The sequence below is a fragment of the Mugil cephalus genome, chromosome 14 (assembly GCF_022458985.1).
Source record: "Mugil cephalus isolate CIBA_MC_2020 chromosome 14, CIBA_Mcephalus_1.1, whole genome shotgun sequence".
Taxonomy (NCBI): domain Eukaryota; kingdom Metazoa; phylum Chordata; class Actinopteri; order Mugiliformes; family Mugilidae; genus Mugil; species Mugil cephalus.
Genome location: NC_061783.1, coordinates 4,529,451 through 4,673,629, shown reverse-complemented (window position 1 = coordinate 4,673,629; position 144,179 = coordinate 4,529,451). Strand labels below are relative to the sequence as shown.

Sequence of the window (144,179 nt, the reverse complement as noted above, 5' to 3'; positions counted from 1 at the left end):
GTTTTCTGAGTACAAGGAATCACTTTGTCCATGGTACATTTGAGCATGGTTAACAGAGGAACCACCATCTGCACTGAGGATTGTCAAATCATTTCGCAACACCTGTTGTGCATATGGAATGCATCGTGACATAACATAACACTGCTGCTTTTCTGGAGGGTGAACATGCATCATTATGACAGTAGTGCATGGGAATTTAACAAAAAACAGCAGGTGCCAGTGTTGCAGTGTCTCATCTGGCAAGCGTCCACCACAATGCCTGAAGAAGTAATACCAGCAGTTAGTGAAAACAACTCTTTCTTACTGGCCAAAACGTTGAAAATCATTTTAATAAAGCTGAGTTTACTATACAAGAAACCATATCCAGCCTTCATTGATTAAGATCTTGTTTATTTCCTTAAAACTTTCCAGAACAAAGTAACCCGTTTTGTTTATATTTCCCTGGATGACTGGGTCTCCCTGGTGTTCTGGTCCTCCTCATCCAGCTGCTGAGCAGAGAGGAATCCTTGGTATGACGCAGAAGGCCTCAAGTGTTGACTTGTGTTAGCTGTGCAGCTTTCTCTCCCTCTGAGCTCTCTCTCTGTCATCTGTAATATTGCTGATATTGGCATAGGAAAAAAATTGTGCCTCAAACCAGACTTTGTTCCAGTGTAAATCACTCTGTTTGACTTGTCTAAGGATAACAAACATGCACACATGCACATGTAGGAGCACACATGCACACATGAAAAGCACTTAGACAAGCTGTGTGATTAAAGATCTGGGACTGAGACTGGGGTATTTCCTGAGGCTGTGATGGAGGAGTGGCTTGTCGCTGCTTGGCAGTTCCCTGTCCGTTTTTCTGAGTCCATTTGCTGAACTCCCATCAGCACTTCTCCTCTCCGTGGCTCATGACACCATTCCAGAATGACAGAGGGGAGATCGCTGGGGAGATGGAGCTGAAATGCCTCATGGATCAGCGTTTCTCTTTGTTGGAGCTCAGTCTTAGTCTTGGCTGTCTTTCCTTCCCATCACCACCACCTCTGTCTCTTTTTTCTCCCTCACTGTCTCTTTCGGCTCCTTCTGAACGAGTGCCACACTCCCACACAGTGAATGCTGAGAGCCTCGCATACCCTGTGACCCCGCCCGGCCACTGTGCTATAAAAAGACGGTCAGTTTTCATCCAAACCCATGGAAATCAGTAGCAGCGCCAGCCGCCACCCTTACTTAACGCTCCAGTCTACTTCCTGCCAAGGACCTGCCACTTGAGCCACTCTGTGAGCTCCACAGAGACAGAGTCTTGTGACAGTTTGCATCTATTATGACTATATACAGTGTTGTTTTTAGCTGAGGCTGCACCCCAGATAGCTGTAAAAACACCTTTTGTAGTATTTTTTCCTCTCAAAGTAAACTCTTCCATGAGCAATGCTCATCTTTCGTTGCCTAAAGGACTCCGTTTGGAAAAAGCTTCTCCTCTTATATCTGTGGTAGGTGCTTCTCTTGTGTAGGCAATCCTGCAAATCTAGTCCTTGATACCTGTAGAGCATATACTGTATGTGGTATGTAAAAAGGTTACAAATAAAAGCCATGCACTGAAATGTTACTTAACCCTGAAGCCTATTTGAGGTCCATGGATAAGACACACTTGGGAGAATTTGGAAATGCAATTATCAGGTGCACCAAGTTTGGACTTACGTACTTAGTAGTTAGGAGAAAGCTCAACTTGGCATTACTGACTCCAAAGAGCAGCTGAACACACATATTTCAAGCTGCAGCTTAAAGTATTAAGAGTAACTGTCAACTAAAGAATGGTGTATCTTTCAATTTTATACTGTGGAATAGTGATCTCTTACTGTTACATTAAAGCAATAGTTAGATGTTTATGGATATGCACTGATTTACATAACTGTGTCATTATACATTATATAATACTGGGACATTCATTTATTTGTCTTTATAATAGAAGCATAACTGGTAAATGTTATGTTTAGTCAAAGTCTACAGACTTTTTTATTATTTTTTTTTTATTTTGACATAAGACATAATGAGGCAAAGTAGGGAAGGCAGCAAAGTAAAACAGATCACAAAGTAAGGAAATCAGTGGTGATAAATAAAACATTGTTAGAGTTGGAGCTTCCTTTAATGTTTGTGACAGGAGGAGTACAGTTACTGTTGGCACTGACTGAGCCTGAGGATGTTTCTCCTCCGCAGTGGCGGGGTTCGCCTTTAGAAGGTACATGTTGACGGTTAAAAGACAGCAAATAAGTAAAGTGTGCTAGGAGAAAGTAAACGTTTTTCACGTGTCACGGCCGGGGGGGTGGAATTTTTAGCTGCGATGTAGGTCGCCTGCCAGAGGATCGAGCTTTGAACGGGAGCGAAGATGGATGGGGTGGCAGCAGAGGGCGTGTATTGAAAGCGGTGAACCAAAGGTCTGAGTTGAGAGTGTTTATCCTCCTTTTCATTTGGGTCATTGGTTGGCCATAACTAAAGCACAGGTATGCACCAGCTCACCTATAATAACGCACTGCTGACCATAATCACTCTGAACCTAAAATATCATCCATTTTTGTGTGAGGAAAAAAAAATGAAATAAATTGTGATTTACAATCTCAGTGAAAAATGTGCAGCAATTTCACATTAATGCATTATTTATATCGAGTTAAAGCTGGTGTGGCTCTGATGAGATAAAGTGATCTTTAACATCCAACTTTGCTAAATATCCCTTTTGAGTATAATGACAGCATCTCTGGGCAAACTGGTGTTTATTTTTTATATCACAGTCAAAAGACTGTATGGTCAAATTCAGGCTAGAACACACGGTCTAGTCTTTCCACTGTGACCATGTGCAGAATATGGAGGGTCACACTTCCTGGGTTTAGTTACTTCGGCGTTAGTGTGTGTGTGTGGAAAAGGTCCTTCCAGAAAGGAGTGCATTTATAGAGGCGCTTGAAAAAAAGATTCCGGTCAACTGCCAGATATATTTTCTTTGACATGCCCTCACATGCAGGAAAGAATATTCACCAGACGAGGTATTGTTTTCCTAGTTTTTATCAATATAACTAGAGCAACATTTAGTATTAGGATACTATTACCAAAGTTACAGAGTTACTTTTAGTGAAATCAGGAAGGACGATACGATAGATGAATGGTTATGCTGCTGACAGACATGGACTGAGATGTGCACTTCAGACCAGTCACGGTTGTCTTACATTTCCGAGGGTATGGAGGTACAGGCCTTCCAAATAAACACGATAATTACGAATTACTGTGTGATTTTGGATGAATAGCTCATGACACCATGGGTAGGATCACAGAGACTTAGCAGTTATCTGCTTGTTATCGCTTACTGAGAATTTTCTCAGAAGGCAGTATGGGAGGAAGGGATGGGATTTCACCCCGGGGATCTCCTCTGGCAAACGCAGACACACACAGAGAGCAGAATTTCACAAGAGGCTGACAACAGCCTGGGAGGAACTGTTGAGGAGTTAGATTCTTGTCTTTTGGAAATGTAACACAGTTGCCTAGAGCGAGCATTATCATCTCTCCTTGCCTTAAAATGATTTTGGTTCTGAATGTGTTTGGATGCTGCAGCATTTTTCCACTGACTCCTCCACTTGGCCCCTTGACGCCTGCGTTTCTTGAAACACGAGGGAACACACGAGGGAACGTCCTGATGAGATTGTTTGACTTGCTCAAATGTTGATCAGTTGCGTTCTTTACCACAATGAAAAGGACGTTGCTACACAATCTTCTAACTGGTGGAAAATAGCTTTTCCTCCTGATGTCACTGAAACCTCACAACGTCTCCACTGTGATTAATAAATAAGCACTTACCTATTTCTGCTTTTCAACATCTCAAGATTTAAAGTCCCTGATCTGAACTTTCGGATTGTGTTTTATATCCTCCCTGACCCCTTGGGCTGTTATTACATTCGCCGTGAGCAGTGGCTTAAGTGGTTAAGCGGACACGCAGACACGTACACCTCTAGAGGCCGAGATTGGACCAATTAGATCTGCAGGGATGGCGTGTCCGCACGCCTTGACGGCCGTGGTTCTGCATATGGAGAAACTGTTTAAGCCTTTAAAAGATCATCCCCATCCGGTGTCCTCTGAAGCTAATGAAAATGATAATACGCAATTTTTGAAGGATCATTACAGACGTGATTAGGAGCGAAAGTGAGCAGAGCCAACAAACAGCTGGGCATGTCGCTCATATCTCCAATGCGAGAGTAGATTGAAAAGACTGCCAAAAGTAGAAATGGAAAGTAGTCTATATCAGCACACTGGTCGTTTTAGTGTGCTTATAAACTCTAAGTGGACGTTTATAACCAGTTCTGAGTTAAAGATGGACATTTTATTTGTGCATCTCTATATAGCTCTGTGTTTTGTTTTGTTTTTGTTTGTTTTGTTTTTTGTTGCTATTAGTGTGTGAATGAGCCACTAGGGATGTGGGAGTGGGTCAGGAAATACCAAGGTGGAAGGCAGTGGCAGCTCTCCTTAGGAATCCTCTGGCTGGGAGGCCCTATGACTGGTCAGCCTGGAATCTGCAGGGAAGAGGAAACGGGTCAGCTTATGCACCTAGTGATCCCTCTCATCGGGCTGCTGCAACCTTAGAGAGAGAGAGACAGAGAGACAGAGACAGAGAACCAAATACATTTTTTTCCCAGAGAGGAACTAGGGCTCAGCATTCCTGGCATTGCCACTGGCCTCCAAACAATCCATACTCTATACTGTGGATGCTGGGAGAGTGAATGGCCACAGTGTGTGTGGGGCTCACAGGCCCAGTCTGCCCAGCAAAGGGAGAGCAGCCAACGTTGCCGGCACACTCAAAGCTCCCGGACACCGGCCCGGCCCCCGTCCCCAGCCGCTAAGCCAAACACTGGGACGTCTGAGACGGCACTGTTGAACCACCGCACAGGCCGGACCACTGCTGAAAACGCACTCCAGAAAATAAACAGGTCAGGGCCCATGAAGAGCAAATATTTGATCAATCTGAGAAAGGCAAAAGGAGAGGATGAATGTGCACAGGGGGAGGAAAGGGGAGGTGAGAAGGAGTGGGGCAGGGGTGGCTGGAGATGAAAGGAACCACCATTGTATAAATCATACTTTTTAAGTTGATTTTTAGGCTCACAGTGCAGCAAGGCAAACAATATACAAAGTCGATCACAAACCATTAAACAAGGGTTGGTTTTAAAGTTGATGATGGCGGCCTTGAAAGGAAAAAACTTGTCATCGTGGATCTTGGAAATATATTTTTTAAAAAGCTTGGGAAGTCCTCACTCAGGTCCTAGGGCAACAAGGGCAACTGGACTCGTAGGATTTCTTTGTCATTTTGCTAATTCCTTTATTAGGAATATGTATGGTTGGTGCCAACCTGAAACTTGCATGACTCTTGCATGATCTAAAAAGCCTTTACCCAAGGGTTTTAATCACGTGTATGTAGACCCTAACCTAGGCCGCTGCTCATGCTGCAACGACTGTTGGTCTAAAGTGCACATCTTTCTTCACGTTTCTCAGAGGCTGGACAGCCTCCTACACACCAGTTTCTCAGATTTCTTTTCAGTTTGCTGATTTTGCAGTGCTTTCTCCAACGTGGGCTGCTCAATTCTTGTTGCCATAGTTGACGAACCACCGAGTGGCTTTTGAACAGTGTATATACAGAACGAATGATTGCTAAGCCGGTCGCGTAGGTTCTGGATACGTTGAGGAACCTTATCTTACAAATCAAATCAGAGTGCTGAAATGAAAATGAATCTAATGCATTTAACTGATGAAGACAATGACATGTAATCCAATGCTCGAGACCCAAGCTAGTAGGCATAGCTCACATAATGTATTTTCAGTTTTTTGTTAAATTCTTACCAACATGCTACTTGTTCTGTTGATAGTAGGACAATGATATGAATTGCAGTAATAATCAGTAACCAGTGTTCTAGAGTTCACTGCATTGATCCAATCAGTGTCCATCTCACCTTGTCAGTACAAAGTGGTTCGAATCACGCACTGTTAAAACATCATTGGGACCCGTGAACAGGAATTGTAACGGGTTCAACGAAGATGACTGTGATAAAGATATTATGTCTCTGAAGCTGTAAATAGGTCAAACACGTAGAGCTGAGAGAACGATTATGACTCAACTAATCTGAGTCATTAGTATGCAAAGGGATATACATTACATCTATCCATATCTTGAAGCTTCTGTTCGTCAACCTGCCCATCTGCATTTGAAGTAATATGAACAGTACTAAGTGAAAGTTATCACTGTCACTGGGAAAAATACGCATTGTACAAAATAACAATGCAAATAATAATAATCTTTATTTCTATGGCACTAACATTACAACGTGCTTAGGAAAGCCAGAAATTATGTCATTTTAGAAGTTTCTATAAATAATTAAAACATTAAAATACACATAAATATAATTACAAACATAATTAAAATCTCAATTAAAGTCAAGAAAAGCTCTCTGATAGAAGTAGGTTTCATGTAGAGATTTAAAGTGGAGCCTCACAGAGTCAACTGACCTAACTTGAGCAGATCCTTCCACAGCCATGGGTCCCTAGCTATGGACATGTTTGAAAAGACAGTGGACTTTTACATGAGAATCTCCAGGTAGCTACGTGCTAGCCTGTATGCTGATAAAAAGTCAGTAATATATCGGTGCTATATATAGGTGCTCACCCATGCTCAACTTTAAATTAAGGAACCAAGGGCACAAAGCAATTTGTATATCCACATCTAGCCAAGACTTTATAACCGGCAGCTGTTACATGGCCCTAGCCCAAATGTTAGCTTAGTCTGATTTGCTCTAATAATTGTGACATAGTAATGATATCTCCACAAAGATCACCACCGCATGGTTTCAGTATTTATTTTGTGTGAAAAAATTTGTCGTACGTTTTACATTTGTTTTGTTCACTTTCATACTTTTGTGTCTGTGAAGTGTGAACTGACTTAGCTTAGCGTAACTTAGCTGAGCTTAGCACAAATTCTAAACGCTGTAAAATCAGCTTTCCTTAATTAAAGGTGGGTGGTTGTATCTTGATTGTGATGACACCCACCATAGTCACTGCACTTAACTGCTCCCAAAAAATAGTTCACGTTTTGTCACATTCTGTTCAATATGGGCACGTCACTGCATTCATGCAATGGTCAAGATGCTGTACAGAGTTAAGTTTGGATAGCTTCTTGCATGAAGTTTTTTTTTTTCATGTCTTTAGCTTTGGAAGTTTAGAGCTCCCGGACATAGAAGAGCTCCTGGAAATGCAGTCTATTTAAATTTTGTGGTTGCTTTCCCCAAAGAAGCGAGAAAAGATTTTTGTGCATATGAAAATGTCAGCGTTTGTCAGTGCACAGTTGATAGCAAATTGTCTGTTTACTTTATGCTCACCAACAGTTTCCAGTTTCCTCTCTTTTAATTTATGACTTTATTCCTGGCAATGATGGATTCCCAGGTGCAGCTGTGACTGTGTCAGTGTACTCACTGTGTCCTGATAAAGTAATCACTCCTCAATTTATGACACTCATGAAGTCCTGAATGACCCTACCCTCTGTCAAATAGCACTGTTGTGATATGATGCAGTAAGTAACAGTCATTTTTATGATGTGGCCATGCAATGGCCACAGTTTGCTTTGGATTTGGAGTAGATTACAGGTGGTTACAATATTAAATATGTGATTAATATTACGGAAAAGTCTGTTCCTTAGTCAGTTGTTAAAAAATCTTCCCGGTCATTAAGGAATCTATTATCTGTGTGCTGTTGTCCTCCATATTAATTTTCAATGTTTTTTTGAGCCATCCATCCACTCAAATCTTCTCCATATGGGAATTGCGTGGTTATCTCTTTCTTTTAAGCAGCTGACAGGTGAGCATAAAGCTTAAGCTGTGATTTACCTTTCCATGCATTCCAACTCTGAACCTGTAAGGTTTCAGTGGAAACAGAGGCAGCCCTGTCTTTCTCCACCTAGGCAGATCAGATTTCTTTCCTCCATGCTTATAGTGAGTCAAACTGAAGCCCCTGCCTTGTGGCTCATCCATCAACCCTCCCTGCCTCCACCTCAGCATGGAGCTCTGATGCTATTGCCTGCTGGGCAGTATTTCATGAGGAAATATCAACACTGCCAGTAAATAGCTCTTGATATACCATGTGTAAGACTGGGAAATCCAATTGAGGGGAAAATTACCCCCAGTGGTACTTGGCACAGAGACATATGCAATATTATTAAAATAATGTGTCTTTAGATCTGATGTTTAATGAAAGTCAATTCACACATCTTCAAAAATGCACCAGGCTAGCATACTTTTACCACTCAATGATGCCAATTTCTTAACGGTCAGAATTCTTTTGAAATCTGGTGAATCCAAATCAAGCAAGCATCCTTCCAAAATCTTCCTAATACATATCCCCAGGTCACAGACTCAGACGTTGTCTTATTCCAAAACAAAGACTCTTTTGCCCATCCTGGCTGCTGTATGCATATCATTTGGCTGCGAAAGAAATCAGCAGACAACCAGATGTGCAGGGGCTTTCTTTTTTTGTGCAGGCGGGGGTTTGTGAGTAATATAGTGTGGACCTCATGAGGAAGTACGGTATACCCGGTTTGTGGGGCTCATATTATTATATAACGTTATATAAGCTGTCTGAGGCCAACTGATAAACAAGGCTTACTATGGAGTATTAGCCCAGTTAGGTGAACTGGACACCTGGAGTGGCTTGAGGATAATCAATCATTTGAGGAAAATCTACAGACGTTATTATTTATGTGGAGAGCTGATGTGGTTGGCAGTGAATCCTTCTGATTTCCCTTTCAGAGCCAAAGCGAGCTCTGGCTGCACCGGGCTAAGAAGATCCATATGCCAGGAGCAAGGGCCAGATTTTTCCAGGTCTACCCCTCGGTTTTACTCACAGCATTAAAAGGAACATCCCTCCCCCATTTCCCTATCCTCCACACCCCTTGTTAATAGTCCGTGGCCCCATTTGGTCCACTGACCATTAATATTTATAAGAGGAGAGCTCCTCGCGGGGGCCCAAGGGTGACAAACAGTGTGACCTTTGAAAACGCCAGTGTTTACTGTGGCTGTCAGGAAGCCAGTCGGATAAGGGAAGAGAGCAACCCCCCCTCCCTCCCCATCTTCCTCTAAACCAAATGAAAGCAGGCTGGTGTTCGGCCTGAGCAGATGTTGGCATCATACGTTTTACCCTTCACATGAGTAGCCGTGCGAAGGCCTCTGACCTGAAACCGTCCGTGGTCGTGTTAAAAAATAACTGTGACTCTTTGTGCCATTTCAAGATGTGACATTTCCATTCAGCAAATCGTTCCCAGAACTGTGTCATTCGCTCCCTTTTTGTTTATAGTCTACTCCCTCTAAGGTCTGGGACTCTCTTATAAATACAATTCAGTATTTGCAGTCTGGGAGTGACTCAACAGAATTTTTGTTCAGAACGTCTGTGCCTGTTTTTTTTTTTTTTTGTCATGAAAACCTTGTTTTCACTGTCTGTTGTAAATTACAGATTACTCATGAATTTGTACAAATAAAGCGGTCAGGGAAATGGGCACACAGAAGGACGCCGTTGTTCTGCTTACTTCTGAAAGATTAATCCAGCTACTGAATTAAATAAACAAAGCAGAGGATTGAGACATTCTTGGCGAGTCTGCTCAACAGCGAACATTTTGGGAAGTTTGGTGCAATTTTATTTCCGTCCTCACCTTTGTCCATTGGGTTCCCTTGAAATAACAGGAGGAGACTTCAATAAAACAGTCTCTTCACGTTACACGGTACACTAGTGAAAATGAATGCTGACACTAAATTCCCCTTCATGACTGTTTGGATGTTCAGTTTGTGTTGAAACAGCATCAGAAAGGTGGCAATTTGGAGGATGTACTTTGTGGTGTTCATAAATTCGACTGAATCAAACACTGAACTGTTATTCAGCGTAGCCCACTCACTAATATGGGGTTGTAAAAATAATCGACACACAATACAGTTCAACGGTACTAAAAAATGAAGAGCTCTCTCTGTTAAAATGAGACCTACTGTGAACCTAATCATAATGCTTAGATCTAGTGCAGCAGGACTGTGTAATATAATATTACTAGTGTTTTATAAGAAAGTGTAAAGCAGGCCCAACAAAATGCTTTTAAACTGTCTTTCAATATGCGCCATTCCCCTAAGGTTAGACAGCAATTAAATCAAAGAACATACACTTAAAGTCTGAGGCTGCCATTTTGCTCTTGGCTTTAATAGGACCTTCTCACCTCATGGTCTCTTCAGTCATCTGAAACTTTGGCAGTGTAGGAGCTGCTAAAGTAGGATGGTTCAATTATTATACCAAACTCACTATTCTATAGAGCTGTGCATACTCCATGTGATGATGAGGAGGAAGCGTAGTTGGATTGATCCAAGTACAGCGACAGTGACTTGTGAGTGAGCAGGTTCACATACGTGAGTTCTTTTTGTGTTGTTGCTGTTGTCTGCCAAATTGGCCGGAACAAAGACCTTAAGCAGCATTAGAGATAGAGGCGCAAGTCATAATGCACAATGACAGTTTTATGGTGAAGATCTACCGAGAGTTCCTTGGACTTCCTGGCTTTGCATTCGTCCTGACACGCAGTCTGAATAATGAGACATAAACACAGGTGCATGGACTTCTCAACGGCAGTACGTCCAATCAACTCTGGCAGGTTTATTGGGTTTGTAGTCAGTCTTCCTGAGTGTAGACAGATAGATACATAGATCAGGGACTCTCAGCTCTGCCCCTGCCACACAGCGCTCCTTCTATATCAGTTCGCCCAGAAGGTGTTCTTCTTCTCAGTGCTGCCTCCCCATCACAGCAGAGCATACAAGAGGGCACTGCCAACAATAGCCTGGTAGAACATGTCCAGCAGCTTCCAGCTGAAGCAGCTGTATATTCAGACAGCAGCATGTCACGTTGTGGTGTGTTGCTTCAATTGGTGGTGTGAGATTATCTTAAATGCTGTTTCCAAGTTCAAGAATAAATTGCCAGCCCAAACCTCGAAATGACACATGAATGAATCACACATATCATTACATGAATTGCTAAAATGACCACCGAGCAAAAAGGGAGTGGATACATTTGGAAAATAGATTGTTTTAGTCATTGGATTTTTCTATTTTTGCATAAATGTCAATTCTTGATTGAAATTCCCCAATAAACCTGTTTTTAACAACTTTGGTGGCACAGAAAATTGAACCAAAAAGCCAAGGTGGGCGCATAGCATTTATAGCCCGCTATATGGCAGTGGCATTTCAGGACAACAAATAAACTATCGCCATGGTGAAGCCACTCTGAATATCCACAGATCTACAAATAGAAATCCTGTTAGTTCCTGGGAATCGCTTGCTAACGACATGATGATGGATGGCGCAATGCCACCCAGTCCAGTAAAAGCGCTTTATGAGAAAAACTTCAGCACCACTTCCTGCGTTCTTCAGCTGTAAAATCTGAAATTGGGATCAGTCAAATTCAAATCATTCATGAATAAAAGAATTTTATTTGTTTTTGTTATATCTCGATCGCAGATATTTGTACATGTGGCACTTTTATGGGACTTCATTTGGATGGCGACAGAGTTCTCGCCGCTCTCTTTGATATGAAATATCTTTTGATTTGTTGACTTCCTCTCTGGCTTGCTTTAAAACCTCACCACGCATGATAAATATTTCTGAAATTCTTTCTTCAAGTTAACTGTGTTCGCTTTGCTTGAGACAAATCAGCCGCCTATGGAGAATCTCGTCTGAGGACAAATTTGTTTTTCTATTACAATTCCCCCGGGCAGCTTGTATACCCAGATAGGGAGCTGAGAGTTGACAACAGTGGACAGTTTATTACACTGGAGACCACTCTTTGGCTCCACGCTCGACTCGACCCTTCCCATCGTCCCCCAGGTGGTATCTATCACCACTAACCAAGGCATTCCCATAATCTAATCAGCTGACATGCAACCTACCACATCTCCGAACAACATGCACACTGCGATCGTCAGACAGAGATTACTCTCAACAGCAGACTGACACAAGAGGGGGGAAAAAATGATAACGGAATCCCTTCAAGCGCCAGTGTGGAGTGGGAGTTCAACCCAGAAGAGCCCACCCACGTAGACTGGAGAGGACAGGGGGTGAGCAGGCCAAGCTGCTGCAAGCTATTGGGCGCATGAACCGCAGCACTCACCACAGTGTCAGATTTATCCGTAGTATTTATCCAGTGAAAACACAACTGTGACTACCTTGCCTAAAATCTGAGGTGCAAAACTCTTCAGCTTGGATTAAGTGGTTAACCACTGATGCACAAAGCCTAAAGTAGCTCAAGGTATTTTTTATTATTGCTCAACCTCAAGCACTTGAAGGTTTCCATAATAAATTAACATTTTGTAGTATTTCATGATAAGACACGAGGGTTCTGACCAGGCAGTCAGTCTTGGCACACAGATGGTGTGGGTGTTGTTTAGGTCTGCTATTTTGGCTCCATGATTTTAAATTCACCAGCGAGGCAAGAGATCTTTTTATATTTCAGAGTCATCTGTTCTCTCTAACAGGTTAGATGTTTAAATGGCTCTAATTACCTCTTGACATCTCACTGTCTTGGTAATAGATGCATGTAAGATCACCTGTCTGGGGAACAACCGAATCACTATTTGTGGTCAGCGTGCCTTAACACACACTTTTTAAAATAGATTATAAATGCACTTGGAAGGAATATTTTTCAACTCTTTATTACTCTTAAAAACGTTAACATTGCCAACTTGTAACACCTGGTTAGTGTGAAAGGGTACATTTGAACCAAAACTGTGGTCCTTTCCTAAATCTAACCAAGTAATTCTGGTGCTTAAGATGGAAAATAACAATATCAGTAATAATTAAAACAGAACCATAAGTCAGCTCTGTGAAAAAGAAAGAAAAAAATAATGTAGGACAAGAACCCCAGTCTTGACCTATAACGATCATGGAGTTGTAAAGATATGTTAATTTGAACCTAAAAAAAAAAAAAAAAAAAAAACATAGGTTTAAACACTTCTAATTTAAAGTGTTGGTGTAGGCACGAATTCCCCCAGGAGTGAGAACATGATTTAAAAATATATCTTCTAGATAACAGAAATACACAGTAAAGCTATAAATTGAAGAACCATGTGCATTCTTTAGGTGTTGGTTCAAATTTACAAATCTTCACAACTCCATGATTGTTTTAGGTCAACAAAACATCCTCATGAAGAGCATTTAAACATCCAATGTTTGATGTATTCTTCAACCCAATGGGGACGCCAGTATAATGTCCTCATTATTCTATCTGGAACAACACTAGACAAGTCACATTTCTGATCTCATTAAATTAAACCAGTAAACCTTCCCATAGCTGTTAGTTTGTTTACAGAGCTGCTCCCTAAATGACCCCTAAGCTCTGGCTGCCAGGCGCCGAAATTGCTGGTTTGTTACGGGGTAGACAAACTCTGTCTCAAGTAGCGAAATGCATGTTTATTCCAGCAGAACCCTCCGGGGGTGTCTTACGTTTCCTCGAGTGTGTAGCAGTTTGGAGACATGTCTGACAGCTAATCCAGGGAGGGAAATTTCCCCTGGCACATGTGTACCGTATATTGTGTCCTTTAATCACACTTTTCTACCAAACTACTTTGCTATTAAAGAAATCACTAAACTCTTCACTAAGTGTTCCGCCACCTCCTTCATGGCCAAGTACTTTTATGTCTTCATTACAAAGAAAAAGTAAGTAGGTGTGTCCCAGATTTCATGCACTACTAAAGAAGCCAAAGAAAAGGTAATTAGGGGGAAATGACATAGTGGCGGCAATGTTGCTGTAAGTGAGAATGAAATACTGAACCGGTTTGATCATCCAGGAAGCAAAGAGCTTGAATGCATCATTACATTTGCTGAAAAGCCAGCAGTTCCATGACACAACCTGTGCCTCAGCTGCCCTTTTTAGAGTTCAGTTCATCCAAGACCAGCAACAAAAATCTCCTCTTTCTGAATGGGGCCAAGAAAAATCCCTTGTCGGATGCACAACTGGCTCAAAAGGAAGTGGCAAATGTATAGGCTCGGGGGAAGCCTTTTCTGGAGGTGGGGGGAGGAGGTATGCACGCAGATTGAACAAGAAAGTGTTTGTGTTTTCCAGTCAGTGTCTGGCTGATGGAACACAGACAAGACACAAGGCAGTTTGTGTGTGATCGAGAAAAACAGCAAGAGATAGACAGAGGCAGAGCCACTGAGCTCCAGAGATAAAGTATGCATTCATTATATGTCAACTGTAGTATATTCGGAACAGATTGTCCGCATCTTACTTCTATTGCAGAAAGTCCTTTATTAAAGAAAGACTAATGCACCACCAGTTTTCAATTCTTGACATTTTTTAATGATTAAAAAACAAATTCCCGGACCCTGGATATAGAAATGTACAGTAACCTGGATGTAAAATATTCAAAAACAGTTCTTACATAACAACTACTATAGATGTTGGTCATAATCAGGCACTTGGAACCACATTTAGTCTTTGTTTGTCATGCTACACAAGAAAGTATTTCTTTGGTCCTTCCCAGTTAGGTCAGCTGAAACCACAGACAGAACAAATAAAACAAACAATAAAAAAAAAAGTTTTCTGGTATCCTAACAAGTATTTATATTTCATTAAAGACCCAAATACAAGCCTCCATCAGACAAGAACCAGAAGTTCCTCCGTCACATATCAAGTCATGACATCTTTCCATGCATGTCCACGCTGGTTATAAAAATGAATAAAAGGTTAGAAACAAAAATGGCTCAAATAAGATTTTTTTTTCTTTTAAACAGCAGTAATAATTAACATAACTTAACAGAATGGTTGTGATATAAGTTTTGGCAAAAAAACAAACAAAAGAAAGATTCATTTCTTTTTGTCCACACTGGACACCAACATAAAAGCACATTGCTACAAATGCACAAGAACACTCAAACCCCGTTTGTCCACACAGATCCGGAAACGTCATGTTCCAGTTAAGCTCGGTTGAGCTCCTGCTGCGTTTCAGATAACTCATGGCTCACACTTGGCTCTACCGATGTTTCATTGCTGGAAGCAGTTCAGTTTCAGCAGTCATTTCAAGTACATTGTGTTCTTGAAATGTTTTACGTTATACAGCATACAAATTTGCACCTAGTGAAGACACCTTTTGACAGTACTTGAATATGACAATGCTTTGTCATATTCTCATTTTAAATATAAATGATCTTAATGCTGCTATCAAACAGAACAAAGATGTCCTGAATCTGACTGCATTGAAACACAATATAGGTGATTATAGATTGCAGGAAGGCCAGAACAATGTCTTCTCCCTTCTCTTATTATTTTATCTCTATTTGTCCCTCTTAAGTTGACTACAAACTACAAGAAACTAATTTTGCTGTACAAGTGTGAAGAAAGTCAACAATTAAAAAGGAGCAGAACAGCTACTAAATACAAGCTTCAAAAGAGAGTTTAACGTGTCAGTGATAAGTCTGAAAAAAATATACCAGGCCCCTAAAAATAGTGGAGCCAGGAAGAGCCATGTGTGAGATGTGCATGTCCCACACCAAGTAGACACGCTCAGGGGGTGGGTAGATCTGGGTAGATCATCGCAGCCGCAACAGTTCCAGAATGTGGCGCTGACGCTTTCTGTGGACATTGCTGGTAATGAATGCTTAGCTTACATCGATGTAAAACAGGATGCTAACTGCACACCTGCTCAGCTGCAAGGCAACCACGTTTGATAAGAGTTACTGCACGCAGTCATGGGCGACTGAACTTGTGCCACATAGTAATTGCTGAAGTTGACATCTCGGACATAGGGTGCGGGCTGGTAGTAGCAGGTGATGTTAGATAGAGCAGGGATAGCGTTCTGTTCGGCCATTACGCGCAGCGCCAGGGCAGAAATCAGCGCCAGTGTCTGCCGGCGCTCATGGCCCATGAGACACACAGTGCTTTCGTCCACCACTCTCCTCAGTGTCACCAGGTACTCGTAGCGCTTGTGCTCCATGCCCGCAAAGTGGTTCTGCAGATAGCCCTCCAGTTTCCTCTGCTGCTCGCTTATGTCGGGGAAGTCGATGAAGAAGCGCGAGCACATGTAGCGCTGCATCTGTTTCATCTGAGCCTCGGATGACGGCCGGAAGCCACGCACTAGCAGGTGGCAGTACTTGAGCAGCCCGCCACCCCGGATCTCTTCTGGGCTGCGAGTGGCGATAGTCTTGGAGCGAAGGTGACCCAGGGCTTCCTCGAAGTCTCCGTACATGCTCTCCCCTTGGACCGTGGGGTGGAAGGTTTCGGACATTGCCGTCTCTGAGCAGCGGTCGAAGAGCAGCAACGAGTCCAGAGTGATCTGGAAGGAGTCAACACTAAACTCAAACTGCCTTCTCAGGGAGTCCACAAACTTCAGTTCCACGTTCTTGCCGGTGTTATTGGACAGCGAGATGAGGCTCCAGCGGTCCGTCTCATTGCAGACTTTCACAAGTTTCTGCACGTATGCCTCTTTCAGGGCGAGGGCTGTGATTCGCTCCCTGCACACCCCTTCAGGCAAGAAGTCCACCAGGCAGTCCAGCACCACATCCTTCACCAGCCGGAAGGTTTTGTCACCAGTCAGACTCAGGCCGAAGATCAGGTCCAAATCTTTGTAGCCAAGGCCATTGTCTTGGTGAAGCACATGGCTGGCAGCCGAGCCGTTCAGCTTGACATCACGTACCACCACGCCTTGCTCCTCCAGTCGAGCCCTGACCACCTGAAAGATAAGGACGCAGAGAGGAGAACCTGAGTGATAGGGATCCAAAAACATGATAGGAATCAGAAGAGGCGAAGACAAGAAACACAAGTTTGTACACGCCAAAAGAGGGCTTCTTTCTCCTTTCTGCATCAGATAAAAAGATTCTGAACTGCTGCCATTTCAGTACAGAAGAGCATGACAGTGAAATGCAGAGGTTAACTACAAAACCAGAATGCATGAGGAGGCATGAATACCTTGCTCATTGTATGGGACAATGCAGACTGAATACAGTACATTATAACAGACTATTCACTTCAGAATATTGACTTTTAAGAACATTTAAGCTGCATTTAAAGCTTTATACATTTATTAAGCCTTGATGGGCTAATAAAAGTTCATAGTGGGTTAAGCCAATGGCAGGTTCCTGAGAGGTAGGCTTTCAATGGGTTGCTAAAGAACACTGGCAACAAAGTGGCTGCAGAGAGGGTGTGATCCTCCATTCAAAAGAGTGGCGTCATTGATGAAAATCCTTTGCCTGAGGGTGACAGTGTCCTACATATACTGTAAAGTATACCTCTCAAGTCTCAAGTTGTATGCCTAACCTTGCTGATGTATCCCTTCATATATGACAAGCAAAGAACAAAAACACAGCAGAGATAAGCTGTGGAGAATTACATGTCAGCGCTTGACTGTTGTAAGCGTCTAGCTGTGAACTTTTAAACTTGTAGCCGATGGCCTCGTTGAGAAAATGTGAGCTCTCATATTAACACTCACTGGGGAGAAAAGGGGTTAATCTGGATACTGAAACACACACAATGCACAAACTGCTGCGCTGTCTGGGAAAACTGGTGAGCTACAGACATTATGCTTCCTGTTTGTTGCATCACTCAAAAGACACTAAAGGGAAGTAAACAGCCAACAAGGCCAATTCTGAAGACATCCAAGTCACAGCTGTCCAGTGGACACTGAGCCATCTGTTGTTATTCATGTTGTTCTTCAGCTTTGGTAGCCATTCGGTGTATATACTGTTCATGTTTCAAGCCAAGACGTTACCAGAATATGAACACATATCACAGTATAATGCTAGGTTTAAATAGGAAAAACATTCAATCCCTTTATAATTCTAGGATTAAATGTGATAATCTGTGGTGCAAATGTAAGGTTCCTAAATTTTGTTGTTAAGATAAAAGTTACCGATGCTAAAAGGAGTTTCACAGTTTGAACAAGTGAATATAAACATGTAATGTAACCTCTGAATTTACATGTTGAATTGTTTTTCAGATTTGGGTTCTGTTCCGTAAAAATAATAAAAAATACTCCTTCAGAACACAAAGTTGAAGCGACATACTTCGGTTCAAACTTTTGTAGTTTCAGCACAAGCTGTTAATCTGTTTTCAATGAATCAAAGAGACAAAAAAAAGATGATTGTGTGACACAAAAGTACTCTAAAACAGATCATTTTAATTTTCATGAACTGCGATGCAATTGAATGAACTAGTAGTCTGACCAGTTACAGCTTCAGAGGGTAACGTAGCTCTCTCTGCAGTGAATAAATACACCTTGAAAAAGATCTGTAAAACTTACATTGTATCTTTGAATTGGATTTACTGACTATATCTGGAAACGGGTGTTAGCTAAAGAAAAACTAGCCGAGTAAAGTAATAATTTAAGTAAACAAATGAGACAGCTGTAGAAGTGTTAGGGTATTTTTGGACACCAAGAAATTTCAATCCAAACCTTAGTACAGAATACGCTCTACCACAAGCTAAGTATATCTGCTAGTTTTCTGCCACCTAAACCCTGAATGAGTCCCTCAATGAAATAAAAAGTAGTTATTTATATTGTGCTATTTAACCAAGCTTAGCTGAGGAGCCTATATAACCCCATAATGAAATAGCAAAAGGTCAGATGCTATGCAGAGTGAAATCACACATGGTTTCATGGGCACTGGAAAACCCTGCAGTGAGGGGCAGTTTTTTTTAACTATCCAACAAGGGAAACCCGCAGCAGTATTTGCTCTGACCTCACACTTAAACAGTTGGTCCGAGTTAACAGCATGCCATAATGTGCCTGTCTGGGGGTCTTAAAAGGAGCATAGGGAAGCACAGCTCCACCAGCCCCCGTCTGTTCTTCAGCTCTCGTAAAATAGGCTAGTACATTTCCCACATGACGCACCAGCACCTGATGAGTCGAGCGAGAGGAGACACTTCCGCCGACGTTGGAACAAAAAAAGGCCTTGTAAAAAGAGCCGCAAACACACCAGACTGTCTGGTGTTGACAACGCCTTGGCGACACATAACAGTCTGTCCACTTTCCTTCAGCAGTCTCAATAGTTTCCTTCAGGATTTCATTTAAGCTGCGGCCTAAATGTGTTTTTATTATGGCAGTCTGAAATGACTCGGCTGTTTACCAGCCCATAGTCCACTGGACGCCAATGAGAGATGTGGGCAGTCATTGGGATAGTCTCTCTGCCAAGCACATGGCGACAGAGAATGAGGAGTTACGAGTCCCTGACCTTTGCTTCAAGTCCAAAACTAACTCAGCCAGTCACTCCTACGGTAGCTTGGCAGGCAGTGGGGGATGACGATGATGAAAGTTTTTTTCTCCGATTTGAAAAGCTCCCTTAAAATTCCTCTGTGCGGGTGGTCATTTCACCTGTGCGCTGAGACCAGGGAGTGATTCCCTGACTGAAACACAATGCTCTTGCTCCTCTCTGTGATAGATGTTATCAATGAAGGATTTGTTAAACTTCCTCAAGGATTCACAGAAGTCTTAATGTCTCAGTCCACTTTAACTTTATTTGATAGGATTATGTCCAAGGGACCCATTTAGGGATTTTTATCTTGTATTGGATTTTTGAACTGGCCACGTAAGGTAAAACTGGTGAGAACAACTCTGTGCAAGGCTCTTTTTATTTATTAGTAAAACAAGCTCGCTCCCTCTGAAATCATTTTTGGTACACACTGAAACTGAACTTGTTGGTGTACAGGTGTAATTTTGTGTTTTGTCTGTTCAGTAAAAATATCAAGTAGCACCAAAACATTTTTAGAAAGTCCCTCCAAATCTCTCCCCATCCTCTCCCGATGTGTAAAGTTGATGAAATAGGGATATGGAATCATTTACTGACATATTGCTGTATGTTACAGTTATCATATTTAAAGGTCAAGGGTGTTGGGTCTTGTGACATCTAGTGGTGAGGTTACAGTCTGCAACCAATAGAATCCCCATTCAATACTCTCCCTTCCCTTTCGAATTCTGCAGAGAAACCTACAGCGTCTCCACAAGCACCTGAAAGAAATGTACAGCTCTTGATCCACTAAATATTCCAGCATGTTCATCTGCTTGTGGCTACCTGTCTGTGTGCTCCTTGGTTCTCACAACCTCAGAACGTCACAGTGCAGAAGGCAATAGAAACTGTTCAGATGCTAAAAGAGAACCAAGCCTAATTCTGCTGACTCTCTATAAAGAGCTAATTCAAAGCTAACAGAAACACAATACATAATTGAACAGAATATATTTTTCTGCTTATATATACCCCTAAGTTTTACACACTGGACCTTTAAAGTTGTAAATTTCAACAGCCCAAAATTAAACCCCAACAACTGCCAATGGTACACGATTAAAGGTTTTCTGAGATTTGTAGCAAGCGTCACTTGGACTAAAGTTAAAAAAAAGGCACAAAATGTAGCTGAAAAGAGACACTTTCATCGCCACTAAAAAAACACTCAGACCCAGGTTAGCTCCTTTACAGAGCACTGGGAGCATGTGGTGTCTTCATATTGACTAAACCGCAACAATAGTCTAGTGAGGAGTTGCTTTACAGTCTGGCGAGGGCCACAGTGGAGTCAGGCGACTGGTCTCTGCTTACCACAGTGATACGTTGCCAAGCCCAGCCCACAAGCCCAGTGTTATTACAGGCACTAATCCACTCCTCGCATTCTGCTTCAAATCCAGGCCACTCACTACCATCCGGGAAAGTGGAGTACTACTTCCAGATTTGAAAAAAAAAAAAAAAAAAAAAAAAAATCCATACCTCTGCCCCAACACACGAACCCACTCAAATAACCCGTAAGACACTCATCACATATCTGTGTTTATCATCATGTGGTATGCCGCTACATGGGAGCGCTGTGGGGGAAGCCTGGTGAGAGGGGGAGGCATGGGCAGCCATCACAGAGTCTGGTTTTGGGTTGATAACTGTCAACATTAAATGAAACAGAGACTACAGAGGTGTCAGTAACAGTAAAACGTTTCCTTCTCTGCTCCCGTGGCTCACTGACAACCAAACCACAAACAGATGTTATTTAAATGTAGCCCTCACACAAACATCACAGAGAGGGGCTCCCGTGACTATCTGAGAGCTTGATACGCCGGTCACCTCACCCAGTACGTGACAACGGCCCCATCCACTAGAATCACCTCTGCCTCTCACAGGTGCCATGTCTGGGGCTAAAAATAAACGTCATTCAAGCAGCAGGCTGGTGGTTTTGCATGTTATAACACATTTACCATGCATCACGAACACCTCACATTAGTGTCAACCATTTTCCAAAGCATATCATGGTGGTTGAGGACTGGATGTGTTTTCCCCTCCATCCAGACAGCCACTGGTTTCCATTCATAACCATATGGTATGGAAATCAACTGCAGAGGTTTGAAACCAATTGCTTAACATTTTCCGTCAAAGGGATCCTTGCATCTGATTTCATTTTTTGCATACTTATGTTGCTGATGTGCACTATTAGTATCAAAATCAACATCTACTGACAAGTGCCTTACGCACAAATTTTGTCTAACAATGACAATTTAAATAATAACATGCAAAGAGGAGCTCCCTGTATCTTTTGAAGTGCAACATAATTTGTTATTTACAGGTTTTTGGCTAATCCAACCTTTAGCCACAAAAAAAACAAAATATTTTCCTAAGCTAAGAGATTCCACGATGAGTAATCCAATACAGTGTTTATCTTTGTACTTTTCTCTCTCTAGATAGCTTATATGTTAGCACTTAAACTGGACTGGACACTTGAGAGACCTTCAGATGAGCGGTGGGCTAATTTTCCAAACCTTGGTCTTTGCAATCTCCATAAAAAAAGTTCAAGGCTCATGGAAAGAAAAATGTTTGGGGTCCCTTTTTGCCTACAGGACTATATAATGAAGGGAAGACATTGGCAGGGGATGTCCACAGCAGATGGTAGGGGCCTCCTTCATTATGGAAGCCCTCAAACTGTTATGTCTATGTGTGTGCGTGAGGGTCTTCCTTCCACCACGGAATCCCCACAGAAAATATGAATCACTGGAGAGGAACATAACTGGCGGTCATAAAATAATATCCAGGAAAAGTACAACCCTGGCCATTCCCAAAAGGTTTAATTCCAAATAAATACACTGTAGCATGGTTTTTATCTCTCAAGAGCTGTGAGGGGGGAAAAAATACTTAAGGAGCAGAAACATTACTGAGCTAGTGGAAAACTGCAGTCACAGATTAGATCATCCCCACTCATGTGTCTGTGTTAAGAGTATGAGTGATCAAATGTCTTTTCAACCGTGATCAGCCCTGCCACAAATCCTCGCTACTGCACAAAAGAGCAGCAGAAATGTAGTGCGGACACTGAGGTTTGACAAGCAGGTTTATATCCACTTTTAGAGCAGCACTTTACTTTCAAGACTCGGGACATCCACTGGGAAAGTGTCCGTCTTAGCCTGTGTGTACTCTATGTGTATGTTGTTTAGAGTCTATTCTAAGTGTTCTGCCAATAACTTTACTTGTTGAATTTTGTAGAAGTGAGTGAGGGATTACACACACACACACACACACACACACACACACACACATGTATGGTGCCATATGGTGCCCTTGTGTGTGTGTGTGTGTGTGTGTTGGTCTCTAACTCATATAATACTAGATAATACATAGATTTATCCCCATCCCATTCATGCAGTTTTTTGTTTTGTTTTTGTTTTTTATCACTGCTTCCAACTTCATTAATTAAACATGACACAGATATGGCTGACAGGAGATACTGTATGTCCTAAAAACAGACTATGGCAAACCAACTTAAGTTTTATTTTTGCGCAAAAAACAAACCTTTCGTTTCATTTGATTCAGTCAAATTGGTCAGACTTAACCAGCCTGAGGTTATTTCTAACTTTGCACCCTTGATTACGATGGTTACTACAGGACAGCTCGATAAACCGCGGGTCTCACCTGAACGATCTGCCGGGGCTGCACGGAGAGCGTGGGGAAGTTTCCGCGGCCGTGGATCGGTACGCTCTCTCCCAGGATGGAGTCCAAACGCCGCACCTGATCCCATGACAGCACGCTGACCCGCCGACTCTGCTCCGAGACATCACCGGAGGACATGGCGATTGTAGTCCGCGGGATGTCCAGAGAACGTGCTGTGTGACAACTGAACTTAAAGCGATCCTAACCCGAAGAGGTGATGGATTTGGAGAAAGCTGTCGTGCGTTTCTTTCTTCTCTCTTCTTCTTCTTCTAGTACTGGGACAAGTTTTCAGAAAGTTCCAAAATGCGATAAAGTGGTTGTAAAGTTTGGCAAAATAACGGACATGTCCCAAAACTTCCAGCCCCCCCACTGTGTGTACGTGAGTGTCCCTCTCTGTCTCCACTGACTCTCTTCTCAGTTCAGAGGCTCCTCTGCACTAACAGCGGAGTTTTTACCGTTCAAGGATTAACAGGAGCCTTCCTATTGGCTGGACAGAGATTTATGAGCGCTTCACATGGGAGACTTCAGTCGGTTCACACACACACAAGCATACGCACACACCGACCTCGTGCGTCAGATGGAATGTTCAAGGACTGTAGGAAATATGGTAATTAGTAGGTTACTTAAGCGCAATTAAACGACGCAACTGCACTTACAAACGCGAGACTTCAACTCACTTGTATAACGTACTCGATCAGTCTATTGCACAGTCATGAAAATAATATATGTATATTATATATATATATATATATATATATATATATATATATATATATATATATATATATATTATATATATATATATATATATGCAGTCGTCTCATCAAACTCCTCTATATATATATCAAACTATATATAAATGTATATATGGTAGCCTATGTTATACAGGGCATTTTTTGCTGCCGGTTATAATCTCGTTTAAGTATTGGTTGTTAGTTTCCTTTTCAGAGTTTAGACAAGTAAGTTCATAAATACATTAGCATTTATGTTTATTTGATTGCTTGTTTTTATTTTGAAGGTATTGGATGACTGCGGCCCGTCAGGTGAGTTCATAAATAGAGGAAGAAATAGACAGGTGAGTTAGGCACTGGAAAGTTTTTTTGTTTTGTTTTTTTGTTTTTTACCAGGGGGAGAGAGGCAGCAAAAGCCATTGTTGCTTGTTTTCTCTCTGCCAATGGCAATAAACCACACCAAACGTAATTTTTGCCAGGACAATGGACTTGGCCGTTTAATTTGAATTTAGTTTGTTTTTGTTTTTTCCAAGTATTTTTTATATTATGTTCTTTATTTAGTTTAGACAAATAGCCACTACACCACTAGGTTTGATATATATTGATCACATTTGAATGTCAGTGTTAGTAAATTAATGAAATAGAATGACAACATAGGCCAAAAAAGGGACATTTCTCATGATATTCCCAGCAATTTTCCATAGCCCTTACCTATTTACTTATAGTTAAACACTGAATCCATGAAACAATGACCTGCTGGACTAACAATATTACATTGTTTGCCTTCTGAGGTTATTTTAACCTAACACCCCACTTGGCAGGACAACATGATTTATGGTGTGACACACTATGATTGAGGTTTGAATAGGTTTAGCCGTAACAATGGGTCAGTTAAAAGGAAAGCGCATGGTTTGGGTGGCTTCAGCATTTCAAACTAAAACTGACACTGACTTGGAAACATCAAGAGAAGATTGGACTCTCAAGTTAAAGCCAAATGTCTTGAACACCCCTCCATGAACTCCTCCCAACGCAAAGATGGTTGCTTTGTGCAATCACCTGACCTCTTTTTCTTCTCCTTTTCGACCTGAAGTGACGAATTAACAAGTATTTGACATCTTGAAACCATGAATATCTGCACAAAGTTTCATGCCGATCCATTCGACCATTTCAGAAACAAACACGTTGATCTAATGGTGGCTGCCAGAGTGACTAGGAATCATCCTGTATGGACCGTGGTACTTTCACCAAATGTCCCAGCAATGCATCCAATCATTTTTAGTCCAATTAAGTGGTCAGGTGTCCCTCATCTGCCCGGCTTTGTCTCCACCAATCAACATGATATTTGTATGGCATAATCGGAAAGTTTACTGTATGTCTTTGACAAAGTAGATAATCTTTTTAAGTGCTGTATGTTTCCAACCATCTGATCCAAGTAATTATGAGGAATACAAAAGACTAATCAAATGTTTTTTTCCCCATAAGGGGATCAGTTTCATTAGAATCCAAAACCAGATGAAAGAGTCCTTTCAGCTTTAGGCATGTTGTTTTGTCAAAGGAAAACGACTTTGTTGACTTGATGATGCTGTCGTGAATCTGAATGTTGTGGCTGAGCAATATTCTTGCGTCGCAGAGATTTCAGAGCATCCATTGAAGCACAGAATAATGACACCAGGTACTTTGTTAAGCTGATCATACGATGCCCCGTCACCGTGAGCCATTGCTTGATTTAAATATGAGCAGTTTGTGTCTACAGATTATCTGCAGACAAATAGAGTAATTTAAAAACAGAGTAACATGCAAAACACTGTGACGCTTTACATGTTATGCACACCAGCATGTGTTTAAAACAGAATAGTCTGGTCACACGCATACTTTAAAAAAAAAAAAAAAAAAAGAGCAAAATATTTAAGCCCCATAGTAAAAGGCACATAACTAGTACTGGGAGTACTAGTTTCACAAAAAGTATTGACTCGGCACAAACCCCTTCCATTTTAAATGAAGCTGTGGACGTCTATCGATCTGCTTATTTAAAATTACAGAATGAAATAATCCTGTGGACACCTCTGACTTTTACTGCACTTAAACTATTACATTTTGGCATTTGAGTAAGAGGGAGCCACAGTGAAATTATGCCCTCTGGGTACATGTAAGATCTGACAAATCCTCACTCACAGGACAGCATGAACAGGTATAGCAGCTTTAGGCGAAGATGCATGCTGCGATAATCTTTGCTCAGCTTGCTTTAAGTGGCCCTAAATGAGGAACCTCCACAAGCCTTCCAGTTGAACGCCACTTCTGAATGTCAGTCCAAGCATGGCTGTAAGAGTTGCATGATATGGAGGCATAACAGGTGTACATGTCTTTTAGGTGTGATACTTACAAGCAGCAATCAGTTTTTGATTATATGATATTCAACAAAAATGTGAAAAGATAAAATTTCTTTACTGATTACGGAATAACTTCAACGTTATCATCCAACAATCTGCTTCATCTAAAGTACAGTTGTGAACACATCCAGGACGCATTAGATTGCTTTTGAGAGATACGAAATCTGACCACATTTGAAGGTGGTTTAGGTGGGATTCGTACATTAGTGCCTTTGGTCATGTGAAGACTTGGATCGTGATTGTGTCATTAAATACTGTGTCATCATACGATTAATAATTGATGTGATCGTGGTGATGTATAAGAAGTGGTGTCACGCATTTCCCCGTGTTACGTTCTTCTGCACAGCTCGCAAAAAGAAACGAGAACGCTGACAATCAGTAACAACCACCCAAAGCACATGTGTGGCAATAAAAGCAAAAGCAATTTATTTTAAAAGTCATAGAAGTGAATAACAGATTTCTGAATTTCGTTGAAGGAAGAGCTGTGAGGCGTTGTGCCAAACAAAAGAAACAAAGTTAACAAAAAGGGGCGTGGCTTATCAGGCTTGACTCAAACTTAGGCGGCATCAACCCATTAACTTGAGAGGCAACAACATAAACTACATGAGTGCAAAGTGTACAGGCTGCAGGGTCCCTTCAGGAACCCCACAAGTACAGAGAGCAAAATACCAACAGGCAAGAGAGCAAAAGGCACAAGAGAAAAACAAACTTTTAAATGGCTTCCTCCATCACTGATTGGCTAACTGGTCAGGGGTGAGCCAACACTGTGCTCTTCTGGAGCTCACAGGTGGTAGCTAATCTTAATAACCAGGGTCTGTATTTACAGGCTATATCTTGTATTATTACATTGTACACGTTTCTTTCAGTCCGATGCTATGACAGAAGTTTGTTTATCTTGTTTCTCCTGTTCTTCTTTTCTCTCTATCTTCTCTGTTTCTACTCGACTGGCCTGACAGATGGGTCTTTCCATATGAGCTGGGTTCTGCTCAAGATTTCTTCTGGTTAAAAGGCAGTTTTTCCTTGTTTCAGGACATTTTTTTAAAGCGTCTTAAGACAGTTCGTATTGTTATTAACGATATATAAATAAAACTGAATTGAATGTTCTTCCTGTGTCTGCATGGGTTTTCTCTGGGTACTTCGGTTTCATCCCAGCTCCAAAGACATGCTTGTTAGGCTGATTGGTAACACTAAATTGACCTAAGGTGTGAGTGCGAATGGTTGTTATCTGTGTGTTAGCGCTGCAATAGACTGGCGCAGTGCTAAGTGCTAAACTAAGATCAGATCTCAAGTGCTACCTGAGGACGCACATGGAGACGCGTTTTAGAACATACATACTTAAAGTTGGCCACTTGAGATCAGATTGCCCAGATCAGAACAGGGCCCGAAGTCCCATCAACATATAAAGGCTTACCTCTGGCTAACATTAGCAAACCTGCCAAGCGCACATAACATGTTTTGAATCCTAACAAATTCATTATTTAACTTTTTTTTTTTTTTTAATCACAGAATCCAAATCTCACAGACAAAAAATGTCCATATATACAAACATAATTCTGGTGGAAGGTAAGTATGCCGCCCATGCTTTTTCTGTCAAGTACATTATTTTCCTCCCCGGAAGATGTGAACTCATTAGAGACTTAATCCTACTTGACTCGTTCACCTTGTCACAATATGCAGACATCTGAGAAACTCAAACTGAAATATAAAAAGGAAGAAAAGAATGAATCTTCCCCCGTTCCGCGTTTTTTTCCATTGTGACAGTGCAATGAGGTCATAATGCAAATCAAGCAGTCCTTTTAGAAAAAGCTTGGAGCTGTTGCTGTCTGGCAAACATAGAAGATGAATCTGCTTAGAGTAGATCAACAAGAACAGTTACTGGAGCAGCCTCAAACAAAGACAGAGGTAAAAAAGAATGAGTCAGCTTTAGTTCTGTGTCTACTTTCCCAAGGGATTTCAAACGTCATCAGCTCCATTTATCGCTGTTTCATTATTTATTTTTTTTGGTGTATGATAAACAGGAGTGTTCCATAGAATATGATACATACACCTTCCTGAGCTTCACAGTGCGTGTGTCATCTCAGATGTTTGCGTTTGCTCTAATTTTACATTGATTTTCCGCTCCAACAGTTTAGCAACAAAACTGTTTACATGCCAGAAGAAGCAGGGACGTCACTGTTACGTAAGTCCATAGGCTCCGATCTGCTTCGTCTTTTCCACTTGCGCATGCAGCACTTTCCTGCCCGGAAGGAAAGAACGCGTTAATGTCTGAAACACCTGCACACACGGACTGGACTTCAGTAGAACGACGGCGTTGACAGGTTAAACAGTGACATTTCAAGCCAGCCTTTTGTTAAATGTGAAAAAATGCAAATTGAAACAAAGCCACTTATCTTGTCACATTGGTATTCAGTTTGATTAACATTCATGTGAGCAAATATCATTACTATTGTCCTGTCAGTCACTAACTCTCAGTCGACGTGTGGAGTCCAGAGTAATACAGCAAATGTGACACACACTTTTATCAAAAGTTGTTTTTGTTTTTTTGTTCAGATATTCCAATAAGTTCATGGCAAAGAAATGAGTCAAATAAGTTGGGAACTCGTGGCAATTCCCGAGGCACAGTTGACTGTGCTACTTTACAATCAATACCTTCGTGAGCACACACCAGCTTGTGTGTTCATGTCAGTATGGAAACTATAGTCCCGCCCCACAGACATGACAACTAAATATAACACTGACTGGAGCCATTGTTCCGGGGAAACTACACTGTGGATTTGTGACCTGTTATCCATTACAGTAGCTTTTGATTATTCAGCAGTGCTACATCAGCTATGAAGAGGATGATTATAGGGATGGATGTAGAGTCTTAATCAATATGGAAAACAAAATGGCTTGAAAGCATACTGATACTGTCAGTAATGCCATTTGTTTTTCCAAGTGATCATACTTGGAATTTTACAAAATGCTAGCTGGTACTTAACTGTAATTTATAAAGCAGGGACATTTTCATAATTTCCCCTGTCTGCCTCACAATGCCTTAGAGAAGGACTTTCTTGAAATATCATTGAAATTAACATCCAAATGCCAAGTTATTTCTAGAAACTCTAGTCCGTTCGTAACACGACTTTGGTAACATGCCGTTTGGTTGTCGTTATGGGGCGTGTTTCAACTGACTCAGAAAAAAGCAAACCTCTGCATGCAATTGGACAATCCTACAACCATTTTGTTGTAAACAAATTCAGTTGAAGCGTGGGTTTGAAGTCTGCCTGCCAGGCTGGGATTTGCCTAACTTTTATTTAATTTATGTATCCCAGCATGCATCAGTGGCACTCAGTGCCTGCCCCGAGTAATGTCGGACATCCTTAAACAATTTAAAATCCCAATTTATAAAGACAATGTGTGTGGACTGCGAGTGGTTTGATAGTTAATTTGTGTATACGTGGCTGAAATTAATGGAGATGGTGGGGATTCACACACAATTACCACTGATGCCACAAAAAACGCCTTAAAACTGCTGTAAATATTGTCTCATTTTCAGCTATTTCCCCCATGATTTAGTTCAACTACAGTCTACAGAGAGATGGTTTACCAGCTAACGTAGCTTGTGGATGGTATACAATGAGAAGGGGCACATGCACACCACAATACTCAATGAAGTAACCAAATGACTTCCAACCTCCATTACATTGTTCATTTATATGCATTAAAGCTGTCAGAAATCATACCACCATAATATGCATTAATGAGCACCTTTGACATGTAAGTAAAAAGGGAAAAATAGCTGTGGTTAGCCTCAACGACAGGGATATCTACTGGTCTGGTCCATTTCTAGGAGTATGAGTAGTGGAGTAAAATAATCACAATAATCTTCTTTTGTTAGAAGATATGTTACATTATAACACCTTGGACTACGGCTGAAAGCATTTGTGCTAAATCTGGAACATTTACACTGATGACTGATAAATGCATCAGTGTTGATTAATGTGCATTGTCCCAATCCAATAAAGTTATAATAAATAAATAATGTTATCAAAGCTGCTAATGCAATTGTTTTTTTCATTTTATTCCATTTTAGGTTTCACCACCAAAGAGATGACAGCTTATACTAGAAATCTTCCAGGAAGGTTCAAAATCCTGCGCCACAGACACACAACAACCCCTATCCAAATCCAGGAAGCTATGCTACAGTGACAAAAACGAAGCCAGGCACTTTTTCTTGCACGACAGCTTTGTAAAGCCAGTGAAGTATCTAGGCCATTTACCATCACAAGCTCACTGAATCTCTGTTACGAGCAATAATAGCCTGTGGGATTTCCTTGTTTTACGCAGACGCAATCATTCGAGCTCAGAGGGCAATCTTCATTTTCTTAAAGCGTTTGGCAGAAAAATTGCAAGGCAGCGGTGACACAAAACATAAAAAGATACAGAATTTCCCATTTATACCCTATAATTGGGAAATTTTGTCTCTTTTTATTTAAAACTTAGTTTGACCTTGCTTTGTCAGTTTGACCTGGCCCAAATGAAGACAGGCCTGTTCCATATAGTAAATCCAATAACACTTATAAGTTTAAAAAGCTGCTAAATACTGCTCAGAACTCATGTCTGTCAAGGTTCTCAGTCATCCAGGTCAAGTTATATCCAAAAAAGCTGAGTTGAATTGAATGTTTTTTTGTATTTGGGGTGAGAACAGGTTCTGGAACAGTGCATATGGCGGTTTACTAAATAATCTACCAGTTTTATAATTTATCAGACTGACAACAAAGTTGACATGTTGATTCAAGTGCTGGCATTGTACGAACAGGGTATTTCGGGTTGACTTTAGTTCAACTTCGAGGAAATGGAGGGAACTTCGTGGTACTTTTCCAGTAGCAGGAAGTTGGAAAACTTATACTTATGAGCTGTCACAGCACGACACCCGACCAGCAGGTTTCAGAGCTGGCACGTAAGTTGGCACGTCATCCAGAGGGGAAAGCAGAGATCGCAGTCTAACAGACAAGCATGTCAAAGAGATGATCTGTTAAGCAGGAATGAAAAAACACAACTGGCAGAGTAGACTTAACCAGCTTGGTAGGACAGGGTGACACATACTTTTCCACCATGTTCAAGACATTAGCATACATCAAAAGTTCCAAAACTCATCTCATCTCGTCTCATCTTCTACTACCGCTTAATCCTCACTAGGATCGTGGGGGGCTGCTGGAGCCTATCCCAGCTGGGAATGGGTGAGAGGTGGCCACAGATGGCCAATCAGAGTGTGAGAAGGTTCTCAATGTCTAATCATTGGCTTTGTAAAGTTATTGACTCAAAGCAGAGGAGTGTGGTATCTGATACTATCCAACCATGAAGTTTGCTGTCTGATCCTACTTGTTACTGGCCAATTGTTAGATTATCTGCTTTTGGCTTTGATTAAAAATCATTTTCCATAATGTGGTTTCCTTAATTAATCTTTATTATTAGTTATCAGGAAAGTCAAAAGTTTTTTTTGTTCTTGTCCAGATAACTAGGTGCTATCACACGTAGTTGTAGTTCAAAGTCAGAAGTGTTCACCACTCAGGTCAGTTCACTCGAGCACAGCAATAATGAGCAGTCAGATGAGCACAGAAATGCACTCTGTCTTTAACCGAGCTGAGCCTGATTAAAGAGGGTGGTCTGAGCCCAGTTACCATTGTTTTGTCATCATATACATATTTGATTATTTCCTGATTTCTTGAAGTCTTGTTTTTCATGTTAAATTATGACCAATTGTAAAACTGACCACGAACTGAATCTAAGGTGAATGCATTATTATTTGTTAGAAATATAGGTGGGAAAGCACTCTTATGTAAGTCCAGCCTGGTCAAAACAAAGTTTTCTGGAAGTTTTGTACTTAGTGTAAATTTAGTATTTAGTCTTTCAGCTTATTTAGAGTTTATGGACCACAGTTTCCTTGCGTTGCTTTAGTCTCACCTCTGTTATCAACCTAGATATGTGCAGCAGGCAGCAGTTCTTTATTTAACATCACATCTGTGAGAATAAAAAGCTAAAAAGTTATAAAGTTTCTCAGCTTAGTGGAACATTAACGTGCTAATTGGTCTCCATTGGCTGGAGCCCCAAAAAACAGTAATTGTGGATGCAGAGTACATTAATTACGTGGCCAGAAATACATCCCAGACAGAATGTTAAATTTGGCCAGTGCCTGCTGGATGTGTTGACGTACACTTTGTCTACACATTAGTTTTTATATATTGTTGAGGTTATGCGTTTCCTTTTAAGGGAGAGAGTTCTGCCATTTCTAAATGTGCTTTCTTTGATCGTTGTTATTGTTCAGCAATTAAAACTCAGTTCCAATGCTTGGGAAACTGTGCCAGGTCAGTTTATTTGGGCTGGCTGTGAACGCACCAATAACACTTTGTTCCTGAACAAATAAACCACACATGCTTATGGTGCATTCTTGATTTATTTCCTGAAATTCTGCAAAATAATGAATGTTATGAACATTACAACAATAGTGTATCTGAATCCCTGAATCTGACTAAAACATACACAATCAGGCATAACATTACGACCACCTTTCTGATCATGTATAGGTCTCCCTTGTGCCTCCGCTGTCATCAGAGAATGGACATGGGCCTTCTGAGGGTGTCCTGTGGTGTCTGGTAACAGGATGTCATGGGTTGATGGGAGGAACCTCTGTCGATCATCTCACAGATACTTGATCATTCTCGGATGAATTTGGAGACCAGGTCAACACCTTGTGCTGTCTTTCAAGTTTTTTTTTCTTCTGCATCCTGCTGGGGATGGCTGCTGCCATCAAAATGTGTCATTGCTACGGGGTGGGGGTGTATAGTCTGGTCTAGGTGGGTGCTACATGTCTAAGTAACATCCACATGAATGAATGCCAGGTCCATGTTTCCCAGCAAAATACTGTGTTGTCACAAGATGGTAAATGTTATTTACTTCACCTGTCGGTGGTTTTAATGTTGTGGCTGACGTGAAAACAACTGTATTTCATATAGTTTTCAAGATCCATTTCAAACTGCCCAAAACGGAAGATTAAAAAAAAATGCAATAAAAGCATTTAAGAGAAAACAGAAGAGGTGTAAATTGAATGTTATTATTTTAAATTAAACCAATTACAAACACCTTGTAGATGCGGTTACTTGGAATCACGTAACACAAACATTATCAGTTTGACCAGATTTATCATATCAAGTAATGCTGTCAAATTGAAACCTGTTAAAACAGGTTAGTGTTTTAACTGTTAAACAGGTCCAGTGTAAAACCAGATAATTAAAAAATAAAATAAAAAAATGGCCAATAGCCGCAGTATGTGTTTTCAATTTAGAATTCACACTATATGATCAGGCAAGATCAAAACATGCTTTATGAGGTGCAATGGCAGTAAAAACTAATGAATGCTCCATTAGGGGTAAAGCAATTTTCTCTATGGCATAAAACAAACAGCAGGTCTAGTTGGACCTCTTGCAGCTCATGCTCCGCCCCCGTGTTGAGTTGCTAATGCTGGAGGCTGATCTGGGCACAGCTATCTGGGCCTTTGAAGCCACAGAAGCGCTGATTCTGGTTCATCTCCAGGGGATTAGAAAAGGTTTTGGTCAGTATTTCCACCTTATTATTCAAACCCCCTCTCAGTTTGATATTGTATCCATCTGTGGTGCTGGGTGTTGCAATTCCCCACCTGCTGGTTTTCAGGACCTTCTATCACATTACAGCCCCATTCAGATGGGATTAGTTTTATAGTGGCAGGTGGAGTAATGTTATTGTTAACAGAGCTCGACTGTAACTTTAGTGATGTTAAGGTGTGACATACTGATTATCGTCATCCAAGCCAGTAAAAGGCCAGCATCTTCATCTGGTTCACAACGATGTGAAGGACAACACATTCCAACATTCAGGCTGATGTGTAACACTGCATATTTTCTATGTTAAGTTTTACTTATTCCCCTAATTTTCTGCATTATCTGCCATGTACTGCATTCCTGCTTCTAGTCTGCTGTATAGCTGACGTGGCTAGCATGAATCTATCCATTTCAGTGAAGGAAGCTGTTAAAACTCTCAAAAATGTGGAACAATGCTGTTTTAAAAATAAAAAAAAAAATGTTAAGCCCATAGCCTCCTTGACAGAAAAAAAATCAGCATCTTTCACAGTCCTAAGTGAATTTTTATCTGGGGAGGACATTGCATTGATTCAGAGTCCCCCACCATACACAAAAATGGAAAGTGGCATGAAAAGCTGTTCTTTTCGCCATTTGGCCTCACAAGAAGAATCCAAGAAGATACTGCACATAATCCATAAGGTTCCCTCTGCCTTAAGGAAAACTTTTAGCTCATATCTCAAAAAGAGGAATTTAGTTTGAAACAGGTTTGGTTTGCATTTTTAGTGCATGTACGTCAAACCTTTGAATACTCTCTGAATATATCTTTAGATTCTCTCTTTTTTTTTTTTGCTAGGTTTAAAACTCGAGTCTGACCTACTGGCTCTGACGTTGTAGCGCATTACAAGTTTAGCTATGAGCAGGTCAAAGTTGAGGCGTATATGTGCATGAATGTCATACTTGGGTCGAGCCTCCAGCTGGGCACCTTGTTTTTATCTGTTGGAGATTCCCAGCCTTTGGTCAGAGCCGAATCCTGGCGATCCAGCCACATGGTTTTAAAGGGTGCTGCTAAGACCCAGCCGAGCCTAAATTCTCCACACCCCTCCGCTAATGCTTTCCATTAGCTCTGAGGCACATGTATAGGCTTACCTGAGCTACATGGCCCCCTACCTGGCTTCTTCTCTCCTCTAGGAGAGAACAAAGGCACTGTGATCCTCATTACACGCCACAGTGAAGATTGAGCACAGATGTGAGGCTGTATACACTCGGCCCAAAAGCCTCTTTTACAGCCACATAAATTCATCGGAGTCCATTCGTTTGATGTTCGTAGAGAGCAGTATACGTCACAGAATTGACAAAGTATAGGTCTTTTAAGTCTTGCTCTGGTAATCTGGGTATTTTGAACAGTTATTGGATGAAATCATCACTACAATCACGTCTTCTTTTTTTGTTTGCGCAGATGAGATGATTCTTGCTATGTACGTGGGCCTTTTTTCGCCAACTGGAAAATGAGGAAACCTTATATACCCTGCATGAGTAGTTGCAGGACATTTAGTGTAAGTGTCTCTGAAAAGTACGCCACATGTGAGAATTTGTGCAAGAAATTTTACCAACTGTGAAAGATTCATTGGCCGTGGAATTACAGCAAATGCGATAAAAGTGTGTAGGATGTATTAATTTGCCTTCTTGTGTAACACTGCAACAATACACCTTTGTGGAGTTTTACATATGGGGCATAGCTTAATGGCATAGCAGCTCCTTTCAGGGGTGGTCTTCAATTTATTAGAACTCTACACAGATTTGGTACGCTCTCGGAAACCTTGTGAGCAGATGATATGGTCCATGGCACCACACTGTTCACAGAAGCGTGGAGGAGTGCATGGAAAAAACTGTGGAGTCATGTGGAATACAGACCTCCCCAGGTGGCAGTAGTTCATGGTCCTTTTCTTATGGAGCCTGGGTAAAGAAAATAGTTATTTATGCACCAATATTTATGTAATTATTTTTTTCAAATTTCTTAAAAGGTGAATGCAAAAAAAGTAAATTCATGGCCAATATATACACATCACATTAATTTAGCTGTAAGAACGAAAGTTCACTCAATGAGACTCCTCGTTCTTAGCAGCAATAAACAGCTATCCTGATATTTATTGAGGATTTTAGGTACTGGCAATTAGTATGGTAATACTACAATGTTTAGAGTATAGGGATATGTCCTTTTGTATAGCACAGCCAGTCATACTGAATTCAAAACATAAAAAAGATTTGTCATTTATAGCTAGTACCATTTTGGAGTTGTAGTTTGCAAGACTGTAAATAGTACCTTAGTTATTTTACAAATAACAAAGAAACAAAAATATTTCATTTGAATTGAAAGCTGGTCCAGGAGGATCTACTGCCAAATGTGTTTCAATAGTTTCTGGGGGAAAAAGAAAATGGTATTCCTACTCATGAAACTGTCCAAAGTAGCTTAGCAGTTTTCTGTATTTTCAAAGTTTTTTTTCCCCTTTATGCAATCTCACAGATTCCACTGGGTGTTGTCAACCCCTTTGGGTTTGTGCTATATGACTGTTTCAACTTCTTTTTGTGTGAGTACAGATGTTAGCAAGAAATTTTGGCATGATGGAAGGTTTATATACGGCAACACTCGTGAGGCTAGGCCACTGTTGGAGAGGAAGCCGACCAAGACACAAATCAGAGTTGCAGGGAATCCAAAAAACAGACCCAGAATTTCAAAATGAAGTGTTTAGTCTACATGTGGTGCCATTTACAAGCTATTAGCAACTCAGGTGACAAGATTTCAAGCACGGTGATTGGGTAACTCTTGCCAAAACGCACATAGCAAGCCATATCTGTTCCGTATCAAGGTGTTCACGTGGAGTTTTACTTTTATTCACTGCTGTCTGGCTCAGTTCTTGCTTGCAAATTACTAACTCTAACTTACTCTTGTGCTCTTTGACCACTGTGCACACGTAAAAAACAAACAAAAAAAAGTATTTTTGTTTTCTTGTTCTTACATTACAACAGATTACAATTTAGAAAATTTTGTTCATTAAAGTTCAAGTAAGACACACCAGGCTAACGCTTGGGTCTATGTTAGGTAACTAAAACAGCTATATTTACAGCTTGGGCGAGGCTATGGTTAGGCAGAGTGCAACTAAAACAATGTTGGGTAAGGTTAGGGAGAGGCTTCAGTTATGGTGAGACAACAAAACCTTCAGCTAGAAATTAAAACTTGACTCACTGTGCGCTCTGAATGGATTAGAGGCCAAAGTATCTCTCCATCCACCACAACACACTTACTGTACTTTCTGTCCTGCTATTTCAATAGCAGACATGTTTTTTCCTCACTCCTACGTATTGTCTGGCTGTTTGTCTGTCCGTCCGGGGAGGGGAAATCATATTTTTCTCATTTTCTGTGAGGATGTATTTATATTTTTAGACTGTAGTCGACTGTAGGAATGTTTTCGATAGCACTGTTTTGAAGTTGAAGTGGATTTAAATAAAAAATAAAAACAGTACACATTTCTGAGACTTGTTGCATTTGTTCGTTGCTCTACGGTTATTTTTGGGTTCCCGTACTTTTCTTGGACTCTGACCTCGCCTAAAAATTATTCCTCCTTTTTCTTTTATATGTCATCTGTGTTTTCCTAATTGTACTATAAATGCTGCAGGAAATCCAGCCGTTGCTCTTACAGTCGCTTTATTCTGCTTTAAATTAAGTCAAACATGGATAAGAGCAGAGAGGCCTTTGATTATATTTTCCCACTGAATTATTTTTACTTGCACAACATGCCTCATTGGCAGAATTGCAGTCCTTTGCTCTATTTTAGGCCTCTTATTTTCTGGTTGTTGGCTGGGTTTGCACGGCAAGGCTGACCAAAGCTCAGGTCCATTTGTAGGCCATGGCCAACAACCACCCCAGCTACCTCTCAAGGTTAAAAGCAGTTTCAGCAGTATGACTTCCTTGTTCAAATATTTCATCAGTAGACATTTAAATTCATATTAAATTAATAAAGAAATTATAAATTAATATGAACTGTCTGACTGTATTTAGCGATATAGAACGATATTCTCAACATACTCACTGTTTCATCTTGCATTTGTATTTCCCACATTTAGTTACATTTAGTTACATTTAGTTGTTCCCTTACTAAACGGTTAGCTTCGGCCAACAGTTGCCTATCGCCTGTCACGTTCTCACAGATGATGCAGATGCAGATGCAGATGATCATTTCGAGTTCACGACTAACCATGTCATAACTATTAGCCTCGGTGCTTGACTTGCACCTGTCCAAGCAGCCAACCGCAACCAAAACAGCTATGGCACAGTAACGTCAAATCTTGAATTACCTGGTGCACATGCTGTCTAGTGGGATGTGATCTTTATAGCTACCAAAACGCTATAAGCTACAGTTCCAGACAGGTTATCTCACCACTATGACTTCCTAATAATCATAATTATGGGCAAGTATCAAATTTACTGTCTTTAAATATGGTAGAAATATGGTGAAGTTGCCACCAAATTAGGACAAGCACACAGCAATAACTAACTGTTTACAGCAAAGTTAGATAATGTCTCTTTTTCATTATAACCATACCATAGTAAGTAATAACTATAAGAGGAGGTTTATTTTCCCCTTTTAAGAGTGGTTGCAATGGATTTCCGTAGAACACCACATGAATTTACTTAGAAGCATATCTGAATTTTACTGGCAATTAGTAAGAACGAACGAGAAAACTGACAAGGTATCTGATGGGATGCACTGACCAAGCAGACTCCCTTGTGTATGATTAAAGTCTACCGAAATCTAAATCTAATCCAAGCCTGATCCACAGTGGCCTTCCCCCTCAAGCCATAGGACCGAAGACCTCTCAAGTTGTCACGAATGGCAGTTACTTATTTTTCCTACTGACCTATATTACAGTGAATAAAAGACCTAAACAATGTTACTTCTGCTAATGTGAGTTAAAGATGTGAGGACAAAAGGGCAGAAGGATTCACATGAGATCTTTAAATTAATCCGATGTGTCAGTTATCCACCTTGTGAGTTTTTATTTTGTCGCTGTGGTGGTCCTGTGGTGTCTGGAGACCAGTTTTCTGATGACTATCAACTGTTGAGGAGGCATAGGGGAGAACTACACAATATCAGGATCATAAATGTGTATACACTGTACTAGTCTTATTCACATAGCGAGTAAATAACTGTAAAATAACTTAGTGTTTGCTATGTTCTGCAAACACTGGAACGGCGATTTAATCTGATTTACAATCATTTTCTGTTAAGTAAATTTGACAGGTTTTATTTATAATGTTGAAAATAGAGAGTAAATATATAGAGATTGAACTGATATGAATTTTATTGTGGTCATCAATGCACTTTTTGCGGGAAGAAACAAGTATTTCTTCTGTCTTGAGTTTTGTAAAAGTGTACACTAATGGGAAATGTTACAAATTCTAAAAACAGTACAGCCTCTCTTAGTAGTACTATCCAAGTCAAAAAATGCCTTCCACACAGGAAGGCGGTTGAGCTATTTTTGCCTGTACAGCACAAGTAGTCAAGGGGCTGCATGTGATTTCTCGCAGCAGGAAAGAAAGCACCTTTTCACCTGAAAATTGAACCCCCCCATTCAGCAAGATTTCATGCTGGTGGACCCCACACAGCGTTAGAGGCAGAACGGTTGGTGGTGAGGAGGTTGAGGTAATCCCAGCCCATGTTGTAAAAATGTCCACACTTTATACTAATTGTACCACAAAAAAAAAAAAAGAAAAAGACTGACACAGATTCTGTCTGAGTGTGGGGGACAAGCCAGAAGTCTGAAAGCGAAAGAAAGAGGAAGGAGACGTTATCCAGACATGAAGTTCAAATTGAGATAAATAAAGCGTTTCTGCTCTGTTCTGTTTTGGAGTGTTTCAACTTTCCAGCTGCTCGGGCTCCAGGTGCTGGATCCCAGTTTCCATTCGCTTGCTGTCAGACTTTGATTATCAATCAGTGTTGAAGAAATGACAGCGAGACCAAACACGTAGCTGCTAATGGATTCACAGGCTGAAGCGGTGACAGTTACGATGCAGTAGGGGTCAATCAGCGGTGGATTTGTGGACTAACGTCGCACATTGAGAAAATCACAACACAGTGGAAGCTGTCCGACATCTGCGTTTTGGAAAAGTGACAAATCAACAAATTCCTCCTGAGGTTGACAGCACTGACTGGAAGGAAACAGCTTCTGTCCGAAACACTGTATGCAGTATAAACAGCTGTCTAATACAGACGTCTGTTTCTCACCAGCTAATCAGCTAATGCACTTTTTTCATTTTGACCTATTTAGTTCTGGGTCCAGTTTGGCGAGGCTTTTTTGGTGCAAGTCTTACAGTACCTTTGAGCTATAGCCAAATCCATTCTAGCACAGTTGTAATTATGCCATTCATAGTTGTAATTGTGTTGCCAAAGTCCAATTTGCGGTGTTACTTTCTGAACTTTTAACAATGGCTTCTGGACTGGAGAAGGTCATGTTGTTGTTGGCTCCAGTACATGTTGAAAAACAGAGTTTTTACCATAAATTTTGCCTCACTTTTGCTTCAGAGCTTTTGCAAAGCAGGCGTTGGATTGTGTCAAGAGAAGACCAGTCTGCATGCTGCAAAGTTTGCATGGAAAACTACGTGGTCACATTGAGTTCCTGTCAGAATATGAGTCTGGTAACACTCACATCTAGATTTCACTATGGGATGTGTTTCAACTGATACAGACAGAAAAAAAAAATCATTTTAAACAATTGGATAGTCCTCCAACCAATCACAGCCTTTTTGGTGTAAATAATTCCATAGTGCTCAGATATGACATGGATGGCTCCATGGCTGTTTCTCTCATATAAGAGTATTTTTAAACCAACTTTTCATCGTCGTCAACACTATAAGCTTTTTGTTTTTATGTAACGTGGGTTCTTTAGTGTGCTTTAATGTTAGCCTAGCTGAACGAGAGCTACCAATTTTGGTAATTTAACATGGACAGAGCTCCCAAGACTAAATGTGGACTGTGGAATGTGGTCTAAGATGTGGTCTAAGACATATTTTAATATTGACATTAATGATTTTAAATGATAATAATAATAACATATATTTATAAATACTGCTAGGTCGGGTTTAATATAGGTATGTACTGTATATGTATACTAAGTAGGGGGTCACTACTTAATCTCTCCATTGGTTATGGTCCTTGGGATTTAGAGACATACTTTTAATGAAGATATTTATTCACATTTGTACATGTAAACTGCCATTAGAGATAGCAGATTGCACTCAGTTGCTAACCTTTTCTTTTCTTTCCTTCTTTTGTTATGTGTTTTGTGGTGGTGTGTGTGCTGCCAAATGGCATTGCCCTTCAAGGGACTAATAAACTTGTTTTGAATTTGAATTTAAAATTTAAACCAGATTCTGGGCATTGCTATGATTCTTGTTGGAGCTGTGGGGGGAAGTTCGCTCAACAAGAAATTGTCAGTGGAAATATTAATTAACTAAGAATGACTCTGAACTCAAGGGGTTACAGATCTCATGTTTATACACAGACCCTTCTTTCCAGCTCTACTCTGCATTTCAGTTCAGACAGTCTAATCTCGCCCTGTCCCCGTTACACAATCGTCTTGTTAATGTCAGAATGGGAAACAGCTGAGCTCCTGTCACATCAGAGTCAGACTGATGCAAATTGCCTGCACCTCCACTTACAGCCAGTCCTGTTTCAACACAGAATACAGACTAATATATTCCACCCTGTTTCACAGCCTTAAAAGAATATATTCTGGAATTTACGTATGCGAGATTTAAGGATAAAGAAAATGAATATTGATTATAGTCCATAAAGAGTCTTTAAAATCTAAACTCAAGCCAGCAATGGTGAGATGTTGATGTTGTGGAAAAGGCCCCGTTCCTGCCCCTGATTATGACTTTGGCGCTGGTGCAGGAGGCCCGAGCCTCTAATTGTGGCCTCAGTGTGTGATGAGACGTTATCAGTGCCAAGGAGTGCATGCATAGTGAAGGGCGATGAAAAGTTTTAACCCGAAGCCTAATGTTCAGACAAAGACCCCGCTCATTAAGCAGAGAGAGGGGATCCCCGTGGCAACAGCGGCGTGTTTTCATGGCACAGCTGTACAGGGCAGACGAGGAAGGGAAGGGAGATGGGCTACGTTGAGCGGCCGCTCTCCATAAACATTTATTTGTTCTTCCGAGGAACTTGTTAAACATGGCAGACTCTTTCGGCCTGGAGCCACCTCATTTGTCTTGAAATTCCTGAGAGCATATGGCGAGAGGGGAGCCCTGCTTCCCTTGTGAGTTTCACACATGAAGGGCAGACGGGTAAACTACTTGATGACAGGATGAAAAGCAGATGAAAAAAATATATTATACTGGTGCATTCGTTTATTCAGAAAAATTAGACAATTTTACGTCTCTGTGAGTAGCAAAAGTAATTACCAATATAATGCCATTTAGAGGTCACAACTCCATTATTTTGTTATTCTGTTCAGGGACAAATCACATTGATGAGCACCCTATATATAATCCCAAAACTAAATGATTGTTAACTGGGTCATTTTAGAACAGGAAGTTTCAAACATCTGACAACACCTCACAATTGTTATAGCTACAATCTTAGTGTACAGTTGCCTCCTTTATTCCTGATAGACAGCAACATTGTCACCTGGCCAAATTATATATGTCAAACCAATGATCACTGTGACTAAGAGAAATATCTGGCTATTGACAAGATAAAAGTTTTGGATCATTCAATGAAACTTAGGCAAAGGTTAAGTTAGGAACATCTATCCCCTCGTGATCTGTTCCCCTCCAGTGAATGCGGGTTGTCGCTCTATTTCCTCATCTCTTCCAATTTTCCACACTGTCAAAACCCGTCCGTCCTCAATTTCCCGTCACTGCTTCCATCCTGTTTGCCGACCTGCTCACTTCCTCATCATCGTCATATAAATTCACTGCCATTCGCTCACTTTTTCCACAAGCCGTCTGTGGCACAACCCTCCATCTCCCCATCACCTCTTTGTCCATGCATGGTCTGGTGATCCCATAAAGTCTTCACCAGAGGTCTTCATAAACATCTCATCTACCACTCTTCAGAGCCTAACCGCAAAACAATAAGCTTGCGTGTTTCCTCAGCAGCCTGTCTCCTGCAGCTGAAAACAAGACTGAGAAGAGTAGTTCGAACTGAAGCAAAACAGAGCTGCAGGCCAGAAGCAAAGCAAAGAATTTAAGGAATGATGATGATTTTAAGCCAGCTGTCATTTAATACTGATAAATGCTTTGATGCTGCACCTACTGTCACTGGGAGAAGCAAGGTGGGGTAAGGTCTTGCCCCTAGGACACAAAGGGCGGAATCAAACCACCAACCTTTCAGTTACTGGACTCAACCTCCTGAGCTACTGCCACCCCTGACCTATGTCAGAAACACCTGCCTGCTGTGTGGAAAAGTGTCATTTTAGATGTTACAATCTTTCTCTTTTGTAAGATACACCGATCAGCCACAACATTAAAACCACTGACAGAGACCTGCAATATGTTAGGCGGGTGGTTTGAATGTTGTGCTGATCGGTGTATGTGGGACTGTTCCAGGAAACTCATGAGCTCATATTCATCCGTTGTTTCAGAAATATTTACGTAACTTGTGGCAGGGGGTGTGCTGTGACGTACATGAAACACGCACCTTAAGGTTAACACTAATGTTTCACACTGTAAAATGTAATTAGTTGACCTTACTTAAAAAAAAATAATGTTAAGAATATTGAGTTAGAAAAGCTTGTTTATTTTAAGTGTGCAGTACTAAATCAAGTAGTACAACTAAAAAAAAATAGATTCATGTAACTTAATAGCCATGCTTAGTGTTAATTTAATTTAGTTATTTTGTGTGGACTGCTTGATACAAATTTAACCCCGCTTAGAATTACTAAATACCTACTACTTACTACTCACACAACTTTTTCAGTTCCCTTAAATTAAACAAACCAATTTCCTTGAATGGGTCCTTGTCCTTCTACTCTCTAATGTAAGCCCAAATAACAGACAAACGGCCTGAGGCAAGTTTTTACTACGACCCATGACGATACCTCCCTCCAGAATGATGGTAGTGGAGATGGGCTGGAGGTCTACTGAACTTGGACCCTCATGAGGACTATCTTCACTGAAAACTGTGTGCACACCAAGAGCGCATTCTAGGGCCTCGTCTCTCCCTGTTTCTTACAAAAACCTGGAGACTGGAGTCGTCACCAAGTAAAATAGGAATGCCTTTGAGGACAACAGAGCGAAGTACTGTCACGTCTGGTGTCTAATGATAAACAGTGAGAAAAGACTGGTTAACAGAGTAATTTGCAAGGGACAAGCACATATCAGACAGGAAATAGAATAGGTTGGGCTGGATGATCTCATTTAGAACTCAACTGATGAACCATCATACAGATCAAAAGCAAAATTAACCTACTTATCATCCAGCTCATGTGCTGCATAGACTCACTGAGCTTCTAGCCAACTGTTCCCGTTTTTGTTTTGAAGTTCAATGAAACGCGGGGTATACTGGTCCAGAGCCTCAGAGAAGTCTCCCTCAAGATTCTTACTTGTGATTCTGTTGAACTCAGCAAACACCTGAAAAGTAGAGAGAGGAGTGGGTAGGGATGGAGTTTGTTTGTTGTGGTGATATCCCCAATCGTAGGCCGACACAGAGTGGGAGTCCTGTTTTTGACATGCACAGACTGTTATTGTTGGTAGCTAAAGTTGGCTAAGTTAGCACAGTCCTAACTTAACAGCTGAGCTTAAAATAAAATGATACATCCAGACTTGTTCTGATGTTTTGCCATGTGAATGCCGTCCTGTTCATGAAAACTCACAAACCGCCAGAATCAGTCTCTCATCGTGAGTCAGTACCTCCATAAATTACTGGTCTCAGAAAAAAAATCCGCACACCCGCTGTGCACGCATTATGGAGTTTTCAAATCCATAACCGAACCAAAAGTAAGGTACTAATACCACTCCGTGAAACTACTCTGCTTAAGTGCAGTATTGAGTAAATGTACTTAGCTACATTCCAACACAGAAAAAAAGCACAATTATAGAAAACATACTTTTTCTAAATGAGTCCAGCTCAAGTAAACTAAGCTGTTGAGATTTTTCAACCACAAATTGCAAGTAAGTTACTAAAAGCGAGTGTTAACAGCAATTTGATAAAAACTGATTGAAGTCAATTTACTATTTTTAATTAAATACCATTTACAGTGCATTTCCCTCTACTCCCCTCACTCAAACAAAACTACCAAAATGAAAAATATTTCCTTCAAGTCTGAAGGCCCACAAATTAAATATAAATAAAAGTTAAGTTAAGTTAAAGTTAAAGTAAAGATGGTAAAAACTTTTAGATGTGCAACCATCCAGCCTGGTAAGATCACCAACTATTAGCAATACAGGCAGGATGTTGCTAAATGCAAGCACATGAATAGGCAACACTTAAGCACATAGACATACAGAAAGACACCGGACATGATTTGACGTATTTTAATATTGATAGTATTCATTGATATTTATGATAATTTAGCTAATAAAAATCATACATTTCTTATAAAATGCTTATCTTGTTTTCTTTGAAGTCTTGCCAGAATTCTTGTTGGTGTGTGAACAATGCCAAAAAAAGGTGCAACAGTGTTTCTGTGTGGTCATTATAGAAAGAACAGTTTGTGTTTGTATCTCTTTTGAATTTCCCTATGTATTAGTAGGGTAATATTTGTGAATAATTCTAAATGACTCTTCCTTCACCTTATTCACAAGGTGTTTATGTGGAATCAACCAGACCTTCCTTTATTTGATGTCATTCACAAATCAATTCAAATATGAATAGAGACAATATCTTTCTGAAGTAAGACACGTTTGTTTCTATTATTATTTTGAGGATGTTGTGAGAAACAAGTTTTTCGAACTCGTGAGTCGACTGGGTTGAGGAGGGAGACACATGTAGGTAGGTGGAGGTCCACTAAAAAGCATTATGGTGATGGAATTGCATCAAATACTATCGTGATTTCTTTCGGTGTAATTGGAAAATTGTATACGAACTCTCCATAAGGGAGAAACAGCCCGCCAGCAATCCTGTACCCATCACTCTCACTTCCAGCCATTCCCATTCTTCTTCTTCCTCTTCTTCTCCAAATCAGATGGATTACACATAGCTGAATTTTCAACAATCTTTGGACTAAATTTGGACGTCCAAATGACATCTGGTGTTTGGTTCTGTTAAAGCCATACAATTAACATGGCTACAACAAAGGCTGAAAACCTCCTGTCTTCTGTGGTTCATTTTAGAGTGCAAGAATCACATAACATCATACTGATAATACTAACATGTCACGTGTAATATACAGTAACCTGCATGATGCACAGGGCTGTATGATAGCAGAGTTTCTGTGGCCACATCTCAGCTAATGTTACCTTAATGTTAACGACCACATTTATCCACAACTTTGAGAGTCCAAAAAGCTTCTAACATACTGTGTAAGTGTTCATCTCTCGTTAAAAACGAAAGCAGCTGTTCAGAAACTCAAACAATGCAGCTGAACCTGCTTTCCGATTGTTAGCCAGATCTTCTCAGACTGAGAATCTGTATCGAGAGGGAGAAGAGTCTAAAAAGAAGAGTCTAAAAAGAAGGAATGTAAAATACAGGCGTGAACACACCCAGGATGCGTTTAAGTGATCTGATCCCAAACCACATTTGGAGGTGGTAGTGCGTACGCAATCCAGAGTAACATTAAAGGCCGCCTACTAAACAGCAGCGCTCTCTTTTGCCTCCTTCATACAGACAAAAACACACCAATGCTGTTAAAAATGATTATCTGTGATGTCTATTAATAATAAGTCTTAAAATATTCTGTCCTAGCTGTTAACTAACTATATATCCCAATAAATAAACCTGAATAAGAATTAACTAATTAAATGACTTAATACAAGTAAACTCTGTCATTCTTTCGTGAAAAACATACCTGCATGTGGTTAATAATTGATGTGAACACTTTATTTATGTATAAGGAGTGGCATGGAGTTGAGTTATCACTTCCTCTTTATTCTGAAGGCTTCTCCGTCCCTTAATCTGAGTTTTGAGCTTTAAGCCTTGAAAATAAGTGACGTTCAGGCAAAGATTAATAATAAACGATAACGAGTGATTTCAGTGGCCCTCGGTAGAGTTGCATATGTATTCCTAAACTGAGACCTGATCTCAAGTGCTGGCAGGGGACGCATGCGGAGACGCATTTTAATGCCAGGTGTGTGAACACAGGTACCTAAAGATGGCCACTTGCAATCAGATTGGCCAGGACGGATGTTAATGCAAAGTCTGCCACCACAGGAACTTTCCTTGGGGGACAAAGAACTTTTTGAAGATCTCAGTTCCTCTAACTCCGTTTTCAACAGAAAAACAGGCTCTGGAACATGTTGCAGCTCCAAAACATGGAAACAAAGATAAGGAATGAAAAACTGAAGGAGCCTTCAGTTTCTTAGACAGTTCCAGCATATTAATTTCCCTGAATTTATTGTTCTGTGGACTAGCACCAAAGGCAATGCAACACTGACCAAAATCCTCCTTCTGTGGAATTTATTAGTCAGCACTGATGATATGAAAACTTTTTCTAGTTCTCTTCAAGCTTTCCACCCCCCACATTAAAGAGCCAGAGTTAGAACAGACTGCTCACTGATTATTAGAACAAAAGTCTGGATTTGTTTAGGAGCTTCATTCTGTATGGAAGTCAGCTGGAAAATATCCTAATAGGGATTTAGCGAGTGGAAGCTGATCACATCACATCTATGTTTTTCTTGCTTTAACCGCTCATTCGCCGTTAATTGATGCAGGTTCGAGAAGAAGCGTCTCCTGTAGCTGGAGCCAGTGCTGGTCACTGGGAGCTGCTGACAAAGGGCAGAACACAATTCATTCACCACTTTGGTCTCGCAGTCAGCTGAGGAATTCAGACTAGCAACCACAAGGTCACGCATCCACCTCGGTCTCTACTCTCAAGACCACCACAGCACCCAGTTTAACCCTTTGACTGGCACTGTAACCACACAGTTTTTGTACTAGTAGTACACAATAAATGCTTCATTTTTCATTTTGTACCCATTGTTAGTCATTTGTAAGATACACAAATTTGTTTGAACACATTATATATACAAACATCTGAGCTGCGTCTTTTGTACTTTTTGAGCTATAGCTTGAAAATATACATTATACAGCTTCAGTATTCATATTGCATCAATCTGTTCAATCGTATGAATATTTTAATAATGGCAAAATATTCAGTTTATTGCGCACGCTATTAATATAGATTACACAGATTATGAATGATACTTAATCGTGATTAATTGTATTCCTTAGTGTGGAAGTCAAAGGGTTGACACACTTGTCTGCTCCATTGAATTATGCGTAGTCCTCAGACTTCATTACAAGAAATGCAAAGATAGCTGGTATTATATTTTCTTCTCATTTGGCGAGAAGAAATTGTACGTGAGGAGGCGCACACAGGCAAAGTAATGACAGGATCTTGAGTATGAGACACGAGGACAGCTCTTAAATCAGAAAGATGTCCAAAAGTTTAGTTGACTGTGGCTGAATCATCGCGTCAATGGGCCATCACTGCCATCTAGCGGCCACTTGCAGCACTCCAATGGCACAAAAGCAAACCGGGCCTCTTTACTTCACTGAGCTTTATTTTCCTTGCTTGTCATTTTGGCAGAAGCATGGGCTTAGATAACGTTACAGATCACACAAACACACGTCCCTCCCCAAAAACGCGCCGCTTCTGTTCAATCTCACCGATTTACACACAGCAGGCGCAGCAAACTCTTTGGGTGAACTACAGATTGACGGCATGCGCGTGTGCCTGTGATTTAGTGTTTGTTGGGATCAGTGCATTTTTAATTATTTTTTTGTGTGCAGCTATTGCCATCGGGTCACATATGTGGACGAACACGATATGTCACGTAAAACTTGCATATTGAATACCTAACCTACAGTACAGATTTCCACCTGAGAACGAACCAACACGTCTGCCCTCCAGACACATCTTAGATTTGTCAGAGCCTACAAAAAAATTAATCAAATAAACAATTGTAGGAAAACGATGGGGAGAAAGGGTATTGCTGTTGCTCAGAAAACGTGAGCAGGTCGTGGACATGTGAAAGGGAGATTGAAATCACTGACTTACAGCGAGCAAAAATCACTAACGGTGCTTTAGCTCTAACACAACAAAAAGCTGGTTTTGGACTTTGTATAATGTGACGTTTGAATAAAATGTTGTTTTAAAAAAACTACTATAGTGTAAAATACATCTTTAGTCGTTACCATGCAGTTGCATTCGCTACCACTGTTATAGCACATTGTTCTGATCAGTAAACACAATACAACCGATACACATTTAACCCACTGAGCCAGGTCAAAGGGGACAATCCACACAAAATCCACACCGTGCAACCGTTTGAGATCAGCAGCTTCAAACTAAGGCAGCCATCTCACGTCAAGATATGAATATCCAGAAAACATGCCGATTTTGGGGCAGCTGGGCTTTTACTTTTCTTTCTTGAAGGTGTTTGGCCACCCATCCTAGTGGCTTCTTCAGTTCTAAAAGGCTGGTGGGGAGTTGGAGTCCCTGTTGGGGTTTTCCCAATTTAGATGCATCTGTCTTCTTTGGCCAAAATGTGAATATTGTTGTCTTCACAGACTCAGACAGGAAGGGGTTGTTGAGAGTGGCATTCACTGGGCAAGGGAAACAGGATTAAAATCATTTCCCCCCACGAAAGGTAAGAATCTGAAGAATCTGGTAATTGGGCCTGTTCAGACCTTGCATTAAGATCTGGACACATGCGGCCCAGAACACCTCCAAATGGGGCCAGTGAACTGAGGTCTCTCAAGTGCGATCTCAATACGTCCTAGAGCTGCCGACCCCTGTCTTTTACGTTCACCCAGATCAGATCTTAATGCAAGGTCTGCACAGGCCCATTAAGAGACACTAGTCATGTGGGTTTCTGATGGGTACCACCCACAGATGTTCCATTTCAAACCCCAACTCCCCATCAATTTATTAGAACCCAAGAAGCTACTTGGATGGGTGATGCAGTGTCTTCCCAACCAATCCAGCTCCTTGTTTCAACTTGTTCTGTCTGAATGTACCATGACCTGGATGACTAGAAACCTTCACAGACACAGTGATAATGGCATCACTTGAATCTTTTGATTCCTGAAAAGCAGAACTTCCTCAGCTCAAGGGGCCATATCACGTTTGTTTTTTTTCCCTCTCAGATGTACTGATGTGAAATTAAAAAAAAAAAACAACAACAAAAAAAACTGTCAGAAAGTAATCTCGGCCTGCCAGACATCAAGGTCAGACATCAGCATAACACTGCTGAGAGTCTCTCTGATAAGAAACACTGAAGGCGTTGTGGAGGACCCGCGTGTCTAACTAAATGTTAGCCTGTCTCCCTCCTGTACGTCCACGTGAGTCCGTTTCGGAGCTCCGAGCTCAAGACGTAAAGTTCATGTGTCCCGGGAAATTCTCTCAAAGTTCCACAACTTGTTCCATTATTCACAGCCCGTACACGTCGACATGACGTTATCGGCCTGTATCTGTTGTTCATCTCGAGGAGAACCTGGCTCAGGCTCACACTATAAACTGAGTGATGTTGATGCGAGTTCTGTATCTGGGATAGATTTTCCCTTTAAGAGCAGCCTTTCTCTTTACAGCTGAATACAATTCTGAGCTCTCTCTCTCGAACTGTTACATAAAAGCCACTGTTTCACAAAATTTGGTGAATGTGACATGCTGGTAAATTTAACGCTTTACAAGGGGAATCATCAAAAAGACACGTGGCTCGCAGCACTTCTTACACCCTAAAGACTTTTCTGTGCTTTCTACGTTGCATCCGGAATAATCTCCTGGTCTGCCCTTGTGTTCCTACTTCCTCTGCAGGCTGGCCACGCTAGAGCATATGTTTGTGATTGTCAACGACCAGAACAGAGAGTTTCTGAGAGCCAACAGCAATAAGGAAAAACTTTGCATCACTTGGATCTGACTGTTACAGCTGTTACAGCATGCAAGCTTCAAAGGGTGCGTGTTTCCACTTGAGAAAGTCATCACTCAAGTCAGTCAGTGCAGCGGGGAGAAGCCGGCAGCTTTTTGGCCCTTGGTTTTAGCGTCCGGAGACGTGGGAGGGACGGGGGCGTCAAAGGCGGGGTTGGGAATATGCAGGGCCGCTCTCTTGCATTTCTTTGAGCGAGCCTTGGCATGACGCGGCGGAGAGGTGTCGCGGTGGGGGCTGGACGCGCGGTGGGGCCCGCAACCCGCCGAGGGCTCCGGAGAGGGGTCAGGGTTCACCGCGGGGCTGTTGTCCGCGCAGGGATGAGCTGTCTGAGGTTTCCCCTGAGGGCACGAAGTGGACAGGAGCGGAGAGAGCGTGGCCGATTCCAGCAGGCCTTTAGTTCCCTGTGTGCACTGAAGGGAGGGCGGGGGGTAAGTGCAAGGAGGAAGATGGTTAGTAAAAAAAAAAGAAGACAAGAGTAATTAGATAGGCCAGTGAAGTTAACGTGAGACACAGCAGGGTGTTAAACCAGTAAATACAGCACCAGCTGTGCAAGATGAATCACAGGATTATTACTTGGAGTGCATGCAGCCTGCAGGGTGATATAAAGCAGGACGTCCAAGTGTTTCATGCCACCGACTATTAGATGCATGCACATCACACCCAGGAAATCTGAGCTAAAATTAGTTTCAGAGCAAGAGAAACAAAACAAATATCACAGCGTCACTAAAGTTTGGTGCCAACAGTTGTGTCAGGGAGCTAATGTATTAGTTACACTGATGTCCACACCACGGTTAGCAGCAACTCTACCAGGTCCACTGGTAGGTATCACGTAACCTCATGAGCGCATCTGCAGCCGTCCAGTCAGAATGAAAGACAGAAAAAAATCAGATATGATAGAAAAACACACTGGAGCTGAAGTGGAGTGATGATGCTTGGTGCTATGGTCGAACCCAGTTCAATATAAAAGGTATAAATGCACATTTTAGATCACTTAAGATACAACTGCAATACATCCAGACTAATGGATACAAAAAAAGGAAAACTGAGGTCAGTTTAAGTTCCATTTTTATCCATTTACTGTTATTTATTTTCTTAAAAAAAAAAAAATTAAAAAAAACTCAGCTGAAATGGCAAAGATGCTGCTGCCATCTATAGTGTTGAGCAACTTTCTGTCCCTTCGCTTAATAACATCATATCTGATGTTATTATGGGTGATGACATTATACTACATACTAGAACATATTTTTATTTTATTCATTTAATTACATGAGGACACGTAAAAAATGAAAAACAAAAACTTCTGATACATTCAGTCACTGCTGACTGTAAATGTACTTCTGCACTTAACTGACTGAGCGTGGCAGTGAATGAATAAAGCCATGCAGGAACGCTGCAGCCAGCTAATAGGACATGCATAGACAGCAGCAGGCATAGGCACTCTGCACTCTCCCTTCCTCTAAACAGGCTTACCACGCTCATGGCCCGCCACTCCTGCTCTAACAGCAGCTAATCATCCAGTGCAGGACACTGCAAAGTCCAGACACTTCTCCTCCTAGTGGTGGTGACGGAGAACAGGCACAGAGACACACCACAGACACAACAGTGAGTCAGGACTGGATGAACAGATGCACATGGAGCTGAGTGTGTGTGTGTGTGTCGATATTGGGGTTTTCTTTCTTTGGTGGAAAACTCATCATTCTCCATGGTGTAAAATGAGAGGACGGAGGAACAAAACCATGAAAAATGAGTGCACACAGGTGATGAACTGAATAGACAAATGTTTAATTTGTTATATATACTAATATATACTGAAACAAATGCATGAAGGGAAATGAGAAGCTTCATTACTTAGTACTTTAAATCTGCTATGTGCACACAGACATGAGAAAAAGAAAACACAGAAAAAAAACAGATGCAGAAAAGGCTTTGCATACAGTTACGTCACATGCTCACCAAATTAGTAAGAAAATAAATGTGAAGACTTGAAACGGTGACTCCAGTTTTAGCTGACTTTACACGCAGAGAGTAGAAAAGGTTGAGTTTCTTTAGTGTAAACAAAGGAGAGCTGCTTGTGTTCCGGAACGTCAAACAGCAGCTATTTGACGTGAGATCACTGAGGCTCAGGCTGCAACTCTCTCTGAACCACAGATGTGCCTTGTAAACAAAAGTTGCCGTTCAACTCTCCAGGTATCTTTTTATATCCCCTGCTGTCAGAGGGAACAACAGGAGAGACAATCTGTGAGGAGGAGGAGGAGGAGGAGGAGGAGGAGCAGCTGCTCTCCAAACACCCTGAGCTGGCATACAGTACTGCGCTGGAACAAAATACTGAGGTATAAATGGCAAGAAGTATTTTTAAAGCTTCTATCAAAACACAATATGTGCATTTCCACGAGGTAAACATTAAAGTGCAGGTGGTTAAGCTCGACAGACTGTGAGGCCAACGGCAAATTAAACATATCTTATTAAGTCCACCTCTAAAGGAACAGTTCTACTTATTTATTTCCACGTGTCTGTATAATTAATATAAAGCTAAAGCTGGTAGCAAGTTAGCTTAGCTTAGCACGGAGCTATGAAACATGGTCCCAAATTGAAATAAAGAGAATAATGATTATATTAAATCTAATAGTGTCGAGCACTGGTGATGCAAAGACATTTTAGATGTTTTATAGATGAGTTTCTCTTCCACTTTTATATGAAGCTGAGTTAAAGGCTTAAAAACGCCTCTTTTCTTTATGACCAGATATAGAACAACAACAACGTTCCTCTCACAGAGAACATGCCGGTGTCATTAGACACCATAAACACTCTCTCACTATTTCACTCAGGATGGTTTGTCACTGCAGTCTTTCTGGATCTGATGCAGCCAGTGGGTTTTACTGCTGCTGATCTGACGTCTTTGTGACACAGTTACTGATGAGTTAGTTATATAAGACGGCTTTAAACCAGCAAAATTCCCAACATGCTGAACTATTCCTTTGACTTGCAGTCAGGGAGCCCGTTTTATTGTACATCTGACAAAGAATTGAAATTTAAAGTCTTATTAATACTCATAATGATGTAAATAATACAAGTGGGGGATGAACCTTAACACAACTGTTAACAACAGACAGACAGATGCTGGGTCGGACCAGAGCAGGCAACAAGGCTTCTCTCAGGCAAAGGAAGAGTTTTGGCGGGAGTCAGGGGGTTCAGGCACAGGAGACGGGGATTCCTGCAAGTCAAAAGCCGGCTGAGAGGATCCTCCTACCACGTTTATCTCGCTTTTGGCAGCCAGGGTGGGAAGCTCGATGTCGGGGCCGCCAGTCTGGGCGGACTCGTCTGTCGGCAGGAAACCTCGTCTGTCAATTAAGCTGGAAAGACAGAGCGGGTTCAAAAAAGATGAATTTACAAATACTTTAGAAAATGTGAAACAGCACACTGGGATGAAGATGGAGGCTGAATTGGATATTTATTATTAGTTGAGGAAACACTTACAGGTCCCCCTTTAATTCTAAATATAATTAATGAATTTGTCTAGGTTTGCTCTAATCCTGACCAAATCGTTCGTGGATTTAGACAACCTTTAATATAAATATATAACACCAAACAATGCCTGCCTAGTCTTTCAAATGTTTCCTTAACATGCAAATTAAACCTTTACTATGACTGTGAGTTTGATAAAAACAAAAAAGTTTGAAGTAAGGAAAACATTTACTTCTTTATTTCTGCTTATTGTTTTTATTCTGCATATTGTTTAAGAACTTAGAAATCTATAGCTTGTACCTTGTAGTTTACACGGTGACTGAATGTCTCTCAATACTCGTTATTTGTATTTTATGGTATTAATACTACACTGCACCTGTCTGATAAAACCTCATGCAGTTTGGAGTTTAATTACTGTTCAAAAGAGATTCTTTGGCCAATAGGGGGCAGTAGAAGCAGGTTGTAGATAGATGACCTAGAATCACCTTTTAGATGACTGCAAAAACAGTTGCTTATGTACACACAGCAGTTACTGAGCAACAATATCATTTAGAGTACTTGTGTCCGCTTGGTGAATGTTCAGTATTTGTTTTCCTTTTAGCTCCGTTTCTGGTCTCGTTCCAACACTTGAGGGAAATAATTGGCCCCTTGGCAGCTAAATGCTTCGCTACCCGTGTCTTATGTTTCTGTGTCTGACAACAATACCATGAGAGCAGGGTCAAAGGTCAAAGTACCCATGATGCATTGAGGATGCGTATGAGTGATGTGATGTCAGACAACATTTGGACACACTCCGCTGGCAGTGTGTGCACACAATGCATCCTGGGTCACATTAAAGACCACCAACTATTCAGCAGGGGTCAGTAGAAATAGAAACTCAGTAGAAATAAACACAACACACAACCACTATTTTGAATGGTGGACAGAAAAAGAAAAGGCCCCGTGTGTCATTTCAGTACTAATGACAGAATTTTTTTTTTCCCCCCACTTGTAGCTGTTATCCTATTAAGCTAATAAATAGCTAACAAATCAAGGAAAAATGACTAAATATGAGAAATATGCATGTATATCATTTATTCATTGGACTTTCTCAACAATGACCAGTGTCTTTATTTACGCCTGTTACTGGAGGTTTTCTTTCACTCATCATTGCGTGTGGAAGCTTGAGCTTCGTGAAGGTTATAAAGTAACTAACATGAAGGCAGGGATAAACCACGTGCCTAAATAACAGCTTAATGCATGCGTGCGTTTTGTGCGTGTGAATGGGAGACTCCACAACGAACAGTGCTAATTGAGGTTGCGATCTGTTAGAGAGAACATATTGTCATTTAAAGTGTCCTGTGTGACCACAGTATTTTTAGCCGGTCACTTGCAGAGATCCAGTGTTCTAGCCGGGCAGCTGAGCTTGTATCATTTTATAATACAAGCGGGCACTATCACATTGCTACTTGATAAGCGGTTATTATAAAATAATCAATGGCTTCATAATGAGAATATAACCATGTAAGATTTAGCACTGACCTGGGTGGCATGGGTGAACAGAGCACAGAACAACAGTTAACAAAGATGTTTCTATGGCTGTATGGGTTGGTGACATCTTCTCCACTCTTTCCTGACCAGGAGCCTTTAATCTAAAACAAATAAAATAAAACATTTTATTTTCTCAAGGCAGAATTTGTTCTCTCTGGGAAACAATTTGGGTCATCTGTTTATTTGTACTTAATTTAATTTGATCAGAACCACTCCCCTGCTACAACATCCATCCCAAGCCAGTACTCACATCTTCGTTGGTGGTCAGATTGGAGGCCACCAGGTACGTATGGAAGCCTGAGAGGCCCAAGATGGACCAGACTGAGAAGAAGCAGATCACCAGCTCCACAGCAGTGAAAGCTTGGGTCAAGGAAAGCGTCTTTACAGAGTTAACGCTGGGTGATACGGCCAAGAAAGAAAAGCTGATGAGGTTTTGTTTTTTTTGGTCAGTTAATGTAAACAGAACATCAACCAGCTGTTTCCCAGTTGAATGCCAAAACACACATTTTTAAGACCAGATATTAGTTCTGGTCTTTTGTTCAGTCGCTTTATAATGGGTCATTCTGGATTTATCTGTGGTAAAAGTACAATTTAAACTGGTTCTGAGCGGCAACACATGAAGCGTTTTATTGCCAAACAGGAAATAATTAACAACGTTAATCAGGATCATCTTCTATCTGTTTGCAAATGACTTTGCAAAACCACTTTCTATTCATGTAACCACCTTTCCTCTGGCTTAATTTGCCATTGTGAACTGCAGCCAAGACAAACTGAGTTTGTGGGTATGAGGAAATGGTGACGGCGTACACCGGCTGACTGCAGGGAGCTGCTTAAACCCAGACGTTTAGACAAGAGAGAAAGCAAATTAAACATACATCACTCAACACTAGTTGAGGAACAACAAATAGAACAAATTGTTTGCTTGAGAAATCTTAAAAAAACATTTCCAGGAAAGGATATCTGCCTGGACTTTCTTGAAGGGCGAACACCAGACCTTTCCCACCTTGAGCCCCTGAAAGACAGAAAAATAAAACGTCACCAGGCTCCATCAAAGAGAGATTGGGATTCCCAAGCTAATAATTGCCATATCATTTTCACGACTTTCCAGGGCAGCAATATACTTCCCAGAAAAACACACACAGTTTTTCTTATCAGGCACAATCTGCTCTGAAGTAGTAAACCCCACCCGTCCAGCAGCCCCAGTGACACAAAACAAACAGTTCCTGGCAGGTGCTCTTTCAGACAGCAGTGACATTCGTGACTGGTGTCCGCTTGTAAACCGTCTGCATACTCAGTGCTAGATGTGTGGTCACGCAGCCGAAGATGAACGCCGTCAGGAAGGAGAGCGACACGATGAAGGTGTAGAAGAAACGATAGTTGCGTTTCCCTACGCAGTTCCCCACCCAGGGGCAGTGATGGTCGAACCTCTCTGAAGAACGAACGCAGAATTAAAAGTAGGTCAGTGACATTAGAATTTAAAGGAACACTGAATTAGTTCAGTCTAATGGACTAATGGAACGTATGGAAGTCTGTTTGCTGTAGGCCTGTGAAGCCTCTATTATTTATGGGTGATAAATGTCACAGTGTCAGCGTGTGGCCGCTGCTCACCCACACAGTTGTCACACAGGCTGCAGTGGGAGGTGCGCGGAGGCCGGAACATCTTGCAGGTGAAGCAGTACTTGAGCTTCACCACCTGCTGGTTGATGAGGATTTCCTTGGTGCGCGGTGGAGGCCGATAGCTGGTGTTGCCAGTGTTGTCTAGAAGAGAGATTTGTTCTTTTAAATGTCACTAAATGCAGCCTCATTATTATCTTCTCAATCTCTTTAAGGCAAATCTTGGTGAGATTTAGTCCCTATAATGAATGTCAGAAAACAAATCTTATTCATATCCATTTCAAATAGGAAAATAGAATAGGACACATATGCTTTTCACAGAGTTCAATCTGTCTCAACCTAAAAAAAAAATAAACTGAATTACTGTTAAGACGTCCACTTGACCTTGCCCATGCCAGGAACAGCCACAGCCGTTTATCAGATATGATAATCTTTGATAAGATTACTGTACAGACGAGAGCTGTAGAGGCACTTAAAAAAAACACACATGGTGATGCTGCGCGTCTTGTTGCTCTGTGCATTTGTCGAGAAATGTGAGCACAAACCTTGCTGCTTTTCTATCCAACTTACTTTCCCCATGAAATCAGGTCTGACCACATTATTTGGGAGCGATAGCTGACACCTTTCTCAAGGTGTAAACTTTAAACCGCCCGATAATAACCTGACACGAAAGACACAGGATGTCGGGAATTGGTGTGTAGTGTATGATAGCTGACAACAAACTAGGCCTCCCCTCTGTTGCCTCACAAAATGACTAACCTGCCAACAATGTGTTTTAATAGTCTACCACTTTGTGTGACAACTTCAACAACCCATCTGTGACATTGGACCAGTCATCCTTTTCATTTTCCAACCACAACATAGAGGAATGAAGGGAGGGCTGATATGTGGACAAACCACGTGGTCCTCTTCTCCACCCACGGATTTTTTTCCTTCCCTTTCTCTTGGTTTGAACAACAGGCAGAAACTATAATTTATACTTTTTCAAATGCCGTCGTAAATCAAATACCATTCTTGTTTCCACTAGTTGGTAACTGTCAGGTCCCTCCCCGATGACACCGAGCTTGTTGTGAAAGACAACTAGTTAGCTGATTAGTCAGAGGACCGATGTGTCTTTGCCATCTCATGCCAAAGATGACATTGTAATCACATAATCTGACACAGAGACCGCCTTATCACGGTCATACAGTCAGAATCTGGCATTGCAGGTGCAGTCTTCTTTACACGGGTTTGCGCAATGTCAGGTCCAATTAGCTGCAGTAAAGGCACGATCAGACTACACTTCCTTCTAATCTTGTCCCCCTCCTGGTACGACATGAGTGAAGGCTTTTTCCTGCATCCTCTTAGAAGGCTCGGGATTCTCTTTCTCTTCCCGTATAGTAACATTAATGATCGCAAAGCTGCATTTATAAAATTCTGATTCATTTGAACATTTGTGTTCCTCCTTGCATCCATAACAACACTCAAACAAACAAGGCTCTGACCTTCCAGAGACCTTCGTTTTACAGCCAACACTGAGTTCTACTGAGTGGTCCAGTGAAGTATAATGCAGGATATTAGCAAGGAAAGTTTCTCACCTGAACAGAATGTACTTATTATTATTTTTCCTACAATGAAATGTCAAAACTCCCACTTAAAAAAGGCGGTGCATTGTTTAGTCGTTTCCACGGTGCACTTTTACTCTAAATATAGGAATAAAATTAAGCTTAAAACTTCATATTGGCAGGAAACAAGAAGAAGAACAGCGCTGTTGCATCTCAAACACCTGCTCAGAATTCATTTCCAATTGGGCTCATTCAAAGACACATGTTAAGAGAATACCGATCCAAACATCACGCCTGGAACATTTCCTTAAAGACAGGGCGCTGGGTAAACGCTCCCTTATCTGCCAGAGTCTTTGTTTCAAAAATAGCTGAAGCACCGGCAGAACTGTTGGATAACATGAACAGCTTACATCACTGCCTAAACTTCGGTCACGAGTTTCCAAGGTGCACATTTGACAGTGAAGTCATTATATTGAAAGAAGACATTCGGAAAGGAAACTTAATGTTGGCAAGACATTAAAACTGTTGATGGACGGTTTTGAACAGGTCTGAAGCGTAACAAGGACAGATGGGGGGGGAAGGAATCTGCACAGAACCTTGTCAAAAAGACTTTGAATGTTTCAGTTCAAAATTAGAAAGCAGTAGGACACCTTTCCTGTACAGAAATAGCCCTAATGGAAGTCAATTTGACATTTATAACAATGAGTCGTGACAAATTCTGCTTTGGGCCTCTAATTTGTTGAGGGTTTCATTGCAATTGAAAAGATCTGGCAGCCTTCAAACTTAACTGTGACTTGCACTCAAACCTAAAATAAACCAGAGCAAAAATATATTGAAGGCAACTGAGCCAAGTATAATGTGCAATAAATACCCTGAGTGTAATTAGATAAGGGGTAAAGTCCCTTCAGGAAACATAAATGCCACATAGAGAGCTTTAGTGCCAAAGTTTGTCTAAATTCAGCGCCATAAACTGGGAGAAATACCACACTGGGGATACATTTTTTACAATACTGGGTATCAGTGTCAAGAGCAATTCACATGTTACTACCGCAGCCGTGCCTGACATGGCCCTTACCAATCTGTTTCTCGACGTCTGCGGCCTCATCTGGCGTCGCCCTGGGCAGGATGCCGGGGTCGGTGAAGCTGGTCTGGAGCAGGGTGATGACCACAAACACAAACAGGAGTCCTCCAATAACAGGTATGCAGCTGGTCAGGTGTTTGACCAGGAAGGGGCAGCTGGGATGCGAGGCAGCCACGGACACACAGAGGATGAATGTCTAAACCATGGTGATCATACCAAAGGCAATGCCCCGTTTCACATAACTGAGACAGTCATATTTTTAACCCACTGAGGGATCTAGTTCTAATTAACATTTAGTGCTTTTAATCACAGTCAAAACCCCTGGAGATGGAACACACTTTTCACTCTGCAGTGGCAGAAAAGATATAAATCCCTTTATATTCAATCATTTTAATGAATAACCACAATGGATATTGACAGGGTGCAGAAAATGATCTTTTAAATGGTGCTTGGGTATTTACTTGTTTGTGCCCAGACTACACCAGGAAATCTCGCGTTTTAAAATGCAACTGCGTGACACTAAAATACTTAGTTTTATAGACTAATAATAAAGACGTAGAATGACTAAGAATGACAAGCTCTACAGTACGGCATTGATTTTATACACCAAAGAAGAGTCTATTGCAATTTAAATAGCTGGTTCCCTAAAAACTTCTCCTTGAAAACACCTATTTGAACGAGAGACATCGCATAACAAAATTGTGAACCTGTAAAATATATATATATATACTCACTCAAATATAAAGAACAGACCACTTGTGACAAGGATAAGGCCCAGGGTGAGGGGCAGGACCCCGCTCTGCCGGGCCAGGATGATCCGTCCACCGCAGTAGAAGCGATTCTTTCCGGGGAAAACTTCCCACTTTCTCCTGGGTGTCTTCGGCTCCTTTTTCTTCTCGGAGTCGGTGCCATGGTGGGGCGGAGGGGTCGGGGTGGGCGTCGGTAGTGCCTGCGGGTCGATTTGCTGATACTCGCAGTTTTTCATCATGTATCACCGAGTCTGGCTTCTCCGTCCCAACATGGACAACCGGGGCATTTGGCCAGTGACCGGCAGCATCACTGAGCCCCGTTTATTCTGAGGCAGCAGAGCGCAGCAAATGTCGTCATTCCGTGGAGAAGACAAGCTAATCCTACGCTACGGGTATTCAGTAAATAACCCTGAGACCCCGAGCCTGTAATCACGTCCCTGTCACTTTCCATGCCTCCTCATTTATTCTCATTTAAGTCTGTATACGGAAAGACTTGACACAAATTCAAGCGACAACTCCCTAGGCATCGTTAGCTCCTTGGCTGATCCATTCATACCAGCCTGGTCCAGCTGCGGGAGTATTTAACATCAGTTCACCCAAAGTACCATTACCTCTGCTAGCTTGTTAGCTTGCTCTACTTGGATATTTTAGCCAGCCTTTGCATTAAGGTCCAGCGACTCCATATGGCTAAATTAAATTAATTACAAAACTTATTATTTTTCGTGGATATAGTTCTGCTATCAATTGACCGTGCACATTCGTGACAACCCGGTTAGCTACGTTGCCGTTTCACGACTCGTCCGGACGAATTGCTAAAATTGTCCAACAACACAAAGACATTAGTATTTCCGGTTTGTATTATTTTGAAATAAATAATATATTAAAATATTGCTTTTCACCTAAAATAATAACATTACTCAAGACAAGTGGATGTTTGTATAATGTATTATAGGACTTATACTTAATTTACTATATTTTTTAACATGTATCATGTATCTACAATTTTTAAAACGTCAGCGTCAAACAGTTCAACATCCGGTAAGTCAATGGTTATTGTTAGTGACTTGACGCAGGTTCGCCAGACCATTAGGTGCATCAAGGTGGGACATGTGTGAAGTCAGCGACAATGGAAATGGAAATATATGTAAATAAATAAAATTGTAAAAATCGTCGAGTTTTGTTTTTTTAGAAAGTGGCGGTGGGAAACTGAATGCTGTATTTGAACATATTATTCCTCTAATTTCTACGTGATTCAAACGTAGTTGTAAACACCATTTGAATATTACGTAAAAATACCAACAGCGTCTTATTTTTGAAAGTCACACTTAACCGGAAGTCCAACCCCTTGTTTGCCGCTGTCTACCTGGTTTGCGCTTCCTCCACCTTGACGCTCAGGTACATGGATTTTGTCGAAAACTTTACTGAAACTGACATTTTGGAGCGGAGTTGACACTAGGTACTTTCAAAATGGACCAGAACCATAAATGTTCAGAATAAGGCGAAGAAACCAACTTTGATTCGGGAGTCAGCTGGTGGACGTACCGTGTATACTGTGAGTAATGTTTGGTGAGAAACTCGTAAGTCCTCTAATGGAGGAAAGAGCAGCAATGACAAGTCGCCATGAAAGTGAAAATCATTTTTACATACGAAGGGGAATTTCAGCTTATGTGTGTGAAACGTCGGTGTATAAACCATATTGAATAAGTGGTTAAATCTGGACGAAACGGCAAAATAATATTCCCGTTTCACTTGCTGGTTTATGGCCAAGTGATACTGTGACTACTGTAAACATGTAAACGTCATAGGACGGAACACCAGACACCAGTTGAGAATCTGTCAATTTATAGCTCATTGCCTTTTATAACATCTCCACACGCCCGATATCAAGCAACAGAAGATAACAAAAGGTTGTAAACTTTGTTTTCTTCACCTCGGCATTCGTGCGACATAACCACACTGCTTTTTTTATTTAGTTGAATTAGCTTTTTTTTCGCTCAGACTGCAACAGTGGCCTTTTAAGGGGTTGAAGAATGTTGACCTGCTGTCAGCACCATCACTTTTAATGAGGACACTTTGGTTTAGCATGTGGAACATTCAGAACTTTGACAGCAGTGGATTGTTCATTGCAAGTTCTCAACCTTTTCCGTGAACAAAAGAAAACAACTCCATGAGTTGTAAAATAAGTTACGCAGTAACGAGGCGTGTCTTAATTAAGGGCCGCATAATAAATTGCGGTTGAGTCATTAGTAACTCTGCCTGACGCAACTCGTGTCTTTAAAATTTTGAGAGCGTACGTTCATGCAGTGAATTTGATGTATGAATGGCGAATTGTCTGCGGCGCACATCCTCTATAAAACCTGTTGGGCTACATTACCTGCCACCTGGGGATAGCAGTTTCACATTTGTTTGGAAGATGCCCTCAGGCGGCAAGTGATTTTAGGTTTAGCCTGAGACACTGCACTGCATTAAAATTTCTTTCTTTTTTTTTGTTACTGATGCCATTTCAACACTGTCTTAAATTTCAGTGGGATCCAGTAAGTCATGTCTGGCGGCAGCGCAGGCAGCCCAAGACACGACCCGGGGCCCAGTGGCCAGAGGCCTGGACTCAGTCGGAGCTACAGCCAAGTGTCGTCGTATGAGGAGCGCTGTGTGGACCCGGTGGAGGACAGGCTGCCAATCCCAGAACCAAAGGCGGCTCACAAAGCCCACCTGAGAGATGCTAATGGAAAGGAATCTGAAACGATCGGCTTCATCCCTGGCTCAGCTGAGCATTCCTCTGCAGCGCAGACCTGCAATCCCTGCACGTCTCCACGGAGCTGCAGGACTTTTATATGCAACGTGCTCACCTGCGGCCTGTACAGGGTTTGCCAGGCGTCCGTCATCGCCCCGTGCCTGGCCCCAAACGAGAGTTCCCCAGATGAACCAGAGAAGGTGAGCCTGCGAGCCGTGAGCCCCGGAGACAAGGCGTCAGAAGAGGACGGCGCAGACTGGCTGGGGGACGTCCACATTGCTGGAGTCAAAGTGGACAGTCAAAGAGAACATTTAGATGTTGGAACTACATCTTTACCGTACGTGCTTCCGACCGGTGGTCAGACACAACCCAGCCATCCGTCCCTCCACGAGTCGATGAGGTTTGATGACTGGGACGACGAGGAGGAGGATGTAGACACGCTGATTACTAAGAAGCTGCTGGAGCTCTACTCTGAGTATCAGATTGAGGCGTTGGCCAAGTGCACTACAGACTCCGTGTTTCTGAAGAAGAGCAAGGCCATCAACCATCTCATCAACTCGCTGGCAGAGGAGCACAAAATGGACGAGCAGGAGGCCGAGTGCAGGCTGGTGCGCGGCATCATCCGCATCAGCACGCGGAAGAGCATGAAGAGGAGGCCGAAAATATCCAGGATGGAGAGGACGCTGTCGGACAGCGGCAACGAGACAATGAAGGACAGTGACTGCTTCACATACAGCAACAACAGTAAGTAGAAACTCAGGAAACATCAGCGTGGCCTTTGAAATGTTCTCGAAGTGCTTCCTTTACATTGAAAAACATTTTGCTTTGTTCCTCAAGATGACTACAAATCTAATCCCAACATCCAAATATCAGACCTGACCTCCTCTGATAAGTGTGCGAGGGACATGTGGAGGAACAATGGAGGTAAAGGACTGTGTTTTCATTAACACTGATATGTTATTGAAAAGGATGTAGAAAGTTGGCGCTAACACGTCCAGTTTAGCATTATTTCTTTTGTTTTTATGTGTATGTACAATAACCACTGTGTATATTTTATATTTTTATAGTTTTACAGAAGTGTCTATATTTTAGATAATATTGTATATCTAGTATTTATTGCTCTCTCTTGCTCTTTAATACGTTTAAAAAAAAAAAAAAGAAGCTAAATTAGGAAACTTCCTATAAGCGTCCCGGTGTACCTATATTTTGTGCAGTAATATCCATTCTATTCCATTTCTCATCAGACAAAACATTTTTTGATGACAACAGGTGACACGTGTCTCTATCCATTAGCACGGTTCCGTTTCACCAGTCTTTAACGTGCACCTCACCTTTCAAATTAACATTTTTCTCGTTTTATTCAATTGGTTCGTTTCATTTAGAATTTGTGTACACTTCATGACCCAGCCCCAAGAATAACGCAAATAAAAACCTTTAGCTTTACAGGCATATAGATTTAGGCAATAGAAATATACATTTTAAAGAAAGCGGTTAAAACCCTTTTTAAACAGCAAGCAAACCAAATTTAACTCGCTAATGAAATTTAGCTTCACCCAAGGCTAGGTAGCTAAAACTAAATGACCAATGTTTCACCCTCTCCCCGTTTCCTTTAATTCAAGTATATCATTTCATGTGGCCTTATGGTTTAATTTAGTTTGTTGTCATGAAATGTGGTGGGCAAATCTATTCAGACTTGGTATTAACATATGTCCTGAATGATTGGGTCATAAGCTTAAAGTGCAGACGTGAACACACCCAAGGTGCATTGAGGACACATCTGAGATCACCCAGCCCACATTTGGAGGTGGTATATGACGCTTGTGGTGACATTCTTTTAGTAGCAGAGGATTCAGACTATGAAGGGCCTCTGATGTATAAACTTTAAAATGTATAACAGAAATACAGAATTCCTTTCAGCACCACTTGTTTCTTGGACCATTAAAACATTTATGTTCTGCCCCCATAGTTTGTGACACCATCTAAAGCAGCGAGGTAAATTATTTGGGCAGTAACACCTTCTGTAGCATTAAAACAGCCGACAGTCTCAGCAAGCAGAAAGGAACAAGTTGAAATGTAGAAACAAGCGGGCCGTGCTGGTTGAGCATGCAGCTGACAGCTGAGAACCCTCCTCCCCTTCTCCAAAGTCAGACTGGATGAATGAGCCGTAGCATCTGTTGGTTGGTTTGTTTTGTTGTAACAATAATAACAAGCTTTTGTTCAGAACTGCCATTTTCACTCTAACGCTGATAAGAGTATTAAAATCTTCCAGTACAAAAGACTAAATCGTTCTGATGAATTTGAATGATGTAATTAAATATTTGAATCTGCTGACAGCTTAATAGTACAACTAAGAAATTGTCTTTTAATATACTCTACATGGGCCATATTTGCACTGCAGTGAGCGTGCAGGGAGAAGCTTTTATTTGAACTGGAGGATTGGAGGTTTTTTTTCCCCCCTATGTAAATCATGTGCAATGTTTAGCCCATGACCACATTACATCAGGAAACAACCCTTTGTGGATCATGTGTCAGATATTCACGTCGGCTGACCTCCTGGAAAATGAACACAGGGGAACATTTCACCAGTGTCAATACTTTTTATCAGTGAAATGAGGAGTGCAGGGCGTACATGCTCTTGCTCAGGCTTCACTGCTCGTCTCAGCTGTTGTAAACTTACCTAATTACAAGTGGGACAGTAGATAGAATGGACGTGAGGAAAATAACATTTTTATGCTTCTGCCTCCATATAAAATTGAATTGTATAACTTGTCCTATTCGTACACAGTTTATTTTGAGATTCTATGGTTTTATTGCCAGAGTGTGTGAAGAAAACCAACCAGAAACACATTTTTATATTCCAGTTCATAACTATACACTTAACAAAGTAAGCACAATCTCAAACATTACCTGAGAACTGAGTTCAAATATAAAAATATAAGCAAAAAACTAAACATTATATTATTATATTATATAGCAGGAGGAGCAGTAGTAGTAGGTTGTTGGGATATACTGAGAAGTCCAACAATTTGCATGTACTGGTTACATCATCTTAACCTTTTCTGGTGCTTTGCCGTGTTTCTTGGCTCATTAGCGCCACCTGTAGAGCACTGTGAAACCGTTGACGGCAACAATTCAGACCAGGGGTGTCAAACTAATTTTAGTTCAGGGGCCTCATACAGCTCTGTTCCATCTCAGGTGGGTCAGACCAGTAACACAACAGCATGTTAACCTTTAGACAACAACAACTCCAAATGTTTCCCTTTCCTTGAATGTAAAAAAAGAGAACATTATGAAAGTGTTTACATTTAACAAACTGATGTTTGTTTTTGTTCATCTCTTGTGTTCTAACAGGTCACGCTACCAGTTCTGTAACAGACTACTCACCCTCTCACACAGAGACTAATTCTTCGGGGGTCCCCCTGACTTTCAGCTCCGTGAGAACATGAATCCCGCTCCACACGTGCGACCTTCTCGTATTTGCTGTGCCGCGTCCACAAGGACACATATGGGACTTTGAAGGGAGACAGTACTCACACTGGCTGAGCTGAGCTCTTGGTTGAGACCATGGCTCTGCTGTGAAAAAAAGAAAATGTGAAAGCTCACATTGTCTGAAGGACATCAGTGAACTCAGGGTTCTGCATGTAGATGTTTATGCTTGGTAATTGTTGTGTGGGTTTGAAGGATTGCTTGAATTGGAGCTTGTGCTGCAGGCAGTAGCTGCTAGCAGTTCTTAACATTCTATCACCATTAACCGTCCCCTGGTCCTTGAAGGAGTTATGGTATCGAAGCCTGCTGCTCTTTTTTCTGTTGGTTTGATTCTCTAACATTTAATGTTTTTATTTGTGAAATCTTTGAATCAGCAGATATTTGTTCATTTAAACTCTATTTGTTCCGTTCAGTGGTTGTGTGCCCAGTTATTGGCTCTATATCACTGTAAGTTATGATCATTTTCATCATCTGAATGATTGCAAATTGGTGTGAGGCATCAGAGTGGCAGTAGTTAAAATGAAGAAATAATGTAAGGAAATAATATAAAAAAGGATATTATTAATATAATTATGAGTTGGACTATTTGTGTGTGCCTGGTAGTACACTAGAAATAAGAAGTTTGACTTGACAGGAACTTTCTGTCTTATGGCAGTGCACTACATCCAGTTAGCTTTGTTCTGTTCTTTGCTGGAGGCAATAAGAGTTGAAAACAGCAAAACCAAACCTTTTTTTTTTCTTCACATTCATTTCGTGCCATGACTTCATGTTTGTGAAGTGTTTATTGTTAGCATCAGCATGAAGTTCATACGAAGCAGATGGCTCTGGGGCTTGTGTGCGATATATCCTGGATATTGTTCTTGACCATTTCCTATCTGCAATCAGGTCTCTGCCTGAAAGATGCATTATACCTATGTAATGTATGTGTGTGTGAGCTGCAGTAGACTTTAGGTTGTACATATTATAATGATATAGCTTTAACTTATTATAATGTCTCAAGCTGAATCATGAAGTGAATGTCTGTTTTCATGTCAACATCTCGATGGGAATTCGTCCAGCTGTCTCAGAGGAATGTATTTAGCTCTGTGACCTTCTCATCAACGCTGTCTTATGGTTTCTGTTGGTCATGCACCATTGTAGTGACCTCATACACTGGCAGCCAACAATCGTATGAGTAAATGTATGATCCAGGATCTTTGGGTAAACTCTGCCTAGATACTTTAAATAAAACAATCACCCGTTCTTGTCTTTTCAATGAGATTCTGCGTGCCTCACCAGTGTGGTTATAATGAAATGGTGTGAAACTTGTTGGTCTGGTTTGGACCAAGAACAACAAACTGAAGTGATGAATTCCCAACTGTATCTGTTTTACAACTCGCATCACTAAACTGGTTGAATTGTGGTAAAATATTGAGCTATGTTTCCATTCACTCATTACACCAATCTGTGTCAGGTGTCCTCAAAGTATAACGTTTGATCCTTTAACTTTATATTGTCAGCAGTGTATAAAAGCCTTGTAATGATGGTAACTAATTTCTTAACGGATACCCCACTGTAAAACCAATAAAGTAAATGAAGTGAGACTCAGAGGAAATCCTTTGCTTTTTGTTTGCTACACACAATACGGCCACATGAGGGAGTCAGAGCATGGGCCACCCAACTCCTCCACTTCCACTGGAATAATAGGATACGGTCTTGCGGCAGACCTCTAGCGTGAGTCCGCTTCTGTCAGACGCTCAGATCAATAAGTACGCGCAAGAAACTTCGAAATAAGATCATTTTACACACCTTTGTAAGAAGCGACTCTGTCATTAATTCATATTTAATTAGTCACCACTAGAGCGGCACAGTGGCCCCGGGATGCCTCCCAGCGAGAAGGACTATGTTCGAGTCCAGCTTGGGCCTTTCACATATTGATTTTGACTCTTCTTTATACGTTGTAATATAAGTAGCCAATCACAATTTTAGTTATGTTCAAATAACAGTGTCAGCATGTGTGGAGGAGAGGAATAGTTAAAACTGTATTTTTGTAAAAAAAAAAAAAAAAAAACAGCAACTTACCTGTGTTCTTAATGAAAATAAGTTATTCTTTTTTTAATAAATAAATAAACACAAAATGACAAATTTTCATTCTTTTTGCCTTTTTTAATCTTACCATTTATTGATGATTTGAATTCCCTATTGAAATCAAAAGCATTGAGAATACACAGAAATTATTCAATATAAATGGTTTCATTAAGGCACTGAACACATGCTATATTTCAGTCTACCACAATGTTATCTATCGAATTTTCAATTCAATTCAAAATATCAGTAAGTACACCTGGGTGTTGAAGTGGAAACAGAGACTACTCTAAATAAGGTCAATGAAACAACATGGTAACTCAAAATAGACAGCAGACAGCAGAGGTAATCTTTGAATTTACAGCTGGTTTTGGAAATGGCAATTGGCACATAGAACAAAAAATGTCTACACAACGTCCTCTGTCAGTCCTGTGGATGTACAAAGAGTGGTTGTTAGCTACTCCAGCTACGCTTTTATTCAGCATTAGTGCTCCCTTTCACATTCACATTATGCTGAGTATCCTTGTCTGTCATGACTCTCCTCACAAAAAAGATCCTCTTTCTGCGGGGCATCGTCATTCTGCCTCAGACCAAAGGATAGCATACTACAGTCCAGCCTCTGCCAGCTATTCCTTTCTCATTTTTACATCCAATGTCAGGGCGGGGAGAATCTGTACCTATTACAGGCAGAGATAGGATTAAACAAATTCATCTTCAATTAAGTTAGCCCTGCGATAGGCTGGCGACTTGGTGTACCCCGCCTCTCGCCCGATACCAGCTTGGATAGGCTCCAGGATCAAGCGCTACGGAAGATGAGATCTTCAATTAAAAGGAGGTTATTTTCATTTCCACTCAGTTGTTACGCATGGTGTGTGGATTATCGCCTGTAACTTCATTTACTAAAACTATATTTTGCAACTTTATAAACAGGTTGACAAGTTTATTGTCTGTGTTCTTTCTTGTATGATTATCACAGCCTTTGCCAGGAGTGGGTTTCCGCCGCCACAGATGTGCCTTTCCAGGGCACATGCCACGGACGATGTCACCGTTTGGGAAGGCTAAGTGGGCTTAGGCATAAAATTTTTTGTTGGGCCCCATTTAAGGTCCAGTCTGATCCCCCTTTGTGCCCATGTGGGCAAAGATATGAGGCCTAGATGGGTCCTGTGCAACTCAGCAAGTTGGGCCACACCTGAAACCCGGTCAGAACCTACTTGAGGCCCATATGGGCAAACACTGGTGGGGTTACCATGAAAGCTGTGGACAAACCCATTTTGGACCCTTATCTGCAGCCAACTTAACCCTTATGGGCCCCACATGGACATGCTGACTGAGAGGATACTGTGTACTGTTGTAAAACTTTTGACAGGTAGTGTATATATCTACACTTTCCCCAAAAAGATATGTTTCTTGAAGAACCTGCCTTCTGTGTTTTGTGGACTCAAACTGTGTCATACTGTATAGTCCCTCGGGATATGAATCTTTTAATGGAGTACAACTCAATAGATTAAGAAGTTTTTTTAAAAAAATAAATAAATAAATAAATAAAATAAAATACATGGATTTTATTTTACTGTGAAAGACATATCTGGTTTTGTAATGTTTTTGTATGCATGTCGAACAACATCAATTAGCAAATGTTTGCTAAGACTGAATAATACTACTAAGGAGTTTATCAAGAATTTAGAGAATTCCATTTAATGGTGCATGTTATGTTTACTCTCAGTTTGTTTAATACATAAGTGCTTCTCATCGCCTGTTGTGCCACATACATCAATTTTCCATTGGATTACGATGAATCATCTGAGTGCTATCTTACATAAAACTGCATTGAAAATCATATATGTTATGAATGTGTAGTGGTTGCAGGCTTTTGATAGCAAGTATTTACAGACATGTCAACCAGAAGCTGAAGTCCCGCTTCACCACACCTCGTTGTAGAGGTGGATGCTTCCAACGAAGGTATAGGGGCCGTCCTTTCACAGCGGTCAGAGCAGGATGGGAAGATGCATCCCTGCGCCTTCCTGTCGCGACGACTGTCCAGAGCGGAGCGAAATTACGATGTCGGCAATCGGGAGCTGTTGGCGGTTAAGGTGGCGTTGGAGGAGTGGAGACACTGGTTGGAGGGAGCTGAGCACCCGTTCATCGTTTGGACTGACCACAAGAACCTGGAATATATACGCAGGGCAAAGAGACTCAATTCTCGCCAGGCCAGGTGGCTGTTCTTTAACCGCTTTTCTTTTTCTCTTTCTTACAGGCCGGGGTCCCGAAACATCAAGCCTGACGCCCTGTCACGTCTATACGACCCTGAGCCTGTAGTCAAAGAACCAGAGCCTATCCTTCCACTGACCTGTGTGGTTGGAGCGGTGACTTGGCAGATAGAAAATGAGGTTAAGCAAGCTAATGGTGAGGCTCCGCCACCTAGTGGGTGCCCCGAGAATCGATTGTTTGTCCCTGTCGATTTGCGCCCACAGGTGATTCATTGGGCCCATTCCTCGCTGCTTTCCTGTCATCCGGGAGTTCGGCGGACGGTGTTCGCCATCTCTCGGAGGTTCTGGTGGCCATCCATGGAATCGGAGGTCCGGGAGTATGTCGAGGCTTGTTCGGTCTGTGCGAGGAACAAGGTGTCCTCCGGGTCACGTATGGGACTTCTGCAACCACTGCCTATCCCCTCCAGACCATGGGCCAATATATCGATGGATTTCGTCACGGGGCTCCCGGTCTCTCAAGGTAACACCACAGTCCTCACTGTGGTGGATAGATTCTCTAAAATGGTCAGATTTATTGCCCTGCCTAAACTGCCTTCAGCCAAGGAAACAGCTGAAATTATGATTGACCATGTTTTCAAGATTCACGGGTTTCCCAAGGACATCGTCTCAGACCGGGGGCCCCAGTTCGTGTCACGGTTCTGGAGGGAATTTTGCTGGCTCATCGGCGCTAAGGCCAGTCTGACCTCGGGCTACCACCCGGAGGCTAATGGCCAGACCGAACGCCTTAACCAGCAGTTGGAAACCGGCCTCCGTTGTCTAGTGTCCCAGAACTCCTTGACATGGAGCAAACACCTGGTCTGGGTCGAGTACGCCCACAACTCCCTGCCTACGTCTGCCACAGGGTTTTCGCCCTTCAAGTGTGTTTATGGTTATGAACCTCCTGTGTTCGCTGCCCAGGAGCCTGAAGTCACGGTCCCATCCGCCCACGCCATGATCCGCCGCTGCCGACGCATCTGGGCCGCTGCACGGCAAGTGCTTATCCGCCAAGGGGACCGGACCAAGAAAGCGGCGGACCGCAAGAGGCGACCCGCACCTGCATACCAGCCAGGTCAAAGGGTTTGGCTTTCTACCAAGAATCTTCACCTCAGGGTCCCCTCCAAGAAACTGGCACCGCGTTTTGTGGGTCTCTTCCCCATTACCAAGGTCATCGGTCCTGCGGCTGTCCGGCTCCGCCTACCTCGCTCCCTCCGTGTTCACCCCACCTTCCATGTCAGTCAGGTCAAGCCGGCCAAGGAGAGTCCCTTGGTTCCCCCCCTCCCGCCCCCTCCTCCTCCTGAGATGATAGACGGGGGTCCGGTCTACAAGGTTAAACGGCTGCTGGCTGTACGCAACAGGGGCCGGGGCAGACAGTACCTGGTGGATTGGGAGGGGTACGGTCCGGAGGAGAGACAGTGGATCCCATCACGGTTCATTGTGGACCGTACCCTTATTGCTGACTTCAACCGCGACCATCCTGAACAGCCTGGACCGTCTGGTAGCCAGTCCTAAGAGGGGGGGTTCTGTCACACCGTGGTGAGGGTGTCTTGTCTTGGGGTTGTTTTGTCCTGTCATTTTCTGTTTTATTTTGAAAAGTAACTCTCCTCTTGTTTCAGGTCACTTGCCCTTCCTCATGTGTCACCAGTCTGATTGTCTTCCCTGATTCCTGATTGTGTCCACCTGTCCCCTATTTCCCTCCATGTGTTTAAGTAGTCTGTATTCCCCTTGTCTCGTGCCAGAGTGTTATCGTCGTCAACCTGTTCTCGTGCTTTGCTTCATGTCTTCAACCAAAGTAGTTTCAAGTAAGCCTGTGAATCCTCTCGAAGAGAAAGTTTTGTTTGTTTAGTCTTTTCTTAGTTAAATCCTTAGTCCTGAGGTTTTCCTCCATTCGGAGTGTTTTGTGTTAATTTTTGATTTGTTTCTTTGATTCGAGTTTCCTCCTTCTGGAGAGTTTTTTGTTTTCACTGATCAGATTAGCGTCTAGGTTTTTTTTGTGGCCATTTGTTTGTCCCTCTGTGAGGGATCTCTGAGGAATCCAATTAAAGCCTTTTTGTCATCTCTGCATTCTGAGTCCTGAGTCCTGCTTTTGAGTCTCGGCCTGACATTTTTGATGACTTTGAGGATGAATCCCAGCGTCTGAGTCTGGGCTGAAAATACTACTTATTTTTAAATGACTGGCATTTACCAACCAACTAACTTCATTAAATTTCTAGAACATCGCTTTGCGTCTAATGTCGTCCTTGAAAATTGGCAGAGAATACATCGTTCGCTCTATATTAATTAAATTAGACGAATAAAAACGCTTCAACATTTCACTGAGCTGCTCAGTACCAATGAACAGGTTTTATGTGCCTTACAGCCTTGTTTCAGTGCAAATTCAATCTTTCTTCCCTCATTCAAAGTTTGAAACGCAGGAGGAGTTGTGAGCATATATTTGTATGTCTGAGTGCCTAAGTTTGTTTGTGTTTGTATAAATAGTATTTTGTAAAGACTAAATTTGTCTAATAGGTTGTAATAATGTAGTTCTAGTTCACCAATTCTTTTGTCTTTCATTCCAAGTCTTGTGTGCACGTAGTTACATCACCAATGTTTTTTTTTCTATGTTCCCAGTCTTCAGGGTACCTTAAGTGTATAGTATACACTAATTCATTATTTTTTCTATCTTCACAAAATAAAATATCACACACACATTAGACTACAATGAAACTGCTTGGGATTCAGAGGGTTAATCAAGAAAACCTTGAAAAATGATACTAAAATCCCAATGGCAGAAGCAGTGACATCTCCCCTAAAACAGTGGCATTGGCCATGGCATCTGGGGATGCCACCGGGAAATGTCACAGCTAGTTGCCAATGCCACGATGTCTCTTCTCAAACATGAGTGACACCTATGTAATGGGGAGTCATGTTTTCCTACATAAGCCAACAAAGAAAAGTATACATTCCCTCTTCATTCCCTCATTCCCTGCAAAAGAAGACAGATCTAGGTTCTCTCCACGTGCAAGTGATTAGTTAGTAGTTAGTTAAACATTAACTCAATGTAGCAGTCTATGCAGGACTGACGCTGGTTCACGCCACCAGGCCCAGTTGCACCTTGGACCTGAATATAAAAACACAATGATGTGTCACAATTTACATTAGGATTCCATTTCAAAAAGCGTCTTTTCTGATTGCTCAAAGGAAACACAGAAAATTCTATTGTTCACAATGATGCATTTCCTTCAAATGTTGTGGATCACACTGATTGCACAACATATTTTGGTAAAATGCAATTTTCTTTCTACCCCGCTGAAAAGCTTTTAAATTTAAATTTAAAATATCTCACTACCCCACTGCATTTGCCTGTAATATAATGTCTGTACTTTCATTTCCAATTGATAATGTGTTGTTGTAATTGAGATCACAATCCCTTTTCCAAAAGAAACCTTGGAACAAAATACATAAATACAAAATTACAACAATAAAAATCAAACACAGGCACATTAACAAATGCAAGAATACTTAGAATACACTGAAGCTCAGTGTAAGTTCAGTCAGAAAAACTTATTATATATATATATATATATTATAAATGAGCCACACCCAAAAGATGGGCCAAATATACTCTACTCACTTCTCACTCTTGCTGAGTCAACTCTACCAGTCTAGTTGCTCATTTCAGAATGGTTTTTGCATTTATTCATGTAGCATATTTACACCTTTGCAGATTTGTGGCATTTTCTAGTCTTACAAATACAAATGTGTAATAGATGTATGATGAATTTGTGCAATATTGTTATCTGTCCTGAGACAGTCTGACTATAACTAATGTACTATTTCATGAGTCAAAGTCAGGCTAGGTTGGCAGTATGGAGCTGTGACATTGTAGAGTCGGATGGTTGTGGCCAAGACGGAGTTCCTCTAATGCACTAAGACATGTGGCTTGATAAGTCTGATAAGTTTCAACTCAGCCTCAACTCGGTATTAAGAGGCTGAGAAGGCTTGTCCATTATGGTTTTGTGATGCATAAAGAAAACAAAGACGTTTTGAATTGTATTTATAATAATAATAATGCATTAGTTTTATATTGCACTTTTTCATTGTTAGATGATCAAAGCACTTACAGTTGTATGCATTATTCATTTGCTCACACAGTCACACCCTAAACAAGTGGTGGTAAACTACCTCAAATTTTACAAAGTAAATTTTCCGTTGCTCTAAGTTGGACTTTGTTGTGATTGTAGTTACTTCCTCATGACCGGCTTAACATTCTGTTTTATGATGTTCATAGTTTGCACTGCCCGTGGTGAGTTGCAAAATGTTTATTGTACACAGTGTTACTTACCAGTATTACTCTTATGATGTGTTTCTTCTGACTAAGTGAAAAGAGGATTTAAAGTTTTTAAGCAATTTACAGTAATTTAGCACCACAGAACATTTCAGTGTTTGCATGCATTTTAACACCGGTTGTCTCATAATAAATTGCAGGTTCTTGTGTCAACTATTTCAGGTCCTGTATTTGACAATGGTTACCAAATATCTGGAGAGAATGAGCTTGGGATCTGATGTGCAGACACATTATACTTGTACCGTCACATCCTATCTTTAGTATAGGTTCCTGAGTCATCATACATAGAGACTAGACATCCAGTGGATGTTTTCATGGCAAAATATTAGACTATAACAAAACACCACTAGAAGCTTATTGAACGTGAAACTGAAGTAATACTATGTAGCTGTTTTTGTTTAAAATACTAAACTAACCCCCATGTAATTTAATAGTAAGTAAAGCGCTGAACCTGTTTTTAAACATTGTACCTTCTTATCAGCACTGCTGATAAGAAGGTACAATGTTTAAAAAGTAGGTTGCTCAGATTATTGTACATTCACGCCCATTGCAAGTTTTTTTCTTTTTTTTTCTTTTTAGTTTCATTTTTGATAAAGTCGTGATAACCACTGACTCCAATAAATTGGAGAAACAGAAACCTAAATTGTTGCACTTCAACTTGAATGCTTCAAGGTAAGATCTTCTGGATTTAATAGTTTACTCAAAATTAAACCCTTTGGATATACAGGATAACTTAACCTCTTAGTTCACATATTGAGAATTTCAACTCATTTCAACTTTATTTGGTATGTGTTTTTTCAGATGGATGCAATTTACAACCTGCTTGAAAAGCACAGACTAGAGAAGTTCTACAATAAGTTTCGAGAGCTGGGTGTGAAAGATGAAAGAGATTTCATTGATAGTGTGACGGATGAAGACTTAACCAAATTCGGTAAGAATTCACTTTGATTTTTTTAATTCATAATTTTTTATTTTGATTCAACAAACATATTTTAAGGCCCAAGTTTTTGTGACACAAACTTGCAGACCACTTCTCTATTTCTATCTATCTAGACAGTACAACTATGTTGAAAAGTGAGGGAAAGGGCTGGCATAGAGCCAAATAAGACGGAGTAAAAGAAAAAAGGGTTATAGAACATAGTTTAATTATTGATGAGTAATCAATCATTCATATTAAGAAAAATAATTAAAAACCTGAGTAAAGACTTCTAGTAAGGTTAAAATTAATTGATATTAGATTTAAAGAGCTGGGAAAACATTTGTTGTTTGTTTTTCTGAATTATTTCTCTTATACTGTTCCTGTTCTATCATTTTGTAATTACACTGAGATGTATTAATAGCTACCATTTTCTGCATTATTTTATTTATGTAAAACATTCTTTTTAAATTCTAAAATTCTGTTGAATACATCGGAGCTGAGTCTAAGATATGTTCGTTTCCATTAAAAATACATTAAAAATACATTGTCTGAACAGGATTTAGTCAGGTGGAAAGGAATCGTTTCATTGCCATGAAAAAAGACATTGGAAGATTCAGAGCACCGGGACAGTCAGCTGCAGCACCAGTACAAAAATCGGTACAGTCATTCTCTCTGCTGTACACGTATCCCAAGTGTGCAGAACCAAAATGCATCAAAGGTAAGAGAATGTACTTGCATATAAGTATTTTTGTAGGAAAATAAAAACTAATTTATATAGAAATTCCTATTAACGTTCATATTTCTGTTTTACTAACATGCCCAGAGTCTTTAACTCAAGGGAAAAGGGAAAGGGAATAGAGATTGAACTGAGAACTGCATAAGACTAATTGATCCCAATACAGTTCATTTTCAGCTATATTAATATGTAATAATACGGCATCAATACTTCTACCAAAAATGAAAATATGCTAAATGTTAAATTAAGTATTATGGTGCTAAGGTATCTGGCCATTTACTGTACGTCACATTTGTCACGTGAGTGTCAAACCAGTGGGTGCCAAGTTAGAATATACATTTAGCCAGCTGGAGTATCCCTATGAAAAACACTGCCAGGACAGTGATCTGTGTATTAAAGCAACTAACATGTACTTTATTAAAAACACCAGTCACACCACCACCTTTGTTTATTGTAATGCTGCTGTTGTGAAATTGCAGATATGGATCCAGCACAAAACACAGTTGAAGATCTGATGTTGAGGATTTGTCACCTTGAAAGCATTGATTCCTCCAGAGCGGTCTGCCTCTACACAGTGGATGGGATGCCTCTGACTGACGACCCCTTTTTCAACACATGTAAGTTCAGTTAAGGAAGAGGAGGTTTCTCGATGAAGCAGACATATATCTACATGCTGAAATGTACAGCTGCACTAGTTTTTCTGTTCTACAACTCTGCCTATAGCAGCAGTTTTAATCATCATTAATATTTATCCAAAAGCAAAGCTGAAATAAGCGCATCTGGATATTTTTTTTTTTTTTTTTTTTTTTTGTTTTTGAAGACATTTAAACACTCACCCAAGTACCTTCTTCAGTTCTACGTGACTGGTGGGGAGTTGGCATTTTTTTATAGGACCATCTGTAAGTGGAGCCCGCCTGAAACCGAAACTCACATGACGAGAGTCTATGTAGAGTCTAGAGTCCAGAGTCTTAACTGCCAGACATACTTAGATGAGTGGTGAAACGTCATTCCTAACAGCTGTTCTTTTTTAAGCTTTGTGCCCTAAACTGTAGGCCTGGATTGTGGTTTTGATTAAAATAATTACACTGATGTCAGATAATAGATTTCACAGACAAATTTGAGACTACAATACTACAATAATACTACAATGTCTCATTAAAACAGTTACCAGAGAATGAAAACTCATCATTCATACAGAATCTAATGTTGTACAAAACACAATTTGTAAAATAAACTTTTCAAAATGCATTTTATTGACAGGGTCTTTACAAGACAGACATATTAAGAGCGGGGATACAATCTATGCCATATTCACACCAAAGGCGAACCTGATGACAGCACCTCCGAATACAGTTCGACAAATACCTGAAACCTACGGAACGGACACAGTTCGCTGCCACGTCATGCTCAAGGTGAGTCTACTGTGAGTTAATAAACTTTTTGTGAAGATTTGAAGTGGTACTAGTTCGACAAGATGAGCGTTACTGTGAACGACAAGAAATGCTTTTTCTCTCAAAGCATTCCATGGTACAGTGGAAGTGAAAGCAAAAATGCTGTCTAGAGATATCTTCTACTTCTTCAACTTGACTAAACATTGAAACAGTCAGGTAGATTATTGACGTGATCTGTGAGTTCTCCCTTGTCACATGTAGGGCACAATGAGTTAACTTTATTCTACCAATTTCTCATTCAGGGAGACTTTGAGGTGACAGTGAATTTGACAAGTTACACCATAGCTAATCTGAAGAACAAACTTGCAAATGAAAGTGGAATCCCTGCGCATGTCCTTCATTACAAGTAAGGATTTTTTTGTGTGTGTGTGATTCATATTAACAGAGATATCATCCATTACCACACAGCATCAGTAATGTTTTTTAACAGACTTAAAAACCTAATTTTCAGAGGTGAGACCGGCAGTGGAAACACACTGGAAAGTTGTGGAATCTCAGAGGGGTCAACGGTGTACTTCTCACTGTCCACATTTGCTGAGGAGCCCCAGTCTGCCACTACATTCTTCATCGCCGATGATGTCGTTCCCTCAGTCCAACAATCTCACAAAGGAATCAGTGTCTTGCTGTCATCTCTTTATATTATTGTAAGCTGTGTGCCAAACTGTACAATCATCTCTTTAATTAAATCACTGTTCACTAGAAAAGGACATGCATGCCAATAATACATTTTAATACTGGATGAAATATGCTTATCAGAACTGCTGCCATCCAATTGTTTTTTTAATGATTTGTATTTATTTGTTTATTTTCCTTCTAGAAATCCAAATTTGCAGTAGATGTACAAAAGAATTTGATCGGTTATATACGAAAGTTAACTGGATGCAACCCCCTAGCCCAAAGTTTGTATCAATTACTCATTAAGAATGAAAACATCTCCAGGAATCAAAAGGTAAACTATTTAAAATATGGAATGCTGTCATATTACTTGTGCTTATAATTACGAAGGCAGAATGTGTCTTTAATGCTTTAAGATAAGCTTGTTTTTGTTCTTTCTAGATCGCAGTGGTTGAAGGCTTGTACATGCTTTTCAGAGAGCTTTTGCCAAATCTTGGAACAACACACAGTGACAAGATCATTGAGGATCTTGATGTCTTTGAGTATTCAATACACTGCTGGGCATATCTCCTGTCAGAAGCGAAGGTACAGTGAAATGAATTCAAATGAATTATGAATTTCACCCAGGTTTAATCAGTCAAATCCTTTCAGTTCATCCACACCAGAGCAGAATGTTTGTTTTTCTCTATGTCGTCACATGGATGTGTTGTGAGGTTTAGTTTAGGGTTCTGGGAATTGCCATTTTTAGAGGTTGAATTTCTCCTGAGATAAAGTTTCCAACAAGCACAGCGCACACAACACAACGCTCTACAAAAACAAAGCATTCCCTGTATGATCAGCTCATCCAGAGAACCACTATAGCAACATTGTCATGATATGTGTGATGGCTTTCTTTGTGCAGTATGGGAGCAGGTGTCTCATGTCATTCATTATTTGACTTGTTCTGTAACTTGGATTTCTCACTCATAGATAACTGTTCAGCGGCCCAGGTTGTCTCAATGACTTTGACCATTAACCCTGGATATTGAGCCTGATAGTGGCAAAGAAAAGGTCAAGCTATTGAAAAAAGGTTGTGATCCCTCACACTCCACACACACATGGTGGAAGAAATTCTATGTCTCCTCAAAATCTGACCTTTGCCAGGCCCACTTCTAGATTCCCTTGAAGAAGACAAGTTCCATCATATTTGTCGGCATCCCTGGAGTTGTCCTCTATCTGGATGATTTGGTGGTTCAAAAGCCAACAGCAGCCTCTCCCACTAGCCACATAATGGACCCCAAATTACTTACTCTGGGTCAACTGTAGCTCCCAGTAGTTGCACCTACACTAGTACCATCAGCCAAGCAGACGGGTTCACCAAGCATACCTTGGAACAAGTTAGCTCTCAAGTGATTTATAGTGAACTAATACATGAATTACTAGTTCACACATTTGTCCTTCAAAATATATGAATACTGCTCCTACACCTTTATCATACAGGATTACGTATATTCAGTATTCCAGGTCTGGAAATGATACCTGTCGTGATTGTCATTGGTTTTCCAGAGACATGATAGACTTCACTGCTTTGTATTTTTTTCATAGAAAGAGACATCTGAACATGAGGATTACGCACCATATTGTCTGATGAATGAAGAAGGCAAACGTTTCTGCGAACCAGTCCTTGTACCTGGAATACCCGGTGCCATGGAAAGAGCAGTTGTACTGCAAAAAATAAACGGTAGTAAAACCCATATTTCTATTATCTTAAGTATAATAGCAAACTTGGTAGTGAGTGTACGTGCAAAATTTAAATACTTGCTATTTTTGCTTTTTTGGTTACTGGTATCATTAACCATAAGGCATGGGTTATAATGTTGGGATTCAATATCACTGATTATATCCAATTTGAAGGAGAAATTACGCACTAAATAGTCTCTGTTATATGCCAACCTTTTATGACATTAACTCTGTGAATTCTGTTGTTTTTATTATATTATACAAGTGTATTTATTATACATTGTAATGTACTCACAACAAACAAGTAACTATTTAATCCCAAATTCTCATTGTGAGTAGTTTTAGTGCTGAATGAGTAGCATCCCTTCATAATCCATGTTATAAACATTAACCTAACTTACCTTTATGAAAAGAAATCTGTTGGACATCATGTTAAAAACATACTAAATAAACAAAACATTATGCTTGAAAAACGCTGGATACTATCCCTGAAAGTGCAAGCTACAAAAGAGAAATCTGTTTCTTAAGGGATCTCACTGCTCCATCTTCTCATTTTATTACATTAATCCACATCAGCCATCTTACAGGATCTTTGGGAGTCCTATAAAATTACTTCCCCTTTGCTTGTCCCTGACTATTCTGGCATCCTGGGGCTGTCAAGTAGTTAGTTGCTCACACTTGTCAACTGAATAGTCATTAGAAGAGTGCACTTTCCTGCTAATATGACGGAAAATCTTTAGTTTTAGCAACTTTTGTCTTTTAGTTCTCAATACAAGAACCAAAACATGTATGTTTAATTTCCCCTTTAAGACCCAAATGTAAGGCAAAAAAAATAAAAAAAAATCACAAGGCAAAATCTGTTAAACTTTCCTGACCTACACTCTCTATACATTAGCCTAGTCTGCATATATATAAGGAAGCTTCATGAGGAACAGTTGAAAGCAATGTTGGACTGCTTATGAAAAGAAGGATTATGCTTAATAATGACAAATATATGTGATCAACTGCAAAAGTGTAAAGGTATAACTTAGGCAATGATCATGTGTTATACGGGGGTATTTATTTTTATCTTTCAAATGATCAGATGGAGAGAAGATTCCAAACTGCACTGAAGAGGTTTTGAGAGAAACTTCACTCAAGAGAGATGACAACATTGAGAAGATTTTACTCAGTGTTCAACCGTCTCTCACAACATATCATCTTTGGATTTCACATGGCAGCGTGACTAGTCAGAAGTATGTAACATTAAATGAATTGTTAATGAAATGTTTGAAAACTGTGAAGTGAAATAAGGCACATTTGTGTTAAAGCTTTTTCATATTCTTTTCTATGTCCTGTATTCTCCAGATGTCAAAATATTTGCTGGTTTTAATTTGCTGGTTATCAGATGTGGTAACTAATTCCCATCAGGAATTTATTCTTTGTGTGTGAAATTTGCTACACTCCTTTTTACTCATTTTAGAAAGCTATAATTAAGTTAGGAAGATAACTGCTCGATCAACTTCCCTTGTGTTTATTAGCCAGAACTCACAGTCTTCAAAATACAGTAACCAGTTCAGCAATTCATGTGATTTAACTCCAGCTTTCAGATCAACGCTGGGAAGACCGTTGGAAGCATGGCAGAAGAAATCAAAGCTTTCTCTCAACTGCGTGTGACTCCACCACTGCTTTTAAAGGATCTGGGATTTCAAGACCCATGTCTTGTTTACCTCAGTGGAGGTAATACGTGGATCCTAAGGTTAAACTGTATAAGAGAAACTTGCCAAATACACACACACTCACACATTGGCATAATGCATTCCCTAGCCCCTTACCCTAACCCTAACAATCTCAACTAAATGCCTAAACCTAACCCTAACACTAACCCTAACCATAACCTAATTGCAACCTTTACCCTAAAACTGAATTTTAACCTTCAAAACAGCCAAAAAGTGAGGCCAAAAAAGCGAGGACCAGCCAAAATGTCCTCACTTTACACAAATGTCCTCAATCTGATGGAATAAAACTTAAACTGGTTCTCAGAAAGATAGCTGTACAAGTACACACACACACACACACACACTAGTGGGAGTGCACTGAGCTAACTCTAACTCCAACCTAACTCCAATGTCCTTGGCTCACCGCTAAGTTTCCATCTGGAACTTTCTACCTGTGAGAAAATTGGTTGATGCAGTGTGACTCCACTCTTGCCATTTTGTAAGTTTTGAATGAAACTGTAATTTTTTCAGCAGCCTCACCTTTTTACTAGGAGCCACTTTCATTCCATTGCTGCGGTGACAATCACATAAGTCATTTTCTTTTACAAAGCATTAACAAGTAATGTAGACTGCATTAGTTCAGTGAGGTTGTGGGGTAGTTAATCCACTCACATTTAGCATGAAAGACCAATTGTAAAATGTCTCAGTATGCAAAAACTGTTTAATGTACTAACAATAGTAACAGTCATCTTAGCTAACAGTCATTAGCAAAGGTCTTGGTTTAGCTAGTAATTAGTGCCAGTTGAGCAAACACGGTTACACAAACACTAAACTTTTAAAAAGTTAAAAAGGATATATTGTTTGCACTGTTTATAATCATATTCCTATATCTAATCAACACCACATAGTGTGTACTTGTTTTACATAGCATTTTCACGTGTGTTTAAAGGTAGCTTGGCTTACCTGCTACAAACAGGGGGTTGCAGTGTTTCTGCTTGGACATTCAGTAAGGTTGTGTGGTAGTTAATCCACTCACATTTAGCATGAAAGACCAACTTCCCTGCCGAAAAAAAAATTGTTTTTGTGGTGGAAAGTTGATCTGGAGTAGCCCTGTTGGGAACTGATTATGTCCCGGCAGCAATAGTCTGCTCAGTCAATCAAAAGGTTTGGACGGGCTTTATGTGGTGATGGACAGGAGAGTAACAGTAGTATTCATACACATCATCTGAGCACCGTGGGGTAAATTTCTTCACAACTGAATTGTTCTGATTTGTTCTGATTTGGACTGTCTAGTTGTGTGCAGATCGCTTTAAAAAAGCGATCTGAATATATAATGAAATCCAAATGGATGTTACCAGACTCATATTGTGATATGAACTGAGTCTACCAGCTGCTGATGCAAATGTTGTTGCCTTTTTAAAATATTTTTATCTTTTACAGACAATCTTGGTGTTTATCTGAACAAAAATAAAGCCACGCCTCAGCTGATTGATGTGTACGATTGCCTGTCTGGCAAAACCAAACACCTAGATGTGAATGAATTGGCAGCTAAGTGAGTACCATTTATGTAGTAGTTTTTGTATAATCACATAGTTAAATCAACATATATATTATTACTAAAGCGAAGTTTGACATTACACATTTGTGTACATACTTACGTGTACATGTATGTACTGTTTGTTTTATGTCTCTTGTTCCTCATGCTCAGAAGCTGAGTTAAAAAGTAAATATAATTTACTACATTACACTATTTAATATAATTTGCATGGACTGTCTGGACTAAGATAATCTTATTGAATGCAAAATAAAATTTTGAACTGTTCATACAGAACTGGCGACTGCAGGGACAGCCATTCCTTTGTGACGACCAGGACTCCCAAGGAAGCAATACTGGTAGTTTCAGCCATTTCAATTTTCATTATTTAAAAAGAGACAGATGATAAATGCTAAATCATTTGATATACGTTGCATAAAAAGTTTGAATTGTTATATTTATGAATTTATTGAGCTTTGAGGGTGCAGTGAAACTGGTGCCAAATCTTCATTTAACAAATGGTAGACAGAGTCATCTTCTGTCAACATCACTATGAATTTGCATTTGTATTTCATCAGGTGCTGATAGATACAAGCTCATCAATGGCTGGAAAATGCTATGGAAGTGTGGATATAGAGAAAATCCAGGCTGTAAAGGAGCTTTTTGACAACTTTGCATCACGAACCATGGCTTATGATTTCCACCATGTCATTGGCCTTGTGACATTTGACTCTAAAGTGACTATGCACCACACATTTACAGAAACGCTTGAAAATTTTAAGGTAAAGAGACATTGAGTGCATCAAATCTCTCTTTCTTCAGCCTTGCACATCTGAGACTTAAATGATTGATGATATGATAGATGCAAGTGTTTGTTTTTGTAGGAACATGTGCGCACACTTAAAGCAGCTGGAAGTACAGTGTTGTATGATGCTCTACAACACGGAAAGCTTGAGCTGGAAAAAGTGAAGAAGTTGTTTCCAGAATGTAGACTTCGCATTTTGTGTCTCACAGATGGAAATGATGTTAGGTAAGTTTCCATTCCTATGCAAGTCTCCTATAATTCCATACCTTGAATATTATTATTCAGTTATCAGTTCTGTTATTCTCATACGTACACACATTTGCCAATGAACAGAACAACACCTTGTATGTTATCACATAAATTGGAACAATTTGCAGACAAAGAAGGCACAAGTCCCCATAATACTCATAATACTTATGTAATTAGTATTTTTCCCATAAGAATTAGGTTGAGTTTATGCTTAGTGTGAAGAAAGCTGTAGTTAGGGAAACTGACTGACGTATGCTACTATTGGGGACACACATTCATCTTGAGATCAATTAGAATAGAATAGAATAGAATAGAATAGAATAGAATAGAATAGAATAGAATAGAATAGAATAGGAATAATACTTCATTCATTCATTCATTCATTTGAGTGTCCAGTTACTTGTTCATTAACAGGCTGGTACAATTGACACCACAAATGCTGTGTCCCCAGAAAGGAAGACATACTCTACAAGAAATAAATGTAGTGAGTAAAGAGCAAGCAAATATATTCTGCCGCTGAGAGTTTTTGCAAGTACAGTATGTAACATACAGTATGTAGGAAAACATTAAGAAACTTATCATTTAGTGTGTTACCAGGTTAGTCATGAAATGTTTAACAAATACAAACCATACGTATGCAAACCACCTGCTTATTATGTTTTTCAAACCATATCTGAAATTTGTATGTAGATCCTCAAGCAAACCAGCCCAGGTTGCTGCTGACTTGATCAAATCTAACATCATAGTGGACTCGGTACTTGTTGGAGGAGTGCAGAACAATGTTCTGCATGGAATCAGCATCACGACAGGTACAGTTTTTCTTGAAACTTTAAAATTAACAAAACCTGGGGTGCAATAGTTAATCATGCTGATGAATTTAAGGTATTTAGGAAGTTGAGTCAAATACATGTTGACTTGTTAATGGTGAACAATAATGATACAAACTTAGCTGAGACCTTAAACTACAAAATATACATTTTAATTGCCATTTGTGTCACCTTCATTACGAGGTATATTGGTTTGAATGAATTTCAACTAATTCATGAGTTCATCAGTTCATTAATAATCTGTTTTTCTTGTAGGGGGCTGCTGTTTCAAACCACAGACAAGCAAAGATGGTCTCAAGCTTTTTGAGATTGAGACTGTTCTTTCTTTAGAGATGCGGAAACAGAGAGACAAAGCTGACCCATCCTCCATCACTGAAGTTAGTACATCAATTATTGTCAGTAGTTAAGCTTGAAGTGATCTGATAATGTGACTACATCGTTGTAAATCAATTAAAAAGAACATGACCTTCATGCCTTTGTTATTTTTTAGAGCCTTCTTAAAGGTTTCTTCGACACTCATGGGTACGATGAATCTCCAGAAACTACCTTGCCAAGCCAGATTAACAATAAAGTAGCAGTGACACAGAGGTAAGTGACATAGTGAACTTCTTTCACAGCTAGTAATTATGTAGTTGTTGAGAAGGTGTGTGAAATGCAGTATGTTTCAATTTCACCTTTGTCTGTCTCTTATTGGACTGAAACTGGAGTAGACGATTATTATTCATATTAATTAATGAATTAATTAATGAAATGACTTATTTGAAAGCTTAGACAATGAGCTAGCTTTCCTTGGAATATGGATAACCAAGATCATGTACAGAAATATACTAGTGAGTTGTAGTTTAGGTACAGGTGTGAGACCTGTACCTGAAACTACAAATCAGAGATGATTCAGGAGGGTCATTTTGTGGTACTGAGTCACAAAAAAGTCCCTACTGTGCAGACATGGCTGCTGTCAATGCTTTCAGACAAGTAACTACCAAGTATGTATATTGAGTTCTAATGTTTCTTCACCCCTTACTACTCATCGTAGTAATAATGTTAGTAATAATGGGCTCAATGATAGATCAAATCTGACATTGTCTTTTCTTTAGTTTTTGTAACTAATTCCTTATTATCATTAACTTGCACTACACTGGTGGTTATCAGTCATATACATGTTGTTATAAAGTAAAATTGAGATGCAAAAGCCCACCTTTTAACGTGTTGGTTGTTTAACTATTACTTGATTAACATGACATATTGTTGGAAACACTACCAGGCATACAATCATAAACTAATAAGGAAGGTGTAGACGTAGAACTGCCTGTATAGAGTCTCAATTACCCATGTCATAGAATTTTAAACACTCATACTGACCTTTCCAACTAGTGCTCTGAAAAAGAAGATTCTGGAGGCCAAAGATGGACGTTTCATGGAAAAGGACAAACGTATCCTGGAGGAGCTGAAGAGCCTGCACTGTGACCCACATCCCTACTTTGTTATCTACCCACTGGAATCTGACTTCAGTAAGTCACATGTTGATGATCAAGGCATTTACTTTTTACTTTTAGAGACAGAAACTACACACATAGAAACTAGTAACTGACTAGAAAACAAGGACAATTTATGTGAAACTTTTCTGGCAACACATCTCACATACTATACAAAAAAGGTGTTTTGATTCACTGGATATTTGGTATATTAGGTGTAGCTTCATTTTATCAAGACAACAACAATGTATTTATTTCTTGGTCTTTGCCCAAATATTTACTATTACAAGTTTAAGGCAATGTCTGATACAGTATAATTTCCCTTTAATCAATACTGAGTATCAAAACTATTGGTCCATGCATCAACTGCTGTGACTCATTTTTAAACTTTTCAGCATTCTGGAAGATTCTCATGGAAGGGCCTCCGGATACTCCTTATGAGAAAGGAACCTTTGAGCTGTACTGTCAGTTTGGAGCTGACTACCCAGTGAAACCTCCTACCGTTCGCTTTGTCACACGTGTATCCTGCCAAATAAATGGCCCTCTTTAATGAATCATAGAGTATGAAGGAATGGGTTTGATCTTCAAGGAATTGTTCTGTCTTTTCTAAAGATGCTGGCTGGTAAGTACCACATTAAACATTTCACAGGACAATTTGTACAAGACAAGTAGGGATGTGCCAGTATGAGAACTGACATAGGTATGTTGGACAAACTAATCGACTTTAGTATTGTGCTTTAAGCCGACTAGTCACTGATCACATATTCTATTAGTTGACACTGTGGTTTTTGGCCCTTGATGTCAGTGAATGCACCATATGAAAAAAGTTTGCAGAGCAAGAGCCGCACACTGGACTTGTCAGAATGATACTTCAGGCTTAAACAAGTCAACTTAACGTTGGCGTGTGACGTCGTCTGCAACGTGTTGACCATCTCCACGTAGATGTTGACTCTAAAAAATCATAACTCGTTCAACCTCTGGTGTGTTTTATATATATATATTATATATATTATATATATATTATAAATATATAAATATATATAATATATATATATATAATATATTTGTAGGTTCTGGAGTCAAATGCATCATGTTTTGAGAAAGCTTAGTACTAATTAGTATCCATTTCTACACTATTAAATATCGTCAAGTTTTATTCTTAACATGAATAAAGATATACCACTGCAACATAAACAGTGTGGGACGCATATGCCACAACATATTTGACCGGAACTACAATGCCCAAATCACCATGAGAGATATCCTCGATGCTGTGTATGGACTGCTGATTGCGCCCGAGCCTCAAGATCCATTAGACAGGTAAGATCATATTACCCTTACACACCGTTGACTGAATGTGCTTTCATTATAACAAATCTGAGAAAACCAGATTAACCAGTGTCTGTGTAAGTTTTATTTTTTGTAAAGAAGGTCAGACACACATTAGGTTCAGGGTCTTGCTTAAGTACTCTTGTAGTTGTACTTGTACTTGTCTTGTACGGGGGATTGAACTGCTAACCTCCTGAGCAACTCTACCTACTGAGCCACAGCGGTCCACTGGGGCAAAAGGTTACAGGAAAGTCAGAGCATCAAGATACATGATGTTTTTCCATTACTTTTCTTTTAACCTTAATGATTAGTAAAAATATCATGGTCAGGTGCTCTGGCTTCCTCCCACAGTCCAAAGACATGTTAATTTGTGATTCTTAATTGTACATTTGAATAGTAGTTTGTCTTTCTGTGTGAGCTCTGTTATTGACTGGCAACCTGTCTAGGTTGTGTTCTGTCTCATCTTATCTTATCTTGTGCCTGTGGAAGCATTCTGGCTGAGGAATACCTGACCAATCAAAAGACATATGAACAAGAGGCCGAAAAGCATACTGCAGAGACTGCTGGACAATCGCTGGATGACATAGAGAAGGTAAATTATAAAGTGATTCTAGAAACACTTAGTGAACTATTCAGAGTTATGGCACAACCACTTATACAAGAAATGTTACTACTTTCTATCTTCTTCTGTATATTCAGCTTTACACACTCTGCATTCTGTCAGCCAGCATCCAAGGTACACCTCAAAAACTGGCAACCATCCCAGCAAAGCACCACAGTTTGGATACTTGCAGTTTGGATTTGCAAACAGCATGCTACTATACTTAATTATTCTGAATGATGACCGATTTCCAGATTACTCCAATAAACATACAGAAGACTTCTGTCTGACAAACGTTAGTGGTACTAAAAGAACTACTTTCTGTGGTGCGACTGCCACTTGCTCAGCTGACTTAAGGCTGATTTGAACTGATCAAAACTGGAAGATTAAGATGCTTGTTTGTTTTATTCCATGAGAGGTGGACCTATTGCATCTACCCAAGGTAGTACTAGAACACAGACACTGTAGAAACAACCAAGGACTGTGAAAACCTTTTGAAAGAGAAGGCTTAGAACCATGGTTCTCTGAGAATTGTATGTGTTAACACATCTGTAAACTTATGACATATGTTAATAATTACTGTCTTCTTTGTTATCTAAAAGAAACTGGTAGACCCTGTGAAACAGTACATACCTCCACATCTCATCTGTCCACTGACCAAGAAGCTATTTGTTGATCCTGTGAGAACAAAACGTGGAGCTGTGTATGAACGGAAGGCCATTGAGAAACACCTGAAGATGTAAGGGTATTATTGTACATTACATTGTTGTCTTCATATTATTTCAGTCATATTTAGCTACAGTTTGTGTTATTTTTCAGATGGATAACATATGAATAGTAAGCACATACAAGTGCATACATTTTTAAACATTTGTTTGGAAAATGTCTTTACAACCAGTGAATTTGGTCTTATTATGAATGAATAAATAAATTTGATTTATTAATATATTCTCATTATACATTAGTAAAATGAAATTGTGTTTTGCTACTCTGTAATCATCAAGACAGCCAGGAGTATGATATTACATAATAATATATAACACTGTTTATTTTACTAGTTTTAATTAATAGTAAATATACAAGTAAACTGTTACTAACCATTCATTAAAAGCAGCACTGGTACTGTTAACTGAAGGTAAAAAACATGATGCTACATCATGGCTTTGTATATTGTCGGTGACTGAACACTCTTTTACAGGTCCAGATTTGACCCATTTGCTGAATCAAACACTCTTCTCAGAAGAACTGATTGTAAGACAGACCACAACATGAAGAAAATGGTGAAAGAGTACCGCGCGAGTCAGATTCAAGAAACCAGTGTGTAGCAATACAATGGAGCAACAGCTGTTTCATGACCATTATCCCCACTGCAAATGTAGTCTGACAGTGGGAATACGCAGTTATTACAATTAGTGCATATTCTTTTTATTCATTAATCACGTCATATAATTAACAGTTATAGCATTGTGACATTTAGATACAATCTGTTACTTGTATTACATATACATTATATTATTTTGTGAGTTATACTATAAATTTAAAAGACTTCTTTTGCATGCATACATCTTAGTCCAGCCATGTATATACTTAACTGTAGGGTGAGTGGGGGTAACAATTAGGGACCTTCTTTCTTACACATGAATAAGAAGAGAAGTCATTTTTTAATCATTATTTTTTTTTTTTTCTGGTTTTGACATTTAAATAAATTTCCAATTAAGCGCGGACACCTGTGCAGTTTAATTAGTTTAATTTTATTCTTAAAGTCTACTACTTGGCAGTGTCACGCACAAAGACACATCCACACTGGTCACAACATGATCAATGAAAAACAAATTATATTTTTATAAAATGAAATGTTATTAAAAAATAAAAGAGTAAAATGAGAGTAAATAGCTTCGTTCTACATTCTTCTTTAATAACAATCCCAAACTGATTAAATTTGCTTCACCTGCTTTAGGCCATCCCAGAAAAAAAAAATAAACACACAATTTACAATATAATTTACAGCAAATTATTGAACTGTTTACACACGTGCGCAAAATATTCACAAAACACTGTTCAGGTTCCTTACTAAACCGTGATGATGGCCCCTGTCATCCTACAAAGGCTATACATGCACCTTATAGATGGCTCAGTTGAGTCAGTTTACACCTGTGGGAATTCTATATACACAAAAATATTTTGTAATATATATGATATATTTTACAGCAGTTCTATGAGTATTAAGTGAGTGAACAGTTTCTTTAAATCAATTCAGTTCAGTCACCGTAAAAAGATTAGTTTTAAATAATACTTTGAGAACTGCTTCATTGTATGATACAATATATTACATATCATTAGCCTAATTGCCTGCTTCATTTTTTTACTTACCAATAAAATATCTATGTACTGGCTAAAAAATGTGCCTTTTGTTTTCCGAAAACGTTCAAAAATGTCTAAGGCTATGTAATATTAACATAATATTGTACCATAAATACTTGTTTCAATAACTGTTAAATTTACAGAAAATGTAAAGGATATTTTTAAAATTTTATTTTTATTAAACTACATTACATACGCGAGGTAACAACATCATACTCTAAATTGTTTTTTCTCTAGAATATTCTCAGTCCTAACATGCGCACCAGTCTCGCCCTGAGCCAATGCTCTCAGCTTATTGGTCATTTTACTTGTCATTTACAATCCACTGACCTGATTGGTCGGAAGGCGAGTGAGGTGGGGTCTGTTTCCAGGAAGTGCATAGCGTGACTCTGCCGGCCCAACATTGTTGCTAACTCAACTTTTGGTTGAATTGTAAATTGCGCTCTTGCCAGTCACGTAGACAGTTTCACGGTCCTCCAGAATGGGTGACGATGAAGAGAAGTACGACGGGATGTTGCTTGTTATGGCGCAGCAACACGAAGGAGGGATTCATGAGGTAAATGAGTGTGTTCTGATGTGCTAAAGCTATCGTGCTAACGTTGAGGCTAATGTGGTTAGCTTGTAAGCTAGTAGGTACATCTCGCCTTTTAGTATTGATAGACAATAAAAAAAATACGTGTTTTAATACGTGTATGCGATTCGGCAAATGTTGTTGAAAAGATGTAATAGTGACCTAACGGCTGCAGGGGTGGTGTGGAGAATTCAACATGCATGTGTGTGACTGAAGAGAAAGCATGACAGGTATTTCATCAGTAGGGTGACCAGACGTCCCCGATTTCTGGAGACAGTCCCCGTTTTGGATGACCTGTACCCCAGCTAAAGCTGTCCCCGATTTTATCGTTTTGTGAATAAGGGGAAAAAAATGTTTCGCGCAGACTACAACAACGGTCATTACGGTAGCCCGAGTGAGCATGTTGCGCGCAGACTACAACTATTATGGTAGCCGGTTGCGCTGCTATTGACATTACAGACACAGCAGTTTAAATAAAGTGAATGAATATGTCAAAATAAATGAAATCGTAATTGTCCGCGTTTCTTCCTTTCATCTTGATAAACACGTGTTTCTTTTTTTTTTCTTTTTTTTTCATCTCCGGACTGTGAATGTCCCCGGATTTAATTTCAGAAATCTGGTCAAATTTAATGAATGCTTTTTCTTTCTGGATGATGTTGTAAATGATCCCTTCCACAACGAAAAGTGTTAATGTCATACTGATGCTGGAGTCTGTGTATGTAGATGACTAAAAATTCTGCATTTCCTTTCCTTTCCACTTACTGTTATTTCTCTACAGTTAGTAAACACGTTTTTCAGCTTCCTCCGGCGGAAAACTGATTTCTTTACTGGCGCAGAATCTGGTGTTGCAGAGAAGGTGAGCAGTGTTTCTCTATCTATCATCTTTTGTGACATTTGCTGTCAATAAGCTGTCCTGTTCAGAGAGGGAGACACACCTCTCACACATGTGCCCCATTTCTTTTTTCTTTCAGCTGGTCAAAGATGCTTTTGCTCACCACAGCAAGCTAGCACAGAAGGCCCACAAAGAGAAGCAGATGAAACAAGAGAAGGAAAAGAAAGAGAAGGCAGAAAGAGCAGCGAAGCTTGCAGAGGAAGAGAGGAAAAAGAAGAAGAAGGACGACGGACCCAGAATTCAGGAGCTGACGGAGGAAGAAGCCGAGAAGCTTCAGTCTGAGCTTGACAAGGTGAAATCTTGACGCTCTAATGCTCTGTTACAATCACGTAGATGCGTGTTGCTCAATCATTTTGTATTTGTGTTTAATCTGATAGAAAAAGAAGGAAGAAGAGAAAGATATGAACGTCACAGAAAACACAGAAACGTCTGACAAAGCAGAAAAAGAGAAGACGGAGAAAGAGAAGGGGGTGAGTGAGCCATTGGTGACGTGCTCATTAAACAGATTGGAGTTGGTAAGCCGTAAAAATCTGATATCCATTTTTTTTTCCCAGTCTGACTCTGAAGGAGAAGAAGATGAGAAGGACAAAGATAAACTGAAGCCTAATTCAGGAAATGGAGCTGATTTACCCAACTACAAGTGGACACAGACACTGTGTGAAGTTGATGTGAGTTCCTTTTGCCTTCAGGATCATACTCTTCTCATTGTCCCTAAATACCTGTATCTGTTGTTTAATATGGATTAAGTGATACTGAGTGAATTTACCTAACTAACCAGGTACACTACAAGAGACTAAAAGGCACTCAAGCAAATCCAGTCACAAGTGGTCATCTTTATATAGACTACCAGTGGTCACGCCTGACATGAACATCTATCTCCAGTCAGCTCTCCAGTTTTGATCTCAGTTTTACACCCAGTGTCTAAATAAACACTGACATGTTTTGGTGCAGAGTAGAATGTTATACTAACTATTGTCTCTAGTGGATCTCCACCAGAACCACAAACACTGCTGTTTTGTGTGTGTGTGTGCGTCATGACATTAAATTATTATGTATTAATCTCTACCCCGATGTTAGTTATTTTAGACATCTACACAAAACTTTGGTTATAACTCCAATCCTGGAGTAATAAAAGTAAATAAAGACACCGGTTATTGTGGGAATTTGTAACTTCACTACACATGCCTCCTGGATGTGTTCACATCTGTGCTTTCACTGCTCACTTGTGATTGACTTGCCCACAGTAGATGTTCATGGAAGGTTTGAACTTGACACATGTTTCAAACTTTGACGTCCAGCCCCAAATCCCCTCTGCATCCATGGATGTTCTCCAAACTAGCCTTCAAGAAATCACTGCCCACTGCTCCTACTGTCCTCACAACTCTCTGACAAATGGTTCCAGTGTTTGTGTGGGACACAGGGACACAGTGGTTTGCTGTTATATATGCCATCAATTAACATGTGTATCGACCAAATCAACCACTATTTTTTTATCAGATAGAGTAAATCCAGTGTGTTACTCAAGTCAGAAACACCGGATGGTTACATATAGTGTTTTTTTTTTTTTTTTTTTATTCCTGTCAGGATCATAAATGAATTATTAATTTTGACATCCTTCCACAGCTGGTCGTGCCTTTCAATGTGAACTTCCGCATCAAGGGGAGGGATGTAGTGGTTGACATCCAGCGGCGCTCCATCAAGGTTGGCTTGAAGGGACACGCTCCTGTTATTGAAGGCCAGCTCTTCAACGAGGTGAAGGTAGAAGAGAGCTCCTGGCTCCTCGATGATGGCAAGGTGGTCACAGTCCACTTGGAAAAGGTAAGAAAATGTGTCTTCTCTCATGATGACTTTCTATATTTACATGGACACTAGTATTCCACTAATAATCAGAATAGGAGCCCAGTTAGAATAGAAATGCCTGGAAAATAATATGAATGGGAAAAGAGTAAATTGGTTTAAATGAGGTAATGTAAATATCATTCATTAGGAAAACATGAATATCTATGTAAACACATTGTAAGATGAGTTTCTTTATGAATTGAATGCTTTCTTTCAGTACATCATGATTAACCTCAAGTGCGGTAAACATCATCTGATATTTCCATTGAATCTCCAAAGTGTGGCATATCGGCATGATTTATAACATAACAACATTGTCCATGTTAATATAGCCACTGCAGAGTTATTCCAATGATATTTGTCTCTTCAGCTGTAAAGTGCATGTGTCTATTTCTGTTCCTTGATTTCAGATTAATAAAATGGAGTGGTGGAACAAGATCGTTACCACAGACCCCGAAATCAACACCAAGAAAATCTGTCCTGAGAACTCAAAGGTAAAGGAGGGACCTCCAGTTTTCCGGATGATGATAATAATAATAATAATAATAAAGAGTAGTTATGAGAGGGACAAAAACATTACTGACAAGTGTTCCTTATCTCTCTGCTCCATCCTCACTGTGTGTACGTCCTGTTGAGCAGCTGTCAGACCTGGATGGAGAGACGCGTGGTATGGTGGAGAAGATGATGTACGACCAGAGGCAGAAATCAATGGGTCTGCCTACGTCTGAAGAGCAGAAGAAACAAGATATTCTTAAAAAGTACGTCTCCGGGATTACATCACCGAGGAATAATATACCTGTCCGGATAGCCTCCCTTTTGGTTATCATAAAACTTAAAAGATTTTTTACTCCGTGTCGGCTGACAGCTGCTCTTTTACTGGGAGCTTCTCTGTACCAGCTACTTTATCTCTAGTCAGTTTAACAGAAACTTTATGGGGCATAAAATCTTTACGCAGTAGTCAAGTTTAGTCTTCATTGTAACCTCTTTCTGTCAAGGCTGGACTCCACTAGTGTTCTCAATGTTCTAAAATATAGTGTGGCATTTGCATCTATATCTGCACAAGTGCCTACACTTTTGTAAGCATTTATTTTTGTTAAACCCTGCCACTCCGAGCTGTAGCTTCTGTCATGTTTTGGATCTGCCCCACATGTGACACACGTGGATCTTGTCAAATCAGCCATGGAAAAAAAATATACGAAATCAGTCTAATTTATGAATTAATATCAGATCTTTCCAATCAAGATTGATTTGAATCAGGAATCTTTTTGGTTTTATTGTTTCTATACCCAGCTCTAGTAAAGACACAAGTTATGTCTGAGGACTACACGTTTGAAAATGATAAAACTATAAGTTTGTGGAGATGGAAAAGTCAAATGTAAGACCAAAGAGAGACAAAATCATGAAGCAACTATGTGAAGTTTGTTTCTTGCATTTTTTAAGGTCAAATGAGTTGAACTGGGACTGTGGTCAGTAGGCAGTAATCTATGTGTGTCGTATCACACATGGACACAGTAAAGACCTGCCCATTGAAGCTCACTTCCTCTTTAAGCTTGTTAAAGCTGCCCCTAAGGATCTGGTTTTAGTTTTATAAGGGTGAAACAATGCCACCGCGGTGACTGTCATGGATATAATTGGTCTCCAGAGTTTCTTTACAGAAGCAACGTTCACAGCGTCTGTCCAATCAAATGTGATGTGTCATAGTGTGATCTCAGAGGGCCATCCTCACCTATTTAGTTAAAAACTCTCTCTTTGGCCAGATGGAGGTACTGTAGCTCAGTGAAGTCCATAAATATACCAAAAAAGGACATGTTGTCTGAGATATTGTATAAAAACCTGAAGTAACTAATAGAGGAGGAATGGAGGAAACACTTATTGGAACCAATCCACTATACGATAAACTTCTCATTCCTTTAACAAAGTGAATTTCTTAAGTGATCCAGAGCATCACCATAAATGTTCCTCACATCTCACCTTCTGTCTCTGCAGGTTCATGGCTCAGCACCCAGAGATGGATTTCTCTAAGGCCAAATTCAGCTGAGGTGTCCCACTGTCAACCACCTTAGAGCTAACGTCAGGCACCAACCAACTCCCTGTTCATCTCTTTACTGGACATGCTTTTGTTGACTTACATGTCTTAAGGTTCACAGCTTTGTTTCATTGAGGATCAGTTCGATAAATACAACGGTCATGTTCTCCTTTTGCATGTCGTCTCAATATTTAAAGATATGTCTGGATTTTTTTAAATAAATATATGTAAAACCGACACCAGCTTATATCTTCTACATCGTGGACAACTTTGCACTTCTGTTTTTACAGACTATGTCTGAATTAGGCATCCAGTTGATTTCAGGAGCTACCTGTTCACTGAACTTAAACCACATATTATGTATGAATGACCTCCACAGGCCACTGTGCTGAGGATGACGGCAAGATTATCTAAAGTTGTCATGTTCATCTTGAGCCACAAGAGAGCAGTGTCTCCCTTAAAGTAGAACCAGAATATTCCTTGTGCAGTAAGTAGAAGTCCCTGAAGAGCTGCCTTCAGATTAACCTCTAAACAACTTTACTGTAATCATTCTACCAGGGAGAAATTATTCAAAAAAGAAAGTCTTTAGTTTTCTAAACCTTTATCCTTAGACAAAACCAAGGTGCTAAAAAAAAAAATACAAATATATGAATATAACGATGCAGAATTGGTAAAACTGTATTTGAGCAAACAGCTTATATGAACCTGAAACCTTCTGCGTGGCTGGATATGATGACCAGTGTATAATAACTTCTAACTGCAGATAATCTTAAACATTTTGAAGATATCAGTCAGGGTTAATATACTATGTACAAGTATGTATATATATGCATTTATATATATAGATATATACACCTATATAGAGAGAGATGCTGGTCAATCAGTCACAGAAAATGCCGTGCCTGTAAAAGCATCTACAATATCCCTACAACATCTACAGTGTTCGTCCCTTTTAAATGTAACACATGTTGCAAATAGTACAAGGTCTCGGATAGGCCTGTGCTGTCTGACTTGATTACAGTCCATTAGGTTTAAGGGACATGTTTCACCTCATATTTTCATGTACTGACATTTTAACATTTTGACTTGGATCATATCATCAAATCATATCCAAACCCAAGTCCACTAACCCCAGATAACATGTTTCCCCAAATACTTTAAAGTTTCCCCGAGGGCAATCAGCGCCCCGCCACCAATGAGTGAAAGACACGCTTTCTCACTCAGTCTACACTGGATATCATGCACCGCTGCTAAATGTTACTTCACTGAGGACCAGTTTGCTTACAAGCCTTTTCAGCCGGTGTGACAGTCGCAGCTAGCTGGACTGGCCTGTCAGGATGGTGAGAGGCTGTCACCATCACTGGGGCGACCAGAGGAAACATACATTAGCTTATGTTGGCTAGCAACTCCTCCTAATGTGTGAAATTGCTCATGTAGTTCAAAAACACTCCTCGGACAGCTGTCCCAGTGGACAGTAGACTAGAGGTAAATGTGTCAGAAGTGCTGTACAAGCTTAATGCAGAGAGCATGACATAGAGGATATGACGGAGATACATTTACAGTAGCTACTGTGGTGGACTAGTTGCTGAGATTTTGTTTCATTTACAATCACAAAAGCTGCGATTCATATAAAGGGATGACCTTCTCAACACTTAAAACAGCTAATTCTTGTGAACGGCTGGCTAATTTTTCTTCACGGTACCTTCAGGAAATATCAACAAAATCAGCACGAACATTCGTTTGGACTCAAGGACAGAATATTCCTTTAGGGATCACTGCTTGTAGATGAAAGTCAGTGTAACCCAATTGTGGCAAAATTTCACACAAATGTTTCTTACATTGAAAAGGTCAAAAGTCACCACAACACTAACACAATTGCGGTAACCGCTAAGCTTTCAAGGAAGTTCTTACTGGGGTGGGCTATGCCTTTGTCAGTGTACTGCAAACTCACTATCACTGTTCATTTATGGCCACAGTCTTATCTTTCCTTTTAGCTTTAGTTTGGTCTCCATGGCCACCTGAGCAAAATACCTGGCGCCTTACGCTGCAAAGCCTCTATTGAGCTCACCAGCTACTGGTCTCAGTCAGCAGCAGTGAGTCTGTTGGAGTGTTTTGTGTCCCTTTTATGTGTCTCCACAGCTGTGAGAGTCCACCCAGTTACAACCAGAACCAGTCGACTGAAAGACACCAAATCTATGGAGAATTCATTCTCTGCAGTCCTACGTTATACGTCCCAGTCAGCCATCAGTTCAGTAGAAACCTGAGAGGAAAAGTTTAGACGTCACTGAATTAGCTTGGCAAGTTAACAAACAGTGATAGATGGAATTAAGAAATAGGAGAACAGAGAACACATTTTGTAATTACAAGGTCCAGGTCGACTAAAGCTAGACCTTCCAACACAGAGCACATCAAATATATATCACATCAGTGTTGCAAGCTCTAACAATTAGACTGACCAAAGAAAGTGTTGGTAAAACTGTTAAATGCAAGATTAGCCTATAGCTATCAGTGATTAAACCCATCTTCCAGTAGTTCCATTAACTGGTGCAAGAGGGTGAAGAAGGGCCCAGCCAGAGGGCTGATGGGATCGCGGTTGGGTGGGGCGGCAGAGTGACTGTTCAGAGGTTGAGTGCACGGAGGAGGCAGAGTCTGCTCAGCTGAGAGCAATGTCTCACCAAGGTACCAGAATTTCTTCATTAACGAAGACACACAGACATCAGAGGGACGGGGATGGGGCTCTGGGGCGGGCGAGCCGGGCGGTCTGCAAACACACCTCCCCGCCTCTGCGCTGACTCGCTGTTCCAGACTTGACGACTTGTTTTTTGGCAGCGGCCCCCTCGTAAATCACCCGCGAGGCCTTGCACCATGTGAGTCACCTTCATAATCACGGTGTTTACCGAGGACGCTTCGTCGTTCTCTCCTCTTCCGTAAAGGCCTGCTTGGTGTATTTTTCCTGGAAAAGGGGAGGGGGGGGGGGGGGGGGGGGGGGGGGGGGTACATGAGGGGACATTAGGACAAAGATGGGAGGTTTTGATTTTCGTAGTTCTCCTCAGGATCCAAACATTAGTCTGACTTCAGTTACTGTCACTAAAACTGACACTCCAGTATACAGCTACCACTAAAACTAATAACCACTGTCCCAGTTACGCAACGCTGACCCAACCCCACATCTGCATCTGGTGTTTAGAGTCCTCCGTCCTCCACACCTGGGTGCTGGGCACACTCTGTAAAGCGTATTTGGAACACACACTTCCAGGGGTGGAGAAGGGGCCAGTGTGCAAAGTCAAACTCTCAATTGTCAATTAGCGAAGGCCAACACAGGCTGCAGGCTGCGGTGTGCCGAGCAGATCAGCCATCTTGAAGGACAAAGGCTTCAGTCAGCTCAGGGTCCTCAGATCAACACACACACACACACACACAAACACACACACACACGCTCATAATTGAGAGGGCAGAGATGGCCCTGGGCCCAGCAGGACCTGTTTACCGCTCCAGACTGAGCAAAGACCATCGGCAAACATCCTCCCCACCAAGTCTGGACAACTGCTCATAAACACACACAGGCTTTTTTTTTAATTTTAGCTTTTGTTTTCTACTCAACAAACTGAACACCTCACTCAGATTTTTTTTATATACAGATAAATATACACACAATATGTTCACATGTGTGACATTAGGACAGAGGAGATTCCTGAATGGCCTACCAAAGGGCAGGTGAGAGGCATCCTTAGCGATGCTGCACGCTCTCCTCTGACTGTCCTCATTGCTAGTGTTTCCGACCTGAGGCGGTGCAGTTCCCACACCACGTAGCGATACAGCTTGTTAGGATGGTCTCAGTCGTGCAGGGGTAGAAGTTCACCAGAATCTGAGGGGAAAGGAAGGAAGAGGATTTGCTGGTGCGCCTTCGAAGCGTTCAGGGACCGAGAGGGATCCTCAGAGATGTGGACTCCCAGATAAATTGAAGCTGGCAACACGATCCCACACGTCCCGTTGTGATATGTGCCTTCCAGCCTCCTGAAATCCTCACGGAGATGGAACAAAGTAAAGATGTCCACTTGTGTATACTCACTGTGCTGCCTTTGGTGCATAATAGGGAAACACTGGTTTAAGTCACACTAGAGGCATTTAAATGTTATTTACGAGCACTAAAAATGATGCAGTTTTCCAGTGCTCCATGTGCCTTCAGCATGTTAATGTAGTAGTAACATGTACTAATGTTAATAACCATATAGGCAGATTTTTTCTGGAGCACCGATAGATATTAAAGTCACTTTCCTCATGTACTTCATCACTGTTAATATAATCCTAATTCTGTTGTTCCTTCTTCCAGTTACCACCTGGTAGTAATGCTATCTGTATTTGCTATTTGCACTTTTTGGCCACCTTTTCACTTTTCACTTGACATGATGGCGTCAGTTAAACCTGTGCTTACCGATGCAACGTTGTCTTCCATTTGGAGATGTGTTTGTGGCCATGTGATGAATGACTCCATCCGTATTCACTCTCATTTAGCTCTGCTTTTGATCTGTACGACCTCCACTATGTTTGAGTCAGCTCACATTTATTGTCACTTACACAGTATGTTAATAAAAACACATTGAGACCGTTTCTCCTGATCCCAGTTTCCATACAGTATATGCAGACATGACAATAGCAACTTATACTAAATGTTACGGTCTACTCCAACACAAAATACACAGGCGTAACGTAACCGGTCAAGCTGCTTATTCAATTCAATTTCTATATTATAGAACAATAATAAAGACTAAAACTACAAATGTACACATACATGGATTAAACCAAAAGTAAAGTATGTAAAGTATTTTTAGCTTTGATGACAGCTTTGCTTACTCTTTACATTCTCTCATTTGGCTTCATGAGGTATGGAATGACATGGAATGATTTTCAGCTAACTGGTCTTGTCCAGAGTGAACTTGTGGGATTTATCTAATCTGTATTGCGTCAAAGAACCAAACAGAGTTTGAATGTATCCTCAAGTATAGTGGTAGGTACTGTGTACTACTATAAACAGGAGCTGTGATCATTTTAGGATGTGAACTATTCCTGCAGTCACTGTCTTAATGTGTCACTGTTCTGATCTGATCTCCCTCATAACTCCAGGTGTAGTCAGTACACAAAGGTGCCCACTGTTTAAGCTGTAGATAACTTCCTAAATTTATAAATGGCAGTAAAGTGGAGGTTTGGGAGATGCCAGCGTTTCATGAGGGGACCTTTGCTCCGCCGCGACCCGCCCCTCCAGCTGCAGGTCACATTGCTGCTTCGTTGCTGTTTGCCTGCGGCCCCGTGACCCTCCAGCCTTCATTTGCACCTCGGTGAGGACCACTCCATCACTGCTCAGTGGCCAAAAACCTCTGTGGGCCTTACACACACACACACACACACACACACATCACACACACACACACACACACATCACACCATTGACATCATGAGCACGCAGCCAAGCCTCTGGCCTACGGTATGAGCAGAATAAACCAAATGTCTCTTTACTGAAGCAGCTTTTACCTTTGATTTATCGTTCTTGCCTCTTGGTTGGCTGGCCTGAAAATCACAGGTTTAAATTTTTAATTTATCTACTTTTTTCTGTTAATTCAAACTAAGCCCCTCAATTAAATTTAATAAAACTTTGACACTATGTTCATTTTATATGTATAAATGCACTTTTTCATGAACATGCTATGTAAAGACTTACCTGTATTGGTTTCACTGTATGAAACAGATAAGGTTTTAGTCATTTAGCTCCAATTCATAAGGCATCACATTACCGTATACAAGCAGTTGGCTCATAGGCCACATTGGGTTTTCAAATTTGACAGGCTAGTAGCAGATTGGGGACGAACTAATATAAATGACATGGGAATAGCAATAATAGATCAAGCTGTTAGTGTTTGGAATGCCCCATCCTGTCCAATAACCTGTCCAGGTTAAAGGCCAAATGAATGCAGTCGTTACAACGGTTTTATAAATGCTTAATGGGCCAGATTAAACCATCATGCAGGCCGTAGTTAGCAGTTCAAGCTTCCCGTCCAGTGTCTTTCAGCTCGCACAGAAACAGCGGGGCTGACGTGAATATCAGATCATGTAGAAGTGTTGTTGGCATTTTGGGCCCATATTCTCCGACTTTCCTCACATCCAGATCTGAATGTGTCGGCCGTATGTCGCACCCCGACGCAGATTGTAACGAAAGGGTGCCAGTGATGGCAAACTACCCCGCGGTGGATTTCTTAAAGCGGACACTTCTCCATCACGTTGTCATTTTGTCGGAGGAGCCGCATTCACTTAGCGGGGCCATGCGGCCGCTGTTATCTAAAGAAAGCTCGGGTTTGATGATCGAGGTTTGAGGCACGAGGGCGAAGTGAAACTTACACCTCGAGACTAATTTTAAAATTGGGACAGGTGTCTGCTGACTGACCCTGGAAGTTTTTTTTATTTTTTTTAATTAATCCACATTGCCCCTTTGACCTCAGTGTGGATTTCAGCACACCCACTGTTCAGTTTTTAAAACTCTTTAACACATATATGACAAATAACTAAAAGGTTTATGGCCCAAGATAGAAGGTGATTGGTTGGAAAGCTCTCATCACATGCAAGTTTAAAGTTAATAACTGTGTTATTTATGTAATAATTGAAGTTGTACGTCAGCACTTCTTAGAAAATGGATATCAGCCTTCATGCTCCTTTGTTTTCAAGCACAAGAACAAGAAAGCAACAGTAGGAGATGCTGAACCTTTTTACCACGTGGTGAATTCAGCCATAGCACCCAGAACCAGGAAGAGAACTGTAGCTACGTCACTACCCAGCGACAGGACGGCAGCTCCAACAAGAATCAGGGACGGGAATCAGTCTGCTGCTTGATCGCTGCATTCAATGTGTTGATCGTATGCTGTAAAATCCCATTCAGCTTCAGATCATTACCCCCGGCGCTCGATGCCAGACAGACAAAAGGAAACGGTGCCGTTTCACAAAACAAACATTTTTTAATTTATTAATAAATGACATAAATAAAACTCTCGCGGAGTTCAAATACAAATACATAGTTTATGTACAGGCGTTTGCGCAGGACAGGGGCCGTGTCTTTTTTTTTTTTTTTTCACGACAAAGCCCCGTCACCAGGAAGCAGAAGGCACTTGCGTCTCAGTCCGAAAGTGGAACGTTTGTATTGCAATCAGAAAAGGCACATTTATATGGAAAACACAGGACGTTAATTTATTCTATGTACACATTTATATAACACATTTATGTTAGCAGAACCTTTTTTCTTCTTCTAATGTTACGAGTAAAAATAACGTTCAGTGTCAATGAGTTGTGTAGAATCAGAAAGGTAATAAAACCAGTTGTTTTTAATGATCCTGCTGGAATTTACTAAGAGCGAAGATTCTGACTATGAGGCTATTTTAAGGCTTATCACTGTAGAGAGGTGGATTGTCTTTCAAGTTCTTTTGTCTTTTTTTCTCCCCAAACTGTGGAATCGATACTCTATTTTACTTTCACAAACATCTTCTCCAGGACGTGCGTTTAATCCTGCTCCTGGAGAGGACGACCGGCCGGCAGAGTCAACTCTTCGGGCCACTCAGTAGCTCTGAGCTACGGGCGCCCAGGAAGCGGTGAGCCTGGCGATGGAGCTCTCAAACTGGGCATCCCCGACCCCGACCTCGCTCAGGCTGGGGTCGTACATGGAGGAGGGCGAGGAGACTGGCAGCGAGGAGGTGAGGCCCGTGTAGGAAGAGCCCCTCAGGAACTGGGAGGTCAGGCCTCCGGGTATGGAGCCCGAGGCCGAGCCCGAAGGGGTGAGGGTGGTGCCAGCTACTGACCAGAGGCTGGGGTACTGACTGTAGACGAGAGGGAGAGAAGGGTTGGTGGGATTCATTTATAAAATGCTTCTCCAGCAAAGAAAAGAGTGCAGAAATTCAAAACACAGTTAAGAGGCTCACCTAGAGTTAGACGTGGAGTTGGTGGTGTGGGACAGAGTTCCCATGCCTGTGGAGTTGGGGATCTGAAGAGCGGACCAGCTGTCGTGCGTGGGAAGAGTCCCCGAGGTGTTGTCCATGTAGTTGTCTGCAAATGAGGCAAAGCCCACAGATTAACACCAATCCTCCCTTTTCTGCTTCATCGAAAGTTCAGTACACACGAACGGAGTCGGGTCTTACTCGTGCTGGAGGTGCGGTGGGGGTAGTGACTGGGGTACGGGGCCGCCCTGTGGCTCCTCAGGCTGGAGTAGCGCTCGCAGTAGGAGCCGGAGGAGTGGCCGGCCGTGCCGCTGAACTGAGGGGGGCTGCTGCTGGGGCAGATGGGACTCTGGCCCGGGAGGAACCAACCTCCGACTGTGGGAGAAAGCATGTACAGCTTTGTAAAGATACATGAGGAATGACAAGGTTTTGACTTTTGGCAGGTGATAGGTGGGATCTGGTAGACGCATCTCTGCTGTCTACTTAAAATATATGTATTTTTAATACTCACGTTGAGAGTAGCCAGACTGTTGACTGTCTGCAGAGTGATCGGGGACGTCTTTGTGGTCACTCCTGCAATCAGAAAACACTCAACATTAGATTCTACAGTGGCAAAATACTAACCTGTAAATTTGAACAGTGAGTTGAGGCTTGGGCCTGTACCTTTCTTTGGCGTCCAGGAAGGCTTTAGCAAAGGGATTGTGCTTTATCTTCAGAGCAGTGATCTGTGGAAAGGGACAGGGGTCATTAGTTGTTTCGGGTCAACTTTCAAACTGTCGTCTGTGATGAGGCTTCACTGTGAGGATACCAACCTCTTCGTTCTGGTATGCGGTGACGGCGATGAACTGTGTCTCAGGGAAAGACTGGCTACTGATCATCTTCTGGATGCCTCCGACCTTCACGATGTGTATCCTTGGCTCATATTTGTGCAGAGAGTTCAGCATGATCTGTGGAAACATTCCAGTTAACGTTTGTCTTTACATGTCAAATCCAGTTGTCTCGTCTCCTATTAGGTGACATAAACATGGTGGTACCAGGTGAAAGCCATCTTTCTTCATAAAAATTCACACGAATAAATTTGAATTTCCCCAATGGGGATCTTACAATTTTGCCATCCATAATAAATAGTCTGTTGACCTTATTGTTATAATATTAAAATCTTTTTTAAATCTTTTTTTTTTATCTTGATAATTAACTTAATTTCCTTTTACAATAACTGCGCGCATCTAACGCTCTTCTCACCTGTCCGCCGCCGTTGAGTTTATTGGAGAGTTTGACTTTGCTGAAGGAGACGGGCGCTTTCATCCAGTGCGCTCCAAAGTTGGGGGAGTCCGGATGGATGTAGACGCAGCTGGGGCTCTGGGGCTCCGGTTTGCCACCGGGGACCCATTCTCCGTTTACGTATTTCCAGCGGTTGTTGTCCGCGGCGACGAAATCCAGCAGCACCGAGTACATGGCGTTCGGGTCTAAGCCAGAGACGCTGGCCCTCAGAACCGGAAACATCCTCCTAGAAAACAAGGATGGAATTTTTCGTAAATTATTAAGGCGTTTGGGAATTTAACCAACACATTCTATGCTAGATTAACACAGAAATTACATTCTTTGGCGATGTTCTAAAGCTCACAGGGCCTCTGAGGCCTCAGAGGCAGCGCGTTTGACAGAGCTCTCGTCTCACTATATTTTATGTCAAGTTCCAAAATGCTTTAAACGTTTGATTGAACTGTGTTACATAAACAAACTCAGAGGCTTCACGAACCCCGTTCGTAAAATTAGCCGCGCAATTGCGCAAAGAAGTCCACAATCAGCCAGTCCGCAGTCTGATGCATTTGACCTACCGTCCAGTCTTGGTGACGATCATCTCGTTGGTTAACTCTTTAAACTTGTTCCATAAGTCTGCATCATCCAGCGTCAGTTTAATATCCCTCTCGGACGCGTCTCCCTTTTCGCTGCCCTTCTGGAACTCGCTCTCCACGGCGCTGAGGAGATGCTCCAGGCGCTGGTCGGGGTTGGAAGAAGTCATATTTCCGAGCTGTGGGCTGATGGGCCTAAATCCGAGACGATGTACCTCACTGACTCTGAGACAGGCCCGAGTGGATGCTGGGTTCTTTACACTGATGCCTCCTCATTTAAGGGCCCCCAGGGACCTCCTGGGGATGTGGGGCGTGGCCTGTGCGCGCACACCTCGCCTTTTTTTGACCGGCTTCAGACACCGCCTTCCACTTCAGACTAAACTTCTACAAACTACAAACTGATTGTTGCAGATTTCTAGATTTATTTATTTTTATTTTTTTTTCAAAATAAACTTAACTTTAAATATAGATTTACTTTCAGCAGTACTTTAATGAAACAACGCCCTCTTTAAAAACATACATTTCCCCCAGTTTTTACAAAAATGACTCTGCAATTTAAAGGGCTGCTTGAGAAAAGTTTTTAGATTCATATTTTGATGCCTAAAAATCTCACTTTTAATCCCAGTCTGTTGCGAGAGACATTCAAAGCCGTGTGTGCAAACAAAAGAAGGGAAGCAAGGGAAGAGAGCTGTGCCTTTGAACTCAGTTGTATATTTGCAAATAGCGCTAATCTTTTGTTGTCTCAAATCCACATGGCCGAGGACTTGTGTTTACTGAATAAGGGCCATTAGGGGAGGCTCTGTGCTGCTGTGGTGCAAAAGTGTGGAGGGCCGAAGAGTGATGCCTGGATTTACATAATGGGCCTGCCTCCCTCTGAGGCTCTGATATTAAATATTTGAACCAGGTGGAGGACGACTTTGCTGTTTAAATAAAATTATTCTTTTCTGAAACGGTGAAACGTTTAATTTTACTTTTACTAGATTTCAGGTCAGCAAGTGGAAATAGTGCTTGTCAAAATAAAATCAAGTGGTCTGATACATGATGAGAGAGAAACTACTGAACTTAACTAGTGTAGTGAGAATATTAGCAATGAATGTGACCTATTTTCATTCTCTTCCATTTACAAAGCTGTCCTTTAGTACGACCATTTTTTTAAATTATTTTTTTAATTCAGATCCAGCAGAGTGAAGAGGAAATACTGAACATTTAACAGTTCCTTTTTTATGGCCACCTCCAATCTGATCCTGTTTATTGCTGCCTCTGAATTTAGGCTCAGAATAATCCTCAGCTCTCAGCATAACTTGGGCTAAATGAATACGATTTCTTGTAATGTCTCATGACGTTAAAATGGACCGCTCGTTTTACATATAGAACATTTGATGCGTGTTCCTTTAGCCCCTTTAGCATCTGGAAGGAAACATTTTTTATCAGAGGGCTTTTCCCAGTCTTGCCCATCTGGGGATACTCCATACACATTTAACACTTACATACTCTCAAATATTTGACACTTCTTGAAAATAATTACACTAAGATGCGCAGTAGAAAAAGATGCAAGAGATGTGCCACATAAAACAACGCATACGTGAAATTAAAGAACGTAAAACAATAAAGCAAATACTTGCAATAATTAAATTATTTTCATTTTCATTTTATTTTATTTCTCTACTGTGTTACACCTATTTTCAAGTTCTAGTTTTATTTTATGTGCAGCTGAGCTACTTTTGGCTAAGCAATTTTCCTTGGAGATCAGAAAATCTATCTAAGTTATTGCAGATTAAGATTTTTTGTTTTAAATCAACCTTTGTAACATATTAATATTACAATAGCATTATACCACGTATAATATACAGCACATAGCAATGAGCCGTTACCTTTTATTGCTGTTTTACTCACATACATAACATAGTAACTTTCCGATGGATAAAAATGAATCAGAAAACATTTACCACCACTGCTGCTGTTCAGTTTACTATGTTCAAATAAAAGTGATTTTACTCTAGATTTTAACTTTGAGTTTTAAAACCTGTAGTTATGAATTCAAATGTACAAACAGCTTTAAAGGCTGTCTATGCAAAAAGTCATCCGAGTAACATGTAGTAAAATAAAATTATATATATATATATTTATTACAGTAATGTTATATATAATGTGTCAGCAAACAAGGAACAATGCTGCTATGTTTCACGTATTAATATTTATCTGCTACTAAGCAGCCACCTGGAGTACAGTATTGAGCATGTACAGATTATCTCAGCTGATCCAGACAAAGGTTTTCATGCTTGACTTCTGAGGATTCTTGTTTTGTTTTGTTTTCCCGTCGCCTCTGAATCCACTGTCTGTGATGTACTTGGAATTGAGTGAGGGCTTTGGAGCGCGACTCCACTTTACTACACCACTTCCTCCAGTTCTACAGAGGCCATAAATGTAAAGGGGTTCTCTCACACCTTTCCATCCCGTATCATTCAGCGGCCTCTTCCTTTTTATTTCTGAGGCCTGAGAGAGACAGAGCGAGAGAGAGAGAGAGACAGAGAGTGTTAAAAAGCGGCTGCATACAGAATCTAACCCCCGCCGACCGGGCCTTCAGGCTCTGCTAACCCCCGACAGGCACAGACACACAACAGGAAGCGGCCTCAAAACGACAAATCGAGAATTAATATGGCGGTCCTGGTTGTTTGATAAGTCAGGAGAGAGTCTGCTGTCGCTGCAACACTCTCCTCCGCTGTGTGTTGCGGTGGTGAGAGGGATTAAAGCACAAAACAACACAAAACATCCTCACAGCCTGACCGACAGGCAAAGTCCAAAGTGAGGTGAAGGAGGAGCGCCTTCATCCCACACGGTGAGCGAATGTCTGCTCCGAGATATGAAGTTTGCTTGAAAAGCCACCCGAGGTTTCCCACAGCTTTTCTCCCCCATATACGCACACACGTATACAAACACACTCTCCCCGCTGCCGTCCGGAGAGCCGAGAGTTAACCGACGCGGGCCCTGCTCTGGCATCAGCACACACACACCTAGGTGAGAAATATTGCAGAGGGCTGGTGCTTCACAAAGAGACAGTTATAATGATGCATATTTTCCAGAGAACTTCGCTGGCCCAAAGAAGTAAACATAGAGAGGTGGATGAGTCAGGCCTGGGAAGAAAGAACACACAATCTCTCTCTGTCACACACACATACAAACTTTTTTTTACGACATACGGTGGTTACTGGTATAAAAATAATAATAATTTGTGAGACATGATCAAATTTCTGATATGAAACATAATACAGTCCAGTGATGAATAATCTAACATAATATTGAAATAGGAGTTCTTCTTATTATTCCTTTTTTTCTCTGAAATACTTCTGTCTGCTCAGGACTTATTTGCTAGGTTGATTCTTCAAAGACAGGAGTAGAGGAAGTAGTCAAATTATTCATTTAAAATCAAACATTGTCTTAAATTGCATACTTGAGTTAGTACGCTTCCATATAGTCCACTGTGTACACTGTGTAGGTGTGTAGTGTGCTGATTTGGGCAGGGTAGTGTCAAACAAGGCAAGTTGTGCAATAGCACTGGCTTGACTGGCTAATCTACTGAGCCAATGTGAACTGACACTATAAAGCCAAGATGGCTCATTTGGGGTGAAAAGTGACCATTGGTCAACACTCAATTTTTGACCAATATCAGTTCACAAACCAGACGCACATGGTACACTGCAGGTTGGCATACAGAACCTGTCAGTGTAACCACACTTATTTTCTGATACAATACATTATGACATTAAACGATATGTTATGATATGTCATGATACAATACATTATGAAATTAAATGATATGTTATGATATGTCATGATACAATACATTATGATAAGATACGATACTGTATGATGTGATACATTGCATTATTTTACAATATTATGACATTAAACGATATGTTACAATATGTTATGTCATGATACAATACATTATGATACGGTACGGTATGATACGACACAACACGATGCGATATGACACGATATGATACGATACAGTGCGGTATAATACGATACAATGCGAAGTGATATGATACGGTATGATACAATACATTACATTATGATACACTACATTTTGACATGACACACTATGGTATAATATGGTACAGTATGATACAATATGCTTTGTTATTTTGTAGTACAAAACATTATGACACGATACGTTACATTACAGTATGATACGATACAAATAAAACTAGCAGAGAAAATGTTTGAGAGTACTCAACTTTTCTTGTTTTTTTCTCTAAATGTTCCTGCAGTTTGAAATATGTAACCCCATGTAACTGAATACACATGTTCATTTGTTTGAATGTATATGATTTTAATTGCAGCATAGTCTAGATGGTGAGCACCTTTAAGTTAAACAAGCGCCAGCCTTACATTTCATATCAGTAAAGAGTTTCCCCATCCACCCACCCACAGACAAACACACACACACACACACACACACACACACACACACACACACACACACACACACACACACACACACACACCAGCCCTCCCTGATGTGGATTGAGCCCTGAGCTTCGTCTGTCACGTTTGCGTTTCCACTTCAAGTTCAGGAAATCTAAACTTTCCTCTTCTAATCACCCGTCCCTTTGAAAGGGATAAAAAGAATTAGTGGGGACAGTAATTGCCCACCCCCCTTCCCCCTTGGCCCCTGCCGGCCCTCATCTAGGTGCCCTACAGTAGACCTTGGGACCTTTGGCATGCTAATGATTGGAGGCTCAGCTTTGACACTACAGGGACTGGCCCAGCCAGTTCTGGAGAAGGAGAAGTGCTGAGAAGACCACGAAGAGGACAGTGAGTCACGTGAGCATCGAGCTTGATGTCTGAACATCAAATGAACCGAGAGAATTCATGTAAATCTGAAGGTCATACTGTGTTAAATAATGCAACTCTAACATTTCAGAAGTCCCATACAAAAGTATGAAACACCTTATTTATATATTTTTCTCTTACCAGAGATAAATAAAGCTGTAAAGCACCAGATGCATTTTGTTATTTGTTACCAGTCACAGCTGGTACAGGCCACATTGCTGCGTAGGGTACATAGCTACGGCCTCAACATGGCACGTTACTATAAATTATCCTTAAGTGAGACTAGATCTTCCAAAAATTAGATTTTGCTTTTTTTTCACTAATATCTATTTGTTGCCTTGTAAATAGCAACATTTCTTCTCCAGACAAACTAACTTTAATCAGGTGTTAAACAATTTATATTTTAGTTCAAGATTTGAAGAGCCCTGCAGCTACAGTTTAAGACATGAACTCTGAATTGAGCAAAAGTTTATCATTTTTAACTTAAAATTGTTACTATTTGCTGGGTATGTAAAACTATAAATGCTTAATCTAAGCAGTAGTTTTTCTAGTTTTAGGGTTACATAATTTTTCTTGGAAAAGTTCATTTCACCCATTAAGACAACATTTTGTTGAGATTTTCACCGTCTATGGCAGACACTGAATAATTAAAATAAAATGAATCAGTCACTGAATGTAGGCTGAAACATTCTCACTACACAGGTGGGACACCAAAGTGGGACACTAACATCCAGTAGGAGCAAGCTGTCACATTTATGCAGGTAGGTAGGGTATTTAAAATGTAGTGGAACAGCCCAGCGTCCACTCGCCTCCAGTGACACCTGGAAGTGAGACAGTGAACTAATCCTGATATTTTACTCATTTGTTGTGAACTAATCCTGATATTTTACTCATTTGTTATGTTTCACATTTTCCTGTGTCAAGTAATAAACACAAAGAAAAACCTCTTGATGAATAAGTCTGACACTGTATTTACCCAACTGTTTAATTTGTTCAGGAAGCTGCCGAATGTGATTTTTTCATTAATTGTTCCCAAAATTAAAAATTAAAGTCTAAAATGATTGCTATTCAATTCTTTTTTCTTTTTTTTTGTCTGCTCTTGAGTACTGACTGGTTGGTACTGACAGCTACATAGAAATATCGTTAGCCTAATAAGCATAATTGCCTAAGTCATATTTTTGTAAAACAGGAAAACAAACTATTGTTTGGTAATTAAGCTGTTAGGCTAACAATATGGAAACTGACACTTGGTCCCTGTCATTGGGGGTATCCAACGACATACAGTGTGTGTCTGTTTTCTGCCTGTGTCTTATTCTTTGTATTGTTTCGTTTCACTAACAGCATGGTATGTATGTTTAAGCACACGTATAAGTGTTAATCAGTGCAAAGAATGTACGTATGTTATATTTCATTATTTTATCCTTTGTTAAACCTCCTTGTCATCTACTGAAATCTGCTTTTAACTGTGTGCATGTGAAGAAGTGCATCATATGCGTAATATGACAAAACATCAAGGAAGGAAGGAACACACCCAGATCCAGTCTATGCTCTGCAGCCTTTATCAGTAACAACATGGTGTGGTTGAGAATGCAAAGTAAATGTCCTGATTTATCTGGGAAGCAGCTCTCACTGCACGGTTCTCAGAGGCGTGTGTCGAATGTGTGATTTGGGGAACTCTCTGAATAAAGCCAGAGAGTGTATTTTGCAACGATGTAAAACTGTGATCTCATTTAATCCTCTTATGTTTTCTACTTCTGTACTGAAGCAACAGATGTTCCATCGCTTGATGATTTATCTAATCTGGGAACAAAATTCATGATTCACGGTCCTCCTTTATTCTCTTCCAGTGATCCCCCTCCTCACATTGACTGGTATTTCTAGGGTAGAGCAGCTCAGCACCGCCAATAAATGTTGATTTATGTAGTTATATAAGTCAATACGTCCATACACGCACAAATAAGCGCAGAAAAACAATCTGTTTTATTTATGACTCATCGTGCCTGCAGAGGGAGAAGTTGTATTTCAGGCTGACTTTTTTTTTTTTGTTTTTGCCTATTTCCTCTTTGTGTTTTTTCCTCTGCGATTGGTGATGTAAATATGAGCAGCTGAGGTCAGCACACACCAGTGTGTTAGAAAACACAGTTAAATCTCCTGGCCGCAGCCCCCAGCTGTGTGCACATGCACCCACACACACATATTGACAGCAGACCCCGCGGAGTGAGATCACACTTCAGCCTATCTCCCTCTCTGACGCGAAGAGGGGTCGGCTTCACCTGCCTGCGCTGGAAAACTGCGAAAGACATTAGCAAATATTAGCAGATATTAATCATAGCTTTCGGGGTGGATCATCTGAACCGGGCCCCTCTGTCTGCTAGGGATTTTATAGCCTCCCTCTCAGCTATAGGGCGCTCTCTCTCTGTCTCTTTCTCTCTTTCTTTCTCTGCTCAGGCCTGCTGGGAGTTTTTTAGTGAGCGGGCTGAATGGGCAGAGGGGGGAGATCAAAAGGAGCGAGGCCGGTTTCCACCGACAAACAGTAAGTGTTAAAGACAGAGGATTAATGATAGGTGCAAGCCAGGAACATTATTTACCCAGAGTCAGGGGACGTGTGACCTCGGAGCTCATCACCCTCTTCCTCTGCCGACACTTCCTCTCTCTATAAATGCACAATTAAAATGAGATGTTCACACACCACGGCGTCGCCTTCCGATGCATCAGCAATGAGCTATCTGCATCTTACCGAGCAATAACGTGTGGGATAGCAGCAGCAGCAGCAGCAGCTATATAGGCAGCCGGGAGATTCCAGAGACAATGCTGTTGGATGTTGGGCAGAAGATATGGTGCATGCAGAAAGAAATGGAATGAGTAAAGTGACAAAAAGCAAGTTTAGTGCATCAAAGGTATATCCCCACTTACTACAGGTGTCACTTCTACGTGTTAGGGTATGCATAGAGTCGTCACGGCGTCTGAACTTGTGACTCTTCACCAAGAACCACGAGATATTTTTTCATATATTCATTAATTTATGTTTAACATTGGAAAAAAAAACTGTTGGTTAGAACAGTCAAACATAGGCTGACATATCAGGGACCTTACTCAAACTCTACTAAACTGTAGTTTGAAAACACAGTTTGTGCCTGTTAAAGATCATATATATTACCACTTTTTGGTATTTGCATCTGTTTCACTATAATAAGTGTAGTAGTTTCAGAAAACAGGAAGAGCATTCCTACTCTGAGCTCCAGTTTTGAGGTACTGTTTCTGATTGCGATGCTGTAAATTTGAGTGGAATTTCACATCACACATTTAACACATGTCAGTGTTACACATATTTTTTTTTTAGTGTAGTTTTATTTCATTCATTGATTATAACAAAAACAATTCAATGTAGACACAAACATTCCACAATCTGAATGAAAGGGAGCAGAGACAAGAATAGTCTTTTACAATCTGCCCCAAGAATCAATTACAAAGAACTTAACTTAAAAAAACAACAACACAATAAGCAGCAAAAAAATGATAATAATAGAATAGAATGAATATAAAATAGGTATCAATCAGCACTGACTGTTACGTTTCCATTTTAGTTCCAAAGATGCAATTCTGCAGGCCTGTCATGACTACACAAACTAACATGTTTCATTATATTTCCTTAACATGCTGTCTTTAATTGTTATTTTAAATGTAAAATTTGAATTGGATTCTTTGGTTTCTTGGTTCCATAAACAGAAACACAACGTTCCATAAGTTTAGTCCTAAATCTTGGATTTTTAAAGATATCTGCTCCTTTTAAGTTACACTTGCTTTCTCTTTTCAAATCTTTTCTGTGTTTTTTAATTCCGTCTTCAGCATGAGCAGTACACACAAATGAAACAGAAAAAACAACCAATACCACTGTAGACAGAAAATTTTATATAGTATAGTATTTTGTTATAGGTGAATGTGTCATTGCTGTGGCTCTCCTGCTCTCTCTGATCCATTGATTCATACATGTCATCCCTGGTTTCCAGTGGCTGGATGGTTACTGTCATTTCCTGCTCTGCTGGACGGATGTAGGGTGAGCCCTGGTAGGCTGCCTCTACCTCTATGGGTGTCCAGGGACCCCAGAGAGGCAGCCAGCGTCTGCTTGTAGAGTCTGGGGATGGTCGAGGATGGGGGGTGAGGGGGACTATAGGAAAAGGTGGTGCTGGGGAAGCTTGCTGCACCGTAAAGCAGAAGGGGGGTAAACAAAGGGGGCCGGGCTGCTTTTACTGCCTTCCCACGCCAGGCAGCAGCACCAGCTGACTAGAAAGTGTTACCTGGAATATGCCTGGTCCCCCCCCCTCCACCCAAAAAAAAAACCCTTCCACCAACAGACAGCCAATCTGAATGCAGGCGCAGTGACCCAGGTGTACAAACAGCAAACAGCGGGGCCACATCAAAGGGCCTCATTAAAAGACAATAGAGGCGGCCCTCCTCCTCGTCGCTCCCCCTTAACGTCCTACGGGGGCCTTCACCAGAGCCCGGATACGCTGCGTCCCCACTGAGCCCCACACACTGCCCTCTACTGTTCAGAGAGGGGCTGACCGGCACAGCAGAGGAGGAGGACTTTTAATTTTAAAGACATGAATCTGTTTCAGGGTGTAGTCACATGTCTTAAAGACTCTTTTCATTTATACTTGTTACATATACATTCTAACATTTTCAGACTACTGGACCTTAAATCTTGGTGACCCCAACATCAACAATTAATTCCTCCTACGGACAAGTGCTGAGTGTGTATCAGATCTATGTGCTATAGGGCTCCATTGCTTTACATCCACACTGTGGAAACTACACTAAGGATTAATCCGCAGATAAAAATAGACCCGAACAAACAGTGTCCTACTTTCTAAATAACATTTCAATCTGCACAGCGTTTCTTTTTTTTCTTTCTTTACTTTTAGAAAGAGTACAGACCACGTCTCAGATCTTCTCGGCTTTTAAAGAGTTGCTCCAGTGGCTTTGTGCAGTGAAGCTCCATCATTTTGTGACCCACATTACTACGCCTCGCTCATTTTCTGCCCACGCGTGTTCTCCGTCACCGACACCAAGCATCAAGCCTATCAAAACTCAAAACGTCAAAATGGTCTTCCAGTGCAGCTGATATTTTATTGAAATGAAAGGCAATCGTCATTACACAGTGGACAAATACATTTAAAAACACGAGTTGCACATTGCACAACAGTTAGTAAAGTGTCCAGCAACTTGTATGGCCTCAACTCAAAATGTGGACAGAGGGGATTTGTTCTTAGTGTGTTTTTACTGACATATTCTTTTTTTTTTACTTTAAGATTTAGTACATTTCCTTTTTATTGTTTGAAACACTTAAATATTGGGCTGTATAGCAGAGTATAGGGTTCTATCACAGCAGTGAAAACGGCACGTTTATCCTTTCTTATGTTAGCCTCTTTAGTTTTTCTTTGCTTGCACCTGAAGGGCTTTCTTCTTGCTTCCACTTTTGCAGCCTAATATGAAGAGGCAGCTGTCAGTGCAGTGACCTGACAGCTGCGTGTAGCTGACGGTACATAATAATACACAAATTCATTATTATTAGAATAAAGCTCCTGTCATCATTTGCATTTCTCTCCGAGGAGCCGTGATCATTATTACTTCCCTTACGCGTTTTCCCATCCTCATGCTAATTTCATATTTTCCACTTCTGACACCGAGCTTTTAGAAGATTTTAAATTTAGTTCACTCCGGGAAAACCTGCAGCGCAAGCATTTCTGCATAAGTCGGGAGATTTGAGGAGCAGGAAGACGTCATCCTTCATCCCTGAAAAAAAGAATTGGCGCACAAACATTTTCTAGCAGCAGCCTAAAGGCCGGCACTGCCGTTAGATGTGAGCTGGCCTGGGAAAAGCCTATCTGGACTCCACAGACAGCAGCAGCCTCCAGCTTTGATGGGGAAGCCTCTTTGTAGTTGGCCTGGAGATGGCTTGTTAGTCAGTAAAAGTGAGGGCTAAATGGCTCCCTAACAGGAAGCAGTTTACACGGTGACGCTCAACCTGCCTGTGGCCCTCTATTGTCCCCAGCCCCATGTCCCACTTCATTACCATTTCCATAAGAAAGGAACAGTAATTGCCCCTTTTCTTTTGCTGCCCCTTCATCTTGAAGTGTCTCTTCTTTCTTTTTTTTAACCCCCGTATTTCTTCTATCACTCCTTCTCTATCTGCGCTCCGTCTCGAAGAAGTCGGCGCACGTTGCCTGAAAAATACCTCATCTGGAGCACTTTAGAACTCAAGGATCAATTATGTGTGGATGCTCAGAGCACGCAGGAAACCAAACAGGCATTTTCCTCACACACTCAGCCTCCTCGAAGTACATCTGTAAATTAATTTAATGGGTTGGTTGCACTCTGAGCTGATTGCACTTAGAAAACCATTTTCCGTCATATTATTTAAAAAATAATACCAAGAAAGTCCAAACCAAGCCTCAGAGTAGTGTCTGTGCTGGAGGTCCTGAGACTCTGTTGACCTTTGACCTGACCTCAGATGGAGGACACGTCTACTTGGGTGATCAGTGGAGAGAACGGCTGCTTTTGCATTTTTTTTTTGGTGTGCACCCTTCCTCTCCATGCCCTTATGCCCCATCGTGAACACTTTGCCACTGAATCATTGGATTTCTACCCGTGTGAAAGCCTCTGCTAACATCCTGTATGCAGTCTATATACTATACTTATATACTTAAAGTGTCATTTCCAAATCTTGTGAAAACTTGTTTCTCAAAGCGAAGAAAAACAGCATTGCTGATAATTAATTGTCAAGATAATCTGAAAGAGAACTGTCTGTAAATGCATGAATAAACAGTTATTTTGTGAGTTTTGATCTGTTGCAGGTTTACAGTAGATGTGGGGACGCACTGTATAAAAGAGCCTTACGAGGACACTGGGTCACTGTAAACACACTATAAATATTAAAGTGGTGTGGTGATAGACGGGCTCGTCGGGCGCTTTAAAGCAGTTCCGTGAAGGTAGAAATATGTTCGAATGTGGGTTTTTATTATTTATAGGCCAGAGAGGAGGACGTTCGCTTTGATTTCTTTGAAATAAATACACAAGCACGGACAAACTGGAGGCATGTCAGAGAGCGTGCCTGGAATCAACACTTGAAAAACGAGGCTGTAGAGGATACACACACTCTCGCGGGTTCACACTGTGCCCCATCACGGCCCGGCCTCGCCTCACTTTGAACTTCCAAGGTGACGAGAGGCAAATGCAGCAACAACAGGAGGAATCAATGCGGAGAGAACGATCAACGGCTTCAGTGTGTCAGTAATCCTATCAGGAGCAGCATGAATACCTGTAAACAACCAAAGTCAAACATGCCATTTCACGCACCCGCTTGGCAGGACGCCAGGACGAGCAGGGAACGCCTCTGAAAAGCCGCTCAATTCGAAAGGCTGGATTTCTGCGCGTAGGTTTCACGACTATTTAACCGGAGCTGTGTCATTTTAAAGGAATATGATCCAGGCAGGAGTCTTCCTCCTGGCTCCTCAGTTTCCTGAGGCCCCGCATGGGAAGGCTGCCGCTAGTAGCTGCTGTCAAGGGAAGGGGAGGGCCGCGGGACCCCCCCCGTGAGTTGAACTGTTTTAATCAGGGCCCCATGTGGACCCCCACAAAAGAGCCAGGTCGGAATCACCGTCTGCTCTTTTGTTGCAGGGGGAGCCACCGAGGCTGGGAGCGGGCTGCAGGCTCAGCCGCTGCTCGCATCACCACAGCAGGCCTCCGCTTTATTTGCTTTGGAGATTGTTTTATCCCAGGTGACAGTAAAGGTAGCAGGTTCCCGGTGTGATTTATTGTACTGTAAGCTTCTTTTTTTTTTTTACCAGTCCACGAGGAACAGCTGTCAACTGTGCCACTCTGGGAGGGACGCACACGACTGCTTACAGAATAATAATAAGATTTATAAATAAAGCAAAAAAACTTCAGTTTAACTTATTATGATTAAGCAGTTCAGTCTTGTATTTGTCTAAAAGTGGCTGCTGGAAGTAAATATTATCCTGCTGTAATATCCAGAAGTGTATATTATACTAGTAGTATGTGCATTCACATGTTATTTGGGTTTAATTATTGAATTCATTTGTCTTTACTGACTGATTATTATTAATATTCTGACATTATCTTCTTATCTTGTACATCTGAACCACAGCTCGTATTAAAAACATTGCAGTGGCTTTTTGATTGACACAAAATTAACTAAAAAATGTGAATATGTTGTAATTTTCTTTGTTACATATTTTTCCATAATGTAGTTTATACTGTATCATAACTTTATTGTGACGCCAAACAATCCGAAGAGCACCAGCTTACTGAGTATTTGGTCGACATTGGTTATATTTTGTGTATTCATATTTGTGTTGAATTCTGATGAATTTCTGCGGGCAATCGTGACATACTGCGTTACCGAAGTGGCTTGCTAATCGTTCAACAGGTGATCAAAGTGGACTGCATCACAGTAAAAGGGCTCACACAGCGTGACAACACTACTCTTAGAGGCTACAGGGTCTGCAGCTGCACCCCTCCCTTAGAAACCCACCTGCATCGCATAAACGTTCTAGGCTCCGAGCCTGTATAACTGACTGGTAGATGTCTGTAATTACAGCACACTCAGCATGATGCCATTAGATGCAGAGTGAATTTTATTAGCAGAAAGCAAAGCTGAATTTAAAAGTGTCTTCTTGGTGCCGCTACTTCTCATCAGAGGACTGATATTTTCTGAATGGTAAAAATAAAATCAAGCAGAGACGTTCAGTCCCGACTATGGGCCCAACTCTAGAAATGCCGGCTCCTCAAACGTTTCCAAACGAGCCTGTTTGTTCTAAACCCTGATGACATCGCTCACCCAACAGAAGACACAAGAGTCAAACTGAGCTGAAAAAACTGGCAAATGGCAACATTGAATTTAAAAAAAAAAAATCATGTCACCATCCCAATTAAAGGCACACACAAACATTTTTAGACATCTCCATGAAGTTCTCACAGACACAGAGATATTATCGACTTTCAATCCCTGCCATGAGTCCAGCTCTAGACATGCTGGATCCCACATTTCCCATGACGCAGCGCACTGTTTTCACCAAGTTCCTGCTTCTTTTAAACCCCTCAGCTGCTGTTTGTGACCTTAGCATTTTTTTTTTTGACTCAGTTGTTTTATTTGAGTATTTCAAGTTAATGACACGGCTGTGAATTCACCAGGGTTAGAACGCGGCCTCACAGAGCAACAGATCGTCATGACACTAAGTCTAACGTGTAAAACCGGAGGGGTGCTCCTTTCTTTTCTGCCTCTTGTTTCTCTGCAGCTTTATGATGCTTTCAGAGAGACAGTAAAACACTGACACGCCACAGCGGTGGCACCTCATTGCATCAGCACGACGCAACCGGTGCGGCGCAGATGAACCAGATGATCAAGCGCAGGCCGCGAACGTGGGCATCTCCTGTCACTCAGCCGGTGCTTTTAAGAGACGCAGCTGCACGCACACTCTTTCGAGGTTTGGCGGCATCTCCACTGATCCTCGCACTGATCTGTGAGGTGGGCGCAGAAAGCAAAGATAAATTTAGTCAAAACCTAAATAGAGCTTTGAATGAGGCGAGAGATCCTCAGCTTTTTCTTTTTTTCTTTTTTTTTTGTGTGATTTCTGCTGGCTGTGCTTGTGTATTGAGCCAGGCCTTAAATAATGCATGGTCACCCTCTGCTGGCCGCAATAGATATCACTTTGCCCTGCGCGGCTGTTGCTCCCACACACCAGCCTTCCATTTTACAGTGCATTATGCCGGATGCCACAATTCAATCTGCTGCGAACAATGTACAGCGCGCTGTTGTTTGCACATGCACAAGATTGATGACGAACAAACCGCAAATCACATCGCAAGGGGTGACAGGGACGCACGTGTCTCCGCAATTTCACTTTTGTGAACCTGCTTTTTGTCGCCATGAACATTACTCTGAGAATCAAATTAGGGGCACCGGCTTTGAGAGTGATTGATATAATGCAACAGCGTGCAGTAAAAATGGCTGCGAGATGTTTTATTCATGAGGGGTTAGATAAACAATAAAACCGCAAGCTGAAACGTGAACGCCCCTGGAACGGTGGATTCACGAGAACAGCAAACACATTAGATCATTGTATAATCGTTCTTTCTTAGCGTTATCACTTGAACATGTATACATTTATGCTATAGCCTGAGTGTCATTTCGAATTCTATTATGCCGGTGGGGAAAATATCCCCCTCCGCACTGAGGAGTTCGACTTCAGAGAGAAACATTTCTCAGCACACCTCATCAGGCTTTATGGAATTTAGATAAGTGAGTTTGCATTCATGTTGGAGCACTTTTCCTCCTTCCTGATCTTTGAATTGGACACTTTTATTTGTGGCGGTGTCTTTCAGCCGCCCCCACCAAACCATGACAAACAGATGCATTACCTCCCTAATTGCTGAGATTACCAATGAGATGCCTCATGAGTTACCAGGGTTGCCTCCTAGAAATGAAAGCCTCGGCCAATTTGCATGGGACGTAATTGAATCGCCCGCAGTGAAGGAGAAGAAGGGACGTGCTACGAATTACAGCCCAATTGGCTTCTCCGAGAGCGAGGCATGAAAAGCCATTTTCAGGCCCTGAATGCCGAGGGCTCGCTCTCTCATTTGTGTTGGAGTCCACTTCTCGCAGCCTTTCCCATCCACTCCAGCCCCAGTTCCTCCGGGGGCCCGGTTGATGGCCGCTGAATGGGGGGGTTGCCTTCAGGGTGGGAGGGTGGGGAGGCCTTGCACTTGAAGGGGAAAATGACCAATCACTCATTCATCTGCAAACCCTAAAGAAGAGCCAGGGGTGGGCGATGGCAGCGTGTGAATGTGTAATTAAATAACTGAGCAATTCCACCTGAAAAGTGGGACAGTGGTGGGATGCCATATTTTATCTGTATGGGCAAATTGAATATGAGGTCCACACACGCACACTGTGGACAGTTGAATGTTAGAGTGACCATAACCTGCACAAGAGCAAATGGAAAGGAATAAAGCAAGAACATAGCTGAAAGCTGGGCTTATAAATAGCTCAGTGGAGCATCCATCAAAACTTTAGAGACTAAAGCACCAAACAGCTTTCTCAACCAAAGTCTAACTGAGAATAGAAGCAGTATTATTTTTTTAAATTCTCGTTAATGTCATCGTTGTGTATAAAACAAGACTTATTGTGATTACAGTGCTCTGGTACCTCTAAGACGTCTGTCTTCAACAGGGGGTCTGACCCATTTTCTAACTTTCCCCCAAAAATTTTAATTTCTTTAAATGCACATGAAATATTAACTATTTTATTAAAGGGATAAATGGTGGCAGATGACGATATCTTTCAGTCAACACTTCACTCATTGAGCGATAACAGGAGCTGTCTCAACCGTGCACCGTTACACACGGAGAGCCACGCTAGCCGAGACCCGTCAATCTATGATTCCCGTACACGGTAAGCTCCGCCTCCATCGCTGCTGAGCCGATCACGAGGCCGCATAGTACACGCTGACTCTGTCAGGTTCCCCGTAATTGGCCGAGAGCCTGTTCAGGCCCCAGGTGAAACACACACACCGGTTAAATATGTTTATGTTTACGGCAGTTGCACAGCCGCCCTACTGTTGCAGAAATATTTGAATCTGTGTATTATCTGAATAGCTTCATACTGAATGAAAAATGACATGATATATTGATGATAATGTATATATATCAATAGCACTAGGCCGAGTTTATTGAACACATATAGTTGGTAGGGGGTCCCTTCTTAATCTCTAATCAGTTTGGGGTCCTTGGTCTGAAAAACATATGAGTTTACTAGGAGGAGACAGACAGCACGAACATTTTCTGACCAGTCCAGTCTCATATCAGTGTATTTGGCAGAGGAACACTTTCCCCTTGTTGTTTAAGACTGGTGATGGTAGCTGTTCTCTTTCCCTTAAGTCAAGATCTAATCTTTCATATTCTAATTTTAGAAGCATTTCAGGTGGCTTGATGCCTGGCTATGCCATTAATCATCTGCATAAAAGGTGGACCCATGTGTTTTAGTTTGAATGGCTTTGGTGCAGTCAGACACACGGTCATACTCAGACTGTGAATATAATGTTTTTTTTTTGTCAAACTGCCTCACTGTTCCCTCGGTTAACTGATCTATCGTCAATAAAATGTCAGAAAACACACAAAAATCATGTCAAGGGGCAGGTTTTAAGGTTGGACCCAAGTGCAAGGACCAAAGGAGATGAGACAGTGGTGCAAACATAAGTATTTAAGGAAGGCGCTGCCGACAGCACGGAAACAAAAACATTAAAGCCAGAACGTGGTGACAAAGAGCACGGCATGGGCAGCTGTACCATGGGGACAGAAACGATGCGACAGGGAACAAAGGGAAAGGCAGGGCTATATATACACACAGGGACAGAGGGATGACGAGACACAGGTGAAACTAATGAGGGTAATCACACAGGGAGAAACCAAAGAGCAGCAGAGGGGGGTAACACAAAACAGGAAATCAAGGAACTTAACAAAATAAAACAAGAAACTCAAACGTAATGGAACAAGACAGACACAGAACCATGACAAATCCCATGATACAAGTCATGAAGTAAGTTATTTAACAGTTATTTAACTATGAGAACAGTGGGAGATTAATGGCCTGCTGAAAGACTAATTGCTGAAGCTTGAAAATGCAAGGAATCCTGAATACTAGAGGACATGTTTTCCACATCTGCAGAGCTAAAGCGACCATTAGCGCTGAAATGCTCACGTGCGGCCAAATAGAATCACCAGTAAACAGCAGACATGGGGAGAACATGCTAACTCCACGCAGAAAGGCTCCAGTCGGCCTGAACCTTCTTGCTGTGAGGCATTAATCCTAACCACTCCATCACTGTTCTGCAAAGTAGTAATTTGTTAATTAATAGAATGAATGCACAGTAAACTAATTTGAGTAGAAGAAATCCATCAAAGGTGATGTGTCACTAAGAGAGCGAGGAGCCGTAGTAATACAGAATATGAGTAATAGGCTCCACTGAGCGCTGCAGCTTCCAGAGTTCTGATATTTAGCCATGTAGAAATGGCTAAATCAGTCAAGCGTGCGTCCCTTTTTTATAAAACTAAACAAACCTTGAAGTCCATATACACAATATGCATTTTCAGTTTCAGTGCTCCGACAATATCTCAGAGGGTGTGAGCTCACGTTTCCCTCTGTTCAGCCATCATCAGATTCTGTAGATGTATCTATGATGGTGACTATATGATGCCGACTGAAATAAATGGAGCCTATTATCTAGATGCTTTACAGCCTGAGTGACAGTGAGAACATTATTAATCCCCCGGACTCTGTGTATCATTCTGATTCCTGTCAGCAGGGTGGACAACAGATGAGTGTCTTTATCCTTTTCCATTTGCCGCCTCTCCATCTCTTTTGTCATTAGTCCACCGAAAAGGGAAACACACACTGCTCTTATTTATTTTTAGTCCGGGCCTCAAATGGGAATGAGGCCGATTACATTTCCAAGATTGACAATTTTATGCTGCCAAATTAAAAGAACCCTCGGAATTAGTGAGATAATTGCATGCAATCTCCCTTTAATGGGCCTGTCAGTGATTACTGGCTGCCTCCACCAACCCTATCTGTGGCAGGGGAGGGGAGTGCGCTGAAATGAAATGTCAATCATATTAGCATAAATGAGTAAATTAGTGCGAGTGGCTCATTGTCAGAGCGAATCAGTCCTGACGTGCCACCCTCCGACCCACGGCGGGGACTGACAATGTGTGGATGGAAGGATGAGGAAGAGGGGAAAAAAAACAGAGACGGAGGAAGGGAGGAGGAAGGGAGACAAAGAAATTACATGTGAGCACATGGTGCTGACAGCTTATGAGATGTACAGTTATTATCTTCGGCCGCTGAAGCACGGCGCTGTGGCAAAGAGCAGTCGACAATCATTTCTCTTCATCTGCTCTTACGTTCATTTGCTCGGCATTGTGTGCAGCCAGCTGCAGACCAGGCTACGTTCAAGGCCCGGATTTACTAAAGCAGTACTTTAAAGGAAAACGTTTAAGGAAGTTCTCAGCAGGGCTTTTAAGTCCAGTTCCCCAATATTTATTTAGGATTATTCTTTTCTCCTCTACAGGCCTTTCTTTGTAACTACAGGGGAATTTCTCAGACACAGTCAACATAACAATAAAAGAGGGTCTTTCTGTATCACTTGTATGTTTTTGTGATTTACTGGAAAAAAAAGTTCATTTCAGTAGAGATTCTGTGACTGATTTTTTTTTATCACTTCTATTTTCGAGATAAGAAAGACAAAACATAACTTATTTCAAGTACTATACCATAAAATTGTCTGTCCTTATAACACGTCTAATATGTTCTCTAAAGCTGCTGGAATATTTATCTTGTTCATGACCTTACCTTCTGGAAGGGATTGAGCAAATATGGATGACTTTAGGGTCCCGATTTAGAGGTGCATGAAGGACTTCAGAGTCTGGAAATGAGACCAACCAAGGAGCAGCAGCATAATATTTCACTCTGTTATGGAGCCACAAAGTCATAGGGAGGATGCCAGAGTGGATGAATGGGTTGACAAAGCATTGGATATTACAACTGCAGCTGCGCTGTTTTTTTTTATTATTATTTTTAGTTTACTGAATTGGGACAGTGCACATTAATCAACAATGATGCGTTAGTCATCAGTGTAAATGCCCCGGACTTAGCACAAATGCAAAATTTTAGCCATAATCCCAATGCAGGTACACAACATACACTTGAAAACAACAATCATACAATGGACAATTACAGAACCAGACACAAAACATTTGACCCACAATTTTATATATATATATATATATATATATATATATATATATATATATATATTATATATATATATATATATATATATATATATATATAAATTGATTTACCAAGAACACCAAGATTATGCATCAGATAGAAAACTATTTAGGCTATGTGAGTGCATGTCTGATTTATTTTTAAGCAGTGTTTGAGATATTTTTGTGAAAATGAGACAGGTATCCATAATAGCTGTCTTGATCAAGAATATTATCCTTTTGTGGGACATGACAATAATGAAAGTGAAGAGGTTTCCTGTCTAAAGTTCTCTCTAAACTGTAATCTTTCTATAACCATAACCAGTTGTTTAGTATCTTTGGGAGAACTCAGTGGAAGAGGCCCATGAGTGCTAAACACAACTGGCAGCAGAGGCTCAACAATGAGGATGGAATGAGGAAGTCTATCCGGTTGAAGTGGGATGCAGAGGCTTTGTGGCTTGTTCCACCACCAGGCTGCTGAAAGACCTTGACATCCATGGATAGATAATTAGATCAGGCTCTGAGGAGACAGAAAGAAGCAGCCAGTGGATATGGACCCAAAGACCATCAGCATGACCCGCACCCCTATGCATGTGTTGGGAGAGCGGGACACTGTGCTATCAAGACTCAATACTTATCAAAATATGTGTCCAGTAGTAACTTTATGTTAGAAACAAATTAATCTCATCCTGATTGAGTGGCCCAGATCATAATCAGTTCCCAACAGAGCGACCTCAGACCGTCTTCAAGCCAGAACAGTGGTGCTGCTCCTCCCGTTTAGTTTGAAATGTTTGAATGCAGCCCCATGCATTTTTGAGTCCAGTAATAATTTTCCTTTCAGTTCAGAAACGCATCCTCTAAGAAAAACTTAACTAAAGATTACTAAAGATTAAAGAATCAGTATTGCAGCCTTCCTTTATACTCCTGCCCCCAATTTGTTGTCTAATGCTACATTGTCAGCGACAAAGCAGCCAAGTATGTACAGCATCACTTGTGGTACTTTTTAGTTTGTGGGTCATCAAGAAGCTGCCAACTATTTTAAATAGGGTATGATGTGCAAACAAAAATATCAAATGAAAACAACCAATCATATCCAGTACATGCACATATGCATTTGACTTTGGGGCAATGCAATGTGGTATCAGGCCTACAAATCACATACTGTACATACACATGTACCAGTCAGGAGTGTATGTTAGACTTAGTGTCATGCGTTTTGATTGGAACAGCAAAAGTGAACTTTCACTAGGGTCACTGACAACAATAAGATCTAGCAACACGATAAAAACAAAACAAAAAAAACAAAACAATGGTGACGCTAAAAGTGTAGAGCTGAATGGCACTGGGCTGTTGGCAAAAATATGTAAAACAGAGCAGAACAGGAAATACAGGGGACAGAGGCCGAGCTGATGACATATTTAATCGACCGATGCCGATGTCGATTGGACGCCTGCAAAAAGCAGAGGCCAGCTCATGATTTATTGCTTATCATGTCCTCGATGCAGCAACACGGGTTGGGCGTCAGTTTTCGGCTTCATGCTGCCATGAATCGGTGGTGTTAACACACCACAAGCCTTCTGCTGTAGCTCAGGCTCGAGTTCCCCACGAATTATACAATCAGGGTCATTTTCTCAAACTTTATAAAGCAGACACAGTCCTACAAGAGCCGAATAATAGCCCCCAGTTGACTTTTATGTGTGAAATTGGGGCAGTTTCACTAACAGATTTTAACAGAGAAAACTTAATAGTTTAAGAAGTTTTGTGCTTTTGGTTTGACAAAATAGCTACATCTCCGGCTTCAGTCATTCTTACTTAAAGCACACTCTGGGCACGTCTCTCTTTCTCCCTCACACACACACGCACTCAGCTCCTTTCTGTACGATTTCCCACAGGCGCTGGGAACCGAGTGTAAATCAAGGCAAAATTCCTCCAGTTCGACAATTCATTTGTCCACAGGCTTGTTAGGCAGGAAGAAGGAAGAGAGGGAGCGCGTGTCAATAAATCATCTGACGCCCAGCTATATTTATGCCCACAGCAATGAGTTTAACAAGGAGAGCAGTCCTTGAAGCAATATCCTAAGTGGCACTTCATCCCTGTCTCCTTCTTCTGCACCCTCCTCCCTCTGCCCCCCCCCTCCTCATCTCAGCATCCCCTTCCTTCTCCTCCCTCCCCTCCTCCTCATCCCTCAGGAGGCTTCTGATTGCGAAGTGGCAGAAGATGCCTCAGCTAGAGCGGAGCAGACAGGGAGAGAAAGACTGGCCGAGACACCCGCCGCCACCGTCTCTCGGCTAAAATTATCCCATGAGCCACAGATTTGGAGAACTTCATTTCCTTGCTCATAATTAAACTCCTCAACCTTAATCTGACCCAGTCATTCTCCTGCCGGAGCCGAGCTGGGGCTTCCTGCAGCGCATATTGAGCCCTATTTATTATGGGGATCAGAATTCATCCTCCACTTCAGCTGCCAAGTGTGGGTCACCCTATTCAATTATTTTTGCCATCCACAGCATAAGAAATGACAGATCCCAGAATTCACACACTACGAAGAGTGAGCCTAGGAATTCAGGAAAGTGGATTCCTGTGAGAGGTTCTAACTCTTGACATAGTCTCCACTGCACTCACTATTACTGCACAATACTATTCGGTGAATAACTCCGTTAAGACAAAGCACAGTCCATGCCTTGTCCTGCACTGCGCTCGATCCACCACTAGGTGTCAGTCCTGAACCAGGCCTCTTCCTACCCTCCCTGCTCTTTTCCCACACTCTTCCACCCACTGCTGCTTTAATTATTGGGCTAAAAGAGGGAGCTGTTTGTTCTGTTGCCTCCTCGCAGGCTCTCATCATTCCTCAGTCCGAGATAGACGCTCTTCAAGTTTTGCCACCCCAGCAGTTTTTCAAATAAGGGATAGCCTGGCTAAATAATCAAAAAAAAAAAAAAATGAAACAATCAGCACTTAAAGTAGAAGCTGCCCATTTCATCCTGACCCTCTTTGCAAATGAATTGCCTCTTTTAAAGAGAAAACCGAGAAAGCGTTCCGTGCCCTCCGTGCTTGCATGCAGCACCAGCGGTTCGCCTTGATGGGTTCGACCGCACCTCAGACGCAGTTGTTTGTTTTGCAGGTAAAACCGGAGGTGTCACAATCACCATGCAGGACCGGCCGCTGAACCCTCTGACCCCCTCAAACGATGGACAACATCCGAGATGAAGGAGAGCGCGCGGGTTATCGAGCACTTTCACCGGCTGTGACAGAGAGATAGCACGGAAGTTTGTTTGACACATAAGTAGATTTGTCAGTGTCAGCCTCGGTCCCTTAGCACCGGTTCAATATCGCCTGGAAAAACAAGAAAGAAAGCACGCTGCATTCAAGGTAGCCCTTAAATTGCTTGGAAGACAACAGAAGCCAGATGATCAGCCCTGCATGTGTTGTTTTGCCCCCCCTCGCATCCCCTCCTTCGTGAAGCTGATTTAGTGTGAACCCTGAAGTGTGTCTTGCGCTCATTTACACGTTTTGAGCCGGGGTGGAGAATGGGATACAAGCCCGGCTCCATACAAAAAGCCCCCCGTACTCAGGGTTGCAGCGACGAGCCTCTGACCTCTCCCTTTCAATGGGCATTGTGTGGGACCGTGGATCGGAGGGTAAAACAATCCAGATAGGTTTAACAGGCATGAAGCAGGGAGGATAAAGCGGGGAGACGCTGGAAGGAGAGGCTGACGTCGGGGCCCAAAGGGCCCTGCCCTCAGCGTGCCGAAGGGTCAAGGGCAGCGGGGTAATCTGAAGGGAAAAGGTCACTGACATGCAGGCGGAAGCTGCTTGAAGCGCACTTACCTGAATCAGTTTGAAACCATGATCCCATGCAGCTTTTGTCTCTTCCCTTTAAGTTTTATAAAGTAAATGTGTGCATTCAGCGTGTAGCAGCCCAGACAAGGGGATTACTATTCTGTGACCTGCTTTACACTCAACCCAAACAATAGCCTCTCCTTTCCTTTCCATTCATCCTTTCTCCACTCACAACAAAGTTTCACACACTTATCGACATTGCATTTTTCCAAGTGCAGCGAAGATAAACGATGCTCCACGCCAAGTCATCCCTGTAGTCAATCGTGCGCTTTGATGTAACCTGCTTTTTTTTTTAAGACAAAAAAAAATCAATCTAGAGTTGAATTCCAGGATTAGGCCCTGCGTCAAATTAATTCAGTTTTACCGGGCTATGGAACAGATGGCTGTTTCGTTCAGGACTCGGGGTAGTTTTGTTGCCTGGCAATCTCCAGCCAAACCAAATCAAAGACCATAAAGTGTCACTTAGGGGGCAGCGGAATCTGGTTTTGCACGTCTGACTGCGAAAGCATCGGACATCATCATCACAGGGCCACGTCACGCTCCTCGGGACGCCAAGCTGACAGGGAGCTTCTTCTTTTGGCTAAATAAATAAATAATGTAAGGGTCACATCGCAGCAAAACTACCCCCATGTTAATTTCGGTTGCGTGATAGGAAAAGACAAAGCCACTACAGTTCCACATTGGAGTGGGCACATATGTATGTTCAAGTCCCTGTAGAAATAGAATCGAGTGCATTTTTTATTGAAGAACGTTATGGTAGATTTCCCACGTGCTATATTCACGGTTTAGACATCCCAAAAAACAAAATGATTCAGACTACAGTGCTACAGTTTGGGATGTAATGTCAGTTGAAGGACATGTTGACGCCACAAAAACACAGAATTGTGTTTACGTATTTTAATTTTGCACTGACTAATCTGTGTAAGGCTATCAGAATGTACACACCCCTGCTATTTAAGGAGTTCATGCTTAGAAACACTTGCATATGCAGAAGCTGCTGGCTTGTTATTACTTAGTGCGGTGGACAATGAGAACCGAATCACTCGTGATGGAGGTCATTTTTCAGAATTGAATTGATATTTCTCCACTCTAATATGTGTGAGCCATTATATTATTATGTGATTACTGTGTTCATTACAGGCAACAAACTTGGTGCGCGCTCTATAATGGAATATGAACTCCAGAGTGGGTGCTGCGGGCCTGCTTGTTTTATAGGGCTTTTCCACACTCTATCTCTCTCTGCTCTCCGTCTGTGTCTCTCTGCCTCTCTCGCTCATCGAGTCAAGGCGGGAGTTTACAGGAACAGCAGGCAGGCAGGCAGGGCCTTGTCACACCGCGGAACAACACAGGAATGTATTGTATGCGTTAGAAAGACAGGACAGCTGGGACGAAATAGTGCACCAAGTTCCCCAAACCCGTTCCGCGGGCGCTGAAAAGAATTCCGTTCGCTGTCCCGCGAAAAGACCATCAAAAAGAAGTATTGCGGCATGCGTTACGTGCCGTACCGGGTGGAAACTTTGTCGTTTTGTGCCGTAAAACAAGAGTCACATACACGCACTCACAAGTGAGCCGCGGAGGAATCCTTAAGGTTGCCAGTGAGTGCTGCGGCGCTGAAAGCACACACAGTAAATTGAGGCTCCGGCTCGGAGGAAAACACGGAGTGGAGTTTGATTTTAATCTGAAGCAAAAACACATTTTAAAAGTGGGAAAATACAGAAGGAATGTGCAACTGCATTCTAGGATTTCTTACACATATTCTGCTCAAATTTGAATGTAAAATGTTTAATTTTTAGTACCTGTTTGTCATTTTTATCCTCTGTGTGCTAGTGGAGTGCCTGCGCGTTGGAGGGAACGGTTACTGTACTATGACCTCTATCTAGACTTGACAGGCTTTAGCTCCAGACACAAGCTGCACAGAGAGTGGAAGTGTGGTGGTAAGACTGGTGGCCGGTAAAAAGGGGACATCCATGTCCGAAACTTGGTCTCGAAGGTCAGTTAGCACATCCACAAAGGGTCCCTCAGAAATGGAACGAAGAGGATTTAGGGTGGGTGTGGGGCTTCAGAAGCCTCTGCACCAGTAAATATCCAGGGCGGACATGTTGAAATGAAAAGTTAGCAAGTCGCTAACCTCCACCGAGTCCATACACTTAAAGAGTAGTTTCTGAACCAAAGCATGTTCCAGTATGTTACAAACACTTGGACAGGAGTGGATATGGTTTAGCAACAAATATTTATCTGTTAGCTTTCATGCTAGTATGCATCCTCTACATTCATGTAATGCTAACCTCCTCTTGTCACACCAGACTTCACTGAAAAAAGATGGAATTTAAAGTGCACATAATTGACTCCAAAATAAACAGGTGGAAACAAGAGGAAACATCAGTTATCTTTTTTTTTTAAAGTTTTAGATTTTAGTTTTTGTTTGTCCATCCATCTACCTATGTGTTGCAGTATTCAGGTTTGCATCTAATTTGAATTATATGATATTTCTGTTATGCAGCTGCGTCTCGTCATTTGACCTAACCCAGTATTTTAATGGACAAGCAAGTGTGTCAGTCGTTTATTTTAACATTATATTTTTAATGTTATAAACTGATTTCTGCATACCCGAGCTTCTCCATATATACCAAAGCTGGAGCCAGATTTTCTAAAGAGTATGCTGAAGGCCAGGTCCGTGTGACCACAGACATGTTTAGATCTGCTCTATCTAGACAGCGGCCCTCATCCTGTGCAATCTCTCCAGTCTGTCTGCCCTGGAATGCCGCCACTGACTGCAATTCTTCCCTAGGACAACAGGGAATTATTTGGAAGGGTGGCAAAATCAACACACGTCTGTCCATTATCCCCCTGCTATTCCGGGTCCTTTGGCTGTGCTGCGTGTCCAGAGCATCAAAGCCCCGGCGGCCTAAGGGGAGGCGATGCGCAGTTTAATCAAATGTTTGGGTGCCTCTGTGTTCAGTGTCATGTGGCACCTTTTCAAAAAATGACATATTAAGAAACACAGTGGGGAGAAATCGCCCCCTTCGGAGCCAGGAGACTTCAAACTGCTTGTTGCCACGTCCTCAGATGCTCACATTTTGGCGCAAATGGTTTAACTGCGACCAAGAACTTAAGAGTCTTCGACAAATCGGAGAGAAAACCCCGTCACTACACCGCACATTAGAATGCTGTAATTTCTGTTACCCCTGATACAAATTATGATACTGTGGAGTTTCTTGATTGCATCAATATTACAGGCTACTGATGATCTCGCACAAGTGTCACACAGATAGAGCACGTTACATGACATTTGGTAAGGAATCTAGAGGTGTTGTGTCTGCTCCGCTGTTTTGATTCGGACTCCATCACTCAGTACATTTTATTGCTGTGACTGTATGCCTCTGGCTGGCCCGATAAATGCCCTTTCTCTACCCAGGCTCTTTCTTGACTGTCACGTCTGTTTGACACAAAGTGCTGCCACACGGATGGGGGTTCACCCCTCCCTTGAAAGCCCAGCTGTCAGCGGTTACATAATAGCAAAGCCTTGTTGGGCTCGCCGGTCGGCTTTGTGCGCCTGTCACTGAATGTGATTGTGGGTAAGATTAAGCGGCGGGTGAGAAGCCACAGTTAAGGGGTTCCTACCTGGTCTCCAGCAGAGATGACAGAAAAAACAGAAGCAGAGGGTTTTGGAGGGGGCTTTAATGTGGCTCCGCGAGAATCGCATCCCCCTTTTCACACTGCACAATGTGCCGACGAACAGTGTTCCTTGCTTACATGCTTGATGTTTTATGTATTGCCCCAGCAAAGACCTCCATGGGAGAAGCTCGGGCATCATGGGCGGCCGACGAACTGAGCATCCACTGGTGATTTATTACAACCAGTAGCATTAACCAAACTCTACTTTTACTTTGATTCACCGGTGCAGTGCAGTTCCTGTGCGCATATTCAAAAAAACCAAAGGCTGCGCAGGATCTCTAACCCACAGCCACAATCGATAAGTGCTTATGAAATAGCGTGTAATGTGCTGAATTCACCTAAAAGGGAAAAAAAGGCACATTTGAAATCACAACTCAACAGCTACGCAGCCGGGACCAGAACACGCACATTGTACAAGTAAACATGATTTAATAATTATTGTGTTATTGAGCTTGAAACCATAAAAATCACTGGTGGTTGGTGGGGGTTTACTGAAGAGAGACTTGATTTCCCCAGGGCTTGTGGTGTTAATTTAGTGTATTGTAGCACTGTTTGCCCAAAGAGGGGGCATGCATTGTTTCAACTGGAATGGCTCACTCTGCCCAGGTCCGCCAGTTTCTCCTAAGGCCAAATCTTTTCCATAGTTTCTCTCGAGTGCTCCATCCACATCTTGACAGGTATGCCTCGAGACTTCTGCTGCCTCCTCCTCCCCGTCTCCCTCTTCCTGTTAGTCCAGACCAGCTTTTTCCTCTCTCCTCTGCTTATAACAGGGAGCCAAGCCTTACATTAAATCTGTGTTTCTGCATAACCGGCCTTGTATGTGTTTTTTTTTTTTTTTTTTCTCAGTCTGCTGGGCCCTCTTCTGTCTCCTCTCTTCTTCTTTCTCTTGCAGTGGAAAGAGTGCGAGCCAAGCTTTGCAGTGCCTCGCTATCAGCGCTTTCTGCACAACCTGAATTCTTCCAACACAACAGCAAACAAACAGCAATGAAAAAAGGAGGGGGGGGCATACTGCACACAGTGCCATTTAAAACTGTGGCTATGGAAACCCCTCTGTCTTCCCCCTTAATATGTGTTTACGTTGCTGGGTTTGACTGACAGATAAAGACACACTGGGGGAAGAACCTCCTTTAAAATGCATTGTCTTCAGCACCTCCTCCCTCTTCTTTTTTTTTTTTATTTTCTCCTAAAGTAGGCCTCTCTGGCAGGTTAAAACGAGGCAGAATAAATTACTTTACTGCTATGTTTTGCCCTTCTCTCCCCGCTGCCTTGATTTGTACAGTTGCAGGACAGAAATTGCTCTCCTCTGTGCCCGAAATTAAACATTGCCGTTGTCCCTGACTGTGTTCCTGGAGCTCCTTTTATTGTAACAGTCTCGGTGAGGATTGCGTATGTGGCGCCTGCTGCTATCAAACGAGGGATATCAAAATCTCTCAGAGAGGCACCCAGCCAAATCCCCAAGTAGGGGAAGTTCATGGTAAAGACACTGTCACACTGGGATTAATAATGGAGGAGGCATTGTGTATTTCATCTGAGCTTTCCTCACCTGTTTTTATGTGCACTAGTGAGTATAAAGTGAGTAGACAATATATTATTTGTATCCTTTTTCATTTTCTGATTATTGAATCCATAAAAGTCGTTATTTCCTATGGATTTCTCCTATTTAAATCCAACACAGGCAGCTGACGCTAAAGGGATCCACTGCCACATGTCCATGATATTTTTCAACTTTACTGTCATTTATTGATCCTCATTGTTGCGCGTCTCATCGCACGCGGAGACGAGAGAGCTTTTTAATGAATCATTCTTGGTTTGTAATGCTTCCGTAACCTAATGCTAAGTTGCGTTTGGGCCAGTTGTCTGGAGGAGACAAGCCATACTACAGAGACACATGCCAAACAAAACCCTTGGTTGGCACTATGATGTGGGCATCATGCCTTTGCCAGCCTTCACTCTGTAGGGCCCGTGCCAGCCCTTTATAAATGCCCTATTTGGCAAGAGCCGTGCCCAGCAGTGTCTCTTAAGGTTCTGGTTCAAACACCCTCTTCAAATGTGAACCCGATCCAAATCCTAAATGATCCAAACGGTGCGTTCCAGAGTGTAAGCTCTCATATCGCATTCAGAGGAAACCACGGATTATGTTTTATCAACTCGACTGGCAACAGATGGAGAAAAATCGGAAAGTCATACCCGCGGTCTCGTTTTACTTCACCGTCGAGCATTATGGTGCACGTTGTTTGCTAATCTCGGCATCCTCCTCTGTTGCCTCGCGTGGAGAAGGAGGTGGCAGCTGCACCACATCAGCGCTCGCGGGTTTGTTTTCTCGGCACTCAGCTCGGAGGTGTGTCGGCCGGCAAGAGAGCAATTACAGCTGAATGTCCTTTCTTTCATCAGCATTTCAATGCAAAGATTTGAGATCTGACCCCCAGCCCGTGGGCCACCCCTATCTCCAGCCTTCCCCTGGAGGCCAATAATCAGCCCCAAAGAATAGATTCTTCCCTCAAAGACCTTGCAGTCCCCTATCTTCCAGCCTCCCCGCAGAGTCAAGATAAAGTTTTGTTTTCACAGTTGACTAGAGGGAGGCGCTGGAGCTCCTTTACTCCCCCACCCCACCGCCTGCCCTAGCATGGATGCAAAAGGTCATTCTTGAAGCGTGCCGTCACGCGTGGGGCCTTGTTCCACTGCACCAGATGGAGGCCTGACAGTCCATATACATGTCTCCATGCAAACATTATGTTTTATGTGGCAAGAGTTTGTTCCCTACGTCCCTTTGGCAGGCTCGCTTCATGTTTATAATCTTTAAAACAAAAACTGCCTCGGCCCTTCATCGACTCCACCGCCTATCTCGCATCAAACGCCTATGCTAACGCACTCCCTACGTTTTTTTGTTTTTTTTTTGCACCCTGTTTCACTTCATCCTTGCCCTTTGTAAGTTAAAGCAATCATGCCTGAAACAGCGCAAACATCAGCCCCCATAAGAGGGAAGAGTTCAGGCTCAACACAAGGCGCATCTGTAAACAATAGGCTAAAAGAGTGGGACAAGAAAATGATTCAGCTGGTAAAAGCTGAAATACATCCAATTTCAATATATGAGAAGATTGGTCTCTTGAGCATCTCAGGGGCCCCGGGAGTGAAAAACATCAGCCGTTTTTCAATATAATGCCTTGTATCAACATACTGATATTACACACAGAAAATGGTTTCTCCATAAAACGCTCCTTTGGTTTCTACATAGAGTCTATTTTCCGCGCTGGATAAGTACAGCTGCTTGCAATTCTTCTTTTTTTCACATCCATTCATTCGCGTCCAATTCATCTTCTCGGCCTGCCACAGTTCATATTGATATATGCTCAGGGGCTGTTCTGTAACAGGTAACTTAATCACTCCGTCTACTACGTGTCAATTCCGTCCATCTCTCTGCGAGCCCACTCCGCCGTTCATCACGTCCGCATTACAGTTAGCTATTTCACCTCCAAACAAACGCACGTCCCCTGGCTGCCATCATTGATTGCAAACTTATGGCTTCTGAATCCCTAATTCAAACGTGCATATTTGGTTCAATTAAAGTTTTAAATATTCATAACATAGTCTTTCTATCATGAGTGTACTGCACGAGCAGAATCTCAATTCCAGTCTATTGTCCCCACGTGGAAAGGAGGGCAGCACCATCAACATATTAAATGCAGCTTGTCCTAAAATGAATGAATTCTTTAATGAGTAATGAGGGCAGCCTTAACATATTATTGTGTCAATTATATGGAATATATATGGGATGTATCATGTGGAAAATACAGACTGTAATGTATCATAAATCACTTCATTGTTTTACAGATTCAGAGCATTTTGAAATCTGTTTATTGTTTGCTAAGTGGAAAATGATCGGTTGATTATCGCTTGATTATTTCTAACATTTGAACAATTTAATCCTTTTCTGATGCTTTTATTCCTGGTGGCTTTATTAGTATTATATTATCAACGTAGGTCTTCAGGACGATCATGCTAGGCCCTTTATGTGACTGGTTGTCAGCTGGATAAGAACAACGCTATACCCACTCACACCTGTGTTTAACTTCAGGGAGAGGCAAGAGACCCTGACATTAAATAAAAGAAATACATTTTGAGGAAAGGCTTGAGAAATGACATTACATTTTGAACGAAAAACTACTGAAATTAAATCAAAACGAACCGAATGAAGTCCTTACAGAAATAGCAGGATATATTTCAACATGCATTTTAACAACTGTATTAGGTTGTTCAACACTTTCACATTGGCCTACATTTAATTATTGCATGTACAATGAATCAGAAACTACTTCATATTTCCTCATTCCTTTTCAGTTTTGAACTGTGAAATATCCTTTGTATTCATAGCAAAGTACTGTGAGTGATGGTTTGTTCTCTAAATTGCATACCTGAGCCGCAGTACGATATCTTGACATTGCAGAGCGGATGGAGAGCAGAAGGGTCCAACATGAAGGAATGTATCATACTTCGCCTCACTTTCATTTAATATCTTCTGCTGGATTACAAATTGTTCCACAAACCAGATATGGTATCAGATAGGTTTAAAGCTACAATCACTTAAGTTAACACATTATCTCCTTAGCAACTAAGCTAACAAGTTAGAAGTTAGCAGGTTAGCTCAATCAGGAGGGACTTTTCTTCTAATGAGTAAAAAGCAACAAATGGTAATGTGCTCCTAGCTTGATAGCATATTAGCTTGCCAGCTACAGTAGCTTAAACGGCAGCCTCACAACCAATCCTCTAGCACTCAGGTGTCAAACATACGGCCCATGGGCCAAAAGCAGCCTGGCAGAGGGTCTAGTCTGGCCCGTAGCATGAATTTGCAAAGGGCATCAATTCCATAGCAGACTGCCAGTTTTCAGTGAAAATAACTGCTGTCCGTAATTTGTCCACTGCTTCAGCAAGATTAGTGGACAGAACACAACACTTAAGCCAACTAAACAGCAGATAGCAATGTGCCCAAATTATTTTTGTTAAGAAATTACAATTTTTAAGGATAGTTTAATCAATGTAAACATTGTCCTAATCCCATTGTTCTTCTTTACACTAAATCAATTGGAAACAATCTGGAGTTGGCCCGCTTGAAATTGGGTACTATGTGCCCCACAGACTAAAATGAGATTGACAGCCCTGCTCTAGCACCACTAGTTTTGGAAAGAAATTTCTTTTGCTGCCCCCAAGACTTTAACAGTATTTAGTGAACAAATTAATAAATATTTAAATGCAAGCACTAGAATCTAAAAGATTCCAAAAAACAAGCTGAAATGAGAGCATTGGTAAGTGTTGCGTTTCTGAAAGACGTTTCGCCGCTCATCTGAATAGCTTTATCAGTTCTAAAAGACTGGTTCAAATAGGAACATGTGTGGGTGTTGTTCACCTGAAACTCACATATGGTCTTATCTGTAGTTGGAGGAAACTGTTTTGATCTTGTGGTCCTTCAATTGTGGTCCATTGTGTGATTAAGGTAGGCGACACCCACAGGTAGGCGACACCCACAGAAATGAACAAGCTACTTGACTGTGACCGGGGTGACCGAGAACCTTCAGAGACTGGATTTTGATTATTTCACTGTCAGCAACATTCAAGTGATCCATTGAGCAATCGCTATATATTTATGTACAACACTGTATCCTGATCAGGTACAACATTGAAACCACTGACTGGCTTTCATTCATGTCGATGTCAGTTAGGCATGTACCACCGACCTAGACTAGACCAGACACTCCCACCCTATAGCAATGACAACACTTGATGGCAGCAGCCATCCCCAGCAGGATGCAGCCTGACACAGACACACGCAAAAGGAACAACTCAAAAAACATCACCAGGTCAACAGCACAAGGTCTGGCCTCCAAACTGAGACGCATAAAGGCCCCTCCCCTCAACCAATAGGGCCCAAAGGCCTCCACTAATGCGCAGTTTATGCAACGGCATCAATCTGACGGTGTAGCTATGGAGATCCCATGCAGACCCTAACACTGAGGCCTGATGTGCTCCGCAAGATCTGTGATAGTTCCACATACATCCATTTTACTTTTTCCAGCTGCTTCTCCATCTCAGCATCACATCTGGTTGTATTGGATCAATAAAGATGGTAGACATGGAAGAAAGGTTTATTGAGGAGGTACGGCGAACATTTGAATGACTCGTCTTTGGCGAAATTGGTCGCTACTGTTGAAAGTGAAGCAGGAAGTAGAAAAAAAACAAAACTAAACTGACTGGCAAAAAAAGACACAGTGACCACTTGGATTTTAACAGAGCGAGCCAGACTGACGAGCTTACACATATAAAATGCTCATGCCGGCATAGGCTGCTTGTGTAGGTTATGACATCTATGTCATAGACCACATTTAATAACACCCTGTTACCAGACACCACAGGACGCCCTCAGAAGGTCCATGTCCACTCTCTGATGAGTCACAATGGCTTTGGAGACACAAGGGTGATCATAATGTTATGCCTAATCAGTGCATGTCCTTACCCTATAAGACCGTCGTATGGTTTTACAGGAGACCTTCTGTATTTTGGCCCTACCTCACAGGTGAAACAGTGAAAAGATGCTCTGTGTGACTAGCAGGGAATGGGCTGTTTTTCCTTCGAGGAGAAGCTCGCACACTGGGCTCAGTGACCCACAATGGAGCAGTTCCCACCACTACAGTGATGAGTTTCCTTACGACAGAGATGATTCCCCGCACGGTTTCCTTTCATGCCTGCTGAAAGAGAGCAAGCACTTCTCTGTCCTTGCGGGGTGGACACCGTAATTTTGAGTGCTCTTAACCCTGCCTGGCTTTGTTGATATCGGGGTCTTCCCTTCACTTCTCTGAAACGAACTGCGAGGAAATGGAGTGTTTAGAATTCAGCGCCGGTGCCGGTGTGGACTTGACAAATTCGGAGATTTTCAAATAAAATGCCCCTAGCAAATTATCACCTACCCCTCCAGTAGTCCAGTGTAAGCTGAATATGGCCCATCAGCTTTGATATGAAGGCCTGTTGTAAGGTATCAAAGGTCCCCCAGTCTATTTTCACCTAAGGAATAGAGAAAATCTCACTGCTTGAGAGAGAATAATACAAGGAGAGAGGAGAAACTGATTGAATGTCTGCTAAGCAGTTCGGGGTGAGCTGTGGCCAGCGGAAAATAGTTTGATCCCATTTGATCAAATCAGGTAAGAACAATGGCTGAAAGATTAATTTAAAAAATGACCTTATAAGGCAGCGGCATAATTCCCCAAGTGCTTTTTAATATCCGTTCATCTATTTCATCTATAAACGCTGTATGTTTAGATTAAACGTGGAGTATACTGTGGCCCTGTCGGCCGTGAGAGACAATATAAAAGCGATTGTTCACATTTATGAAGGAGCCCTGCGGGAAGACATGCAGGCCTTCTATTGGACATTCCTCACTCCTGCTCTGTTTACAAAGCGGTGGGTGTGTGTTTGTCAGGTGTACGTTTGTACAGCAGCACACAAAGTGTCTGGGAATGAGCCGGATGCCCATTGCACCTCGCAAAGTGGCACTTCCTTCCTCTACACACTCCAGACTATGCGTTGAACTGCTGCCTGGCAACCATCTGGACAGGACCCAACTGTTTTGATTGTGTGTGTGTGTGTGTGTGTGTGTGTGGCCAAGACATCCTCAGTGCGAGGCTGAGGCTCGTGTTTAGGGCAAAAAGTGTGCGTTAATGACGGACTCTTGGCGGCCATAAATTCACGGCGTATACGTTATTGTCAGGTGCGGACTGTGTTCGGCTATTGAACACGTGGGTGTGCACCGTTCATGTGTGTCTGAATTCAGCCCCAGTCTTGTTAGGAAATTCCACGCCACATCACTGGGTTGTCTTGGTGATTGTATGGCTTCATTCCCAGACTGGATCCCAAGGGATTAAAAATGAAAGGGAAAAACTCCCGAATGATCAGTCGACAGTTAACTCAGCAAGAGTGACACTTTGACTGTCCAATGTTGGGATTAATGGAACAAAGTTACAACATTAAAAATGCATAGCGAAGAATATCAAAGCCTTACGCGAATTAACAGAAACAGAATCTTTTGGCTCAGTTAAGTTAATAAAATATTTACGGCCCCAGCTTGTCCACACAAAATTTCCTCTTTTTTTTTTTTGTGTTCAGAACTGGATTTGTTGACATGAATAATAAACTCCATGCAAATCTTTGCGTCTTTAAATGCAGTTGCTCCACTAAAGCTTGCATTGTTACTTCTTCCTTCAACTAATCAGCCCCCGATATGAATTTAAAAGTGATTACAGAGGATAATGCTTCTGGATGAAGTCCAAGGGGATGGCTTGGTGGCAGCCAGGGAAGCTGCAGCACCGGGCTGAAGGTGATGCATCATGGTCATTCTCGCAGGGAGGCGGCGGTGAGGCACAAGTAAACACTCTTAAATCATCATCCTGGGACAGATGGGGGGTGTCATGTAACCCCCTCCCAATCCCCTCAGTCTCTCCCTCAGCACACACTTATCAATGGTCAGATCAGACAGACAGATGTGACAGTGACCAGACGGCATTTTTTTGCAACGACCGGCAAACTACTACTTCTCCCTCGAATGGCTGCGAATTAGACAAAAGACAGACGTGGGGCAGAAAACTCTCAGCCCACGTGGGAAGTGTGAATCGTTTCCTACATGAGCCAGACAGGATTATGACAGAGAATTAGTGAGTAGTAAGTTTTCATGGTAACGCTTTCTCATCAAGTCATTCTTCATCTGTGGGTGGAAACAGTTACAGTGCGCTGACCGTATATGAAAAGCGACCAACTGTGTTTTTTGAACTACTGCGGGCGGCCGTCTCCTGATTTACATCCTGAGTTTCAGAATAAAAGACTTTGCATTCGGTGTCCCTAATAATTTGGCTTCCAGGAGGACCTCATGCCTGCTGCCGAGCTTGTCCTAACAGGCAGCGTGGCATTTTAGAGAACGCCACATCCTTGTAGAACAAGTATCACATAAATAAATGCATGGCACACTTAACAGCTCGGGAGGTCTTTAGCATCATGTTGTTGCTCTCCCGCAGAGATTTAACATACCATATGATCTTAGTGCCATTAAGTCACTTTGCTTCCACAGAAAGCCACACGCAGACAGCTGGGGAAAAAAACAACAACACAGATAAATATTTTTCAAGGTGAGTGCTAAAAATACAGCGCATTTCGTCGCCTCCTTTAAAATAAGGGAGGGAAAATGGAGCATAGAAAGCAGATCGTGGTGCTTGTTTTAAACATATAAAAGAGAGGAGAAGAGAGGCTGCACCCCGTGATAATAAACAGCAAGTTTATGCTAAAAAGAAAAAGAAGCTCCCTACCCCCTCCTCCCTTACAGCCTTGTATCTGTGCTTTCTGCTAACGCGCACACACACATGCACAGACACACACTCTCCTCCCTTAGCCTATATAAGCAGACAGCAGCTGAGCTGACCCCCTCCACCCTGCCTTCTCTCCTTTATTAAACATACAAAAGCTGCCTTTGCAGCCTGAAAATGACTGTTTATATTTGGTTAGTTTCTGGGTAAAACTTGAGGGAAAAGAGGATATCTCTTTTCCACGGACAGAGTGAACAATATGAGCAGAAAGCCCTGCATTGTAGAGAGAAAGGGCTGAGCAGAGCAGGGCGCTGCTGCTTCCCATCCCCCACATTCACATAGCAAAGTTCTGCTGCTTTTGCAAGCGGTGATGCCGCCTTCACGTACTCCACCCGAGGCTCGTAAATGCACGCTGTCGCAGCATTCAACCCTTCTGTTGTGAGAAAATAATAAACTTAAGGCCGCAGCACACGAGTATATTAGTCTTCATAGCTCCTCTTTAAACTCATGTGTATCCAAGTCTACATTTGTTAAATATATATATATTTATATTATATTATTACCAAAACACAAAAGCAAATAAAATACCATGCAGCTGTAAAGAAAGTTATTTGAAGGGCACACT

General features: G+C 41.4%; 6 protein-coding genes across 8 annotated transcripts; 3 read left to right on the top strand and 3 right to left on the bottom strand.

Annotated features, from left to right (window-relative positions):
• Window positions 1-14,335: 14,335 nt before the first annotated feature.
• tent5bb (terminal nucleotidyltransferase 5Bb) lies at window positions 14,336-23,399 on the bottom strand. Its single transcript, XM_047605717.1, has 2 exons — window positions 22,917-23,399; window positions 14,336-16,726 (listed from the first exon to the last, which is right to left on the bottom strand). Exons 1-2 carry the CDS (start codon window positions 23,070-23,072, stop codon window positions 15,701-15,703), a joined length of 1,182 nt encoding a protein of 393 aa, XP_047461673.1. The 5' UTR covers window positions 23,073-23,399; the 3' UTR covers window positions 14,336-15,700.
• Window positions 23,400-48,348: 24,949 nt separating this feature from the next.
• On the bottom strand, window positions 48,349-61,530 carry zdhhc18b (zinc finger DHHC-type palmitoyltransferase 18b). 2 transcript variants are annotated; one of them, XM_047605169.1, is made up of 10 exons: window positions 60,699-61,530; window positions 59,959-60,119; window positions 57,334-57,483; window positions 57,017-57,154; window positions 56,686-56,737; window positions 55,976-56,078; window positions 55,717-55,826; window positions 53,981-54,083; window positions 52,204-52,285; window positions 50,997-51,143 (listed from the first exon to the last, which is right to left on the bottom strand). In XM_047605169.1, the coding sequence occupies exons 1-9, from the start codon at window positions 60,950-60,952 to the stop codon at window positions 52,244-52,246; spliced, it is 1,113 nt and encodes a 370-aa protein (XP_047461125.1). In that variant the 5' UTR covers window positions 60,953-61,530; the 3' UTR covers window positions 50,997-51,143; window positions 52,204-52,243. The 2 variants fall into 2 exon arrangements, with proteins under 2 accessions (XP_047461124.1, XP_047461125.1); XM_047605168.1 differs by lacking the exon at window positions 52,204-52,285 and having other exon boundaries at window positions 48,349-51,143.
• Window positions 61,531-62,054: 524 nt separating this feature from the next.
• On the top strand, window positions 62,055-68,513 carry kdf1b (keratinocyte differentiation factor 1b). 2 transcript variants are annotated; one of them, XM_047605170.1, is made up of 4 exons: window positions 62,055-62,265; window positions 63,239-64,188; window positions 64,282-64,368; window positions 66,796-68,513. In XM_047605170.1, the coding sequence occupies exons 2-4, from the start codon at window positions 63,255-63,257 to the stop codon at window positions 66,888-66,890; spliced, it is 1,116 nt and encodes a 371-aa protein (XP_047461126.1). In that variant the 5' UTR covers window positions 62,055-62,265; window positions 63,239-63,254; the 3' UTR covers window positions 66,891-68,513. The 2 variants fall into 2 exon arrangements, with proteins under 2 accessions (XP_047461126.1, XP_047461127.1); XM_047605171.1 differs by having other exon boundaries at window positions 62,068-62,108.
• Window positions 68,514-76,185: 7,672 nt separating this feature from the next.
• LOC125019522 lies at window positions 76,186-91,390 on the top strand. The gene is made up of 26 exons (XM_047604343.1): window positions 76,186-76,236; window positions 76,366-76,495; window positions 77,040-77,201; window positions 77,699-77,836; window positions 78,480-78,631; window positions 78,913-79,016; window positions 79,122-79,314; window positions 79,488-79,619; window positions 79,727-79,870; window positions 80,870-81,005; window positions 82,089-82,239; window positions 82,587-82,723; window positions 84,142-84,253; window positions 84,531-84,594; window positions 84,814-85,017; window positions 85,120-85,265; window positions 85,980-86,098; window positions 86,372-86,493; window positions 86,607-86,704; window positions 87,488-87,624; window positions 87,984-88,108; window positions 88,763-88,908; window positions 89,407-89,509; window positions 90,121-90,257; window positions 90,717-91,004; window positions 91,089-91,390. The coding sequence occupies exons 2-25, from the start codon at window positions 76,366-76,368 to the stop codon at window positions 90,841-90,843; spliced, it is 3,219 nt and encodes a 1,072-aa protein (XP_047460299.1). The 5' UTR covers window positions 76,186-76,236; the 3' UTR covers window positions 90,844-91,004; window positions 91,089-91,390.
• Window positions 91,391-92,228: 838 nt separating this feature from the next.
• Window positions 92,229-97,444, top strand: nudc (nudC nuclear distribution protein). The gene is made up of 9 exons (XM_047606060.1): window positions 92,229-92,435; window positions 93,229-93,306; window positions 93,422-93,634; window positions 93,720-93,812; window positions 93,897-94,010; window positions 94,966-95,160; window positions 95,592-95,675; window positions 95,821-95,939; window positions 97,168-97,444. The coding sequence occupies exons 1-9, from the start codon at window positions 92,361-92,363 to the stop codon at window positions 97,217-97,219; spliced, it is 1,023 nt and encodes a 340-aa protein (XP_047462016.1). The 5' UTR covers window positions 92,229-92,360; the 3' UTR covers window positions 97,220-97,444.
• A 6,738-nt stretch (window positions 97,445-104,182) lies between these two features.
• Window positions 104,183-107,248, bottom strand: tbxta (T-box transcription factor Ta). The gene is made up of 8 exons (XM_047605476.1): window positions 107,010-107,248; window positions 106,417-106,681; window positions 105,987-106,121; window positions 105,838-105,899; window positions 105,686-105,747; window positions 105,376-105,549; window positions 105,160-105,283; window positions 104,183-105,057 (listed from the first exon to the last, which is right to left on the bottom strand). Exons 1-8 carry the CDS (start codon window positions 107,192-107,194, stop codon window positions 104,799-104,801), a joined length of 1,266 nt encoding a protein of 421 aa, XP_047461432.1. The 5' UTR covers window positions 107,195-107,248; the 3' UTR covers window positions 104,183-104,798.
• Between the last annotated feature and the right edge of the window lie 36,931 nt (window positions 107,249-144,179).

Bases quoted from the DNA above. Each gene is read 5' to 3' on its own strand.
- tent5bb (XM_047605717.1), bottom strand. From the start codon at position 23,072: ATGTCCTCCGGTGATGTCTCGGAGCAGAGTCGGCGGGTCAGCGTGCTG. The intron at 16,727-22,916 runs GTGAGACCCGCG...CTTATCTTTCAG, and splicing joins AGCCCCGGCAGATCGTTCAG to GTGGTCAGGGCTCGACTGGA.
- zdhhc18b (XM_047605168.1), bottom strand. From the start codon at position 60,952: ATGATGAAAAACTGCGAGTATCAGCAAATCGACCCGCAGGCACTACCG. The intron at 60,120-60,698 runs GTGAGTATATAT...CTCGCATCCCAG, and splicing joins GGTCTGTTCTTTATATTTGA to CTGCCCCTTCCTGGTCAAAC. The intron at 57,484-59,958 runs GTAAGGGCCATG...TCTCTCTTCTAG, and splicing joins AGACGTCGAGAAACAGATTG to ACAACACTGGCAACACCAGC.
- kdf1b (XM_047605170.1), top strand. From the start codon at position 63,255: ATGTCTGGCGGCAGCGCAGGCAGCCCAAGACACGACCCGGGGCCCAGT. The intron at 64,189-64,281 runs GTAAGTAGAAAC...TTGTTCCTCAAG, and splicing joins CTTCACATACAGCAACAACA to ATGACTACAAATCTAATCCC. The intron at 64,369-66,795 runs GTAAAGGACTGT...GTGTTCTAACAG, and splicing joins CATGTGGAGGAACAATGGAG to GTCACGCTACCAGTTCTGTA.
- LOC125019522 (XM_047604343.1), top strand. From the start codon at position 76,366: ATGGATGCAATTTACAACCTGCTTGAAAAGCACAGACTAGAGAAGTTC. The intron at 79,017-79,121 runs GTAAGGATTTTT...CCTAATTTTCAG, and splicing joins GCGCATGTCCTTCATTACAA to AGGTGAGACCGGCAGTGGAA. The intron at 84,254-84,530 runs GTGAGTACCATT...CTGTTCATACAG, and splicing joins GTGAATGAATTGGCAGCTAA to AACTGGCGACTGCAGGGACA.
- nudc (XM_047606060.1), top strand. From the start codon at position 92,361: ATGGGTGACGATGAAGAGAAGTACGACGGGATGTTGCTTGTTATGGCG. The intron at 93,307-93,421 runs GTGAGCAGTGTT...TTTTTCTTTCAG, and splicing joins AATCTGGTGTTGCAGAGAAG to CTGGTCAAAGATGCTTTTGC. The intron at 94,011-94,965 runs GTGAGTTCCTTT...ATCCTTCCACAG, and splicing joins AGACACTGTGTGAAGTTGAT to CTGGTCGTGCCTTTCAATGT.
- tbxta (XM_047605476.1), bottom strand. From the start codon at position 107,194: ATGACTTCTTCCAACCCCGACCAGCGCCTGGAGCATCTCCTCAGCGCC. The intron at 105,900-105,986 runs GTTGGTATCCTC...CCCTTTCCACAG, and splicing joins CCGCATACCAGAACGAAGAG to ATCACTGCTCTGAAGATAAA. The intron at 105,058-105,159 runs GTGAGCCTCTTA...TCTCGTCTACAG, and splicing joins AACTCCACGTCTAACTCTAG to TCAGTACCCCAGCCTCTGGT.